Consider the following 144179-nt stretch of genomic DNA (forward strand, 5'->3'; position numbering starts at 1 on the left):
TTCGGACATCTATTCTGGGGTGCGTGTGGACATCATGTCTGGGGTGTGTTCCGACATCACGTCTTGGGTCTGTTAATACTGTGTTGCCATTCGAACATCGTGTCTGGGGCGAGTTCGGACTGTTTTGTCCCTCGGACATCGTGTATGAGGGGGGTGTTCAGACACCATGCCGGGCGTGTGTTAGGACTGTGATGTCACTCTGACATAGTATCTGGGATATGTTTGTGTTGCGCCAGACATGACTCAGGCCTTATATCTGCGCACTAATTTTATCCGGACATGCTCCGGAGCTAACACCTGCCCACTAAATACCCCCAGGCATGGTCCGAACCGGATATATGCGCGCTTAATGGACACATATATGCGACAGACGTGATACCCGCGTCATAAACCCCCGGCATGATGTCCGAACACCTTCCAGACACGATGTCCGAATGACAACCAGGGTTGTAACCAAGTCACAAGGCTCCGAGTCACAAGTCAATCTCACTTTTATATTTTTGACTCGAGTCAAGTCGAGTCATTTTCAATTCCCACCGAGTCAAGTCCGAGTCCAAGTCAGCGAACAGAGGATCGAGTCCGAGTCATGGTATTATGACTCGAGTCCGAGTCCAAGTCATTGTATTGAATGCTCAGTTTCCAGTTAAAGTCTTCCTAAACCCACTTTTGCACTATGTATGGTGATATTGAATGGTTCGCATTTATAATATATCAATTTTCCTCACTTTTAGCAGCTTCTGGTCGCATTTTCAAGCACCAGTACCAACAAACGAAATTCCAATAGTGTGTTGGCTTCGAAATTACAATGAAATGTCGTCTGAATCTCGAGTCAATGACTTGCTTCGAGTTATGCGCAATGACTCGAGTCCAAGTCGAGTCAATACACAGATTGACTCGAGTCGAGTCATTTCCGTATTTTGAGAAAATGACTCGAGTCGATTCATCCGAAAATCGTGACTCGAGTCTGACTCGAGTCGAGTCATGTCTCGAGTCATTACAATCCTGATGACAACACAGTCCGAGCTCACCACAGATATCATGGCTCGGGTGTGTTCTGACTGTTTTGCAACGCGGACATCGTATCGGGGGTGAGCTCGGACTGTGTTGTCATTCGGACATCGTGTCTGGAAGGTGTTCGGACATCATGCATGGGCTGTGTCCAGACTGTGTTTGCTACTCGGACATCGTGTCTGGAATATGTTTGTGATACGCCAAACATTCCTCAGACCTGATACCTGCCCACTATATTAATCTGAACATGTGTCGTAGCTGATACCTGCACACCAAATACCCCCAGGCATAGTCCGGACCGGATATCTGCGCGCTTAATGGACACATACATGCGTCAGACGTGATACCCACGTCCTAAACGACATTAGGTCTATATATGACCTCTGTATTTGCGGTTTTTGCTGATATCTGCGATAGCTGGGTATATCTACAGCAGTGATAGCTGAGTATAACCACAGTAGTGATAGCTTTGGACGTACTCAGCTATCTCTACTGTGAATGTGGATATACTCAGCCACCACTCCTGTGGATATACCCAGCTATAGCAGATATCAGCAAAAACGCGTCGTTTAGGACAGGGGTATCACGTCTGACGCATATCTGTGTCCATTAAGCGCGCATATATCCGGTTCGGACCATGTCTGGGGGTATTTAGTGGGCAGGTATCAGCTCCGGAGCATGTCCGGATAAAATAAGTGCGCAGATATCAGATCTGAGTCATGTCTGGCGCAACACAAACAGATCCCAGATACAATGTCAGCTAGTGACAACACAGTCCTAACACACGCCAGACATGGTGTCTGAACACCCCCCTCATACACGATATCCGAGGGACAAAACAGTTCGAACTCGCCCCAGACACGATGTTCGAATGGCAACACAGTATTAACAGACCCAAGACGTGATGTCGGAACACACCCCAGACATGATGTCCACACGCACCCCAGAATAGATGTCCGAAAACACTCTACTACTACAGCATTTCCATGTGAAAATGAAGTGTGCTCTTGAAACTGCAATTTCATCACTTTACGGTCTAAAAGCCAAAATCAAACAGCTATGAACGAAGTCTTCTTGAAGCAAACTTTCATTTAAGATCCTATTTTCCGAAATATTTTAATATGTTTTTGAGCAATCCGCAGTCTAAATCGTGTAACGCCTGACTGAGTTTAGACTATTGACCAAATTCCCCCTCAATTTAACCTTCGACCCTAACCTAAAGGGCATTAAATTTCACTTGGAAATATAGACGATCAGACAAGCTTCAAATAAATCCAAGTGCCGTATCTCAACTGTCGTCTAACATCTAGCAACACCTTCTTGAATATTGCATTGATAAAACCTGAAATTGCAGACCCGAAATGAGCAGAAAATTGTCAATTTTCAAAGTGACGTAACTTTTGACCCCAAAGTCCAATTTTCATGAAATAAAGTTCATCCTGTTTGGAATTAGCTCATCTGTGCGTGTACCAAATTTCAAGAGATTTGAAGAGGTAGTGGTGGGAACATCGGTTGTCTGTGCAGGGAATTGCCCAGCAGACTTCTTGAACATCTACTTAGCAAGCTGCTGCTACCGTGATCATTGAAGCATAGCCGATTAGCCAATCAAGAGCCGCCGTTCTATGGTTGGTGGCACGCCCATTCTTGAGCAGCTGCTTTCCTGTAAGCTTCTATGAGTCTAATTGTTGTTTTTTATCAATAAATATAATCTATAGAATGAGACACAATCACGAAGACTTTTTAAGATTTTCCAAATTTTAAACAACCCTAGTGTACGCACAACTTCAGTGTTGTCAGTCAACAACTTCTGCTGTTAAACGTTCTTTCTCCATTCTTGGCAAGCTACTTAGTAAGGACATACACTTTCTACCCGAGAATGCAGGAAAGTATCTTTCGTTGTACTACAACAAATTTTGATTATATTTACCATAATACGTGATGTAACTACTCGAATTCTTCATGGGCCAGATTTCGTTAAAATAAAAAATTTTCACGTAAAATTTTTTCAGTTTTCAAGTCGAAAAAGTTTTTCGGGACAAACTACTTTCTAAGGACAGACAGACAGTTCCAACCAGAAATGAAGATAAGTAGTACAATTCTAACATAATGTGGGAAAACATCTAATTTGCATACGTTAGGTCAAAATTTGGTCCTAATCAAGCGGTACTCTTCTCTCGTACCGGCATGTCGAAAAATAGACACGCCGGTGCCAAACGGTTCAGGTCAAAAAATGTCTAAATTTTGATTTTTTAATTAAAATCTTCCGTTTTGTAGGTAAAAAAATCGCCCTACTTATAAGTAAAATTGTCATCATAACTGGGCTGAAGATCCCTGCATCATCATGGGTCCTAATATCTCTTGGAAAATAGCACCATTTGTTTAATGTCATTGGCCATTCCGCACCAGTAGCAAAGTGCTATTGAGAAATTGGTCTCTGAATAATTGATAAAAGTTCGACCCATCGACCGAATCTACTTTTTGAAAATAGTTCCCGCAATTTTCCATGTAGAGTACGCACCCATATATAATACGCACCCTTAAAAGGGCATGTCAAAACTGGGGAAAAGTCTGTACTCATGTATAATACGTACCCCCTGTACGAGCAGGTGATTGAGCAAGCGTGTGACACGAGAGTATTGTGTTCGTATGGAGCGTGTTTAAAGGAGCAGAGAAGAGAGATGTATTAACTAAATTTTCACCATAGCGTTGGGTGTAAACCAGACAAACGATACTGTCACACCTTTCCAATGGGTGTAAACGAGTCGAATACACCAACCAGGGGTGTAAAATAGGGGCGCTAATCAGATTTCGACCCAAGTCCGGACACGATAGCTGGTTGCGATGCGCGATTGATAACAAACAAGAAGAAATGTTTAATTACAAGCATTATTTCGAGGGAAATCTTCAAAATTCTTGTACCCATGTATAATACGCACTCCCGATTTTAGGACAGAAAAATCGATTAAAATGTGCGTATTACACATGGAAAATTACGGTACTTGCTAACTTTTCAGATCTTCATTTTCCATTTTGACATGAAGTATTTTTGGCATTTATTTGGAATTGCTAATATTACTTGTAATCGAGTGGAAAAATTTCAATGATTAGTTCTACTCCTACTTGATTAGCAACACTGACTACTTTTAGCTCTTCTGTAAATAACAAAGCGTAACATGCGATCCTGTAAACAAAGTTATTTGACCTAGCATCAAACGTTGATAATTGTATTGCCATTTGAACGTAATTGTCATAATTCTTTAAGGTAGTCGTAGTAGTATTTGTTGATGACCAGAAATAAAAAGACCGGTACAGTGTACAAACTACTGTATTTTCGAATTGCGCTACTAGAACTACCGGTACTCACTTTGCAAAATTCCTTATAAGCACTAGAGCTAGCTGTACTCACTTTTCAAAATGCTCAGCTAGAACCAGAGATAGTACTTAATTGTCAAAACTAGAACTAGAACTGAAACTACTCTCTCTTCAAGATCTGCAATTAACAATCTGTGTTTCAAAATATCTCTATTACCTTTATCCCCCAAAATTATTGTGGCTGAAGTGCGTTGCAATGAACCTTTGATCAGTTGACCTGGCCGAGTTATTATGACAATGTTTCTTCCTAGTCTGGCTATAATGTGAGGATTACAAAGGACAAATATTGACACAGCATCTGTAACAGTGACAACAGTTGGGACGTTGTACTTGGTAGTTCTTTCTCCTATTGTTTGTTTCACCCAATCATTTTGCCGAAAATATTAGATATTAAAATTAAATCATGCTCAATGCTCATTTATAGATCAAAAACTAGTTTAGTTTCATACACACCATTATTTTTTTAGTTTACTGAGTAATGTGAGACGAGTACAATTTACTCGAAAGGTTGTCCTCAAGACTCACATAAATATGCATACCGCTGTCAAATGCCACTGCTGTGATGTTTGTGGAAAGGAATTTACTTGCACGGGTAACCTCAAGACTCATTTAAAGATACATACTGGTGTCAAAAGTCACAGCTGTGATGTTTGTGGAAAGGAATTTACTCGAATGGGTGATCTCAAGATTCATTTGGATATACATACCAACGTCAAAAGTCACTGCTGTGATGTCTGTGGAAAGGGATTTACTCATCGGTCTAACCTCAAGACTCACATAAAAATGCATTCTGGTGTCAAGAATCATAAATGTGATCTTTGTGGGAAAACATTTAGTGCAAAATCTCACTTGACGAGACATTCGGATATACATACCAATGTCAAAAGTCACATCTGTGATGTTTGTGGAAAGAAATATACTCAAAAGAGTGATCTCAAGAGTCATGTGGATATGCATACCGGTGTCAAAAGTCACTGCTGTTATGTTTGTGGAAAGGAATTTACTCACAAGGGTAACCTCAAGACTCATTTAAAGATACATACTGGTGTCAAAAGTCACAGCTGTGATGTTTGTGGAAAGGAATTTTTTCGAATCTGTGAACTCAAGATTCATTTGGATATACATGCTGGTATCAAAAGGCACAAATGTGATGTTTGTGGAATAGAATTCACACAAAAGGGCAACCTAAAGACACACATTGCTAGGCATTCTGGTATCAAAAGTCATGAATGTGATATTTGTGGAAAAAGACTTGTTTCCATGAGTAACCTAAGGGCTCATTTAAATATCCATGCTGGTGACAAGAATCATAAATGTGATGTTTGTGGGAAAACATTCAGTGCAAAATGTCACTTGAAGAGGCATCTGGATATACATGCTGGTATCAAAAGGCATAAATGTGATGTTTGCGGAATAGAATTCACACAAAAGAGCAGCCTAAATACACACATTGCTAGGCATTCTGGTATAAAAAGTCATGAATGTGATATTTGTGGAAAAAGACTTGTTGCCATGAGTAACCTAAGGGCTCATTTAAATATCCATTCTGGTGCCAAGAATCTTAAATGTGATGTTTGTGGGAAAACATTAGGTGCAAAATGTGACTTGAGGCATCTGGATATACATGCTGGTATCAAAAGGCATAAATGTGATGTTTGTGAGAGAGAATTCACACCAAACGGCAGCCTAACGAAACACATGGCTAGGAATTCTGGTATCAAAAGGCATAAATATAATGGTTCTGGCGAAAGCGTTGACACGACTATGTGGGTGTCAAAAATGTATTAGAGATAATTTGATGCTCCAATGTAAATGAGATACCGTGAGAAAGAATTTGCTCAAATGATTGATCTCCGGATTGCTATATTTTTGCATGTCAGTGGCGAGAATTAGAGTTGTGGTTGATTACTTCTACCGCAAACGCAAACCAGTCAATTGTTGCTATGTGCAACCAGTCACGCCACTGCAGTCCTCTGAACGGCCTATTGTTTTCATGTATTGTTCGGTTGTGCTGATTTTGTTATGTTTGATCTGTTTATCTGTATGATTTCTTCATCTAATACTGGACTTTGTAATGTGACGGCTATCATTTTTTTGTTTCAAGATTAGTGTTTTCTGCAATTTCATCACCATGTGCTGCTCACACAGTCGTGACATTTATGTCGAGAATGCTTCCAAGTGTAATCTACGACTGCTAGACTGGCAATATTGATCTATTTCTTATAGTAACCTAATTTGGTACTGGTACAAATAATAGTGGCGATTTCCAACTAAGTAAGAAAGAAAGCATTCCAGGCCTAGATTTGCCAAAAAAAACCGAATCTGGTAATTACTTGATAGTTAGCTACTAGAGTACTCTAAAATAGCAGAAGTACTTTGTAACTAGCCATCTCTTCTCACAGATGCAGCCTTTCTAGTTTATTTCAAGTCCAAGCGTAGTGTAACATTCTGGGAATTGATTAATGTAATGGATCAGTGATTGCATTGTTGGTCACAGTTGATTGACTAGTGTGCGCTTTCTTCGCGTTTCTGGCTGCACGTGTTATCGAGGGCGCGGTCGTTTAGTAGGAAGCTTAAGAATGCTTGTGAACTGTGTATTTGTACTTGTAATGTAGTGTAGTGCCTGTATATCTCTGTGAGGTACTGGTTGGAGTATTTGGTTGCATTAAGTTTGGCTTGGCATTAAATTCGTGATTTGTAAATACTCCTGAGTGTACTTGATGGCATGCTGGTGGTAGCGGGTCGCCGACGAGAGGGTTTCTGAACCGAAGAACAACGACGTCCCTGTTAGGTCGACAGCGCCGTATCAGAGTCGCTACAGTAGCAATGGCTGCAAAGCTGTTCAAGTAGATGCTCTGTATTTTTGGGAAGGCGGCTAAAGCTAGAGTTGATATTTTTTAAACACGAACTGAATAGACGGCGTTATCATTGAAGGTGTCAGATATCGGTTATATACTTTCACTAGGCTACCATATTTTGGAAATCTAAAAAGAGGACACTTTTTCATAAATTTGAGACTTGCAAAACCGGAGAAGAATTCTCAAAAACCGGTGAATTTTTCTTACTTTGTAATCGGTTGACTAAAAAAAAAAACGGTCATCTTTTCCGCTCAGAGCTCAAAATACCGATATTCTTTCCGCATTGCTAGGTGGATGACTAAAAAAAAGGTCATCTTTCCGCCCACAGCTAAGACACCGTTTTTCACTCCGAAATACCCGCCGGAGCGTGACTTCTGTGCTTATTTACGGCATATCACTCGCAATTTGCTCTAAATCTGACCTAAATTTTCAAAAAAGAGGAGAAAAGGGCTTCCTCCGAGGACACTTTCAAATAAGTAAAAAAAAAGGACAAATCCATTTAAAAGAGGACGTATGGTAACCCTAACTTTCACCATCCTCGCTATACGTCAAGACACCAAATCAGGTCGATGTTTAGTCAAGTCCCATAGTAAAGCATATATAGTAACAAAACAGTTTTGGGTCGAGTTACCTTTAGCGCCCCTAGTGTTCAGAATGAAGTGGAAATGCCCCATTAAACACGCCACCTCGGTGACGACGAACTATTTTACGAATCAAAATCATCAAGTCTGTTGTGGGATCTGTTCTGCAATGACACCGATTTCAGTGATTCCATCTTTCGATAACTAGGCCTTAACGCGCATCTTCTTCTGTTTTAGTATCAGCGCTAATCAATTATGTCCCTTGGAGTTTGTTCGCGGCCAATTGCGCAGGATCGACGTTAATCAATTTCACGTTGCCAGTCTTGAGCCAGTATGACATACAATCGCATAAATATACTAGAGATAGCAGCTAGTAGTAGCAAAGCATCTTATGGAAAAAAATCGGAGATGGAGCCACATTTCAAACAACCGGCTCCAGCTCTGGTTCCGTCGTCACTTGAATTTTATGTGGAGCTCCAGCTCCGCTGAAAATGCACGGCTCCCTGCTCCAACTCCAAAGCCCTGGTATTAGCAGAAATCAATCACGCACGTTGAAGTCTGTTTGAGGACATTTGATGTCATTCAGTTTCGTGATGCCACTCTTTAGGCTTTGTTTTCACGGGGAGCGTGCATTCTCACGGCGAGCGAATGTCGTTGTTTATTTCTTTGCTTCACGCCTCGCTGGAGATTTCCGTTGACTCGCTCGTTCTCGCTCACTTTTTCACGTTTTCGCACGGTTGTGGCGCGTTTCGAGAACGTATCGCAATCGCAACGAGAAATTTGCGAGCGTTGCTAGACAAGCAGACCCCTAGACCGCTATGGAAGGGGAATATAGTTGCGAGCATTGCTGGAATGAATACCAGGACAAAGTATTGGTGCTAGTAGCTGCGTATGTTTATTGTAAACATAAAAAAAGACAGAAGAGGAGATTCTGGGTTGGTGAAGATCTCCGAACCAGGGAGCAAAAAGGTATATCTAAATTGTTGACCTTACCGGTACTTTTTCGTTGTTGCATCGGCAATGATTGTCAACTGAAATCATTCCGATATGGAATTCTATTATGGGCTTTGCAATGATGCTGGTCAATATTGCTAAATGATCTGCTACAAACAAATAATATTAGAAAAATATGTAAAATATTGCCCACAACCTATAAATGTGCATTAATTTGTATAATATACCGGTAATATATAAATTAGCGTTGGTGGCCAATTTCCTGTGAAATCTTACACAAAAAACGTGTTGACCAGCGTATCTTTCTATTGGGTAGTAACAACATATTTTGAATTAATACCTTGATATACATATTCTCTTTTGATTTACAGGTGAATATCATATATTAGTGCCGGACTTGAGATTACACCGACCGGAAAAGTACCGGACATATTTTAGAATGCCAGCTGAAACATTCTATAAACTCCTTGATCATGTCAAAGAATCTATAACCAAGATTACAACAAACATGAGGAAGTCTATCAGTGCCGAAGAGCGCCTGGGAGTAACCCTGCAGTAAGTATATTAATTATTGATGTGATCATTGAAATTTTATTTTGGGAATGGATGGAAGATTCTCTTTAAATTGTCGTGAGGGTGGGTAAAACGAATCACTAATTTTGAACCAGAGTAACTTGACAAGAGGCCAAGATTTTTGTTATTATGACAGAGTGGTTTCTTGTAAGCTTGCAGATTAGCTTAAGAGATACTGAGGTTCGTTAGTAGGCTACTGTCCTAAATTGAATGATTTTTCATCATGTATGAATCGAATCAACGGGATGACCTCATTGTTGTTGTTGCGCTTTTCATTGCTAACTTCCAATGACAGTTCTTACTGGGAACCGACCTGTATGAGACTGATTTGTATTGGCTGTGATTTGATTTTGCTCATCCCTTTCCATTACTTGTTGCATATCATGGCCGTGTGAACGCGATTTTTTGCCGTGCTTTGAAATGTCAAGTCCTCAAATTTGAATTATATTTTACAGCTTTCTGGCTCACGGAGGATCCTATACAAATCTTGCAACAAGGTATAGAATGAGCAAGACAGTTTTGTCAAAAATTGTTCCTGAAACCTGCAAAGCCATTTGGGATGCTCTGCAGCCAATTGTGATGCCATCGCCAACAAAAGAATCATGGGCAAAGATTGCCAAGGAATTTGAAAGAAAATGTCAATTTCCCAGCTGCCTAGGAGCAGTAGATGGAAAACACATCCAAATCCGTGCACCAAAAAATTCAGGCTCCATGTATTTCAATTACAAAAAAACTTACAGTGTCGTACTTCTTGGCGTAGCCGATGCGAACTGTAAATTTGTTGTGGTAGATGTTGGTGGGTTCGGAAAGTGTCATGATTCTCGGATCTTACAATCATCTACATTTGGCAAAATGCTTTTTATTGAAGAGTTGGACTTGCCTTCAGATAAAGTTCTAGCAGGTCAGACTGAATCTGTTCCACCAGTGTTTATTGGGGACGAGGCGTTCCCTTTAAAGCGGAATCTACTCCATCCTTATTCCAGCTCTAATCTGGATGATAAGAAAAGGATTTTCAATTACAAACTTTCTCATGCGCGTCGAGTCGTTGAAATGGCGTTTGGCATATTGGTTGCTCGATTTAAAGTACTGTATGGACGCATTGATGCAGCACCTGAACATGTCGACACTATCGTCAAAGCAAGCACAGTCCTTCATAATTTTTTATGCGATGAGAAAATTGGTTTGCCTGAACCTACAGACAATGAAGAATCAGCAAACCTCGCTACAGACTTAACTAGGCTCCGGATAGTGGGGAGACCATACAGTTCTGAAGCTGCAAGAGTTCGCGCTGCCTATGCTGATTACTTCGTGGGTAGTGAAGGATCTGTGCCTTGGCAGTCAGATCATGTCTTTAGAACTTGATGGGACTTCTGATATAGGAGAGCAGCACGTGTTTTGTGTTATGTTGCTGTTCAGTCTTACAGTTGTTTTTTACTATAATTTATTGTTGCCTTGCATGTTCCTGACATTTACGAATACACTGGTTTCTTAGTTTCACAAGATTTATTTAGAGTTAATTGAGACAGACGTGTCTAGTCGTTCGCTTCAATATCCCCCTCCATTAGCTCTGCCATGAGCTTCCATACTTGAACTTTAAATTTCATCTGCCTTTGAGGGCTCAAAGAGGATAGAGGGCTGGCCAAGCCCCGTAAAAAGACCATCGCAGCAGTATTCTGCTCACATTGTTGCGGACGATCTGGAAAATGAAACATTTGATTTGATGAGCACTTACCGATGTGGTAAAAGTAGTTAATGTTGCTATTCGAGTAGAAGTTGAAGTAGTCCGGTTGGATATATAAGTAATGAAAATATGTGACAAATAGCACTACTTGAGTACTCTGAAAAGATAGAAGTAGCCTACCCACTGATGAATAGAGCACGCATAAGTTGGAAGACTCACTTAGACTGTTTATTGCTCCCAAAATTTGTGTCAAATCTTGGTCATCAGTTGTCTTGCGCTTCTTGGTTGACGGCTCAGGAGCAGCGAGTGGTGGTTCAGCTGTACCCTCTAGCAGAAACTCGTCATTCTGATCAGGACACAGTGCCGATAAATCCAGTGTTGTATATTCTGGGTTAGGTATAGGGTAGTAAATATGATGCGTCAAATTGATTTTTATTGAGCTTGAAAACTACGAACCTGGGAAGCCATCGGATAGAATTGAACATCCCGCATCTGAATGTTCATTGTCGGATATTGCACTAAAATTATTTCGAGAGTTGTATTACAAACGAATGCTGCAATCTTACTCCGACTGTACCCTGAATTCAGCACTACGGCACTTCGCTTACTGCTGAAATTCGAAGTAGTTCTGACAACAAAAAAATGAAATGATATCGATGGATATTATTGACAGTTTTGCAAAGTCACTTTCTATTCGTCGTATGCGGACGCAGGAACTCGAGCCAGCGCAGCAGTTTCTTCCTGATCCAGACCGGTTGTTCTTCTTTTCTTTGTCCAACTCTCTCCGATATTTGTCCCGTACTGCCCGCCATCTTTTCTTGCAATCTTCCACTGAAAGAAGCAAAACTTTGTATGCATACGGCGGTAACGTAGTGCGATAAAAGAAGCACTCACCAGTAGTTTTTAATGAATCGGCTATGTTTCTCCATGCATTATCCTTGCGAACTGTGTCCCTATACGCACTGATGCCCATGTTGTACAGACACTCATATGCCCTAATTTCCACAATTAATTGCTCTTCCTCCATCTTCCTTCAGGTCGCAGCTTCGTAGCAATACAACTTTCTCGCGCGCTTTTCTCGACTACTCTGCACCATTGTCTCGAACCGCGTGGTGGCGCCAGTGCTAGCGATCACTGTCACGGCATCAGTGAAAACGCAAGGCTCGTTCTCGCTACGGCTCGGCCGTCTCACTCGCTCCCCGGGAAATCAAGGCCTTAATCAGCGTGACATAACAATTACTAGCAATAACCAGCATACACTTAACGGCAGTGATGCCACTGCTAGTGCTTTACACTAGATCAGGGCCTGGCAACATGCGGGCCGGATCCGGCCCGCGACGGCATTTTGTCCGGCCCGCGGGCAGCATCCCGTCCTACATGATGATGTGGTCCGCGGCCGATCAGTCTGTCGAGATTTCCCACTACTTGCTTACTACGTCAAATTTTAGTAACTGGATGTTAATATATTCGTGCGTGCGCACCGTGCGAGTGTGGAGCTTACGGGTAAGTTCACCGAAGCGAGAAAACTTACATTGTCAGCATTTACTATGTACTCAACCCCAATGTTGTTTGTGGTAATCATGGTGTTTGTCGACTGCAATGATTATGGCGGAATTTTTAACTATCAAAAAGGGGTGCGTGTTCAAAAAAGTTTGAGAACCACATGACAATGCTGTTCTCAAATCCACATTTTCTTCGACATTATCGGCGAGAAATTGCTTTGAAATAACATTGCTTCGTTAAAATACTATCATCAAATACGATTTATTCCATGTATTGTGTATATGTGAATAAATTTGCAAATAATGTATCGATTCAGCAATCCGGCCCACCAAGTAGCCTACATAATTTTCCTATATCTGGCCAGCCGATTGGAGAAGTTGCCCGTCCCTGCACTAGATTTACTGTATTTTGAATTGACCTAGTGTTCTAGTGTATTTTTTTTAATTCGGAAAATGTTGTGTTCTTTCTTGAAAAAATATTTGTAAATTTGATGTGCTTCAAATGATTTGTACCGGTACTTGAAAATATTGCAGTTAATATTCGTTTACACTTGCTCATTTGGTACAAGAAGCAACCCAATAGGCCTTGATTGTCGTTCATTTCTATCAGGAGCAGACTGTTTAATATCCTGAAATTAAATCCAGGACTGGCAGTTTGTAAACCTGATCCGCCGATTGCCTGATTCTAGTACGGGTGAAGTTTGCATGACAAAGACTGAGATAGACCAGGCCAGCCAGCCCGCAAGCCTAACGTAGTTTTCATCTCCTCCCGAGGCCGGGTTTGAAGTCCCAGAAGTCGAAACTGTATTACTTACTCGAAGAGGATATGATGCGCTACCTTACTCCAACCCCAAATTGACTGGACTCAATATTGAATGGTTCGCAAAGGTGTATGTATAGCCTCCCGATCAACATGCAGTTGGGCCATTCCATACACAGACAAACGATGTTCACATCACTACCTCTTCAAATCTCCTGAAATTTGGTACACGCAGAGATGAGCTTATTCCAATCAGGATGAACTTTATTTTATGAAAATTGGACATTGGGGTCAAAAGTTACGTCACTTTGAAAATTCACAATTTTCTGCTCAATTCCGGTCTGCACATCTCAGGTTTTATCAATGAAATATTCAAGAAGATGTAGCTAGATGTTGGACGACAGTGTAGATACGGCACTTGGATTTATCTGAAGTTTGTCGGATCATCTATATTTCCAAGTGAATTAATACCCTGTAGGTGAGGGTCAAAGGTTAAATTGAGGGGGAAATCTAAAAGCAGTCAGGCGTTACACGATTTAGACAGCGGATTACTCAAAAACATATAAAAAAAATATTTTGGAAAAAACGATCTTAAATGAAAGTTTGCTTCAAGGAGAATTCGTTCATAGCTGTTTGATTTTGGTTTTGAAACTGTAAAGTGATGAAATTGCGGTTTTAAGAGTGCTCACACTTCATTTGTACATGGAAATGCAGTACAAGTAGTGCGTGTTCGGACATCGAGTCTGGGGTGTGTGCGGGCAACATGTCTGGGGTGTGTTCGGACTGTGTTGCCATTCGGACATCGTATCTGGGATGAGTTCGGACTGTTTTGCCCGTCGGACATCGTGTCTGGGGTGTGTTCGGGACATCATGCCTTGGATGCGTCTTGAGAGTTTTGCAACTCGGATATCGTGCCTAGTCTGTGTTCGTAATGTGTTGCCATTCGGACATCGTGTCTAGGGCATGTTCGGACATCATCATCATCACTGGTTTATTAGCAATTTTATCAGTTCAATACACCACAAAAATGCGATACAATGAAAAGACAGGAAGATGTCGAAGCGACAAGGAGTAGTCTATGGAATCTGACACCCACCTTGGCCTAGGCGATGTAAAGAGGAGGCATGCACACTGAATGAAAGTAAAGAAGATAGTATAGAAAAAGAATGCGACAAGAAACAGGGCGGCATGTCATGGGAAGCGAGATCGATAGGTCAGTCGTGGTCCGGTAATCTTGAGGACGGACTGTATTTATTTAGTAGTAATTGCTTGTATTTCGACTTGAATGTGGACATGCTCGTCGACTGTCGACATCATGCCTGGGGTGTGTTAGGATTGTATTGTGACTCGGACATCGTGTCTGGGGGTGTTCGGACATCATGCCTGGGATGTGTTCGGACTGTGTTGCCATACTGACATCGTGTCTGGGATATGTTCGTGCTGCGGCAGACATGCCTCAGACCTGATATCTGCGCACTATTTTTATCCGGACATATTATTCTTCGGTGCTGATATCTGCGCACTAAATACCTCCAAACATGGTCCGGTCCGGACCGGATATTTGCGCGCTTAATGGACGACAGACATGCGTCAGACGTGATAACTGCCTCCTAAACTACGCATGACCTATATGCAGGGTTGCCATACCGTCCTTATTTCTGAGATTTGTCCTTATTTTGAAGAGCCAAGTCTTAGAAAACTCAACTGTCCTTATTTCTAAGAAATTTCCTTGTTTTCGACTTGAGTCCTTATTTTGCCGTATTTTCAACAACTAAAGAACTTCGATCATTTTCCTCTGGTATCTGTGTTGCAATATCTGCAATTGTGACATTGACCTGGAGGCCATATGAAAAAGACCACTATTTCAACTTATATTGATACCCCAAAACAGAAGAAGTGTGTCAGCTGCTGCTGAGGATACCTGGGGCATTCCATGCTGACAAAAAACAGCAATCATTCATCACCAACGATTGCACATCGCAATATTCCCCGATTATAACATCGCAAGGAGTTTGCTTCGACCAGGACCAAGACTACAAGCTTTGTTACTGGAGGTCTTGCTCCATACACTAAAAAATGATTTTGTCTGAACTTGGTGTACAGCCTTTTCCCATATTGGTTGACGCCTCCAATCACAGCGAGGTGAAGAAGTTTGGTTTATCACCCTGTGGGGGTCCAAGACCATCGTATTGCTTTTTTCGGGGAGGGGGGGTGACGAAGTGCTGTTTCGGTCCTGAATAAAGGTAAACCTAGACCTGAGCGGTCGTGAGATCAATGAAGCACTTTCTGATAACAAGGAGTTGCTAGAACAGATTGTTTCTGGCGAAAGTATGGAAAATTATATGCCACGCCTCGTATAAATACACAGTATGTACGAAAACGCTTTTAAAAGTCAATCTAATTTTTCGACTGTCCTTATTTTTGGGTCCACGTCGATGCCAACCCTGCCTATATGTCTGCGGTTTTTGCTAATATCTGCGATAGCTGGGTATATCCACAGTAGTAATAGCTGAGTATGTCCACACTATCACTACTGTGGATATGCTCATAGCTATCACAGATACCACTACTGTGGGTGTGGAATTGTGGATATTCTCAGCTATCGCTACAGTGGATATACTCAGCTATCGCAGATATCACCAAAAACCGTAAACATATAGGTCATGCGTCGTTAAGGACGCAGGTATCACGTCTGACGCATGTCTGTGTCCATTAAGCGCGCATATATCCGGTCCGGACCGTGCCATGCCGGATAAAAATAGTGTGCAGATATCAGGTCTGAGGCATGTCTGGCGCAGCACAAACATTTTCCAGACACGATGTCCGAGTGAAAACACAGTCCGAACATACCCCAGGCATGATGTCCGAACAACTCCCTCCAGATGCGATGTCCCAGTGGCAACACAGTCCTAATACCCCAGGCATGATGTACGAACACGCCCTAGACACCATGTCCAAATGGCAACACATTCCCTACACACCCTAGGCACGATGTCCGAGCTGCAAAACTGTCCGAACACACCCAAGACATGATGTCCGACTACACCCCAGACACGATGTCCGAGGGGCAAAACAGTCCGAACTCACCCCAGACACGATGTCTAAATGGCAAAACATTCCAAACACACCCCAGACACGATGTCCGGGTGGCAGCACAGTCGTAACACTCCAGACATGATGTCTGAACAGTGAACACGTCCTGGACACGATGTCCGAATGGCAACACATTAGGAACACAGCCTAGGCAGTAGGCACGATATCCGAGTTGCAAAATTGTCCAAACGCACCCAAGACATGATGTCCCGAAAATACCCCAGACACGATGTCCGAGGGGTAAAACAGTCCTAACTCACCCCAGATACGATGTCAGAATGGCAACACAGTCCGAACACACCCCAGACTTGTTGCCCGCACACACCCCAGACTCGATGTCCGAACACGCTCTACTAGTACTGCATTTCCATGTACAAATGAAGCGTGCTCTTAAAACTGCAATTTCATCACTTAGCAGTTTCAAAACCAAAATCAAACAGCTATGAACGAATTCTACTTGAAGCAAACTTTCATTTAAGATCGTTTTTTTCAAAATATTTTGATATGTTTCAGAGCAATCCGCTTTATAAGTCGTGTAACGCCTGACTGATTTTAGATTCCCCCCTCAATTTAACCTTTGACCCTAACCTACCGGGTAATAAATTTCACTTGGAAATGTAGACGATCAGACAAGCTGCAGATAAATCCAAGTGCCGTATCTCAACTGTCGTCCAACATCTAACTACACCTTCTTGAATATTTCATTAATAAAACCCGAGATGTGCAGACCCATAATGAGCAGAAAATTGTGAATTTTCAAAGTGACGTAACTTTTGACCCCAAAGACCAATTTTCATAAAATTAAGTTCATCGTGTTTGGAATAAGCTCATCTCTGCGTGTACCAAATTCCAGGAGATTTGAAGAGGTAGTGATGTGAACATCGTTTGTCTGTGTAACGTGTATGGAATGGCCCAGTTATATTATATATCCTTGGTCGAATGCCTTGCCAGACGGTAAATTTGTAGGGCCAGAATACTTGAAAAATAACGTGGCTTCTTAAAGACGAAGTCTAAATTTGTTCGGGTATTGTTCCCTACATGATTAGACTAATGAGAGAGAGAATTTATTTGGTTCCCTGAAAAATACATAGATAAATAAATACAAAGCAAAATATAATTCAATTTAGAACCAGGCCGTAGCGAAGGGATCTCCAGACCATCAAGTCAGCTACAGCTCTGTGTTTTTAATTCATTACAGCGTTCTTGTGGAGATTCCTCGGAGCGTTTGACCATAGTGTCATATATGGTGTGGACACGGCGAGAGTGAACGGCTCACTGCATTTGGGTTACGTCATACTTTCCATTTGACCAAAGGCAACTTCACGGCCATTTTTGACCGACTTGCCGAGCGCAAAAAAATAACACAGGTATCAAGGGAAAGTTGCTGCTGTACTGATTACGAAAATATAAATTTTATTCTGTTTATGGTCCTGCAAACCCCCCCCCCCCCACAATCAGCCTAGTGATTTGCATTGTGGTCGAGTTTTGGCATTGTGACGCAACAATTCTGTCTGGCAAAACGAGAGTGAAGCTGAGAAGAAAGAGCCAGACAGCCCTGTTGCGCCACAATGACAAAACTCAATACTGGTTGATTTTAGGGGTTTGCAACCGACTCCAACTCCTACTTCAGAGTTTTTTAATATACCGACTCCGGGAATTTCAAATTCTCCGACTCCGACATTCCTGTAAATTTACTTGGGAAATTATACCTTCATTACATTTTTAGATATGTATGGTTCACAGAAATTATGAAAACTGAAGTTTCAGAAAGAAATTAACTTTGAGATGGCCCGAAAGCGTAAAAACTTGATGACTTCTATAACTGCGACCGCACTTTTCGGTAGCATTTGGTTCGATTTTAAAGTACCTGGAGTCGGAGTCAGACCATCTTAACAAACTCCAACTCCAGCCAGTATGTGGTTCCAACTCCGACTCGAAGGAGTGCAACACATTTTCTGTGAATCCGACTCCAACAAAAGAACATCGACGTAACTCGACTCCGACTCCACAGCCCGGGTTGTAACCATGTCCGAAACAACATATTTCATCCCCCTTCCGCCCCCAAAAAGCACTAATCTTGGGCACACCTGAGTGTAATCGATGCAACTTCGTGCGGACTAAATGGTTAGGGTTAGGACTAAACTAAATGCATCTGCTTGTTAAAATTTGTGAATGAATTCTGTTAATAATATTGGTTTTTTCATATATTACTATAAAAATACACCCGTAGATTGCACATCCGGTGGTTTCCAACCTTTTATGGCCGCGAGATCAGTTCCAATTTGAAAATGTTTCGTGGTCTAGCTCAAAAAATGATAGGCTGATTAATACAGAAGTCAGCTTGACGAGACGTACTCACGGCCCATTTTGGAAGCAGATGAGGTCCAACATCATCGCGATCCCAAGAATAAACGCAAACGACCCCCAGGTTTAAAACAACTGTCTTTGACCAAACTAAACTAAAGCATCCAAACGGCCTTAACCAACTCTAGGAATATATACCGTTATCTTATAATTGCGCTTACAATTACACTTATTTCAGTAAGTGGTGGTTATTTGTATTTATTTTAGATTGCATTTTTTACGATGGCGGTCCGTGGTCTCTATATTGATATCAATAAACGTTGTATTAAATCGCAGCGCAAAGAAAAATTTCAAATAGCATAAATCGGCTTAAAACTAATATTATTTATGTTGATTTACGAAAATATTTTGAGCCTACTTCAAGCCTTCAAAATTCCGGACATTTTGGCATATTTTAGAATTTCCTCCCGGACGCAGTTTTTACGGTGAAATTCCGGACGTATGGCAACTAGGGCTGGGCACAATGATTCGATTACTCGAATCTGAATCGAGTCTTAATTTTAATAATTCGAGTCGAGTAGTAAAAGACGATTTTTTCGAATACTGAAATTATACGCTCCTCGCCACTGAAAGTTAATTTATCAACGAAAATTACAGTTTCGATACTAATTTTCCATGTTGAAGCCTTGAAACATTGATTGGCCGTATTGCAACATAATAAACACATAGTACAAAGCTACAAACGTTACTGGAAATAGCGCATTTTCGAAGTCATGATCATCCAACAACATTGTCACCAAGTGCAATGAAATCGGTATGGTCGAAAAGATACCAAAGTTGCCTTAATGTGATGGATAACAGGCATTTTGTTCTTTGTGGTGACATAAAAGGTACGTATTTGAACTTTGACATATCATATTCTATTATGACGTTATAATGAGTGATACTCGATTACTCGACTCGACTCATAGCATATTACGTGATTCAGAATCGAATCACTCAGGTAGAGAGAGAGAGAGAGTCTTTATTTTCATCGAACCAAAATACATAACAAACGGCAGTGATGGTGGTACAGAAAATATGCGTGCACAGTATTCGGTATTAGATAGGAATGATCGATAAGACCGTGAAGGTCATCTAGTCTGATCACACCAGCATCCAACAGGTACACTTGACTCAGAACAGTCTGGCTGTAAAAAAATGTTTAGTTAAGAAAGGAAAATAGAAAAAAAATTAAACAATGGTAGCAAATGATCAATGAAGCAATGTCTGGGCGAGGTAGGGCAACAGTGTTAGTGTAACAACAAGAGGTGATCAAGTAGGGCTTTTTTGAATCTATTATAAGGCAATTCACGGATATGTGATGGTAATGCATTCCAGATGATAGGTCCCGAGTAGTCGATAGATCTCTTACTGAGGTTGCTATTGGGTTGGGGTAAGTAGACGTTTCCTTTAGACGAAGATCTCGTGTAATGAGAATGGACAGGACATGTTTAGCAGGTATGAAAAAGTCATCAAACACAGGAGGCAGACTATTGCAAAAATATTTGTGAACAACTTTTGATACTTCGAAGCGATACAGTTCATCAACTCGCAAAATTCGATGCTTACGGTAGTAAGGCGATAAATTGGTACGTAAAGGTACAGATGAGATCAGCCGTATCGCACGGTTTTGCAGGGTTCGAATTCTGCACAAAAATGTTGTACATGCATGTACTCGATTTTCCCCAGCCCTAATGGCAACCCTAAGCTGTACTCACTTTTCAAAATGCTCAGCTAGAACTAAAGCTAGTACTAAATCAGTGGATCCTAAAGTGGGCGCCAGCGCCCCCTGGGGGTGTTCGCGAGCGTGAAGGGGGCGCTGGTCACGAAATGGGCGATTGGGGGGGGGGGGCGCTGGCTCTAACAGTGGGGCGGTAGGGAGGCGCTGAGAGAAAATGAGGCGGTATAGGTTTAGAAGACAACTGCTGCGTAGTGTTGAAACTATTGATAAATAAAGCAGCTAAATTCGCAGTAAAAATGCGGAATCGATTCAGCTGTACCGGAAAAGTCCATTGTTACTTTACAATGTTGAACCTGCCCATCAATGGACTAATTTAGCAGACGGCAGTATCCCTGAAAAGCGTGGTTCCCTGAGTGTTGTGAGAATTTGAGCAGGTATTGCTCACTGCAAGGTGTGATGGCATTACAGAAACTGCCTTGCCTGATTTTACTTTGTGTCAAACGATCGTGGATTTACCACAGTGCCGCGACCGTGGCCTTCGACACAGCGTTTCTGGTTGCGAGAAATGATATCGCTTCCACTTGACGGGCATATTTTCCAAAATTTATGAGTAGAATATATCCGTTCTTAGTAATGATGAACCTGATAAAGGTTAAAATGGCACTGTCCGGATTCAATGATAAGCCCGTGATATTTCACCGTAATTTGATGGAGAAACATAAAGCAATCAACTCAGAAAATTGCACGAGGAGATGGTGATTCCAGGATATATTCCAATAAAAAATTCCTCTCCGGATATTCAATCCATTCTGTGAAGTTTACGATCATGAAATGACTGGGGATCTGATTACATTGCAGTGTAGAACAAGTTTGAGTTCAACCCAAAGTTCAGTATCTCCAATCAATCGTTTTGGATACACAATTGAATCAAATAGCAATACTCTCACTGGAGTCGGTTCGAGTTTTTCATCATTGCCCTTCCCCGCTCATATTTGATAGAACGTGTTTTAAGTGCCGTGATAAGGTGATAAGGCTCACAGCAGAAATCGACTCGACAGTACGGGACGTGAACCCTGGAGATTTTAGAATGAGATTGTTCTTATCACGACTCAAACCCAATATGTCGAGGATGATGATAATAATACACATGGTTGCAACCAAGTCACAAGGCTCCGAGTCACAAGTCAATCTCAGTTTTATAGTTTTGACTCGAGTCAAGTCGAGTCATTTTCAATTCACTACCGAGTCAAGTCCAAGTCGAAGTCACCGAGCAGAGGGTCGAGTCCGAGTCATGGTATTATGACTCGAGTCGAGTCCAAGTCATTGTGTTGACTGCCCAGTAGGGCTGGGCAAAATCGAGTACCTGAGTGATTCGATTCTGAATCACGTAATATGCTCCGAGTCGAGTCGAGTAATCGAGTATCACTCATTATGACGTCATAACAGAATGTAATGTATCAAAATTCAAATATGAACCTTTTATGCGACTACAAAGAATATAATGCCTATTAAAGATACTTTGGTATTCTTCCGACCTTACCGATTTCATTGCACTTGGTGACAATGTTGTGGGATGACCATGACTTCGGAAATGTGCTATTTCCAGTAACGTTCGTAGCTTTGTACTATATGTTTCGTGTGCTACGATAAGGCCAATCACGGTTTCAAGGCTTCAACAGTGCAAATTAGTATCGAAACTATAATCCTCGTTGATAAATTAACTTTCAGTTGCGAGAAGCGTATAATTTCAGTACTCGAAAAAATGGCCTTATACTACTCGACTCGAATCATTAAAATTAATACTCGATTCAGATTCGAGTACTCGAATCATTGTGCCCAGACCTACTGCCCAGTTTTCAGTTAAAGGCTTATAAATCCACTTTTTATAACTTTGTTTGGTGATATCGAATGGTTTTCATTTATAATATTCTAATTTTCGTCATTTTTAGCAGTTTCTGGACGCATTTTCAAGTACCAGTACCAATAGACGAAATCCCAATAGTGTGATTACTTTACTATTCCTCGAATTTACAATGAAACGTCGGTCTTGGCCTTCTGAGTCTCGAGTCATATGACTTGGTTCGAGTCATGCGCAATGACTCGAGTCCAAGTCGAGTCAATACACAAATTGACTCGAGTCGAGTCGAGACATTTCCGTATTTTGAGAAAATGACTCGAGTCAAGTCGAGTCATCTGAAAAACGTGACTCGAGTCGGACTCGAGTCGAGTCATGACTCGAGTCATTACAACCCTGATAATACAACAGCTTCATCCGTCTCATTATAAGCTGTAATAAATGCAGAACAACTTTCATTTTATCATTTAGGCGTGGTGTGAGGGGGGTGTCGGGGGGCGCTGGCACTTTATTCGTTGTCCAGGGGGGCGGTACCTAAAAATGTTTGGGAGACACTGTACTAAATTGTCAAACCTAAAACTAAACCTGAAACTACTCACTCTTCGAGATCCGCAATTAGCAATCTGTATTTCCAAATCTCTCTATCACCTTTATCCTCCAAAGTTTCAGGGTAATTGTTGCTGAAGTGCGTCGCAATAAACGTTTGATCAGTAGACCTGGCCGAGTAATTATGATAATGTTTCTTAATAGTATGGTTATAATGTGAGGATTGCAAAGAACAAATATTGACACAACAGCTGTAACAGTGACCATAGTTGGGACGTTGTACTTGGTAGTTCTTTTTCCTATTGTTTGTTTCACCCAATCGTTTTGCCGAAAATATTGGATATCAAAATTTGTTGATGCTAAATGCTCATTTTTAGATCAATAACTAGTTTAGTTTCATACAGGCCATTATGTTTTTAGTTTATTGGGTATTGTGAGACGAATACAGCACCAGTATTCATCCTTCAATATTTGGAACTCGGAATAACGTTGAATTTGTTTATTGCTGTGATCTACTGTAAGATCCTGGAATAATTTTTTGGAGGATCAAAATGGCGTCACACATTGCGAGTCTTCATTGTCACACAAAAGCTCATCAATGTGATATTTCTGGGAAAGATGTTACTCGAAAATACGATCTCAGGATTGTTACAGATATGCATACCGGTGTCAAAACACATGAATAGTATAGGATGGGATTCGTTTGGCGCCGTCCAATCAGAGAACGCCACGTCGCCCTAATTGCCACGCCTATACGACGCCCATTGCCACATCATCAGCCACGCCCATTGCTACATCATCAGCTGCGTCATCAGTCACGTGCCACATCATCAAGCGCCGCGTCTATATAACGCCCATTGCCACATCATCATGATTATGCGAACTAACCTGTTTTTTGAGAATATTAATTCTCGCATAATACAGTGAACGTTGAACAAGATTTCAGGACGTCATCACAGAGGAATCAGCTAACTATCTTGATCTAGGTTGTAGGCTCAATTCCTGTAGTCACCACATTTCATACGATTCAGTCCTTTTCCTATCTTCTAGCACATTGCTTTTCAGCCTTTTTGAGCTTCATTCGCACGTTTTTTGTAAAATAAATTTCATTCGCACAAACTAACCGAATATTGTTATACGAAAAGAAGATGAAAATACAACATTTGTTTGCTCAGATTTTCAACAAATTGGCTACTATCTTATTTTAAGCTATTAAGTGTCTCATTAAATAGGCTGTACTATTTTCGCTCGTTTTGATTTCAACTATTTCACTAAAAGCCTTCTATACTAGTGCTTGGATGAACAGGCCTTTAAGTCTTTTCTGCACTCCTATCCAACATATACAGCGTATTTTTCAAGAGTGAAAAATCGTTGCTGGACAAAATTTTGAGATTTTGAGAGCTGACAAAAAGGTCTAGGAGGCTCCAGTATGTCCGAAGTGTGAATAACTCACCTGTTTGTGTTGAGGCTTTTGCCTTATGTCTTGGAATATAAGGTCCAAATGATCAAGGAGAGTAGGCAGCTTATAGAGCTCGCTATCTTATGATACGTTGCTCCAACTTTTTTTCGATTTCCCATTTTCCGTCTCGAGAGTATGTGGTAAGAGCAAATAAACTCACGATACTGTGTGTTCTGCTCTTTAGCTCAATACGATACTGTGTGTTCTGCTCTTTAGCTCAATTTAACTTGAGAATTCATGACAGTTTAATAACGTTAAAGCAGTATTTCAGACTACCACCAAAATCTGAGTTTTTGTGGCATCTCGCGACCCGAGCTCCACCCATAAAAATGAATTCATTTCAAATATTACAGTAGTATGCTATGATGTGAAGGACATGCATGACATACAGAACGCACCGCAACAATTCTATCCAGCACAGCTCAATTTAACTTGAGAATTCATGACAGTTTAATAACGTTAAAGCAGTTTTTCAGACTACCACCAAAATCTGAGTTTTTGTGGCATCTCGCGACCCGAGCTCCACCCATAAAAAGGAATTCATTTTAAATATTACAGTAGTATGCTATGATGTGAAGGACATGCATGACATACAGAACGCACCGCAACAATTCTATCCAGCACAGCTCAATTTAACTTGAGAATTCATGACAGTTTAATAACGTTGAAGCAGTTTTTCAGACTACCACCAAAATCTGAGTTTTTGTGGCATCTCGCGACCCGAGCTCCACCCATAAAAAGGAATTCATTTTAAATATTACAGTAGTATGCTATGATGTGAAGGACATGCATGACATACAGAACGCACCGCAACAATTCTATCCAGCACAGCTCTACCAAATATGTCTGACGCACGCGATTTCAAATCATGGTGAATTAAATTCCTTTGCGTGTCGCAGTTGTACTACTATCTACTCCAGGGGTGTCAAGCATACGGCCCGTCAGCTGATTTCATCAGGCCCGCGAAGCAATTTTGAGTAGATTGATAAATGCTTGAATATCCAGAACATTTCTAATAGAATGAACATTTCTAAAATATGTTGAGATTTTTAGTAAGAAATATAACCAATATACAGTCCTTCAAGATGACACATGTCAAGCATGTTTATGGGCAACATTATAACAACTAGACTACGGCGTTGAGGTTTCTAGTCACCATTAGTACCGTCGCTGACATTGACACCAAATTCCGAGAAGGCAAGAAAGTGCGGACTCATTTCACTGACGAAAGATTAGTTATTCACGGAAGAGAAAACGCCAAGAACCCTGATATGCAGGTTACATGGAAAATATATTAGAGGTCTCCAGCCTCTCGAGAAACTCGATTAGCGATATAATACTATAAAACAAATTCCAACGACCGTGTTTCCATTCCTCACAACGCATTTGCAAGGTTGATGCCAATATATCACTAAAACGAACGGAGCGTAGAAATATGCCAACTTTAACCATCGTTAGAGCCATTGCTTTATAGGCTTATAACTTTACTCATCTGCCCAATCATCGTGATATTACGAATTCCACTGTTTGCAAATAAAAGGTTCAGCTAGAATCACTGGCGTAGCAGCGTGTGCTGCCGCCCCTGGCTCTCGCTTAAAATGCCGCCCCCTTCCCCTAAGTAGACCGCAGCAAATTTCGACATATATTGATGTTCAAGCAGTCCTGTCAATAAAAATAATTAGAACTAATATAATAAGGCCAGAAATAATAAAGACAAGAAATAGCGAACGAATGTATTGTACAAATAGAAAATCAATAGCCGCCTCAAAACTTAACTTTTCGGGCTTTCGCAGAAGCAAAATCAGCGGTAATATCCTCACATTAAAGTTTTTGAACGTAGTCTCTTTCTATAGACAGAATGGATAAATCTGATAGCCGATCATCATTCATGGTAGAACGTAAATAAGACTTAATCAGTTTGAGCAGTGCTTTTCAACCTTTTTCAGCTCCGATATCACTTTTTTTGTAAAATAAATTTCATTCGCACAAGCTAATCGAAAATTGTTATACAAAAAGAAGATGAAGATAGGCCTATACTTAATAATATTTTGTTCAGATGTGCAACAAACTGGCTACTATGTAGCTTAATCTATCAAGTGTCTCATTAAAAAGGCAACTTTTTTCGCTCGTTTTGCTTTCACTACGGCTTGTGACAATTACGATTAGTGGTGCGACGTATTAAGTTTTTACAATTGCGTCGCAACTACAAATGTTACACTGACCTTAAATTTTCTATTAGGTTTATTTGAATAATTCCACCTCAGAAAAGTTAACAATTAATCACGATTTTCATTCGCACCATCTCCGTCATTCGCACTGCAATTTTTTTCATTCGCACAAGTGCGAGCGAACCGTCACGCAGGTTGAAAAGCATTGAGTTTGAGCATAGTGTCCTATATCGTGTCGACACAGGCAAATCTCACGCCTCAGTGAAATTGTATCACGTCACAATTTCCATTTGGCTACAGGTAATTTGACGGTCATTTTTGACCGGCTTGCCGAGCATTAAATTTGGTTAAACAGGTATCAATCGAAAGCTGACTCTGCACTAATTACGAAAATATAAATTTTATTCCGCTCGTGGCCCTGGAACTCCCACAATCAGCCTCGAATTTTTCATTGTTATGGAGATTGACATTGGGACGCAACAATGCTGTCTGGCGAAACGAGAGACTAGCTCAAGAGAAAAAGAGTTAGACAGCATTGTTCAACTACTTCAAGTAGTTTTAGGTTGCCTATGGAAAAAGTACTTCTACTTGTACTTGAGTAGATTTTTTCTTCTGTACTTCTACTTCTACTTGAGTAGCTTTCTTGACTACTTTGACCACCTCTGCCTGAAACTGAAGCTGTAGCGATAAGAAGACAATATCACCAAGCTCCCTTAGGATTAACGGTATCATATCCAAATCGAATTATCAATGCCATGACAAAATCCTTATCCCAGTAATCGTGAAAACAGCACTCAAGGCCAGCAGGAATTTTTGAGCAGAAGCATATGTTTATTTACCTGGATACAACGAGTTAAGCAATCTACATCAGGAAGATATTTGCAAATGAATACATACGGTGACACATATATAACCTTATCCCGTCCGAACCATCGAAATTGATACCTCCAGGCCAAAGAGTAATCAAAACAGTCACATCACCCAACCACTTTTGCCTTGACTACCAGCTTAACGCGCAACTATCAACTTAACCCAAAGATGGAGGCCAATTGATCACGCAAATATCGCGAGTAGCGCACTCCAGTGTTTATATAGCTCAGTGGGCTATATTTACCTTATATTTTCAATGGTCAATTTCAATACATTATGACGTCACAATTGAATATTCGTGACGTCATGGCTTAAAAACAAAAGGCAATAAAAACATGTTTTAAATTAGGGCCTTGTTTTAAACATGTTTGATATTACCTGATTTTTGTTTCAAATGCAACCCTAGTCTAAAGGGTGTGTGGTACTATCACTCTCGCAGAACTGAGCTCCAACGCGACACAGTTGAATCACCAGTCCGATTAGCCTTTTCTACACCTAACAAAAATTGCTGTTTCATTTTGAAAAATGAATGAAGCTAAATATTACTTCATAGTATGTACCAAAGCGTGTGTCGAATTTTTTGACCACGTGGCGCCCTCTAAAAGCGAAATAGTTCGCGGTCTGTATTCAAACCCTACCACCCGTAATATACGGGTGTGAATATACACATGTGGAACACCAAACTAGAACCTACCTCACACATTATGTTATTACACAACATTTAATTCAAGTGATACTTGCACGTAGTCACGTAGGATTAACAACCGCGATATAACTCTGAGTTAGGTTCTGTTTTCGTGTACCACCTTTCGGGTTTCCGCTAAGAGTGTAGCACTTCGAACACACTGACTGCAAGATTTGGGAAGATGACTAAAATTTTTATCGGTAGAGCTGAGAGATGTGGTGTGTTCGAAAATGTAGAGCACGTAATTCATACTTTTACATCTTCGGACGGGCCCGTTGTTTAGGCTTACCATATTTCGGAAATGAAAAAAGAGGACACATTTTCAGAAATTTCAGACATGCAAAACTGGAGAAGAATTCTCAAAAACCGGTAAATTTTTCCCACTTCATGATCGGTTGACTAAAAAAAAAAGGTCATCACTTCCGCTCAGAGCTCAAAATCACGTTTTTCACTCCACATTGCCAGGTGGATGACTAAAAAAAAAAAAAAGAACGTCTTCTTTTCGCTCAGAGCTGATATCACCACTTTTCCCTCCGAAATACCCGCCGGAGCTTCACTTCTGTGCTAATTTGCGGCATATCACTCGCAATTTCCTCTAAATCTGACCTAAATTTTCAAAAAAGAGGACAAAATCTCAAAAAAGAGGACAAAAGGGCGTCCTCCGAGGACACTTTCAAAAAAGTCAAAAAAGAGGACAAATCCTCTTAAAAGAGGACGTATGGTAAGCCTACCGTTGTTATCAATTAATTCGCTGCGTGTTATTATTTCGTTAACTTCCATCCGTTGGGCACGTGCGTACCACAGTGTATAACCGTACAAAGCTAATGGAATCGTCCAAACATACCAGACTAGGCTATAAAGAGATACTTCTTTCGTGAGCCGCACACGATTCCTAATCGTCATTTCATCACGGAGTGCGTTACTGTATCCTGAGGAGATCAGATTGCCAGGACAGCACTATTCGGCGCCAGGAATTTGGGTGCATGTGGACAATTCAACGTGTATTGTAGGCCTATATATCGAAGGTGTGGTGATCGCTATCGTCTCATTTCTGTTTTGTTATTAGTGCTTAATTGGTTGATTGTCTGAACGTTATCTGATGCAAGCCTATAAACCATTGCGTTTCGTTGTTTGTCAATCAATCAGTGAACAGATTATATTTTAATCTGCCCAAGACACACACACAACGCATAATGCGATATACAAGACACACAATGCGATGTAATGAACAGATAGGGAGATGAGGAACGACCAACCAGTTGGGGTCTCTTGAACTGGCATCCACCTCGACCTAGTGCCCGATGTCACAGTTTTTTTCGATGTTGTCTTATTAATAAAAGTCTTGGATGTACAGAGGTGTGGTCGATTCACGTCGGAAGGTTAGGGCCAACGTGCGGGATCATTTTCGGCAGATATTTTGGCAGCACAATTCGGGCATAGTCTCATATTGTCCGATCTGTTATGTCTTGGTCTGCCGGCAATGGCAGGCGCAGAAGTTTTACTATAAATTATGCTTAATTTATTTTGGGTGGGGAATGATGCTCATATCAAAATGAAGACACCTAGCGACATTAAATCGCGCGAGGCGTGAGTAAAATATTCGATTTGTGTAAATTTTCCCAAAATATCATGTAATTTATGTTGATTTATGTAATAATTTCGGGCCCCCTTCGATCCCGCCCCCAATTGTTTCTTATGTGGTCAGATCACTGTTCAACCTACGAAGTCGCTGGTGGTAATTACAAAAAGTTCACCACTTTCGTCCAAGCACCACTGGCTGTCCCTTGCGCTAATCTACAAGCTTTTGACCAACGGCACCTTTGCTGTGAGTCATAAAAACGAACATCTATCATACTACACATTTAATACATTAGAATACAGGTGTAAAAAATGAACTGCGCGTCAACGATGGTGTTAAATAAAACAACCATTAAAGCATCACCACAACAACAAAAAATCAGATTGATTCAACAGTGACGTCTTTTCCGAGTACCTGTTACGTCGTTAAGGTCATTTGTAGATGCGAAACATAGATCCGCAAGGAGTATATTCTCTACTTTTAAAAGACATCGAACAACTATAGCGGACATCCGTCGAGGGTACACGAAATCGATTAACCATTCTCCTATCACACGCGAATGAGGTCACGCTCCCGCTTCCGTTGTCGAGAAACGAGACAAAAATCGAATCGTCTTTAAAAAAAGAAGCGGACGCCAGGAAACGTTATTCCGTCGAATGGGAGCCAAATGAAACGCAGAATAGAAAAGCTGTGATTGAAATCGATGAGATCTCAATTCCGACTACTGTGAGTTGGCTTCGAACCATGCTTGGACTATTAGATAATTTTGGTTGTATATCTATAATCTAAAGGACTTTGCGACGGACGTTCGGTATACATAGATTATATAAAACGTTGTCTTGTCCTTGATGCTTTTGCGGCATATACACCGACTCATGATATAGCCTACATGCACACGATCTTTGCATATGCGTACCATGAGTGCATAATGTGTATATGCCGCTGGACAATAAAGGTATAGAAACAGCCTTGTTAGATTTTCTCAGTCTTGCACCACCCCTCCCTGCTATCCCGGTAATGCTGGACGCCAATCGGGAAAGCCATGGTTACCAGTGTTAATAACCAGATCTAGCTAATTTATATCTAATTTCTGGTTATATTGGTAATGCTATGTGAAAACCGCACAGTGTCAAACGACCTAAGCCAATTATCGTACTTATTGGAATGAGCTCCGATTTGATATGAACTGAACTTTATTTATATTACATTTAATACGGAATTGAATTCAATTTCCAAGATTTTCCGAATTCGAACTCCAATTCGAATCAAATTTGAAATAGAAACTGTCTAGATATCATTCTGATTTGATTCCAATTTAGAACAGCTGAAAATCGGCGAATAGTTGGCCAATTCTTGCTTAGGGCGTTTCAGGATTAGGGATATGCGCATTTTCTGTTGTTTGTGGTATTCATGGTGTTTGTCGACTACAATGTTCATTTGCACCTGGCCGATATTTAATATTGCTGCCGACTTGTAGCACGGCCCATTTCTAGATAAACCTGCAACACTTGGGTAGGAATTCTGGAGTCGACCTCGATGCATTTTCTGTCTTGGCATCACGACAGAATACATGCATGTGCGGGCTTACTATTTCACTCTCTCGGATTTTAACGGATCAGTAACAAGCGATAAAACCAAACTTATCGTAAGGCCTGTATCCTAAACATCAATGTCAGCAGAAATTCCACCACTTCATCAACTTCGATCATCAGTCAGAAACCGCACGAAAAGCGAAGGCCGCAATTACATGCTCGGAACCCGACCGCAATTTTGCAAGGCGACTTCTAAATTTCTAATTGCTGTCGTACAGAATTGAAAACTTCCCGTCGAATATTTACAAGCATGCATAAGGTTTACTTTCCGTCGGTGACAGCGGATTGCCACGCTATGTATCGCGAGTAGGCAAACCTCTGCCGCCAGCAGTATCGAGGCAAGAACTTGAATGAATCGTGAGACAGCAATAAACCAAGAAGATAACATCGTACGAGAGAGTATAAGGTCTGTGTTCGTGAGGGCAGGATATTCTGAAACAAGGGATTAATCGCTATCTCATGCAAACCAAATCCAGTATCTATTAATTAGACACGGCGATAACGCCCTAGGCTTAAAAATAAATCGCTCCTATTTTAGCAAGTATATACATGCCAGTGGAGTCGTTTTAGGGTTGCGCTAAACTTAAAACATACTTGGACAACTAGAAAAATTTCAGCTTTTAGTTTAGATTAGATTTGAATTGAAGGTAAATACTTTTGCAAAATTGGACTAGACTTAGAACTGTAGCTTCACTAATTTCTAAAATTAGATTGGAATCAAAATTGCTGAATTCGAGAAAACTTTGACATATAGAATGGACTTCATTTCATAAAAAATCAGTATTCAGTGTTCACGAGAATGGCAAATGTCTGTACAGTACAGCAAGCTTGACTCGTTTCGCGCTATAAGCCCACAGTTCTCCTGTAGCCTTTTCATGATAAACAGAAACTAGATTACAATTAAAATTAGAACAAAGAAACATTCACAAATTATAGTTTGAGTTAGATTTCTGGTATTTCGCACTAATTAGCCTAATTAGGGAACTACGATTATCAAATTGTCCCAGGCTGGTTGCAGATTTCAATTCCCCGTTGAAAAAGCAAAGTTAATATATTCGTATGTTTTCACAGTTACAATTCAAAATGAGATACATATTTTGTTTATTGCTGATCGCTGTGTTGTGCGGGCTAGCGACCACGAATTCGGTCGTAAAGGTGTCCCCAAGATTAAGGAAGATTATCTGTAGGAAATGTTTCGGGAGGATGTATCGATATTGCTCGGCGAGGATGAGACTGACAAAACGCAGCGGTAAGTTTGCCATCCATGTCAGAGTTGAACGACTTGAATGTTTTCAGCTTTTTCGCAACACATTGAAACAATGGTTTCCAAACTTTTTCAGCTTATGGCGCACTGGAAAAATTATAAAACACTCGCAGCACACTTAAGCTAAGAAAATTGCTATTAAAAGATAGATGTTGTTGTTTATATGAACAGAACATATACAACAGAAAAAAGTAGCATTGTTGACAAACATACCGGAATTTCATCTTTAATTCCAAGCAGTGACTCTCATCTAGCTTTTAATTTCAGTCAAAAAAGAGAAGCCATGTTCAGATAGTCACGAGGATGGAAATATTATCATCGTTTGGATTGTTTTTGCACCGATTAGGGAATAGGATTTGAAAGCAGACAGCCAGATCTCGCCTAATTTCATTTGTAGAAACAGCTTTTTTATAAAATGGGCATTTTCGTAAATGCTGAAATAATACTTGACTTAATTATCATGCCATGTTTGGTCTCATCGTGATTATTTATCAGCTGTTGAAGAAGTTAGACCGCCTTTAAGTCGTATGGGGTGGTCTGCCGGCCTTTTAAAAATATTTGTACAGTTCTTTTCTAAAAAATCCAAAAGTATTCGTGGCACGCCTGATGATCTGTGGCGGCACACTGTTTCGAAATCACCGGATTAGAATGCTAGCTACGCATTAATTCAAATTAGAGTTAGAATTACTGCATTCGCAAAAGCTTGGAAAAAGAGTTAAAGTCCAGATTAGAAATAAATAAAACGAAAATGAAGTTCATATCAAATCGAAGTTTATTCTAAGAACGATAATGGTAAATGTCTGTACAATGACCTTGACTCGTTTCGCACGAGATAGTTCCCCTGTAGCAATTTCAGGAAAAGCAGAACTTAGATTCGAATTAAAATAAGAACATAGAGACATTTCGCAAATTAGATTATATTTAGATTACCGATATTTCGCTCTGACCGGATAATTAGACCCCCATATCGTCTGATTCTTGTCGATATCGCTGTTTGCTTACAATTGGTTCTTTTACGCGCAGTCGGCGACGTATCGAGCAGCGTTAACGACCATCACTCAAGGCCAAAACGCGCGGCTTATCGGAAAGTTCGCATCCAGTTGAGAAGCTGCAGCGTCTGTCGGGACATTTGCTATAAGAAAAGGATTTGATGTCACTCCGTCTTCGCAAAAGGTTGCAGACATAGAAGTAATGCCCACGATCGCGAGTCCGGGCGAAGAATATACTCGACGAACTCTGGACAATTTCTCTCACTAATTCCGGTCGAAGTACTTTGTACAGCGATAGAGAGAGAGAGAGAGAGTCTTTATTTTCATCGAACCAAAATACATAACAAACGGCAGTGATGGTGGTACAGAAAATATGCGTGCACAGTATTCGGTATTAGATAGGAATGATCGATAAGACCGTGAAGGTCATCTAGTCTGATCACACCAGCATCAAACAGGTACACAGTCTGGCTGTAAAGAAGGAAAATAGAAAAAAAATTAAACAATGGTGGCAAATGATCAATGAAGCAATGTCTGGGCGAGGTAGGGCAACAGTGTTAGTGTAACGACAAGAGGTGATCAAGTAGGGCTTTTTTGAATCTATTATAAGGCAATTCACGGATATGTGGTGGTAATGCATTCCAGATGATAGGTCCCGAGTAGTCGATAGATCTCTTAGTTAGGTTGCTATTGGGTGGGGGATAGTAAGATATCAAGTGATTCAATCGCATTGTAGTGAAACAGCATAATGTTCCGTGGAGTATACTTGTGAATCTAATTTATTCAATTTATACAATTTACATCGTAATCGTAAATGCAGAGCTAGAAAACTCCAAAATATCAGCCCTTCCAAAGTAGATTCGAAGTCGAATGACTGAATTCGCAAAAGCTTGTGAATATACGTTATTTCCGGATAAGGAATAAATGCAATAGCAATCAACTTTAGTTCAATCAAACAAAAGTCTATTCTCATATGCGTACAATATCTGTACAACCAGCTTGGCTCGTTTCACGCTATACAGTTCTCCTGTTAACGTTTTCTGGAAATCCATCAATTTGGTTAGAATTAAAATGTGAGCATGGAAGCACGTCCCAATTTAATTACAATCACAAGAGAGCTGGAACTATCTAGCTAGTTGCCCAAGTACGCGCGAATGACTAATCACGGTATAACATTTTTCACCCCCAATTCTGTTGCATTCTGTGATGCAACAATATGTCGCCAGCCGAAATTTCTTGCAATCCACCGAAAATACGGACGTGTACTATATTTTATGTTGCTATTTATTCGTGTTTTGCTGTTCTCCATTTGATACCGAATATTTAACCAGGAATTTTTTGTAGAGAGTCATAATATTTACAAAACTGGACTTTGCGAACGCAGAATGTGCAGCTCGTCGACCTACGCTGCGATTCTAGATCTAGAGAAGTAATTGCGAGATCTTCAGCGATAAAAAATAATCGAAGTTGAAGACTGAGGATGACCGAGGACATGAAATGTTATGAACTCGCTTTTTGATAGTCACTCACGATATCTATAGAAGAACTATTTCTGATGTTCGGCTTTATTGCGAGCTTTGCACGATATATGATTCTATTTTGAAATAAAAATCATTGAAATTCCGGAACACGTCCGTGTTTGGAAGGCTACAGACGAGAAAGATGTCGCCGATTATGATTTAGCATCGACTTTCACATTGAAGCCAATACCGTCAAATGAAGGTAGTGTCATCAATCGCAATGACTAGGCTAAAACATCAAAGTGCAGTATCAGCATTAAGTTATTAGGAATTTCATCATTTCGAAACACCACAAGACTGTGATGCAATGAAAAGATAGAAAAGTGACTTGACGACATGAAGTAGTCTTTCAAATCAGACGCCAACCTGGGCCTAGTCAATGTAAATAAGAGGCTTGCATGCTGGATGGAAAGAAATAAGGGGTAACGTAAAACGACTAATGATGAAAATGAATAACGTATGTGTCAATAGGCGAGGTTGATATATCGGGTCTTGATCCGTTTAACTTGCGGGCTGACTCGTATTCCTTATCAATATGCTCTGAAACATTTTATTTTATTTACGCAATAGAGGTCGACCGTCAGATGGAATGATTGTTCAGGCGTGGAATTCCTCCGCTGAATATCTTTCATACGGGAAATAAAACCTTGATGATCATGCCATTTTTGTACGTACCCGAAATTGAAGAATTAACGCAACAATTCTATGAGCGAGCCGTGAACTGTCACAACCAACTTTGACGGGACGAAAACGAATATCGCGATCTCTAATTGGGACTTAAATCAGACAAAATCGACAGTATTTATTCCCGTGCGGATAATGACTTTCGCTTCGCACGGGTTAACTCCGGTAGGTATGATAAAAATGATAAAATGACCGCAAAATTGTTGGATAGGTAAAAAGCCTAGCGCCGGTGGCGCCTTTGATGTTGGCGGGCGAGAAATAGATAACGAATCGTTTGATTTACAAAGCGCGTTTTGATGACTTTGTAACGCTACTCGGATGAATCAGTACCTTATACACAGGAAGCTTATACGCGTATACAACACTGGGGTGCGGGGGTGCAGGTGGAAAATACGTATTTACACCGGGATTGGTAAAATAGATAGGCCTAATTCTATAGTTGCCGTATTAGACTAATCAGAGCGAAATAGAATTTGTGAGCTGTTTCTATGCCCTCATTTTACCAATTTATTCTAATATCTGGTTTAACCTGCAAATGCCATACTGGAGAACTCTATCGTGCTAAACGAGACAATCTTAATGCACTATATGCACAAATGAACATCCATTGTCCATTCTAATGCTTATGATGATGAACTTTGAATTGATATACCGAACCAGATATTTGTTGTTTTCCTATATTAGTTTCCAGTTTTTGTGAATTGAGTAATTTCAATTGTGATCTAATTTGTATCAAACTGTGTAGCTATGATTCTAATTCTAATCTACTTTGGAAAGACAGAAAATGTTTTGTTTTCAACTCTGCGTTACACCTCCGTGTGTTTGATCAGAATTGAAAGCTTGCTCGACGTTTATCACAATACGCCAACCTCATGCCACTTCATTTTGTCTATTGCTTTCTATCTTATCTTCATACTTTTCATTCAGTGTGCATGCCTCCTCTTTACATCGCCTAGGCCAGGGGTGGGCAAACAACGGCCCGCATCACCGTTCTGTGCGGCCCGCGAGAGTCTAAAGAATTCTTTTTTAATATTGAATCGAAAAATCGAAATAATGTAGGGACTTGATTAAACTATTTCTTCGTATATTTCACCATAATAATAATTCTAATACAGTAGTTCTGAAACGAGGGGCGAGAAATCATCAGAAATGGGGCGCGAAGCTGAGCTCAACTGAAAATTTTTTTCGCGCTTCGCGCGATTTGCCAACGGTCTAATAATTGTTGCTCGCATTTTTCGCATTTTTAAATCTATCATTTATAGTCGTAACATTTCATAACATGAAACTATCCGTTAAGTTGGCTAGCAACCTGGTGGCGTTTTGTGATATGACGATAAGGGGGCGCGAAATCTTTCACCATCATAAGGCGTGTCTTGAAAAGCTTGAGAACTACTGTTCTAAGGTAAATACTTCCTATGTTATTTTTCTGTTTAATTTCTTGCGCGACAGCCCGATCTCAAGGCCCACACAGTTTGAAAGGTTTCAACTGCTAAACAGCACATAAATCCTAAACGAGATTGGCATAATTCGGATCACGAGTGGGATTTCAAATTGGCCACTCGATACAGTTTTAATTATTTCAGTGAAGTGTTTATAAAAATCGATTAGCGTGTGTCTTGGGTAGATTCGTATGCGTAGAATTGGAGCATTTATATTTTATCTACACATAGTAGAAGCGTGTTTGAAGCTAACATGGTTATGATTCTGTGAGCATTGTAGGCTATGTCCTGGAACTGAACCAAAAGTTAAATTAGTAAATCTATGAACACATCGCTGCTCGCAGATTTAAATTTCCATCCTGTTCTAAGAATCGGGACAACCGACTTTCATCTCTATAGTATTGACAAATTGGTTATTGAGGTCGACCAGCGTATGAAATCTCGCTACTATGTCTTTGACGCGTGTACGATATCATCAAAGCAATGTTTGGTATGTTTTAAATATGCACATATATTATCTCCATGTCCTCACTATATAATCAAATACCGATATTACGTTTTGGTTCATCCCATTTCATATAGTGCGGCCCGCGAATGGATTCAGATGTTGAATGCGGCCCCCGAGCTCAAAAGTTTGCCCACCCCTGGCCTAGGCCCTAGGCCAAGGTGGGTGTCTGATTTCAAAGACTACTCCATGTCGTATCGACACCATCCTATCTTTTCATTGTGTCGAATTTTGTGTTGTATAGAAATGATAAAATTGCTAATAAACCAATGATGATGAAAAAATACTGCCAGTTTGTATGTATATTTTTTTCGTCTATTGGTGTGACAACTAAAAGCCTTTCCATCTATGTACGACGATATAAGTTGGCGTATCCGTACTCTCCCTTTGTTTTAGTCTTGATTTTTTTCGTGCCTATGCGTTGTGGGAAGAGAAAACATTCAATTGTAAACGCGAACGTTGGAATTTGGTTCAATATTTGTATTATTCAATCTCCATTCGGGTTTCTACGGAGTCCTGGGACATTTTGAGTGGAACTATTATACGGCCCACGTTGCTTGCATACCTCGGTTTCGCATTGGTACATTTCTTCAGAAAACTCTTGAGTGTACACTGTTTCGTCTTCAGCGAATTTTCTGTCGATATCACCGACTTATTATTTATCACTGGCCACTATAAAACAGTTGCTACCTTCCTATTTCTCGTACCCACTTTTGATTCATTCCGTCTTCATTCCCTACAACCGAAAACCTTCACCCACCCCTTAGAAATGCTCCCTCCAATAAAATTTAGTAACACTTTGTTTTGTACGGACTTGCTATTAGTGAAAGTCGCAGTATCGAACACTCACAATAAAATTAACAGAGCGGAGATCTTCTAAACGTAAATGCATTGTCGCGCTTTCCTGAATATGTATAAAGTATAGACTGTGTCGTTTGAAAATTTTCCAATTTTAACAAGGCAGGGTTAAGTAAATAAGTTAATGTCGACAATACAACTTTGAGAATCACTTTGTGTGATAAGCTTCCTCATGGTGTTGACGAACTTACACAAGACGTACTCTACTATGAGGGCGAGTCCGCTATCCCCGTGAATATTAAAACGGCATTAGATATTGCAAAGGACAACAACTTAAAGAATAAATACAAATACAATAAAAACCGCCGCACTCTTCGCGTACCTCTGAAAAAAGCTCTCTCGTGTACCGCTAGTGTACCGCCACCACAGTTTGGGAACCACTGCTCCACAGCGCTTTGTGGTTGTAGCCGATAAAAGGCAAACCAGCTTCGTTGAGGTGCGGTGATCACTGATCACAGTAGCCTAAAACGGCAGAGCGTTGTCGTTACAATCACCCACAGCACTTAAAAAGCAACCAAATCAAAATATTTCAAATAAAACAGCTGCAGCAGCGTCTTCTCTTCGACTAGGTTCGTCTTCATGATTGCCCGCAGAACAAAACGGAAAAATTGTCTTCATCCAGTCTGGGAAAGCGGCCACAACCATCACCATGTTAGTGAAGACTATTAGTTGCACTGCCATACCGATGATCACTCCCAGCCTCTTGATGTAGATAGCGCACAGCGTGAACCCAGTAACGTCCGTGAAGGCACAGACAGACGCACAGACCAAGGATCTGCGAATCACCGGAGTCATATCAATGGTGGAAGCCTGGTTCTCCGTACTATACCTCATAAGCGGCCGCACCAGAGTCCATAAAATGGCCGGATGGAGTAACACTGAACCGACCGCGCTGGATATCCATGGAACATTCGCGGGAAGTAATGATCCTGTTACGGTACAACCAGAACCTTCCACGGCAAAGCAGTATGCAGTCGCGTAGATACCGGTGTTGATGAGAGGGAATACAAGGGATAAGGCGAGAGAGAGTCGCCTCAACATCCGGAGTCCAGAAATTGTGAGATGCACGAGACCCGGCTCCTGATAAAGGGTGCTCTGACGCGCCCAGAAAGTTAGATATGAAGTCAAGAGTGCCAGATTGCCCGAAGTTACCTTCACCAGCTTAGTCGGGGCGCAGAGCGCGTGTGCGAAGTAGTCGACTACAACCTCTTCGAAGATGTCCGAGCCGAACGTACAGGCAGAGCAGACCACGCACAATATAGAGAACCTGCCAAGCCACGGATTGGTGGGAGGGTCAGCTCGCGGAGATAACGTGTTTCCGAATCAGAGCGGATGCGAACCAGATCGAAACGAACAGGTAAAGGCTGGTAGTCGATCCGAGAAGCTCCCATTCGACCCGATTTTTCGTCACAATCACGGAAACGTTTCCCGTCTTCATACTACTGATGTTTCTTTCGAATGGAGTTTACAGCTCAGTCTTCCTATGTAAAAAACGCATTGATCATTCCTTTCTGATGATACCTTTCACATCCATTGTCATTCCTGAATTATGCGGTGGGGGTATTTATTTCGACGATCAGTTTTGTAATTGCCATCCACTGTTCCACGATTATCGATGAGTGCCCCATCGTGCCGTCAGCTTGAGTTGGACGAAATAAAATTCCCAGCTTTTCCAAATTAGAATTATACCTACGCGTTTTTTTATACGGATTAGAATTACTGTATTCACAAAAACTTGAAACTCGAGTTAAATTCCTTATAGGAAAGAGATATACAACAAAAATCAAGTTCGATTCATATCTAAGCAGACTTAATTCCCATAAGCACAAGCATTGCAAATGTCTATACGCTAAACTGGGATCGATTCACACAGCACAGTCATCTGGTAGCATTTACTGGAAAACTACAAGTTAGATTGGAATCAAAATGGGAGAATAGAAGCCTTTGACAGATTAGATTACTGGTATTTGGTTCTAATTAGGCAACTAAGATTATCTAGCGGTCCTCGTCTGCCCTCGCCCATCCCCAGGAAGCGCATAGCGCTAGACGATTCATCTTTATTTCTTTATTTCCTTGTTAGTTAATGCACAGTTATAACAAAAATACGCGGAAGAACATAAGGTAGCACGAATTTGCTCAAAAAAGAATTGTTGACAGAGAAAGCAAGAATACGAAGTCGAACACTCTCGTTTCGCAGCGAATATGGCGAACCCGGTCGCTCTACCGACCCCTCTGCATAATTGTGATACTTCATAAGTATCGTAGTTGCGATAGGAACAGGACGGAGCATAATGACAGCAAATGGCTTCAATCATCCCCATTTCAACCGATCATGCATAACTACGAATGAAATCGGAGACGCAATACTTCCCGAAACCCGAACTTTTTCAGACAGCAGCTGGCAAGACGTTTCAGGGCAGTAACGAGCTACGCGCGGTTGTGACGTCACGAGAGACATATGTTCTAACACTCGCGAAGGAGCGTCCGGTGGACGGGAAATTGTTGACTAACAGAAAACAAGGGCCTCGTGAAAAATTTTGAAAAATAACTGCAAAGCGACATTGCGATATAATACTAAAAATGCATGGAATACGCGCGCTAATTGCCATGGAAACAGCGGAAGAAGCAAGTTCAACGTCACTATAGTCAAATGTATAAAGAAATATTTAAAAAAGCGAAATATTTTCACATCAACATTGAACGATTTCTTTCCCTTATGCGGAAAAGTTTATTTACAGATAACTAACCTACGGATAGTCTGCCCGGCCAGGCACCCAAAGAAGACTAGAAATTGGGATTGTTGCAGACAATCGGGGTCCCCCAATAGTTCATTGTCATCGTCATTGTAATGTATCTGAATGTCTGGAACAATGCCGATTTCGACTTTTAATGGGGGTAGTTCCCGGGTCCCTACAAGATTACGATTTATATTTTCGTTCAAGACCAATTTTATTTCCGGTCGTAACCTAGAATATTACCATATTTCATCGCTGTGGAATCAAACTAGATTATGTCTATGTTACACACTTTGAGATGATTAACTTAATGTAAACTTTTTATTTACTTTCGGCGATATCTATGAATAACATTGAAACAATATGACAAGCAAAAACATGGCCAAGATACGGCCGTATTAAATGAAAGATTTTCATAAATTTAAAAAATGGATCGAAAAAATTGAAAAATGAACATAAACTACTTTGATTCCACACCGAGGATTTGCTGTATCTTGGCCATATTCGAAGCAAGCCCGACATTTCATTGTTGCTCCAAAAAATAAATAAGTTACCGCATTATTCGTATTTCGTCTATCAGTACTGGAACTTAAAAAATAGGACCAGAAAGTGTTAAGAGTGATCAAATTAGTATATTATAAATGCCAGGCATTCTATATCACTCAAGCAGCGCTACATGAAAGTGGATTTTCTTCCCGACATGGACTTGACCATGTGGTGAATTGAAAGTGACTCAACTTGACTCGATTCATAACCTAATAAAGTGATATTGACTTGTAACTAGGAACGTTATGATTTGGTTACAACCCTGTACTTTGGTTGTCTAAATGTCCAGTCGTGCAGTTCAGTGTTTCGCATCTATCCGTAAGTTATTTATCTGTAGTTGATTGCAGTATAGCGCCCCGTATTGTTGATTCTTTTTGCGCGAGAAAACGTCACGCTCCGTTCAGATTTAACTGGTCGTACTGAGAATGACTTGGTGTCGAAATAGAAAAGTTATTCGGCGTGTCCGCGCCTCCCGAGCTGTTATTGCGATAGAGTCGGTCGTAGGCGGATCTGGGAGCGTGCTGGTCGTTCCTCCCGAATGTTCCTGTAGTAGAATGACGAGTATTTCATAACAGAATTTCGTGTCTGAATCAGTCAGCGTTAGGTCAAAAAATTGTTTACAAAGTCATGCATTTGGCAATTCGTTTCTATCGCAGATGTTTGCACTGTGGGTGAACTTATCATTTGATATTTTACAGCTTGTAGCCTACTCTATAGGCCTACCGTTGTAGACGGCCCATTTTCTGCTCATTGCTAATCATAAACGGTCAAATGAAACAAATACATTTCTCCATTGTTTGCAAGCTACTTGGTAACGACAGACACTTTCTACCCGAGAATGTAGGAAAAGTATTTTTCGTTGTACTACAACAAATTTTAATTTTTTCTTCCCTAATGCGTGATGCAACTACTGGAAATCTTCATGGGTCCAGATTTCGTCAAAATAAAGTTTCTTCATGTAAAAATTTGTCTGTTTTTAAGTCAAAAAAGTTTTCCAGGCCAAACTACTTCGTGAGGACAGACAGTTCCAACCAGAAATGGAGATAAGTAGTACAATTATAACATTATCTGCCAAAAAACCTAATTTACATACACGAGGGAAAAATTTTGTCAAATTAGGTTTTTTTAAAGGCCTAAAAATGTCAAAATTTTGATTTTTTAGTTCAAAATCTTCTGTTTTTCGGCAAAAAAATCACTTTAGTCATGAACGTCATTCGGATTCCGACTGGATTTTGCACAATTTTTTGTCAGTAGGATCGGATTCCAATTCTCTATAAAATTTTGTTACGGATCTTCTCCAGATAGTTGTAACTTATATTTCGGATATTTGTGGACAGTTCTGGCCTTAAGTGAATTTTGATTACAAGCCAGAAGGAAAATTTCTCAACTCGATAACTAAACACGGACAGCCAACAACTTTTGATAGCACTGGTAGCACTGTAAAGTTGCTCTGTCAAGGGTCCGAGAAAATATAAATCAGCTAACCCTATCCATAGCTTTTGTAAAGCATATGGTCTGACTGTATCTTCGCATAGCTGTAGAATTGGGATTCCTCGAAAAAGTTATTCAAGGATTCTCAGACATCAATTCGTACTGGTGAATCCTATGTATATTTTGGTAGACCCTAGGGCGGTTGAAGAGTACTGCTTTAAATAATTAATAGATAAATTATGTTCAAAATAAATAAAACCTCTTGTAGACTCACCGATTGCAGAGTCGCCACCGTCAGGCGAAGCCTTTGCTTTAATCGGAAGCGCCGGAACCTCGTCCATTACCGGACGCGGAACCTTATAAGAAGGCGGCCTTCTGATCACGCCCACCTCATTCTGCTCGGGTATACTCTCCCGGCCGTACATCGCGTGATTCAACGCCATAGGAGCGCCGTCCGCGCCCGGCACCGAGGAATAATAAGGGTCGCTATGCTGCTGCTGAAAAGGGGGGTAGGAATGCGACGAATTGTTTGACGAGGAAGAATGTCTCTGCATTCGGGAGGGGGATTGCGAATTGCCCCTTCTTAAGTTCGCGGCGCGAAAAGGCGCTTCCCCCGCGGAATATCGCGCTTCGTGCGAAAAAGTATGGTTGCGATTGAGGTTGTTCGGGGGTTGAAAAGTCCCGTTTTGTTTCGGACCGGGCAAAAAACTGGACATCGGCGGACGCCCGTTCATACCCTGGCCTTGTATTTGAAAAGCGGGCGCGTTGCCCCCGTCGATGCCCCACATTCGCTGCATCGTGTCTGATTTTCGGCTTCGGTTTCCCAAGCTCGAACCGGTGGAAGCCTTCGACGAACCGCGTTCGATGTTGGCGGCGACTCGCTCGTCGTCGATGGTGTGGTACTCGTGGTCGTCTTCTTCTGAGGATACAGAAAGCTCGCGTCAGACTGGTGTGGATACTTATCTAGTTGGTTGACGGACATCTGATTACTGTTCTTTGAGTAATTATAGTGATATTTGTAGTTGCTAGTTTTGAAAAGGGAGTAGTTCTAGTTCTAGTTGCGCATTCAAAACAAAAATACATTGCCAAACAACTATGAAACACGTGTCGTTGTTTGACGTGAATCGTGACATCTGTGTTCTGTTGTGTGATGTTCTTGCAGACATTGCTAGCTTAGAGTCATCACTACCAACAGTGACGTAGCCAGGGTGTGGATTTTGGGGGTCAAAACCTTTCCCGTTTGAATCTCAAAACCCCTTCCTTTTTAATTGCCAATTCTATCTCCAATCTGTCTTGGCTCGTTTGCAATTCAGTGATTAGTATGATCACTGATCAGTTATTAGTTAGTTGTGTTTTAGTTAGGTAGTTGCCGATTTTTAGATGTCGCTAGTTCTAGTTCTAGTTCTAGTTTTGAAAACCCGATAGTTTGTACAAATCTGGCAAGAGTGTATTCATGACGTAACAACGGAAGTGGCTTCACCTGAGAAACTGTCTTCGTTCGCGGAATGGAAAGACCCCTTTTGCGGCAGCAGGCCGTTTTGCATCGCCACCACGGGTTCTGATGTCACGCCCGGCGGTAATGCTGAAAGTACATCGAAATTATGGGACGAAAAGCAGGATTTTAAGATCCCGCCCATAAAATGTAATTCTAGTTTCCGTGAGTGGAAATAGTTGTATTCGCCAATTTCAGGTTTAAACGCCAAATACATGGATGTTAAATAGGTGTATTCATCATATTCCCACTACAGTGTGAAATTTTTCGTTTACAAGGGTAGGGAATGGGTGTGTTCATCATAAATCCACCCTAGGGTGAAATTTCTAGTTTTATTGGTCTGTAAACAGGTGTATTCGTAATATTTCCACCACAAAGTGAAATTTGTTGCTGCCGTGGGTGGAAAATAAGCATCTTCCAGCCGATTTGCAACATACGGTGGAAATTGTTGCTATGATACATGGGTGGAAGGCGGGTGTGTTTTCAGATTCCCACCACAGCATGGCGTGTAAATCACGTAAACGCCACTTTCAGGTGGAAGCGTGAAGTTCAGAACCATCACACTCCTGCGATAAATCTCCATTCCAATTGGTGGTGTACTGTATTTGACTGATTTTCATCCCTTGGAAGGGCATCAAGGCACACTGAAAGTGCGTTTTTTATTATTTACACCCCACAATATCATGGAAATATGACGAACACACCTATTTGGTGGAAAATGTCTCCATACGAATTGGTGTTTTATACTCATTTCCATCCCTTGGAAGGGCGTGAAAACGATTTTGCTTGAGAAAGCGGCGTTTGCCCGATTTAAATCCTACGAAAGGGTGAAAATCGGCGATTTTAGTCACGATTTTAGTGCACAGTGTACGGTAAAACTCACCCGGTAGAAGCGTGTCTTTGTAATCCGCGTTCTGAAAATGGTCGGGAACCATCGGTCGGTTCCGTTTTCGACTTTTCTTGTTCTTGTACTGGACTGAAAATCAGACAAAATTATAATTTCTAGCCGTCAAAAAACATCTGAAATGCAAACACTCACATCCGATGTTGTTGTTATCCGGAATGATCTGCAGAGGCGTGTCCGGTTGGTCTTTTTTCCTGCAAAAGACGGGGCTTTGAAAGGGCGCGCTGCACAATTGTACGAACGACTGGATTTTCAAAACGCACAACTAGAACTATACTCGCTTTTAAAAATACGCAACAAAACCGCAACTTATTACTTTTTTAAATCCGCAACTGGAACTGTAACTAGGCCCTACTCACTTCGTAAAAAGCGCAACTAAAACTAAAGCAAGAGCTACTCTATTTTTAAAGTGCGCAACGAGATCTAGAACTTGAACTACTCACTTTTCTAAATGCGATACTAGAACTAGCAGTGCTAAAAACAGTATTTAGTTAACCGTCAATCAACTGGATTGGTAGTTTATACAAGTCAGTAGCGCCAACTGGCGGGTTACTCACCGTTTCTTGACTAGAAACAAAACCAACGCGGCCAGGAGAATTGAAGTCACGGAAAGGGCGGCCACAATGGCGATGATCAGGATGCTGTTTTCTAAAATACAACAGCCCGCGTCAGGTCTCCGTATCATTGCTAGGTACCCAATTACAGAGATGGTTCACGAGAAAATGTGCAGCTCTTCCAAATTAGATTACTATTAGAATATAATTGATAAACAACGTGTTTTTAATTCCCTACTGGTTGCCAACGAGTGTCAGCCGAGAATATTTTGGATTATTTTAACAAGAATATATTATTCAAATGCAAAATAAGAATTATAACTACAAAGTTGTTTTTCTTGGAAATTATACATCAGAATTATTATTATTGAATTAGCAAAAGCTTTGAAATTGGTTTTAATCCGTCTTTAGAAACGAATACACCAATAACGAAGTCCAGTTCATATCAAATCAGACTTGATTGTCAGAAGCATGAGAGTGGCAAACTCTCTGAAATAGAATCATAAAAGAGTCTTCGGCAAACCGCGCGAATTCTGTCGTAGACGAAATGAATGCCCGGGGTGTCGCGTGATCAAATCCTTTCTTAGAACGGAAAGGATTAGTAATTGACCTCTTCGAATTTTCATGTTTTAATGAATGCTTTCGCCCGGAATACTGTTAAATAAGAAGGCTGCTTCCGAGAGACTTGGCTCGCGTCCTACGGAATAATGAGAGTCGCACGGCTGCACGGCAGAGTTGAGTGGCTGGAAAATTTTCTGCATTTCCAAGTTACATCAGAATTACGAATTACACATTTTTCCGAAATTAGATTATAATTATGACTATGACTGCACAGATTTTACGAATACGAATTGTACCTGCACAATAGTTTCTAAATTAGATTTTCCAAATTAGATTAGAATTAGAATCATAGCTGAACAGTATTTTATTTAAAATTAGATTAGAATTAGGATTATAGCCGGACAATAATTTATTCCAAATTAGGTTAGAATACGAATTGTAACTTGACAACTTTTTGTAAATTATATTAGAATTACGATAATAGCTATACATTTTTTCGAAATTAGATTAAAGTTAGAACTACAACTGCACAGATTTCTATTCCAAATTAGATTAGCATTACAATTCGCAAACGAGATACAATAAAAATCAAAAATTTCACAAATTAGATGATAATTACATTCCCGGTATTTCTCTGCGATTCATGTAATTTGAAAGCTAAAAATGTTTGGTTGTCCAAGTCTGCCACAGACAACGTAAAAAAGTCACGTTTATCCGAAGCGTGAAACGCAGCGAACAGTGTAAATTCCTCGACCATCAGAGCCGAACAAATCTCCGAAAGCAGCTCCAACTTTTCTGGTAATACGGCGCGAGTTACGCGATTAGGGGCCAGTCGACGGCGACACAGTATCGCATCACGCGCATTGAACAGTAACATACTGAGAAACTAAGGCACGCACATTTTTTGCGACTACAAAGAATAATACACAGTCGAATGATGCATTGATATCGAAATAAACCATTCACATTTGCTGATACAGTGATCGATATACAACGATCTTTCAAATTCTCTAATGGTTGCTGGAGATTGCCCCGCCTTTCAACCTCATTTCAATATGAATATAGTATTCAACTGTATATTGATTGAATTTGTGTAGCTACAAGAGTTCTACACTGCGCGAAGATGTTTTGGCAATTGATTTTAATTTGTGACAATGCTGTGGGTTGATCAAGACTTTCCTGATATGCTAGGGTCGCCGTATTTTGGAATCCGTGAAACATTTTAACAAATCATAAAAGTCAGATTGCCGGACTACAAAATTGCTGATTCTAAAATCTGTACCGGAAATCTTGCTGTGTTGACTAAATATCAAAATAAAAAATGGTCATCTTTCCGACTCTACTCCCGAATTACCCACTTTTTAACGATACTATTGTAGTGTTGACCAAAAAAATACATTTTTACAGTCCTACTCCCGAATGACCTACTGGAACGTCCGCATTACAGATTCCGCGTCATTTATGGTGGTATTTTTAGTTCGGCCTGGCCATCACCCTGGCTGTCAAAGCTATAAAGGAGGACGGACGGGGCCTACGATACTACTTAAGTATCGTAGGCCCCGGGACGTATTTATAAAAAGGAGCAAATTTAGGCGTCCTCGGGGGTCATTTTAGATTTCCACGAAAAAGGAGGGCATATAGTAACTCTGCGATATGACGTTTCCACTAACATTTGTAGCTTTGCACTACACTTCTCGTATGAGGCTTCAAGGCTTCCAGAGTGGAAAATAGCATTAAAATATAGTTCTAGTTGATAAATGACCTTTAAGTACGGCAAGGAACGTATCATTCCAATATGAGAAAAAAACATCTCTCATTGATCGGATCGCGTCGTTAGAATGCACGATTCGGATTCGAAACACCCAAATCATTGTTCCCATACACACGAGTTATCACGACGCACAGGAAGGCATTGTTTGTGTGTGTGTGTGAGTGTGTGAGTGTGTGAGTGTGTGAGTGTGTGTGTGTATGTGTGTGTGTGTGTGTGTGTGTGTGTGTGTGTGTGTGTGTGTGTGTGTTGTTATAATGATTTATCAATCTCACCTCCTATTCCGCCTTCCGACTCGGTCTGAAATGAGGATGACAGGTTTTACTGCGCTGAAAAGGACACACTGTAACGTCACACACTCACCTTGGGCGGGTTCGTCTTTTTCGGGAGTTCGATCGAAGTCGGGACTCCGGCTGAACAAAAAGAGGCGTTCAGTAACGAAGCACTTTTGCTTTCTCATAGTACTCAAGTAGGTTATGTCTACTTGCGTTACCTACTCAAGGGATTTAAGGCTAAACTAGGCCTGGAACACTCCTGCTTTCAGACTACTAAAGTTGGTTTAGCCTACTTAAACTACTTGCTCATATGATTATTAGAGTATTTTCAATAACAGCTTTCAGTTTTTTACCAAAAAGTGGGCCTGGAATATCAATTTTGTTACTTCCATCGAAAAATCGTAACATATGCTTGCAATCGAGCGCCACTTCTACTTCTACAAATAATCTTCAGATTTTTAGACGAAACTAGGCTTAGAACACTTACTTTTTTAAGAAATAGCTAATTCTTACTTCTACCCACAGTATTCAGTTTTTAGCCAAAACTAGGCCTGGAACACTTGATTTTTTACTTATTCGAAAATCTCTATTTCTGCTAATCGAGCATAAATTTACAACGATAGTTGTACGGAACAGTTTTTTAGCGACAACTACTAAATTCTTGGACTTAAAATCGAAAGTAGTTTAGAGGTGTGGCTGCATCAGTTTTACGAGTGAAATTGTTATCACAACTGAGAAACAGTAACCCCTGTGTCACTGCAATTGAATTTATTCATCAAGATCGCGCCTAATTGAAATGTGATAAGATCAATTTGCGTTGTCCGAGAATCTTGCAGTTTCAATAGTAGTTCACTCTTCCTTGATAAACTTAAACTTCTTGAGTACTTTTAAGAACGTTCATATTCTTCTACCATTGGGATTAGTTTTGGCATGTCTTGTATAATGGTACCTCTACGTTTGAGTACAAACGCCGACTAATTTGACCAATTCTACAGTCGCTTTGACCATATACTCGTAACTTGTTGAACTCACCTGGCGGTGGGCCGGTGCTGCTTAACGCAACCATCGTGAGAGGTACGGTCAGATCGCCCGGGCGTTCGATATCTGATGAAAGGAAAGGATTGATTCGAGTTAGAATGGTACCTACGTAGTTTTTTTCAATTTCAAATTAGATTAGAATGATAAAGGTATCTACAGTTTTTTTTCACATAACTAGAAAATTATAATGTAAACTACAGTTTCTTTTTTCAAATTACATTAGACTTAGAATTTCAGCCAGTTATTTTTTCAAATTACACCAGAATAAGAGTGTAGCAGTTTTTGATTCCGGATTACATTAGAATATGAAATTTGGCTAAAGTTATGTTTCCAAATAAGATTAGATTTAGAATTTTACCTACACATTGCATTAGAAATAGAATTTCAACTACACACCATTTTTCCAAATCACACTATATTTTAGCTTCACTTTTTGCCAATTTAGATTAGAATTAGAACAATATATGTATTTTGTCAAATTACATTAAAATTAGAATATTAGCTACAGTTATTATTTTAAAAATTAGATAAGAATCAGAATTATTGGATTCACTTCGGAAGTTGAAAGAAATACACCAAAATCAACTCCATATCGTATCAGAGTTCATTCTGATAAGCACGACAACAGCAAAGGTCAAGTCTGGACGTGAGGGGTAAAGATCTTACCGCATCCGAACAGGGCGACTTGAAGGCTGTACCGGAGCTTCTTTGAGCTCACCGGAGTCGGATAAATCCGGATAAATCTGGCGGCGATCCGCGGCCGGATGAAGTTGTTGGTCATGTTCATGAAGATGTTTTTATTCCCGGGAAAGATCTGTTGACGAGAATTTGATATCAACATGACATACCCGCGGCCAGGATGCGAAAGGGGCTATCCCCCGTCATCTACAAATTCTTCGTCAAATTCCTAAATACACACAAAGAAGTGTATTTTTGCAGACTTATTCACTGTTCAATGTCCGTTTTATTTCTTATCACTCCTTCAAATTTTGTGGTAAATTTTCTCAAACTTTGTAAATTTTATTATCATTCCCGACCGCCCCCAAAGCCTTCCGTAGTTTCCATCTCTTACATGAACTAAAGCATTTTTGACAGATTCATTCAACTTGAAATTTTTCTTAATGCCATTTAGTGTTTAATGTATTCAATTGTTGATGTTAATATTTCACCCCAAAAAGTTTTCGTAAATCTTGCTACATTTACACAGCGCAGAGTAATTTTTGAAAGATACCTCAACCATAAATTTTGCTAAATTTACACAACGTAGAGTATTTTTGGAAGATATCTTACCTTTAAACTTTTCTTAAATTTAGGAACGACGGAGCATCTTTGGTACATATATTCAAGCTGAGCTTTTCATTAGCAAGTCTCACGATTTAGTGTCACTATAAAGTTGTCGATCTCAATAGCCCCTCCCAATTTTTCTTAAATCTTCATGCATATACAAATTCACATAAACTAGAGAATTTCTCGGCTATTTTGTGTCGCTGTAGAATTATTGATTCTCACCTTGTCGTGAGAAACGCCCTCTTCCCTGTAGAATGTCCATTCCGAAGTCGCGTTGCCCGATAGTCTGTACGCTATCCTGTACGATTTGGTCGTGAAAAACCGGTCAGACGATCCGTGAGTCATGATGCCTGCAATGGAACCAGATGTATTCGGAACCGGTTCGGGACTATACCAACTCCTGATTAGAGCCCGGCCGATATCAGATCTGTGAGCCGATACCGATTAAACGGGTAACTAGCATTTTAACCGACAGTCCCGACATATTCAGCCGACATCAAAAACATGGCATCTTGCATAAGGTGCATTTCCAGAACATCGGAGCATATATTTGGACAGCTTTGCATCCATTATTATGCTTGGATACAGAAAAAACTAGAAAGTCTACATCAGTGGTTCCCAACCTTTTTCGACTCATCGCCCCCTTTTCAAACTCCAGACCGATCATCGCCCCCCAAATATTGGGAACCGAAAAATGGGCATACAGACTGAAATCACCGGCGAGTTGACTAAGAAAAAAGGTCAACTTTTCGGCTCGACCTCGAAATTACACTTTTCCAGCTAAATTTTGGTGAGTTGACTAACAAAATAGGTGATTTCTCCGACTTGATTCCAAAAGGACCGTAACAGCACTTCGTCAGCTCCCACCGCAATACGTTGGTCTTGACCCTCCTCCATAGGGCGATAAAGAAAACTTCTGCAACCCTCGGACCCAACTCCCTCGATACCTCTGTACCGCTACTTCTCAGCACAAATTTTCGGACTCTTTAGTTTGTCGGCTTAATTCGCGCGAAGCGCGAAAAATTTCTATCAGTCATGATTGAATCGGTTAATATGATCGGGAATTGCATATATATTGCTAACAATTTTTTATCCTCTCTTTGCTCATGTATTCAGATTTACCGGTATAGCTGAGTGAGGTGTCTTGGAAAATGTAGGCCCGTAAATAATAATTGAACATATTCGGGCGGACTCGTGGGTATAATGACTTCGTTACGTAATGACATTTCGTGGTCTGTCTGCTATGTCAAAAGATATTCAAATCGCCCATACGTACTAAACTAAAAGACGCACACGATTTCAAATTGGTATTTCTGCACTGGCAATTAATTTTCTCTGCGAGATGGCATTTTTTGCGGGGTGTTGATTGCCAGGACAGAAACATTTGGCGCCAGCCGTTTAGGCGCCCATGGACAATTAAATATATATGTTTTGTTTATATATAGTATATATATCGAAGTCGGTCAGTATAAAGGCAGTCCTTTTCCGCCAAGGTTTTCTCATTCTGGCACACTTCTCGGAGTCGCATGTTACACGGCCTGAAACTTTATATGCCTTGGTGCGATAATGGCTGACGCCGAGATGCCCATTTCTATAACTCATGCGTATTATTTCTTGGAGGAAGGGTGACCAATAAGCAATAAATATGTGACCACGAAATGGCGCGCAGCGCGAAATTTTTTGGAAAAAGTTGCCTTGATTTCCAAAATAATACTTTATAATTTAATTAATGTTAATTCACGAAAAAACTGTGGGCCCTCCATCCCAATTGAGGGTTTGGGTGTGGCAGTTATGGCCATGAACGCCAATATAGCCATTTCAACGCGCAATCGCCCCCCTATCGCCCCCTTCGTCCATTTTCGCCCCCCTATCGCCCCCTTGGCTATTTTCGCCCCCCTGGACCGACAAATCGCCCCCTGGGGGGCGATATCGCCCACGTTGGGAACCACTGGTCTACATCTATACACCTCTAAGAAGAGATTGCAAGTAACGAAGTACTTCTGCCTTTTCAAAGTTATAAGAAATAGATCAATATTCCCAGTCTATCCGAACCGATAAATCAGCCGGGGTGCATACTACAAACGCAAATCGTGTATTTCCATTGATTTTCACCCTACTTCAAAGTGTATTTGAGGTAAACGTCACTTATCAGGTACTACATTAGGCTTTCACACCCTTCCAGTGGGTAAAAATGGGTCAAATATACCCGTGCTTATGCATGATATATATATTACGAGCTGCACAAGTACACAGAACCCACTACACCCCTACGATATATCTACATAGGGATTGGTGTGTTTGATTCAATTCCGCCCATTGGACGGGTGTGAAAGCACACTCTTTAGTTCCTGGATGATGAGGCGTTTACCTAATCTACACTTTAAGCTGTGGTGTCAATCTGATAAACACACTTATTTTCTACAAGTGTATTTAAAGGGTACCTGTGAGGTTCTTGGACTCGCCTAGGTCGATTTCCAGCCATTGCATCGCGGTGGGGTCGTTTGGACTCCAAGCCTCGATCTGCTCGCCGAATATCGCGTTTTCTGGCTTCCATCTTCTGTTCAAGAAAAGGAATTGGTGATCCAAATCACACATAGGTCAGACTTGTACAAACTACTGGATTATCAAAATGTGCAACGTGAACTAGAACTACTCACTTTTTAAAACTAGCAACTAGAATTAGAACTAGAACTAGAACTGAAGGTACTCACTTTTCAAAACGCGCAACTAGAGCTAGAATAGGGTTACCATACGTCCTCTTTTAAGAGGATTTGTCCTCTTTTTTGATTTTTTTGAAAGTGTCCTCAGGCCCAAATTTCCTCTTTTTTGAGATTTTGTCCTCTTTTTTGAGAATTTTGTTTAAATATAGAGTAAAATTGGAGCGAGATACAGTAAATCAGCACTGAACTAACGCTCCGGTGGCTATTTCTTGAGCTGGGCCGGAAAGTTGACATTTTCCTCCGGTATTGCAAGTCTGAAAATTTTGAAAAAGTGTCCTCTTTTCAGATTTCCAAAATATGGTAACCCTAAACTAGAACTACTCACCTTTTAAACTCGCAACTGGAATTAGAACTAGAACTAGAACCGCAACTACTCAGTACTCAGTTTTTAAAATGCGAATCTACAACAGGAACAAGAAATACTGAATTTTCAAAATCAGCAACCAGAACTACAACTGAAACTACTCACTTTTTAAAATGTGAAACTAAAACTCGTCTGGAAGTACTCACTTGACAAAATCCTAAACTAGAGTTAGCAGTATTCAGTTTCAAAGTCTACTTGAAGTGGAACTAGAATAGGAAAGGTCTAAAAACCACTCCAGTAAGCACTTCCATAATGGGCAGCCAAAGCAGTCCGCGTTGCTACCCAAGTACATGTAAAAGTAGCTTTGGAAAGTCATACTCAATGTCTAGCAGAAGTCGCGATATCCAATACATGATAAAACTGCTCAGAGGGGAACTAGGCAGATTTATTCCCGTCAACCAACCAAGTTTGTTACAAGTGATTTCATCCTTACATCTGACTTTGATCCTCCTCGTCTTCAGTCCAGTAGCTCGACGCCGTTATCTGGCTTTTCGAAAACGTGATTTTGTCGTTGCAATCCGCGTCCGGCCGCTCGAACTGAATCTTCATCGCCGTGAACGACCCGCTGAAAAAGCGACAAAGCTCTGAATCGAGTGTCAGCCATCTAGTGGTGTATCACTCATTATGACATCTTACGGTATGAATGATGTGAAAATTTCAAATATGTAACTTTTACGTTACCACAGAGAATATAATGCCAGTTCTAAAACACATTCATAATTTGGAATCTTTTCGGCCATGCCTATTTCGCTGCATTTAGTGACAATGCCGTGATTGATCGCGACTTCGCAGATACGCCATTTCGCTAACGTGCGTAGATTTGCATAACTATCTCAAGCCAAAGGACACTCACGCTTCGCTGGTGACGCCGTTAGCCTCGGAAGCCCAATAGAAGTAATCTCCTGGTAGTTTCTTGACTTCTAGCGAGCCTCCAAAGCGGTCGGTAATCACTCCGGCGTGAACCGCTGCCTTGCACAAGTGAGAGTCCTGTGTAGAGGTGACAAAGTAGTTAGCGTTGCTTGCTACTCAGGTACATATCGATGTAACCGTTTCCACGTAGGTATAAAGTAAGTATTCTAGCAGGGTTGCAACGACTCGAGTCACGATTATTTTGGTGACTCGACTTGACTCAAGTCATTTTTTGTAATGACTCGACTTGTACTCCAGTTATAGTGCATGACTCGAACCAAGTCATATAACTCGGGATCAGGACGGCAAAGACGGACATGTCATTATAACTTCGAAGAATAGCAAAGTCACCAAATGATTGGTATTTCGTCTATCAGTCCTGATAATTGCAAAATAGGGCTGGAAACTGTTAGGCCTGAGAAGAATTGCGATATTATGAATGCGATAATACTATATCACTCGAACAGAGTTGAAAAAGTGGGTTGAACTGGATTGAACTCAAAACTGAACACATTGACTTGGACTCGAGTCACAACACTATGACTCGGACTCGACCCTCTATTCACTAACTTGAGTCGAGTCAAAACTATAAGGGTGAGATGACTTGCGACTCGGAGCCTTGTGACTTGGTTACAACCCAGATTCTAGGCCTAATTTTGCCTAAAAGACCAAATACCGTTACGTAGAAGTAGAAGTAATGATATAAATACACGAGTTAACTTTATTATGAGATTACATCTTATGCGAAGCCCCATCACCACTTCGAGAAAGTTCGCAGACGCGCACGCCGTCAAACCGGATCGCGTATGACGTTGCGGTCGCATCGAATTACAAGTATATGGCTCGACGGAAAAGTAGCTGTCACGCCATATCGAGACGCAACATTGCCAACAAGATTTGACAGACGCGAGGAATTAATAACTGGTACTCACGTCTCGATATGTCGAGGTGCCTCTGACGACCGTTTCCGAAACGTTGGCACATCCGCCCGGACAGATCACGCTGCAACGCAAAAGAATTCCAAAGTGTGTAAACCGCGGGAGTTCGAAAATGACATGTCCAGGACATTGTCACACCCGTATACACTATACTGCAGTTTCATAGGTTTTTACTGACTCAAATCTCTGCAAACATTGTGAATGACAATAAAAGAACTTTGCCAGTAACAGTATAGCGTTTGAAATAAAAGAGGTAATCTGAATTCATGATTTAGGAGAGCAGTGATTAGTACATGGCTATATTATCACACCCGTATCTCAGGGGTGGTACAACGGTGTGAATACACATTTTTTTCGCCAACTCAGTAGGGTTACGTTAGAGTTTGGATTTATGGGCTAGGGTTGGTGTTAGGGTTACTGCAAATTTAACATCTAATATCTTTGGATCAGTAGGAACAATTTTCAACTGCCTATTTTCATCGCGTAACATTCTAAATATGGGACAACCCAGGTTTCAACTCATTCCCGGTAGTTGACCACCCGACTAGTCGGTAATCACGTAACGACGATGAACTTGATTGGATTACGAACAACCTGTTTGCACAGACTGCCGTTCTACTCGAAAATTCCATATTTATGTTTTCTCAACGCAGGCAGGCTAATCCCTAGGCCGAAGAGATCCACTTCAGCGCGATCGCTAATGGATTTACATTTTTGCGGTAAGTCGCGTCACGGAACGTGATCGCGCGATCGCGTTTCACGCTTGGCTGTGTTTTAGCATAGGTTAGTTTTCTGCAGTTTTAGCGAGAGGCTTTTCCAGAAGTGCGACTCACCTGAACGATCCCGAACCAACGTGATCCGTGCCTCGGTCTGCGCATGAAACGAAATCTGAAATGCAGAATATGATGCGTCAACGCGATTGTGTCAGTTTACCTACAGTCTGCTACAGACACGCACAAACTATTTTAAAAATACCCATATAGAACGAGAACTACTCACTTTTTGAAATGCGCAACTCGAACTAGATCTATACACTTTATGACATGTGTAACTAGAACTTGAACTAGAACTAGAGCTGGAACTACACACTAGTTAAAATGTGCGACTACAACTAGCACTGTACATTTTTTACATGGGCAACTAGAACTTGAACTACACACTTTTTAAAACTCGCAACTAGAACTACAATTAATGACCTTTAATAATTCACAACCAACTAAAACACAATTACCTAATCAATTCCGTAGAAACTCATTAATTTTTATTGGGCCCAAAAATATTGGAGACATCGACATTTTCATCAAACCAGAACACCACAAGATGTGTGGACAGTAGGGTTATTCACAAAAATTCAAATTTTAATCGGATAATCCATGAAATTTTCTACAAAAGCGACTAAAAACAAATTTGGCTCAATTCCAAGCCGTATGAGCGAAGTTATTTGAGTTTTTCATCAGCAATTATGGGATTACACACTGTCAAAGCTATTTTTCGAAATCCAGAACTTTCAACTGCAATAAATTCGCTTCTGCCAGTTGGAATTTAGCCAAATTTGTTGTGCAAATTTTTAAGCCAATCTAACAACTGTATGAAATACGAAATTTTTTTTTAAAAAAGTTATTTTTCGACTACCCTAGTGGATAGTCTTTTGCTCTTAGCTTTCATTTGTGAGCAAGGTTCATCACGTGGTTGTATCAGGCTACTTCTACTATTACGGCTATGTCAAGGTGACTTATATTTCATATAGTTTCGCTGACGGAACGAACAGAAGATCGTTTGTATCGTTTGCCTCAAGGCGCTACCAAATGGGTCGCGCCAGAAACGTTAATCGACGGATTTTTGGGATTACCAGCTCACTAGACGCTGATCAAAGCGCCAAGAAACGCGTTATCTGATATCCCACTACCACAGGACGTTACACCAGCTCGATTCCGCTCCTGATAAGACGAGTCCCGGATGCACGGACCTAATTACGCCTCTTATCGCGTGTTTAGTTTCGCGCGTCGTTACTAAACTCTCGATAAGCGACAAAGTCGTTTGTTCCGAGGTAATCGACGAGGCGTAGCTAAACCCATTGTCGCATGAATGCATGCCAGAGCTTACAGCGTACGCGCAGACGTGTTTTCGGATTTATCGTCTCACGACTGACAGTAATAAATGTATGGTTGGACAACTAAAGAATTTTCTGTTTTTCCGAATTATATTCGAATTAGAATGAGCTAGTTTTTTTCCAAATAAGATCATAATTAGAATTACAGAATATGCAAAAACTCTGAAAATGAATTAAATTCCAATCTAGAAATACAACAATAATTAAGTTCACATCAAATCATAATTGATTATCACGTGAATAGCAAATACGGCAAGCTTGGCTCGTTTCGTAATATACAGTTTTCTTGCAGCATTCTCCGGAAAACCATAAATTAGATTAGAATGGAAATGAGAGTATAGAAATATCTGATAGTTGCTGACGATTACCCCTGACGAGTGTCAGCGCCGAAAACATCATTATTCGATATTAATGTACAATTCAATTGTGGATGAAAAGATATTTGTTCACCAGAGACAAAATGGACGAAATTATTCAACAACCACCAAGCGTAGTCCGACCAGGTCCAGGTCATAGGTCGAGTGAGTCGTAGATACCGATACCCGGTGTTTTGGGAAAAGGCAGCGATGCGTGGTAGCGAGAAGCCGTGCTCTTGCACGGTCGCAATATCGAATAACGGCCGATTAACCGCTTAGAGACTTTACAGGTGTTGCAACCGAGATTCAGTTTCCTGTCTGAGCGTCATACCCCGTCGTTCGTGCTGGTTTCTGGACACCCGTACGTAGGTACACCCCTCCGCATATGCGTAGTATCGGTCACCAGCGAAGTAGACTGTAATCGGGGGCCTGCTACACTCTCAGGGAAAAGGTTGTGTAATGGTTTTACTGGATATTCGATAAAATTGTTAGGTTGGCTAAAAAACACTGCACACTAAATTTGTCTCAATTACAATCTGTAGAAGCGAATGGATTAAAGTTTCATAAAAAATTTGAATTTTTGAAAAAATCAAAAATATTCCTAATGTTACTTGAAATCCTATGAATTGCCAAGTTTCCTAAGAATTACGATTCATAGCTAATTCGACTCAATTCTGGTCGATAGACTGGAAGTTACGGGTGATAAAAATTTTTGGAATCAAAATAATAGTATTTACGGTGGCTAGTTCTATAATTATTAGCCTAATCGAGGTAATTCAAAATAATCTTCTACTTTCTACTCCAATACCTCCACTTTTACTGGCAGGAATTGAGCAAAATTTGTTATACACCGTTCTTTTAGGCAACTCAACAATTTCATGTGATTGGTAGTCAAATTTAAAAATACAATTCACCAAATTTATATCGAGCGAAATTTGGTGTGCAACGTTTTTCAGCCAACTCAAGAAGTTTACCGAATATACGGTAAAATTTGAAGAAAAAAGTTAGTTTGAAAATACCCTAATGTATAATGTACATTGTGTGTCTTGGGCGAATGAAAATAGAACAGCCTATCGCGGTGACAAGAACAGAAAAATCTTACTTCCGACACTTTCTCTGGGACTTGTGGCGATGTAGGACACCAAAAACCCGGTGCCGCTGAAATCTGACCTTCTCTTGAACACGACGGTCATGTTGCTGGCAGCGATCTGCGCCTTCCTAAGCTCGTCACTGCCACAGTATATGTCTGCAAAGGAACAGTCACAGTTGATGCTTGCCAGGGTTGTAGTGACTCTCGAGTCGCAATTTTTCATCGACTCGACTTGACTCGAGTATTTTCGTACATATGGACTTGACTCGACTTGAGTCTCGTGCATCAGGACCTATCATTGAAAAGTTATCCCAGAAACTGGCTTTATCTGTCTGAATATATGTATGAATAAGTATATTATGAATCCGATGCCTTCGATATCACCCAAGAGTTTCATAGCAGTGAGTTGAACCTGACTTGAACTCGATAATGAGCAGTACCGTAAGCACAATGACTTGGACTCGGACTTGACTCGGAAGGGAATTGCAAATGACTCGACTTGACTCGAGTCAAAACTATGAAAGTAACATTGACTTGTGACTATGAGCCTTGTGACTTGGTTACAACCTTGATGCTTGCAAAATGGCAGCCCCGATTAATATTGCGACATTTCTCATAGGATCTCGTGTTTCGATGAATCAGATCCACACCTGTACCTCGGAGGCCCAAAATACCTGATGGATGAAAATGTCGCTGCGCTTATTCGAAGCAAATAATTGTATTAGCATACTAGGACAACTAGATAATTTTAGTTGTCGAATTAGACTCTTAGAGCGAAACACTGGCAATCTAATTCGTGAATTGTTTCTATGCTCTGATCGGGACCTACCATACCTTATCGTAGTGAGTTATCGTAGGCACCGCTCTGATATTTATTTTAATCTACTTTCTGATTTTTCATGAAAATGCCACAGATGAACTGTAAAGTGCGAAACGAGCCAAGCTCGGTGTACAGACATTTACAATACTCATGCTTATAACAACGAACTCTGATTTGATAAGAGCTTAACTTGATTTTTCGTTGGTAATATTTTGAGAATTCGGCAATTCTAATTTTCTCTAATTTGGAAAAAACGGCGTTGCTATCATTCGAATTCGAATCCAATCTGAGAAAACAACTTCATCTATAATTATGATTGTAATCGAATTTTGAAAAAAATACTGCGTAGCTATCATTCTATAGTTCAAATCTAATTTAAAAAAAAACTTGATTTGATACGTGGTGAACTTGATTCAATTCGCAAGCTTTCGCGATTTCAGTTATTCTAATTCTAGTGTAATTTCGAAAAAATGTATAACTTTAATTCTAATTCTAATCTAATTTGGATCAAACTGTGTAGCTATAATTCTAATTCTAATTTAATTTGGTAAAGCTGAAGTATTTACTGACCACCTCCGATTTCTATAACGACCGTCGCGTCACGAAACGTCCCAGTAACTATGGCGAACGCAAAAATATGCAGCCCTTCCAGCATTCCGCATTTCTACATCGGGATACCTATCAGATGCCACAATGATGTTGCAGATTTAATCTATTGTTACCCCATTTTGCCGCATGACCGACTTCGAGTGAGCAAACATCTCGACTCACTCTTGAAAGATGAATGACGTGCCAGAATGCAACTGCAGATTCTCGAGTTTTGAGAAGTGAGTAGTTATAGTTATAGTTTTAGTTGAGGATATTGAAAAGTCATTAGTTCTATTTCTAGTTGCAAGTTTTGAAAAGTGAATCGCTCGAATTCTATAGTTCCTAGTTTTGAAACGTAAGTAGTCGTAGTTCTAGTTGCTAGTTTGAAAAGTGAGTAGTTTTAGTTCTAGTTGCGAGTTTTGAAAAGTGAATCGCTCTAATTCTATAGTTCCTAGTTTTGAAACGTAAGTAGTTGTAGTTCTAGTTGCTAGTTTGAAAAGTGAGTAGTTTTAGTTCTAGTTGCGAGTTTTGAGAAGTCAGTAGTTCTAGTTCCAGTTGCAGTGTTGAAAAGTATGTTTTCTAGTTCAAGTTCTAGTTGCTATTTTTGCAAAGTGAGTAGTTCTAATCCTAGTCCTAGCTTTGGTTTCGAATTTTGAAAATCCAGTAGTTTGTACAAGTATGTAGACAAAGGGGCATGAACTTGAGAAGCATCTTTATAGAGTACGTACTACAATGAATTTTCAATGACGAAGATTTGCGTTTTTTGAAGCCCGCTGGAAATGCCGAACAACGAATAAATTTCAGAACATTTTACGAGCCATACGAGCAGATTGTTTACGGTTATACCGAGTCGTAAACATGTACCAACCGAGATCGTAAATCGTAAGCTCTTCAGATCCCGATTGAGAATGCACGCAATGATTGCGATTATGCGATAAATATGCGACTCAAGGAGAAAAGCGGACGTGACGCAGGGCAGGCAACGGTTCCGTCACAGATGAAAAGTTAAATTTTTTCAACGGATATTCTATAATATCAGATGTGTCAGTGATTCACACCGATATTTCTCTAATCCCAAACAAGAACGGGGTAAATCATGCGCAGGGTTGGCCGCGATGATTCCATTTCTCGAACCTGAATCGAGCATTAATCGTCATCAGTCGAGTCGAGCAGTGAGAGATAATTTTTCGAGTGCTAAAATTATACGCTCCGTGTCACTAAAAGTTAATTTATTAACAAAACTTATAGTTTCGATACTATTTTTCATTGCGGAGGGCGGTAAACCTCGATTGGTCGTATGGCAGCATACGAAAAATGCAGTACAGAGCTACGCACGTTACTGGAAATGGCAGATCTGCGACGTCGTGATCAACCCGCAGAATTGTCACAAAGTGCGATGAAATAGGTATGGCCGAGAAAATATCAAATCATCTTAAATGTGATGTGGAGCTATATATCCTTTGTCGTCGCATACAAAAGCTACACATTTGAACTTTCGAAACCAGTCATACTGTAACGAAATGATGCAATATTCAGTGATACTTAGATGCTCGATCTTGCCCAGTCTTGTTCACGTGTCAATTAACTGGCAGAGAATATCCGAGCAGCTCGGTGCGACCATTTTATTCACAGAACAAAGGCTTGTCAGCGAAAATTCAATTTTGATATTAGTTCTCGCACACATGAAAGACGCATAAGCTCGTGAGATGCGTCTGAATCTAATTTCCGTTCGCAAAGCCGCAGAAGACAAACGTCCAGACAAGGGAATTGAATTATAACGATTTTCATACATAATAAGATTGCTTGCAGTGAAATATTTGCCTCGCATTGAAGGCAGTCTTGCTTGCTAAGCGATCACAACAAACTTGGATAGCGGAGTAATGACTAGAGACCGAGCAATTATAATATCGATAATATCGAATCGATATCACACTTTGAATAATCTATCGGTACGGCTACTAGATAAAAAATATATCGTCAATCTTCGTGACGTCATAACATGCTAGTATGGAGTCTGAGAATTATTATGTGCGACTCCTACACTGGGAACATTGATAAATTCATTGTAGCTAACAGGCCTTCAACTGCAGCCGGTCTAGTTTATTTCATGTCAAGTCGTAGCAAAGGCTATAAAACTGTTGTAATAAATGCTCTGGAAATCGGTCTTATCGGTATCGGCTCAAGAATCGGCGGGGCTGCAGTAAAAATCAGTCGATCCGACGCCGGAAAATCTTGTTTGAATTATTTGTTGTGAGCTTGTATGGTCCGGCGCGCGGACTTTGTTTACATAAGCCCACAAAGGCGCAATTAATATGATAAACGCCCCATCATGGTTTCACGCCTCAACGAAGCTCAACGAAAGTCCTATTCACACAGTTCCTACAACTTCCGACTGCTGACGTAGCAATGGAATCCTTAAATCGCATCATAGGAAGCATACGTTAATGGTCATTCGTGATAATACCATGCACCAACACGCAAGTACATCAGGGGTCGGGAATCCATGGCTCGCGAGCCATATTATACGTCTCGTTTGATAAAATATGGCTCTTAGATAGCTTTATAATCTTGCACATTATACCCATCTCATTTATCAATATTGATTCAAGCTCTTGATAATTTTTCATAACGACTGGCATCAATATTCTTGTGGTAGACGAGACAAGTCTTTATGAGGTCAAAACAGTGACGTATCCTGAAAACGGGACCTCAGAAACTGAAAATCTTGACATTTATGCCAAATATTGGCTGCTGATAATTGCTCATTACTATCATTCCAATATAATAGATTTTATAGCGCAAATACGCTGTCTTCAAGTTATTTAGTGGAATACATGGTAACAATCGAATCCGTCAAGTTCGATATGAAGTTTGCATAATGTTAAAAACGAAGTTGAGCTATGCTGAGTTGTCCAATGCTCAGCTATTGTTTTTCATCATGTTGCATGCTCAAGCGTCGGACATCCGTTGAATTGTGTGTGCGTTATAACATCATATCCGCGTATTCACGGAAATATGCTACACCATGACCATGGGTGCACACGACGAATCACATGCATTGAACTTCGATTTGGTGCCACCCCGACGTCACAAAGCTTCAATAGTGACGTACCAGTAAATTTGAATCATTGTATGGCTCTTTGAGAATTACAATTGAAAATATAGGGTCAATATGGCTCTTTTGATGAAAAGAGATACCGACCTCTGCATTACATGTTACAAAATTTTCAAGATTGAAGAATATACAATCGAAAAATATATCGAAGCCAGCTCGCCTCGATTATTCAAATTTACATGCCGGTGCCGTCATCGTCGGTGATACGATTGCTGATATATTCCTTTCAATTCTCTACTAGTTGCTGACAATTATTGCCACTGACGACTGTCGGCCGAAAAGATTCGGGTTTATTTAAATATCAATATAATATGTGATTGTATATTGAACCTCTTTACCTTCAAGAGTCTATTGAAGAATAACAAATTTGTAGTAGTTGGTCATTTACCGCAAGACATGGGCTACAAACATGGAGGAATACTCGTATCAAATCACCAAAACTGCCATGAACGACGCATACCAACCCTAACGGACAGCCTTGGACAGCTAGATATAATTAAAGCGACATGCCTGTAATCTAATTCTAATCTAATTTGTGAACTGTTTCTATGCTCACATTTTAATGATAATCGAATTTCTGGTTTTCCTGAAAATGCTACATGAAAACCAGGGATATATAAATTCTAAATATCCCTGATGAGAACTGTATCATGCGAAACGAGGTGGATACCTTTCGGCATCCCCCTATCTGTTTATTACATCGCATTGTGTGTATGTCTTTGGTAGATGAAAATGTAATCTGACGAATGTTGATAGTGTCTCATGTCGATTGGTACGCCGAAAGAAGTCCTAGGAATGATTTACATTATAAAACTGGAGGTTATACTTTCCGCTATTGAAGTAAAATGCATGCTGTGCGAACGAACTCGTTTCAACTTTATCGTGACGCGCGCCCTTAACGTTTCTGACGAGCCTAGGCTGGAATCCGTGCTAAATCATTGCTGTCAGGCCGGGCGTATTGGCAGATTACGGTGCGGGTAGTTCTGAGTGATATTTACGTGTTTTTGAATAGCTTTGTTTTGTGTTAAGCCGATTGAATGCAGAGTTTGAAATAGGATTTGCAGTTTCGAGACATTGTGTGTAAAATCCTTCCCTGTTGTGGAATTTTGTACGTTATGCAAATGCTCAAAGATTCAATCCATAGATTCTAACCCGAGATCAGGTTTCAACTTCCTAACGACTGATAATATGAAATCTATACTACAATCTGAATGAAATATCGGTTTCGGCCTTAAGAGGTGTAACAATATCGGTAATTCACAACATGATAGTAGGGATTCAGAGAGTTCTGCAACTGCTAGACTTGAAATATTGATCTACTTCTCATGGCTTATAGGCAGAAGAGCTCAAAGCATCCATTGCTGGTTCTCAAGTAGAAGTAAAAGTAAAATTATAGCCAATTGCAATTAGAAGTGTCGATTTCCTAGAAAGTAAAAAAGTGAGTATTCTAGGCCTACAGTTTTACCTAAAAACTGAAAACTGCTAAGTAGAAGCAGTTCAAAATCATAACCACTAGAGTAATTAATGCGAGTAGGCAACACCTACTTAAGTACTTCGTTACTGACCACTTCTACTCACAAGTGTCCAGATGCAGCCATTCTAGTTTAGTTCATGTCCTTTCAAGCGTAGCAATGGCTGGAAACCCGTGCTAATAAATGCTCTGAAGTTTTAGAAATGTGCCTTAAGCTAGATGCCATACCTTTTGAACATCGACCAAAGGTGATACATATCGGTTTAATCGGTATCGGCTTAATATTACGATATGGGTCGAGGCTCTAATTATAAGTCAAACGTATCTCGCGCCCGCGGCTTTTACGTCATAAATGTCATATTTTTAGCATCGTTTGGACGTACAAGACAATCCATCATACGGTCCCATTGTCAACTCAAACGGTAGGTAGAAATGATCAATGAAATTACGTTCCAAACACTCTCAACTTTCACCCGCTGATAAAACGTAAATGATAGCGGTATCTCTGTTCCGTCTGTTGTGCGCATAGCACCCAGGCTTTTATTATTCACGGCGATTGGTTATCAACACGAGCTGATTACTAACTCAGTTGTTCTTAAAACTGGGGCTCGCTGGAGCTCGAAACACACCCCCGACTCATGCAGCTGAAGTCGCAATGATTTGCAGGAAATATCCACTATCATTTTTGTTTGTTTTGCGTTAGAATCGCGTTCTAATGGTTTTGTTCTTTTAAGACTGTATTGTTGATTCACAGGTCATTTTTATGCGCCAGTATTCTCTAGTATTATTGGACAACTATAAAATTTTCAGATTTTCGGAATTAGACTAGCTACACAGTTTTTTTTTTTTCAAAATTAGACTAGCAGTAGAATTATAGCTACACCATGTTCTCCAAATTAAATTAGAATTGAATTAGTATTATATAGCTACACTCCAACCGTCTTTTGCAAATAAGACTGGAATTAGAATTATAGCTACACAGTTTTTCCAAGTTACACTAGAATGGAAATTATAGCTACACGGTTTTTTCAAATTAGCTTAAAATTAGGATTATAGCTACACGGTTTTTTTTTCAAAATAGTCTAGAATTAGAATTACTGAATTCGCGCCAACTTGTAAATTGAATCAAGTTGAGGATATTCAGATTAGGTAGAGTTTATCCTCATAAGCACGTGAATTACAAATGTCTGTATATCGAGCTTGGCGCGTTTCGCACCATAGACTTCTCAACTAGCATTTTCAGGAAAACCGTAAATTAGATGAGAAATGCAATTGGAGCATAGAAATATTTCATTAATTATATTGGAATTAGAATTAGAGGAAGGAAACATTACACAAGTTAGATGATAACTAAATTACCGGAAATTTCTAGTTGTCTTTTTGATTTTTTGATTTTGTGACAAGGCAAAAAAACTGGGGTTCAAAGGCTTGGAAATTATCGTAAGGATTCACCGGATTAGAGAAGGTTAAGAACCGCTGTTTAATCGATGTCTCGCCACGTATCTATTTAGCGAGCTTTGTAGGTGACCGGAACCTATCCGTCTGCGGGCATTACGTCACGGATAAGCTCGTTGGGTTTTAGTTCTGGGTGACTTGCCGCGTGCTAAGGTAAGGCGAGTCTTCCCTCCTTGTTCAAACTCATAAAAATCGAATGCACGCAGCTCCAGACACGGTTTCCTATAACCCCTTGTACACCGAATTCCTGGGACGATTAGACGCGCGCATTACAAGATCATCGATGCGCGCCATGAAGTGATTATGATGCGATATAATCGTAATGAATTCTCGCGGGAATTGCGCGGTGAGGGACTAATGGAGACTATAAGGCTGAGCAAAACGATTCGAACATGAAATCTGATGATTCTAGTAAAGTAGTGAGAGGTGACTACTTGAAGTACTGAAATCATACACTTTTGCCACTAAAAGTTAATATAACAACGAAAATTATAATTTTGGTACTATTTTACACTGCAGAAAGCGCTGTCAATCCAGATTGGTCGTATCGCAACATACGATACATTTAGTACCAAGATAGGCACGCTAGTGGAAATCATATAGCTGTCGTGATCGACTGGTAGCATTTTCATAAACTGCACTGAAGTAGTTATGGCCGAAAAACACCGAATTATCTTAAATATCATGAACAACTGGCTTTGCAGTCTTTGCGGTCGCTAGAAGGTGAAACACCGTGTATATGAACTTTGCCCTTTGAACTTTTGAAAAGTAATTAGTTCTGGTTCTATTTCCAGTTGCGAAATTATCTGTGGAAGTAGAACATCGTGTAGTTGTTTTGCGTGAATCGTGACACCGATGTTCTGTAGTGTGATGTTCTTGCAGCCATAGCTAGTTCTGAGTCATCACTACTAACAATGACGTGTTCGGGGAGTGGGATTTAGGGGTAGAAACGCCTCCCAGTTCAAACTCGAAACCGTGCACTTTTGAAATGCCTTTTCTATCTCCCAGATTTATTAGCTCATTGGCGATTCAGTAATTCGTAATATAAATTATTGGTCAGTTGTGTCTTGGATGTGGATTTTAAGGGAGGTTAGTTCTAGTTCCAGTCGCGAGTTTTGAAAAGTGAGTAGTTGTAGTTCTAGCTGTAGAAGCGAATTTTGAAAAGTGAATAGTCCTAGTTCTAGTTGCGGATTTAAACAAATGAGTAGCTCTAGTTTTGAAAAGTGGGTAGCTCTAGTTGTAGTTGCGGATTTAGAAAGGTGAGTTGTTCTAGTTCAAGCTGCGAATTTAGAAAAATGAATAGTTTTAGTTCTAGTTGTGCACTTTGAATATCAAGTAGTTTGCACAAGTCTGCGCAATCAGGGCTTCCAATCTGCGTGTGACGAATCTGGGTTCCGTCACGCGAGATTGTGCGTTTCGGGAGATTAGAGGCGAGTTAAAAAGTTATCCGTCTCCATCAAGCATGGCGCCGTCACTCGCTAGCCGAGAGATATTTCAAATTGAATCTATCATCCCGGCTATCTCTTTTGTAAACAATGTTTCGGCCCAAAAGCGAAACGCTGTAATTATGTCATCCACGGGGATGACCTCGCCAGATTAGCGAAGTCATTGTGACGAACGCAGCCGTGTTTTTGAACTATGTCTCTGTCCGATTTTGATTTCAACATGGTCCCTGAGGCTATTTGAGCTAATGCTGCCAACTGGATTTCATTTATTCGCGCACGGCGCGGATTTTATTTCGCCGCGCGAACTTCAGCATTCATTTATAAGTTTTAATGTTGAGCAACTGCAAAAATCTCACCTTTTCAAATTATATTAGAATTAGAATTATAGCTACGCAATTTTTTATTATTGAACTATAGACTAGCTAATGCTGCGATCAGAATTTTTATTCGCTCACAGCGCAGGAGCTGAGCGCGCCATCGGCGGATTCTATTCGTGACGACATCTACTGCAGAGTTGGACAGCTACAGAATTTTCAGCTTTTCGAAACAGGATTAGAATTAAAAGTTCCGAATTCGTAGAAACTTGGATATCGAATTAAATCCGAATTAGGGTGAAATACAATAAAATATCAAGTCAACTTGATATCAAATTAAAGCTCATTCTCGAAAACATGAGAGTAGCAAATGTCTGTGCAGCGATCTTGGCTTGTTTGGCACGTTACAGTTCCCCTGTAGCATTGTCAGAAAAACCATAAATGAGATTAGAAATAAGTTAAAGCATAAAAACATTTCACACATCAAATTGAAATTATCGACATTTCGCTCTAATGAGTCTATTCCTACGACAAGAATTATCGAGTCGTCCAAGTCTGTCCATATACTGTCGAAGTCAGACTGTCAATCAGTGTCAATCTATACCGTGGTAGGCAAATAATCTGTTTGTCGATCCCCGCTTAAGTGCACTGCTTCCTCTGCGAGAGACACTCTTATCTCCCTAATCCAACGCTGGGAATCAATCCCCTACTTGGGTGGGTTAGGGCAGTGGCTCACGACTCTTGTCGGCTCGAGGGGCAGTAAAATTTGAAAATTTTGCAAGCCGTCGTACCTTTAATAATCTAAATCTGCCTGGATTGGAACGACGACAGATGTACGCATCTCAACACAAATATTTTGTCAGAATTATTCAGAAATTTTGAGTCGATTTCGAGTATCACTTATTATCGGGGTTGTAACCAATTCACAAAGTTCCGAATCCCAAGTCAATCTCACTTTTATAGTTTTGACTCGAGTCAAGTCAATTCAATTCACCCTCGAGTCAAGTCCCAGTACAAGTCAGTGAGTAGAGGGTCGAGTCCGAGTCATAGTGTTGTAACGTGAGACCGAGTCCAAGTCATAGTTTTCACTGTTTAGTTTTGAGTTCAATCCGGTCCAACCCACTTTTTACAACTCTCCTCGAGTGATATAGAATGGCTCGCATTCATAATATCGTAATTTTCCACAATCCTACCAGTTTCTGGCCCTATTTTCCAAGTATCAGGGTTGTTAGACTGGGGCCTACGATAACTTATTAAGTTATCGTAGGCCCCGGTTAATACCAATAATGTGGTGAGTTTGCTGTTCTTCGAGGTTACAATTAAATGTGTGCCCTGGCTGTCCAAGTCTCGAGTCACATGATTCAGTTCGAGCCATGTAAAAATGACTCGAGTAGAAGTCGAGTCAATACACAAATTGACTCGAGTCGAGTCTTTTTACGCATTTGCAAAAATGACTCGAGTCAAGTCGAGTCACCAAAACATCGTGATTCACCGATTCGATCACTCGAATCCTTGTGTCCGGCCGTATACATACAAGCTGATATAAAAGTATCTCACCTAGAGATAACTTCGAAGGTCCTACCCCAGAGAACAGTTCAACATGTCCTTTCGCGCATTCGTCCTCGCCGGCGCCCATGTTAAACACGCCAAAGTTTAATAAGATGGTAAACCCAACGGGGACGATGATTTCCCATTGACACGTGATATGGCGATCGCTGTCGTCTGTGATCCCAGCGGGGGCCGCGTCCGGGCGTGTTAATGGAGAATGGGGGTAATTGGGGGAGGTGAATGTCCCGGTACTGCCTCGTAACGTACCGCCGCATGATGAAACTGAAATGAGAGATGTTATTTTAACGAAAGTCGGTCGTGAAATATAAATTTCCGCTTTAGTAGTCATAAAAGTAATGCAAACAGTGAAACATATCCCAAAAACTACTGCCTCATTTTTAAGATACTCTTGTAGCTACAAAACTGCAATATACAATTCAATAAAATATTCAAATTGATATAAAGCCAAGTACTCTCGACTGACACTCGCCAGGAGGAGCGTCGGACAATTAGAACATTGTCAAATTTTCCAAATTGTATCAGAATTAAAATGACTGAATCCGAAAAAAAAAATTTAAAATTGAATTAAATTCAGAATCAGAAAGAAATCCGACAAAGTTCAAGTTCAGTTCATGTCTAATCAGAGATCATCCTCACAATCACGAAAATAGCAAAGATCTGTACACTAAGATTTCAGCTTTCTATACAGTTTTCTTGTAGCATTTTCAAGAAAACCTGATATTAGATTATAATTAAAATCAGAGCAGAGGAACATTGCACAAATTACATTACCGGAACTTCGCTCTAATTAGCCTAATTATACATCCAGAACTATGTAATTGTCCAAGCCTGGTAAAGGTCTGGTCAGGTAGAGAATTGAAGAGAACAAAGTTTCCTCGCTACATAAATACCTTTGGAGAGCTTCTTGAGGTTACAAAACTTCAATATACAATTGCAAAGTATGTTCATATCCAAATAAACCCGACTATTTTCGGTTGACACTCGTCAAGGGTAATCGTCAGCAACTAGTAATAAATGGGAAAGAACATTGTATATCAACAATCATATCACAAATATGACATCATTGGCGTGAAATTTCGAATAATCGGGCGGAGAGAGCGCTTTATCTCAATGTACTAATTTCAGATGCTAAAAGAAGTCCTTCTGTTGGCGCTGACTTGGTTGGGGTATTTTGAAAAAAATCGAGCCCAATGCACCAAATGAAAGTGTAAACGGCCTCACCCTAACCTACGAGTTCCTGACGATTATCCCTGACGAGTGCCAGCCGAAAATATTCCGGTTCATTTCAATATCAATATCAATATATTATTTAATTGGAACTATCTCTGTCGAGAAGCAAGTGTTAGAAATACTTTTCCGTATGACGTAACGGATAATCTGGACGACAGACTAAGATAGCGCGAGTGAAGCGTAACGGGAAAAGTACGTAACGTGATATCCGCGCAACTGACTGCTCCCAATCGATACTCAAAATCGAGGTTCGCACCCCCGTTACTAAGAGCTTTTCTGTTATGGTTTATCTTTGCATCGTTCGAGATCTGCGGGGTGATAGATCGAGTTCGCTGTGAAAAATAACACATATACACGCCTCGCCCGCTTAGTCACCCGTTGTGTTTTTACAGTCCGGATCAGGCCAGTGATCCTTCGACTGAAATCCGACAGTGTACTGACCTGGCTCACTAGATAATTCTAGTTGTTCCAATTCTAGAATAATTACAACGTAACGTAGGTAATAAAATTCTATGGGGCATTCAATTCGATTTGTTGCACTCCTGGAATAAATCTTCACAAGGAACTATGTATTTCCTTCATTGTAAACCTTTAAAAGGGTGAGAAATCACAATTTGCTACCTAAAACCGTGCCTTATGTGATTTACACTCAATCCATGGTGGAATTGACATTAGTACACCCATATAACACACACGAAAACGATATATGACACCCTATGGTGGAAATTGATGAATTGATGATCACAACTATTCTGCCCCCATTGATTTACAATGTAAGGTAGAAACGGGTATTTACGCCCTATGGTGGAAATCTGATGCATACACCTATTTCGCACTCACGGATTTACAATTTGCGACACGAATTGCCACGTATGCCAAGGTGAAGGCCTGGATCTAGTTTGCGAGATGAACTGAACGGTGAACATGTCACAATCAACAAGAGTGTTTGTTGAATGTCGACCAGGCGTCTTTTCACCACGAATCGCGTTTCCCATTCAAGTTTGCTGCGCGAAGTGGTGGCGATATTTTGAGGTTTACAAAAGTTGTCTGCGTCTGCGATGGCTCTGTTGAGTAACTGTCATCGCTGGAGTTGATAGATAACGAGTCGGAATCGTGAAATATACCAGTTCAACGGAACGTTCGCATGTAGCCGAAATTTATGAGGCAAATACACCGCAAACGACACACGCTGTTGATTACGACGTTCGACAACTAGCCAATATTCAGCTTTTCCCAAATTAAGCCACAAGTAGAATTACTGAATTGGCAAAAACTTGCAGATTCTGTTACATTTCTAATTGAAAAAAAAAATACAACAAATATCAATTTCACTTCACATTTGATCATTCATTCTCGTGTCTGTACCGGTACACTGTCTGCACACTATAGGGGCGTTCAAAAATGACTTTTTGTCTCAAATTGTACTGGCTACTTGAATAAATTGTTAGGTTACTTGAGCCTGTACACCAAATTTGGTTTAATTCCAACCAGTAGAAGTATCTATTTGTCCGAGTCTGGCCGATTGTCGCAGTGCGCAGTTGGCCTTGATGTCGTTTGGCTACTGCGCAGCGTTCATGTCGCAATTCACAGTTTCAAAAAAATCAACGGCCGGACGTTAAACAAAGCGGCTCTGAAGCGTCGGGAAACACACTGCGACCTCGTTTCTAAATTTAGATCTAACGGAATTGAAATAGCGTCTAGTTTTGCTTGGGAAAACCAGAGTTACGCCACGCTGGTTTAATCCGCGACCCGATAATTCGCAATAGCGAACCTTGCTGATTATCGGAACACTATAACCAAATAATGACTTGTGATCATGGTGCACAATATCAAGTGACTGAGTGATTCGAGTCCAAATCGAATAGTCGCATTCGAGTCGAGTATTCGAATGTCCATTGGTTTGTCACCTCTGGTGATACGGCTGTTGATATACAATGTTCTTTTCAATTCTCTACTAGTTGATGACGATTACCCCTGACGAATATCACCCGAAAATATTGGGGTCTATTTCTATATCAATATATTATTCGATTGTGCAATAATCCGTGAAGAAATATTCGCTGTGTGTCACGGCGCCATTGACAAAATACCCCGATTGATATCAGAGTTCGTGTATCAATTTGCAGAGCGCTTGGTAAAGTAGCATTTGGGGCGTAGTTTTATTTGCCATCTCCATTGTAGTCCCGTGTAAAACACGACGGCATCAAATGGATTAGTAGATCCGCCGGACTGGTGTGGAATGTAACTGGATATTAGCAGAGATCCCGGGCACAATGGACCCTTCTATTGACTGATAACGGGCGATGACAACATCGCACAATACAAGACGGGAGAATGTCCGCAAACAACCAGAACTAAAAAGTGACTCCGATGCAGCGGATTAGAAAAACACTCGAACGCAATTTTTGAATTAATGCGAAAATATAATATTTGAGTTGGTGAGCGCTCGGAAAAAATCCCATTCAAAAGCACGCACGCGATTTTAGAGGGGAGGTAAACATCGGTGGACTTTGTATAATTCCATTCCCCCGATTATTTGATCAGGGGCGCACGGTTTGAGTTGTAAAGCTTTGAAGGAAAAATGGAGTTTGATTCATTGATTGCATATCATCTCAACCTCGCCCGATCGACGGCAGATATCGGATTTTTGAATCGATTCCGATAAAGCCGATAACTATGACTAATACATATTCAACCGATATTCAAAATAAGCGACATCCAGGTTAAAGCGCATTTCTAAAAGCATTTACTCGAACTTCCACTTCTACTTGAGTATAAAAGATGGCTACTTTGACAAAATCTGCTTGTAAGCTATGTGAAATCTATCAATATCACCTGTCAGTCGCAGATTTTACCTCTCATGGGCGATGACGATAATAAACGGTCGAACCGGGGCCTACGATATGATACGATACGATACGTAGGCCCCGGTCGAACTATACTCAAAATATTTGTTACCTGAGGTTGCATTTAAAACAAATGGTTTTTTAAAACGCTTTGTTCAAAAGGCCCTTTTACAAAAATGTGTTTTTTCAAGTTGTAAAATCATGCCATAATTGTGTAAATACTTTCCAAAAACATGTTGTATGAGCCGACGGACGACGATTACCACCCGACATAGCCGACGTATACGATATGGCATAGTTGGAACTTGGGACCCTAAAAAAATCGGTTCAACAGCTATAGTACGTATATATTTCGTCAAAGGAGCTATGTTTACTCTATATTTTCAATTGTCAATGTCATTCCAACATGACATCACAATTATTGAATATTTGTGACGCAATGGCCTTAAAAAAATGAAAAAATAATAAAAAACATGTTTTAAAAAAGGGCTTTGTTTTAAACATGTTTGTTTTAAATTGAATTTTATGTTACCTGAATGCAACCGGGGCCTACGATGCAATTTGTCGTTATTGACTTGCTCACCGGATGACATGAGAATTAATTAGATTGGAGTATTTGGTTGCATGAAGGTACTAACCGTAAACAAACGTCTTTTTATTAAATATATGAAATGATGACTAGTATCTGTGGAGAGTGGATAGGATGGTTATGTAATTTTCATTTTGCGAATGCAGTCGCATATGGCACCATCGAATTATCGATTTCGGGTCATTGGAACCATTTTATAAAAAACAAATTGCATATTCTCAATTCTCATCACCCGTTTCATGCGTGAATATAAATCACATTTGGGGGTTCGGCTGTATAGTTTGACAATGATTCTATTTTCGCTTTTCGCTATTTACGCTATTGTGGTGAAGGGACGCCGCCGCGATGGGAGATTGTTACAAAAGAATGAGATTTCACAGTTGAAAATTTCACGGATTTTGCATCACAATGGAAGCGGCCGCGGCTCGTTCCTTTTGTGAAAACGCGGGGACATAAATAACTCTTTGCATTACACTTTTAGAAAACTCGGTTTTGCGTCAATCTCGGTTTGAAGGTCCGACAAATAATATATTCATACTGAAATAAAAACGAATATTTTCGGCAGACACTCGTCAAGGGGAATCGTCAGCTATAGTACGTAGAGAATGGGATAGAATTGGAAAGAACATTATATATGGCCGGAGTCCGGAGACATTGCAGTGTACATCAATATGAATATAATATTCAATTGTATTCTGAAGTTGTGTACCGCCGAGACATACTTGACAATTCTAGTTGACTAATTAATTAATTAGAGCGATATGCAGTTGATTTAATTATAATCTTATCTACGAAATATTTCTAAGCTCTAATTTTCATTTTCGTGAAAATGCTACTGGAGAACTGTATAGTGCGAAACGAGCCTAGTTTGATGCATGAGCAATTGCCGTTCCTGTGCTTACGAGGATCACCTCTGACTTGATTTTGTTGTATTCATGTCCAATTATGAATCGAATTAAATTTCCAAAAAAACTACGCAGCTATAATTTCAATTCTACCCTAATTTGGAAAATGTGAGCATTTTCCAGTCGTCCAACTGTTCTTGTAAAACGTGATATCGCGTAGACCGACGGCGCCATTGACATGGAGAAATTGGAAATTGGTTTCTGTTGCTAAGGATTCTGTCAACGGGATTTCATTTAAAAGCTCCGAATCTCGGGAGTCAACACGGACAGGTCTCGTGGGCGATTACATACATCAAGCAAAACATCGAAACGTACAATGGTGTTACATTCTTAAGGATAGAGGACGGAATATCTGAATAAACATAGCTATCCGATCAGACATCAATCCATGGTCGTATCGCGTGATTCCACGGCTGTCATGGAATGACGAATGTCTCCTGTCTCCATAACAACCAACATGAGGATTGTGACTAACTAAAGATGAAATCCCATTAAGCAGAGATAATATGCACAAGAATCAAGTAAACTTGAAGCCGATAACTAGGAGTAGGTCCAGTTTTATTAGTTCGTGTATAATCTAAATATAGTACGCTGAGTTCAGGCCATCCCTCCATTATTCGACTTGGTCGTATCACTACATACGATACATGCTGTCCAAAGTTCGCACATTAGTAATAATGACACATCTGTGAAGTCGTAGTCAACCTTAGCATTGATGCAAAGTGCAATGAAATAGATATGACTGAACAAACACTAAATATTCTTTAATGTAGGGTCACCATTTGTCCTCGTTAAAGAGGATCTGTCATCCTTTTTCGTGAAATTGAAAATGTCCCCGAGGACGCCTGAATGTCCTTCTTTTTGGCAATTCGCGCTCCTTCATAGCTTTCAGAGCCAGGATAATGTACATGTTCTTGTGAAAATCGGCATAAATAGCCCTATTTTAATGTGGCCAGCATTGTATCATTGAGGTAGCATAAAAGATACATATTTGAACCTTCCGTTTGCGTGAAACTCTTAATTCAGAATCTGGTCACTCAGATACTGGATTTCACCTACTCATAAATCGATAGCGCTCATCCCAGCAGATCAACGCAAGATACTGCTCCAGTCACGAATGCAAATTCCGCATTGCGTCATAACCTCGCTTGACACGATCGCTTTTAATGAGTGTCATCCGAAAAGCTTTACCAATCACGGCGAGTCAATAGTGTGGCCCCAGGAGGGTTACAAAAGACGGGCGTTCGATATCGCAGCGCAACTGGCTTGATCGCGACATTTATTGGAAAGCGAAATCTTGTCGAAATGCCCACGACACGATACAGTGGATAGACCATGAAATCAGCCGATGCTTTTAGTTTAGATACGGCATGAAATTGCGGTCTATTTTCGTCGATAGTAATTAAGATGCCATGATTAGGGTTACAGAACCTCAATATACAATTGAATAATATATTCATATTGAAATGAGCCCGAATATTTTTCGGCTGACACTCGTCGGGGGTAATCGTCAGCAACTATAGCAGAGAATTGGAAATAACAATGTATATCAACAATCGTATCACCCAAATATTTTCAGCATGAATCTATCGTTGCGAAAACTAATTTATATTTCTATTGAATCACGGGTGGTAATAAAAACGTCTATTCTCACAGAGTATTGCTTGTCTGGCTAAATGGCATTTAACGATTCTCTGAAGTTATTCCGGATTAAGACGAGAAAATCACTACCTGCCAAGAGAGTCGAGCGATTATTAACTTTTTAATTGCCGGCTTCGTAATCACCCCGAAAAATGATCTGGCGTTCCGGGTTGGAAAGCATCAATTAACTAGTTTTCGGCGATGTGTTATTCGATACAAATTTGCCTTTGTGTTGCTGTAGTCTGGTCATAAATAGAGTGCGACCAATTATTGTTATCTATCAAGTCGATATCACACTTATAGAAAGAGATTTCCAAATAAGTAAAAAAGGCATGTATTCTATAGGCATAAGTTTGCACGGAAAATTGGAAAACCGTGTCACAGAAGTAGAATTACATCGTAAATTGCTACTCAAGTAAAACTAACGATTTTCAAGTGAGTTTTCTAGGCAGGGTTTTGATTATAAACTCGAAATCGTGTGGTAGAAGTAGAATAGGGCTGTTCAATATTAACTTTCTCATTTAAATTATGCTGGGTACTTGATAAAATTAGTAGGTTACTTGAAAAAAACGCTGCCCCCCAAATTTGGCTCAATTCCATCCTACAGAAGCATTGCTGTACAAGAAAAACGTTTTGGATTTATTTATCAAAAATAAACATACTGGCTACCCCATGAAATTGTTAGGTTGTCTGAAGAAACGCTGCACCACAAACTTGGCTCACTCCCAACCAGTAGAAGCGAAGTTATTGAGGTACAGAATTTTGGATTTGAAAATGATTGTATCTATAGTGGCAGTTTCTTCAATTATTCAATTTGGATCTAACCACCGTAAATACTATGATTGGAAATCCTAAATTGTGAACATCAATAACTTCGCTTCTCCTGAATGGAATGTAGCCAGTAAAATTTGAAATTTTTGAAATTTTGAACATGGCCATAATGTAGAAGTACATAGTTAATTTATACTCAAGTAGACGTAAAAGTAGCGATTTTCGAGCTGAATGTATCGTGGATATCAGTGTAGGTGCTAGTAATCGGTTTTATCGGCATCTAAAATTCTGTACCGGCCTGCCCTTACAAACATCACAATCAACCATAAACAGTCATCAGTCAAGCACCCGTAAACAGAAGCCTTTCCCGAATATCTGCAGAAATGCCATGTTTGTTTCTCACGACCCGGAGCGCGGATAACCAGCTGTTCCCCATGACTGCCTACGAACAAAGGCTTTAGAGATTAGGACTCTGACGCAGCAGAGATAGACTCCATTTAACGGCAAACCCCACACCACTGGGCGCTAGCTCTTATCACCCACACGATATACCCTCATAAACAATCCGTCAAATGAAGACTTTGTTAAAAGCCTTTAGTCTTTGCTAGATCATAAAGCAATAAAACTAAGCGTTTCTTGTCGATTCACTTAGTTTATAAGACCGTCTAATTGGCAAAGTAGCATTGCAATCAAGCGTTAGCTGAGGCGTCTAACTTTACATATTTTACAGAAAATATTATTAGAGGTACAGAACCTTAATATACAATTGAATAATATATTGATATGCAATGTTCTTTCCAATTCCCTACTAGTTGCTGACGATTGCCCCTGACGAGTGTCGGCCGAACATATTCGGGATTATTTCAACATAAATAGATTATACAATTGTATATTGAAGTTATGTACCTCTAAGGAACTTTTGATTATTTCTCTTCCATTTGTAGCTCATCAATGATAAAAGAAACGTTAAAAAACGAAGGTATGGCGCAATTTTGTGCGGACCTCGTCGATAAATCCGCCTGTTTAAACCCAGATTTAGCGTCGAGATAAATCCCATTTTGATATAAGCGAAGAATCGAACGCTTGCAGTTAGCAGACAACGGAATATGGCCGCAAGGCATAACTACGGTCCTGTGTCTTGTAATCGAACGACATCAGTATCGTGGGCTGACTGCTTCGCGTCGTCATCAACAATAATAAACTATCGGCCGCTAATCACCTAACTGGACAGAGCCTTTGAAACAGTCACGTACAGGGCTGTTCAACTTTTCCGTTATACACTAAAATTTCAACGTCGTATTTCACAAAAACTTGGAAATTGAATGAAATTCCGACTTTGTAAGAGACACAACAAAAACCAAGTTCATTTCAAGTCAGAGTTGATATTTATATGCGCGAGAATGGCAAATGTCTGTACACCAAGCTTGACTCGTTTCGCCCCACACAGTCTTCTGTAGCATTTACACGAAGACCAGAAATGAGATTAGAATTAGAATGAGAACATAGAAACGTTTTACAGATTAGATCAGAATTATATTACCGGCATTTCGGTCTAATTAGTCAAATTACACAACTTGATTATTCGAATCTGCTGCCCATGAGGGCCTTTGCATTTGAATATACCTCACAAACGAATCGCAAATTCGCAATACGTAATTGGAGCGAATCTGAAATCAGTCCTAGACTTGAAACCGGTTTTAAGGATTGTTTGCAGAACTTCAATATACAAGATAACATTATATTCATATTGAAATCAAATTTCATCAAAATACGCCAACCTAGTTCGTGCCTAACTTATAAAACAGTAAATTGAGACCAGCTGATTTTTAACCGTGGTTCACCCGAACCCCAGGTTTCAGCCGAGCTACGTTCTCATGGGTTCGCTGGAGAACAAGACACACACCCGACGCATACGTCATAATTCACACAGATTTGCAGTAAATATTCATTATCATCTTTTTGTTTTAAGTGTAAATTATGTTTTAATGATTTTATTGTTCATGCACAGGTCATTTTGTGCACCATTATTCAGTAATAAGCCCTACGAAAGTAATCGTCTGATAGGCCTGTGGTGGCGTCTGAATCACGAGACCCGCGCATAACATCATCCTTGGCATGCATAACTAGTTCGCGAATCCATCGCGTCGGATTTGCTCTAAGAATTACCTCAAATTTTGTTTTAACAGTTAACAGAGCAGGAATTGTGTGAAAGGAGAATTATCAGTTGAGTAAACACGCGATGCAGGCAAACGCGTGTTTGCGAAGCGTATCGCGCGCTCCGTACCATGTATTCTTCGGCGGCTTGGGTCGAACATCGAATGGAAATTGGCTGTGCGAGCTCGCTAGCTCGTGAACACAACGCCGTACGACAGAGTTGGTCTTTTCGTAAATCTTTTGCTTTCCGAATTAGATTAGTATGATGGAAACGCAGTTATTTCCCAAATTAGCATTACTGAATCCGCCACAGCCTGGAAATTGATTTAAATCTCGAATTAGGACGAAATGCAACAAAAACCAAATTCGTTTCATACAAAACCAGAGTTCATACTCACAAGCACGAGAATGGCAAATGTATGTAGAGCAAGTTTGACTCGTTTGGTAAGATATCGCTCTGTAGCATTTTCAGGAAACGACATATAAGAGGATAGAAACAGTTCTAAAATTATATTAGAGTTATGTTACTTGGAATTTCGATCGAATTAGTATATTGGACAACTAGAATTATCTAGTTATACAACCCTGTCGGGTAGAAGAGTTTTGACTCTCAACTGCAACAAGTAAGAGGGTTGTCCTCTTGTCCGTGAATTAGAGAAATAAAACAAATTTAGGACGTAATTTAGAAAGCTTTCTGACGTGAAATTGAGCTCGGGGGCTACCACTATCGACATTATACGTCACTGTGCTACAAGCGCTACAAACTATTCAAAAGTAGCCTAAAACTAGCAGCCTAAAACTAGTTTGAGACTGCAGTAACATGCGACAACTGAGAGGGCTTTTTGCGACAACATTAAACGCAATTCTACAGCACAATTCAGCGACAATGAACAACATATATAGAATCTACATTCCACAAGAAACGGCCAAGTCGCATTTTTAATACAAGACATGAAACAGTCGAAATCGAACGGGTGGTTTTGATGGTACATTCACTGTACATTGCGATGCATAAACTTCACGCATAACTGGATATAGTGGATAACCAGGCTATTCTCTCAGCGTATATACTATAGTCGTTCTTGGTCCGGTAATATAAGAACACATATGTTTCTTTATAACTAGTACCTTAATGCAACCAACTAAAACCCATTTCTCGGTAAATTAAAGTTACTGTTCTTTGTTTTGAGTTGAATACTCTTGTCGCAACTATATTTTGGGTTGATATCGATTTCTGAAGATACTGGAGGTACAGAACTTCAGCATACGATTGACTAATATATTCATATTGAAATAAACCCGAATATATTCGACTGACACTCGTCAGGGTATATTTTAGATTGTCGAAGTTCTGAAGAAGTTCTGTACCTCCAAGAAGCTCTTCAAATATTAGATTGTATATCGCTTTTTGACATTTACCAGGTTCGCAAGCTGAGAAGTATGGTAACCACTGATGGTGAAGCCAAGAGCAATGAGGTTTGGTTTCTATATCAAAAACTACAGCAGAATACAATTCAACGCTTTATGTAGTGACCCCATTCGTGAGTCACAAAGGCGCCTGCGTTTTCGAGTGTCAAAACGAGGGAGTTTTTCCGCCTACGCTGACGTCACGGTCCGCTTCGAAACGCGATATTTAACGCCAGACTTCGATAATGAGTCATTCGGTGCCGCAGTGGCTTCCGGTTATACGCCTCAGATGAATTTTGCGGGTAACGCATAGTCGTTTATACAGCAGATTTGGACAACTAAATAGTTCGAGTTGTGTATTTAGACTAAGAGCTAAATGCCAGTAATCAAAGTTGGGAAATGTTTCATTGCTCTCATTTTTATTTTTATTTAATTACTGATTTTCCTGAAAATGCCGCAAAACTGAATCGTGCGAAACGAGCCAAGCTCACTGTACAGACGTTTGCGATTCTCGTGCTTATGACCATGAACTTTAATTTGATATGAACTGAACTTGATACTATTTCCAAGTTTTTGCGAATTCAGTTATTCTCCTTCTATTCAAATTTGGAAAAACCTGTACATCGTTCTACTTCTGTTCAGATTTGTTAAAAAACTGTACAGCTATAATTCTAGTTCCAATCTAATTTTTATAAAATGAAAAGTATTTAGCTGTCGACGTCTGCTCGACGTCCAAAGCATTAAAATACGTCTTTCTAATCCGAACTTTTATTCATTGAGGAATTCAGTAATTAAATTATAAACTATTTCGAAAAAATGTAGCTATCATATTAATTCTAATCTTAATTTGGAAAATGTGGAAATATTCTAGTTGTCCAACTGTGTGACGAACGGCCGAGAACACGTTGTTTCATGTCACACGGATTATTAAACTCAACATCCCACTGGGATTGTAGCAGAAGGAAATTGGGAAAACTACAAAGTAACTCAACTGACAGCTGATACAAGATACGAATTAACAACAGGATTGATTCGAAATCGTTTGTACCGTCTCTACGTCACTGCGTTTCGACCTCGGGCGACTTGAGTAACTTTTTGGTGATGTCGCTGTAATGTTTCTGGTGGTAAATACTGAAAATCAGTGGCGAAACAAAAACACACAATACTCCAGACTGCAGCGTGCAGCTGTGCCGAGGTTGAATCCGATTAAGATTAGTGATATTTGAATCAATTTAGTAAGTAAGTTAAGTGGAAATTTCTGGTTGTCAAGTCCGCGGTTATTAGCAGCGATGAGCAATCGAAATTATTAGTTAACAAAGAATTTAAAATGTCGCATGGGCCACAGTATTTTTGCATCAATATACAATTGAATAATATATTGATATTGAAATTAACATGAACAATTTCGGCCAGTAGTCAAGGGTCATCGTCAGCAAATGGTTAGGAATCGAAAGAAAATTGCAATCAGCAATCAAAGTAATCAAAGAATTGATTAATCGATTGGATGCAATAAAGTGTCGTCGCGAATATAAACGTAATTGTTTCGTCATTATTATTAGACGCTTCATCGGGTGTAACGTAATTTTTATGTCACTATGAATGTCAGTATCACTAAAGAGGAATTAGACAACGCATGACATGCATTGCCTCGGGGTTAGAGTCAGATTTATGGAGTCTCTGACATATATTGCGAAATCTCGGGAATCTTCTGATTTTACAAGTCACAAAACTACAAAACGCTTCGAATATGTGATTCGAAAAATTATCAGACCAGTGGTTCTTAGCGGGGGATCATATGACAGTAATGTATCATATAGTACAGTAGGCCTAATGTATTATACAGTTGATTAATATATCGATATTTTAATAAAATCGAATATTTTCGGCTGGCACCGGTCTGGGGTAATCGTCAGCAACTACAGTGCCAACCGAAAATATTGGGGTTCATTTAAACATGCATGTATTATTCAATTTTATATTGAGATTCTCCACCTCCAAGAAGCTTTTAGTAATGTTGTAGATGCGTAATATGGTAGAATTTTGTTTCCGTGACCTGGCGAAAATTTGAGGTTCGCTGAAAGCCTGTGGATTAACGTAAGGGTTCGCTAGGATATCAAAGGTCAGCAACCAGTGTATCAGTCGTAAAAAAGGATTTGGAACCACAACGCGCGCTACAGGCTTGAACAATCGATGTCGGACTTGAGTTTATTTCGAAAAATACGAGATTCCGCGAATCCGCTAAGCTGCTGTGATAGCAGATGGTACAGAGTCGCGTAATTCCACATCCACACAAAAACGTAACACAACAATAGCGTGTGATAAGCAGCGCAACGCTAAGTAAGAGATTAACAGCCCGACTTCCAAAGACTGCCCGTGACTTTTATTGATTTTAGAAAACTCGTCCGCTGGTGCGAGTAATATAACTTTTCTCGCTTTGAAACAGAAATCGTACCAGCTGTGTTTCAGGCTTTCAATGCGGTGACGAAATTTCAGTCGATACGGCGTTCGTTTTAAGCGAGTTTTACGCGGTTTTGAGTGATGGATAGGCCTATAGCTTGAATAACAGATTTACAAAATGTAAAAAGACACTCGGTCATTTTACGGGGATTGTCATCATTTCAAAATGTCACAGAACCGCGATCCAGTGAATAGCTATGAAAGTGTCGAAACGTATTGAATTAGGCTTTTAATCAGACACTCACCTTGGCCTGGACTACTAGAGCATGCACAGTTGCACACATATATCCAATGTTTTTTCCAATTCTCTACTAGTCGTTGACGATTATTCATGACTACTGTCAGCCGAAAACATTCATCTTATTTCAGTATGAATTTGAATATGCTATTCATAGTAATTAATGTTAACATAAAAGGACAAGCGATCCCAATGAATGTGGCCCGGTAATCTTGAGGGCGGTTTAGTATGATTTACGCAGTAGAAGCTGCTGGTATTTCGACTAGAACGCGGACTATTTCCATCCCGATTATATCATGGCTCGTTTACGGCCTCGCGACCGGTAAATCGAGGCGAAATTTCGCAGTTAGATAACACGTTATTCTCTCGCGGCAAACACTATAGTTGTCTTTTGTTATGTTTCATAGATTAAGTTAAACATTTATTGTTGATAACGAATGTTATTTCCAATCCTCTATCAGTTGCTGACGATTACCGGTGACGAGTGTCAGCCGAAAATATTCAGGTTTATTTCAACATCAATACACTACCCAATAACATATCGAAGTTGTCTACCCCCAAGAAGCTCTGTAAATGCTTATTGGACATAGATGCTGGTTTAACACTGATATCGAATCTGAAATCACCTCCATTCACAGTGTAATTCCGAGTTGACGATGCTCAAGATGACTAAAACATAGCAAAAAATGTTGCAACAATGTATTATGCACGTAAATTGTACTCACGCGCTGCCAATGCATGCTGGTTTTGGTAGATCGCGGCCAAAACGGTCAGTAAACTCCCCAATTTCGAGTATTCCATATTTTGACAGTCTTTCGAACGTGGCCGCACTACTGATTTTTCATATCTGCTCGCCGACCCGCAGTTTCTTGAGGCTATTTACGAACTAATGAGAAATTTCTTGCTTCTTCGGTCGCAGCCGAAATTGCCGCTTCATCGATCTCTATTGTTGTGGAGGTGCCGGGCGCTCGGGCGGAACGAAGAATGCAGCCGGCAGATGCGCGGCTGAGCGGCGGCACATAGCGGATTGGCAGATTTGGTCTGGAACATAGCTGCTACAGAGTTATAGACAAATAAAATCCGCAGCTTTCCAAATTAGATTATAATTAGAATCCAGGGATATCTAGAACTCAGTTCTAGATATCCCTGTTAGAATCCTAGATACAGAGTTTCCTTATCTGAATTAGATAAGAATTGGGATTACTGAATTCGCAAAACGTGGAAATTGAATTGAATAGAATCCTAGATACAGAGTCGCAGGCCGGATTCAAACCTTCAAACCGCTCGCGAGTCGGGCCAATCAAATGGTTCCAATATGTTACCTTCAAATGCACGCCCTTGCTTTTCGCTTGAAAACTTTATTATTAATACTGTATACATAATTGTATATTGTATTACATTAGGGATCATAAAGGTAATATTCAAGCAATACCTTTATTCGCAAACGGAAATTTCTGGCAAAAATGCGAAGATTGGTCGTTTGAATGAAACCGCTGAAACACTGACAATAACGACGGAATAAGATGGAAAATTTCTTTGTCTATGCTCCCTCTGTTTTAGTCGTAATGTGGCGTTCACTCTGCATATGCGTTGTGAGGAATACAAGAGGTTTAACTGTAAACGCGGACGTTACAACTTAAGCCAATTGGCTCAATTTCATTAGTCGTGATTCGGGTTCCTCTGTCTGTGTGGGACGTTTTGAATCAGGAGTGATACTGTAATGCGACGAAATATATTTGAATTATACTATTTTGTAACTGTCATATTCTCCATGACATCCAAGTAGGCCTATAATAGTATCGCTTTGGCTTTTTCTCTTCGCGAATATCTACTTTTTACCTCATTTCTCCTGATCTCAGTGTGGACTTTTTGAGTATTGGGAATCAGATGTCAGTGTCACCGATTTAATTGTCCCTGATGGTGACTAGAGTGAAACCATAACAGCACTGCCGGATGATTATAATGTGGCATATGATTTTGACATTTACTGCCTTGTGTGAAGTATTTCTTACTTATCTCAACATTTGTTGGAAATGAATCTTGATAATACAGGTATTTTTCAATCTACTCGGAATTACCTCGCAGGCCGGGAGTTTGACACTCCTGGCCTATATCTACCTAGCGACAACTCGGGCCACATAGTGTCACAATGCTGAAATACGTATTGACGATTTAAACGTCTGCAAAATGCCGAACAGCTCCGAAATTCCTCAGGCGATCCATCGTATGGGGGATTAAACTACTTCCACTTGACAAACTGAAAATAGTGAAAAGTACGTAGGTAGATCACAAATATTACGAAGTAGAAGTAGAGAAAATTAGATCTACTGAAGTAAGTATCAAAAGTAGACGAAAACTACTTGAGTACTTCCAAAAAGTAGTACTTCGTTACCGACCACCTCTAGAATATAGACGATGTAAAGAGGAGACATGCACATCGCACAGTTTGGACACTGTATGAAAATCATAAGGTAACGCAGAAAGCAAGCGATGAAATGGAGTGGCGTGTGTCGGAAGGGGAGATAATGGCGTGGTTATCAGGAGCGCTGATTATGGGATTTGTGAGTAGAAAGAAGGTCACTAGAAGCTGCTTATATTTTGACTCCGTGAAATGAGATGCTCAACGACTTCTGTCCGATTGGCATCGAGATACTGGTCCACAGTTGTGTTGGATCAAACTTGGTAGAGCGATGTGTTCTGCTCTAGCTCGTGTCTAACATTGTTGTATACGGTATTTCGGTGACGAGGACTCACTATGCTGAACTGATTTAGGTTAATTACTCATGCGTTGCACCTATACTAGGCCTACCATATTTTCACTCACTCTAAAAGTGGATATTTTTGCCGGCAAGTAAAGCGAAAGTGAATTTGTTACTTTTGAGTCTGATTTTATGCATCCACTTGATATTTTCTACAGGTAAAAATTACAAAAACACACACAAATACAACTTGCTATACCGACCTTCGCATGTAAAAAGTAAGAATGGTGTGAACGCAGGTTCAGTTTTGCGTTCTGTGTGTGAACCTCAAAAATTTGGAGGCTCATATTCACAGTCGAACCTTGGCAGGTTCTGCACTGTGAACCTTGTTCATGTATAATACAATTTTCCACATAATTATAACGTCTTTGCATGGTAGAGATTTCCGTTTGTGAATCTTTAGTGACTCTCTGCTGTGAGCTTTGTCCGCAATCACAATAGCAAGGACGAAACGCACGCCATATAGGATGACAGCGAATCAATTATTTACATTTTACTTCAACGAAATTGATATGTAGAATGCATCGATGTCAAATGTAAAAATAAATCAGGCGTACGATATCGATCCTGATTTGATGTATATTGTATCATAAAAACCCAATCCGCCCGTTTGGGGTGTTGGCTACTGTATAGGGTTACCATATTTTGGGATCGGAAAAGGGGGACACTTTTTAAAAATTTTCGAACACAGAAGACCGGTGGAAAATCCTGAAAAAGTGGCAAATTTCTACCACTTCGTAGTCGGTTGACTAAAAAAAGGTCATCTTTCTCGTTCGGTGCCCACAATACAGTAGGCATATTTCCCTTCACATTGTCGGGCGGTTGACTAAAATACAAAAAGGTCAACTTTCGCTCAGCTCCCGAACTATACCCACCGGTGCGTCATTTCGGTGCTGATTCACGGCATCTCAGTCGTATTTTGCTATAAATTTGAAGAAAATTCCTAAAAAAGTAGAGGGCAAAATCTCAAGAACAATTTAGGCGTCCTCCGAGGACATTTTCAAAAACCCGTAAAGGACGACAAAATCCTCCTAAAGGGGGACGAATGGTGACCCTACTACTGTATCACTTCGATTTTGAAATAATATTTGGTGCAAGTTTATATAGAAACCGTTGTTTCACTCTCAAGTATACATCGGTCCGGTCTAGCCGAATCTGCGTCGAAATTGTTGGTAGAGCGACGGAAGATAGCATAGCATTCGTTTGTGTGCCAGCTGATTTCTGGTTTCCCTGTAAATGCTACAAGAGAACTGTGTACAGTGCGAAAAGACCACATGTTGCTGTTTATACATTTATTAATTCTAATGGTCATAAGAATAAAACTCTGATTTGATATGAAGTGAACTTATAATTGAATGTCCAAGTTTCTGAGAATTCAGTAAATTATAATTATAAATTTTTCAAAAAATGTGTAGCCTATATCTAATTCTAGTTGTGTGTTGCTGGAAATTTTCTATTTGTACAAGTCTGGTCATCAGTGCTTGCCCGCAAGCTGCTCATTCTCGAATCGAAGTCTCAGCAATTCGTCGACTAGCAGAGAGTTGAACCGGTACTTCTCCACGAGCCGCCTCATTTCCACGCGTTGATCTTCCATCATTTTGATCACCATCAGATGAATGTGACGGATCTCTGCCCGCAGATTATCTTCAGACTCGGCTATTATATCTCGCGCCGTCTCCCGGATCATGTCTTTTTGGGCTTGAAGCACAGCTGGATGCAACTGGTAATTGAACTTGTCAGTGATGTTTTCCTTTTCCGTAGAAGCAGCGCTAGCTGTCGCTGCTGATCTGTTGCTTGCTTCAGGTGCGGCAAAGACCACCCCCACGTTCGAACTTTGGTAATCTAAAGATGGCGACACAGAGCGGCTCCTGCTGTACTCGATACTAGGTCTGCCCGAGATCGCAAACAAATATCGATCAGAAAAATCGAACTGGTCACTGGATCGGAATTCAGAGGTGTGATCTCCCGGTTGATTGTTGGCGCCTACAGGAGAAAAGCAATCTTCGCAGTAGGAACCCAGCGAAGCGCTTTTATGCAACGGACTCCTAGATTCCAACGACTTTTCCAAAGCGAAACGGCGAAGATCTAACCCCCTCGGACTATATACCTTGGCAGTTTCGTCCATTATCATGGCACAAACTAACTGCGTGAGGCGTTGCAACACCAGACTGACATCCGATTCCTGGTGCAGAGAACTAAGTGAGCGAGTCCGTGATTGCAATCATTGGATACGCGGGAGTTTGATTTGAGAGGTCGTACGTGTTGGAACAGAGGCAGCTTGAGTGTTTACAGAAGGATAATATTCGTGGTATTGCATCTACCATTTGCTCATACAAGAGGTCGACTCCAGAATGCCTACCTGAGAGGTTTTATCTAGACTCTTCCTCGCCATCTCGGTATCTTACAAAATGCCTAGAAGTATGCTAAGTCGGCAGTTAAGAAATAAAATTGAAGAATATCGGCTATGTGAAAATGACCATAGTAGTCGATAAAATCACATGAATACCACAAAATATGCCAGAGGATCTCGGGCGGACATCACAAAGTTTCTAATCGTCTGACTAAAACTCTTAATCGAGGCGCATGAAGTTGGATTCCGGGCGAGGATTATCCAGAGTCGTCTGGTGAAACTATTACACAACGAAGGAGATTGCCGCGATTAACATATTTTAATCAGAAGATTAGCATTCTCGAGGAAAAGCTGGATTTATGATCACCGCCCTTCAGGTTTTTTGACTACGTATGATCATGATCACTCCAATTTTCTGTAGCTAGCCTATGTCTGGCGTGGGCTGCCCCTTTGAAACAGTGATAAATAAGAGGTACGCAATTCAAATACCGGAACACAATAAATTATATATTTATAATTTCAAATATAATCCACTGCGATGGATCAGCTTGACGCTGCTCCAGGATTGGAAGTTGTTGTTCGCCGAGGTGGACGCCATACAAAGAGCATCGTCTTATCTGTTAATTGCATTCCATCGTAGGCTAGCCTACATTTTGTGACCATTGTGTGCGCCTGGAGCGGATGAAAATATATAATATGACGATTATTAAGAATCATAACCTGTTGGGGAATAGGAACACAACAAGGACAAATTATATAACGTCCTATATTTATTCTTGAGGAAGTAGGTCACGTAGGCATAACCTACTCTCGAGTACATGGTTGAAGGAGTGGTATACTTCTTTACGGAGTGACTGACCATCTCTGGTTAAAAGTAAGACAAAGGCGAGAGAAATTCTGCAGAACTAGCGATTTCCAAGGTAAGGAGGATTGCTTGGCCTAAAATCGGAACGCTGTGGAAGAAGTACTTCGTAAAAGTATTGGGGATTTCGTAAAAGTATTGGGGATTTCCAAGTCAGTATACTTAACCTAGTTTGTACTTAAGAACTGTAAACCGTGTGGTAAAATACGTCGAAGCACTCCCAGAGCAGTAACAAGAGTTCAACCCGACGACACAACAGCAGGAAACAGAATGGCTTGGACTTGAGTCACTACACCACGACTCGTACGTGTACCTTTGCTATTCGACTTGATTCAGGTGAGAATCGGAAAGGACCCAACTTGATTGAGTCAAAACCTAGACAAGTCAAATTGACTTTTGACTCGTAACCTTGCGACTTGGTTACAAAACCCTGTCCAATAGTTGCTCCTTCTCGCCGTGAAAACAGCAAAAGTCTTGTCTCCGTATGCGAATTTATTTTGAGGAGCACAATCATTTCGGATAGTGGAAGTTGAAAAAATAAACGGCTGCCATCTGCATCGTGCTGTGGGCTCGTCAAAATCTAGACAAGCGTAAGATTGTGCGGTTGCAACAAACGCAAGAAAAGAATTGTCTTGGAATGATTTAGGAATAAAGGCATAAAAGCAGAGTTGGACAACTAGAAAATGTGAAGCTTTTCCAAATTAGATTAGAATTATATTCATAGACACTTGGAAATTGAATCCCATTCCGAAGCAGAAAGAAATACACTTTATATCAAATAGTTCATTTTTATAAGCACGACAATGGCAATTACGTCGGTACAGCGAGCTTGGCTGGTTTCGCACTATGTAGTTCCCATGCAGCATTTTCAGGAAAAGCAGAAATTAGATTAGAATTAAAAGTAGAGCATAGAAACATTTCACAAATTAAATTAGAAATAGATTACGGGCATTTTGCTCAAATTAGTTTAATTAGAATGATCTAGTTGCCCGAGTCTGCGTGACAAGACATGGCTGTGCGGATTGGATCACTTCAAAAAAGGCGTGGATACAAAAAAGCAAGTGCTCAGATTCGGACGTACCGTAAAAAAAGAATTTTAAAGATGTTGCACAGATCAACCATACACTGACACTGTTCCATTCTAGGAGCGAATTTCTCAGAAAAAAGCAGAAAGTGATAATTACAGCTCTGGGTGTGGTCCTGCGAAATAGAAGCGGATTGAAAAAACAGCTCACTGGAGATTCGTTCATGGGCTTGGTCAACCAGATTACCCGAATGATTCGATTGTGAGCTGAGTATTTGCTTTCGAGTCAAGTATTTGAGTGCCGCCATGGTTTGTCAAAGTACTCATCATTGGTACTCGAGTAGAAGTAAAAGTAAGGTCGTTAAGTTATACTCAAGTAGGTCTAGCAATATCCAACTACATAAAAAATGAATTCGTACATCTGGTTTTGCCTAGAAACCTGAAAATTGTGGTACAAGCATGGTTCTAATGACTCGACTGGGGTCACAATTTTATCTTGCTTCGAGTCAATTTGCGTATTGACTCGACTCATTGTGCATGACTCGAACCAAGTCGTATGACTGGAGACTAGGACGCCCAAGAGAGATATTTCATTGTAACTTCGAAGAACAGTAAAGTCACCACATGATTGGATGATTGGTATTTCGTCTATCAGTCCTGATACTTGGAAAATAGGCCCGTAAACTGTTAAGACAGACGAAAATTTCGATAATATGAATATGCGAGCCATTCTATATCACCGGAGTAGTGTTGAAAATAATGGATTGAGCTGGATTGAACTCAAAATTAAAAATTGGACACAATGTCTTGGACTCGAGTCACACCACGATGACTCGGACTGAGCCCTCTATTCACTGGACTTGACTCGGTGGTGACTCGAAAGCGACTCGGGACGAATCCAGAAAAGTGAGATTGACTTGTGACTTGTTTACAACCAGGATTGGGCACAATGATTCCGGTACTCAAATCTGAATCGCGTATTAATTCTAATGATTCGAGTCGAGTAGTATACGACGATTTTTCGAGTACTAAAATTATACGCTCCTCGCCACTTAAAAGTTAATTTTTCAACAAGAATTATAGTTTCGATTCTTATTTTCACCTTGAATCATTGATTGCCGGTATCGTACCATACGTAACGTATAGCACAAAGCCATGAAGGTTACTGGAAATAGCACATCGTCGAAAAAATATCAAAGTATCTTTAATGTGATGGATGGCAAGCATTACATTCTTTGTGGCGGCGTAAAAGATACATATTTGACATATTACATTCTTTCATGACGTCATACCGAGTGATAATCGAAGCATGTTACGTGATTCAGTATCGAATCACTCGGGCACTCGATTTTACCCAGACCTAGTACAAAGAAAATATAACTAATTCCTCCAGCAATTATGGTTTGGGCTACTACTGCCTCTGCTTGACAGTTTTCAGGGCAAGACCAGATCAAGAATACTTAATTTTTCACTGGGAGATCAGTGATTGTACTTCTACTCGAACATCCACGATGGCTAAATTGACCATTTCTGCAAACAGGGGGTTGTTTGAACTATTAATTTCATACGGTTGGGAATCGCAACTTGTGCCAAACTATAATTCTCATTGATAAACAATAACAAGCGGTGGCAAAGGGCCTATCATTTGAGAACTCAAAAATACAGCTTTTCACTAATCACTCGATTGATTCGAATTCGAGTTACTCAATTCGTTGTGCCGGTGCCATCGAAATGGACGACACAGATATTGCACAGAAGTAAAGTTTGGCAGCTTGAATAAATAAAAAAGAAAACGTATTTTTCAACACTGCTCATAGAGCGCGTTTTCCGAAAGGTCACTCGGAAATAATCTGGTCGCGCGCGCGCTTCGACCTTTAACCTTCCCCGTCGACCTTCAACCTTTACGGAAAAGTCTTCAAACAAAAACGTCATCGTCTCCGTTCAACTCATTGACGTCGTATACAAAAACTTTTTTGTCATTTTGCTCTGTTCTCCCAGCTTGCTTGGGTGTGGTTTCCTCTGTGGTGGGGGGTAAGGGCTCTGGCTTTTGGCATACTACCTCCTCCACCGTTGGGCATTGAGCCGAGCTGTCGCTGGTCCGGCCTCGCAGCATGGATGAACGTGCTCGGAAAGACGCGATGATGCCTGAGACAAAAGAACCCACCATTAGGGGGATCGTTTGATATACATATTTAAGAAAAATAAACTAACGTAGACTCTATCGGGAAGGTGCGAGATCGTAATTTTACCTCACGTCATCAGCAACGAAATACTTTTGCTTGGGCTTTCAAGAGATTACGCCTACTTGGTCATGTTTTTCGACAATTTTTACTCGTCATTTTTCGATTATCCAGGCAAAACCAGGTCAAAAACATTCGCTTATCACTCAATTGCAAATTGCCATTTCAACTTGACGAGAAATTTACCACGCTACCTCTACTCCCACCACACAGTTGACTATTTTCTAGGCAAAACCAAGCCTAGAATACTTACTTTTTTACTTGCAACTTCATCTTGAATAGAAATTTACGATCCCGTGTAGGCCCTACTTCAACTTTCGCATCAAACGTCTTCAGTTTCAGGCAAACCCAGGCCTACAATGCTTCGTTTTTTCTCTGATCAGAAGCACTACTTCTATTGAAATGGAAATTTACGATGCACTTCTACTTCTGACACACATTTTTCAGTTTTTTAGGCCAAACCAGATCTAAACCACTTAATTACTGGAAAATTGCTATTTCTACTGCTGCTTGAGTATGAGCGATGGCTGTTTTTACTTCAAATGGGGGGCTGTCTCATGTTGAACCCACCTCGGCCAGAAATCCTCCACGAACTTCTCATCCCCCCCGATTTCAGCGAGCTCGATTCGCTGCCACTCTTCTTTTTCTTGGTCGAGGGATCGTTGGATTTCGCTGAGAAATTCAAGAAATACGCAATCGAATTATATACGGTATTCATGTTATCAATGCCAAATATGGCAATAATTCAACAGTTACTATGCAAAGTTCTTTCCGATTCTCTACTAGCGGCTGACGATTACCCCTGACGAGTGTCAGTCGAAAATATTCACGCTTATTTTAATATCAACATACTATTCAATTGTATACTGAACAGACTTGTACGGTACAAACCAAGATGCGCAATTAGAACTAGAACTACTCTCTTTTCGAAATCCGCAACTAACTAACTAACGGCTAGATTTGCATTTATAGAAACTCAATACTTTTTATTTCATCTGAATCATATCGGCTCTCCACACAAGCATCAGTACAAGTTTAAAATTGGAGGGGTACCGGCCCCCAAAACCCACCCTCTGCTACGTCACTGTTAGTAGTGATGACTCTGAGCTAGAACATCACACAACAGAACAACGGCATTACGATTCGGTGACTAAATGTTGTTTTAATATGCAACCTGGAACTGAATAGCATATCCATATTGAAATGAACTTGACTTTTTTCGGCTGACACTCGTCAGGGGTAATCATCAGCAACTAGTAGAGAATTGGAAAGAAAATTGTATGTCAACAATCGTATCACAAAATATCACGTCACCAGCATGAATTTTCGAATAAGAGAGCGCTCAATGGACTATTTCAAGATGGTACACGAACTCTTTTTGTTGACACAGCTGGTGTATTTTGATAAAAGACTCCAACGCACACAAATGGAAGTGAGAAAAGGCCCTCCCAACGACGCGAAATCGGTCGTCTCGATAACTTTTCGCACTAGCGGGATCGAGACGAGATTTCTCGTCGTTAGGAGGGGCCATTCATTTGTGAGCCTTGAAGTCAACTTTTATCAAAATACACCAGCCAAGGCTGTGTCAACAAAAGGAGTTGGTGTATCATCTAAAAATAGTACATTGAACGCTCTCTTATTCGATATTTCATGCTAGTGACGTCATATATTGTGATACAATTGTTGATATACAATGTTATTACCAATTCTCTACTAGTCGTTGACGATTACCCCAGACGAGTGTCAGCCGAAAATATTCGGGTTCATCTCAATATGAATATACTATTCAATTGTATTTTGAAGTTCTGAACCTCCAGGAAGCTCTGCAACTAGAACTAGAAGTATTCAAAAAACCAGTAGGCCTATTTAGTTGATTCGTCAACTAACTACAATCGCAGTTTGTACAAGTATGACACTGAAACAATGAAGCAAGTTGTTAAACAGAAAAAAAAACACTCACAGGTATCAGCGGCCTCCGCTTTCTTTACCTGAATATAGAGGTAACATTAAAAATTTCACCCAAAAATCGAACAAAAATCGCTGACTCACAACTTCGTTGTAAAGTGGGGGAGGGGCGTCCCCCCTCAACATAGACTCGATGTCCGGTAAGCGATTGTTATCTGAAAAACAACCAAGAATTAATTGCATGAACTTTGATTCAAAAGTGCAAATTTCTGATGTCGTAATGTTGTGGGAAAGCGCATTTCACGTATCGATGAGGATGACGCGAATAGTCAGTCATGAAGTAAAATTATGCTTAGACTGGTTCTGGTCATTCCCCTTGCGGTTGACGCTTTGCACAGACAAGGTTTTGTGAAATGATCACCACTTCTACTAACCTGTCAAAGGGCATAAAATGTCTTGAATTACTAGAAAGACCAGTTGAACTTATCTCGGGAGTCGGCCGTCAACGTTATCTCTGGGTGAGATACTTTTATATCAACCTGTACGTGGGGCAGGAATAGTAATGACTAGGGCAAGTTTTTGTTGCACTAAAATGGCAAGAAAGTTGCACTTAATTTTAACAAAACTTGCAGTAAAAAGTTGCATTCGTAATGAGATACTCGAAAGGCTCCGTTGTGTAACCCAGTTCCTGAAGAGCTGTCAAATTTGTTACTTCGCCATTTAACATAACCGCCCAAAAGCGAAACAGTATGGCGATAACCCTCTCCGCCTAAAACAAGTCGAATAACACACCCCAAACCCCCTAGGTCTGCAAACTTGACCGAAGGCATTACAGAAAAACTCACTCGTGGCAACTTTAACAAATTCAATAGCCAGAAAAAGGTGACCCAGCGCAGTGAAAATGTAATTTTTGGCGGTCTCGCCTGGGCGTTCTTGAAATGGGAAACTATTTCTAATTTAAACGACAGAATTTTAATAAAGCTATCTATTTACATATTTTTCGGACACAGTCGTGCTTGGCAGGGGTAGTTGAACTTCTTGCTTACAAGCCATTGTGTCATATGTAACAGTGAGGTGCAGCTAACCCATCATACAGCTCTTTGTTATGCAAATCAAACAGAATAGAACCATACTAGAAATAGTTTATAGCATTTTTTCCAATCACTCCTTTACATTTTTACGAAAGATTCCATCAAAGTTGCAGTAAAACATGGCATGAAAAAAATAGAAAAAAGTTGCACTATAAAATCCCTCCAAACAGCTTAAAACATCATAGCACACAGATTGTGAGTATCTAGGAAGCTGACGGAAGCTTTAAAAAAAGTTGCAAAAACTTGCCCTAGCAATGACTTGAGACGACGTTCATTTCTACTAAGATTAAGATTTTCATCAACGACAATTATAGTTTCGATATTGAAATCTTGAAATCTTAACCGCTCACAAGGCACAGAAAATATGCCTGCTGGACTGTATCATCTCTACTTACAATCTCCCGCTGTTGTCGGCGTCAGCGGAACGACTTCATGGATTTCGCTTTGATTTTCGATGTTATCTGAAAAAAAGAGTCCGATTCACGCACTGTCCGACAAGAACATATTCGAATAGTAGCCTATATCCATATTGAAAAAAAAACTCAAAAATTTTCAGCTGACACTCGTCAGGGGGAATCGTCAGCAACTAGTAAAGAATCTCTGAGCACTTTTACTTGAGTCGAAATTCATGATATACTTCTACTCGTACCACCACACAGTTTTCAGTCTTCCAGGCAGAACTAGGCATATAAGATTACCTTTTTTACAGACTTGGAAAGTGCTACTTTTTTTTACGATGTGGGCAACTTCAATTCAGCTTTCCAGGCAAAACTAGGCCCAGAACACTGACTTTTTCCGATTGTCTATTGAATTTCTGTGTGTTCAACAACGCATTTACAATCTTTTCAATCGATAATCAACAACAAAGGATCACATTTCAAACACTCACCTACAGAGCTTCTCCTTTCGTTGAACTCAAAATTGACCCCGCACACAGTCAGACGGTTCGAGGACCGACAAAAGAGACAGAGGCAGCACAGTGTCATGCAGAACTGAAACGGAATAACCAATTTGAGTTGGCGCAGTCGGTCGTTTGTTTCAAGCAGGGCCTCAACATCACTTTGACCCCATTCTTCTACACGGAATTTCATCACTACCCTGTATACATGGGCTACAATTCACAGATACACACACACACTTTCAGTAGCTAACTGGTATTATGACATCCATGAACACTAGCATTAGGTAATGGAAAGCACAAGACTTATCATTCTATATATCAGTAGGGTAGCGAAACCATCTTCCAAATACTTCTTTTTTCAATATAAAATTGATGTTTTTGTGTTTTCAATATGAATCTGCAATTCATGTGCTTTCAATGTGGAGTTGTCGGTCATGTCATAAGATCAATCACTACACGCTTATGGCATCGTACTCACTGCTTCATTGCCTAATTTTACCTAAAAACGGGCTAAAATCATTAATTTGCTTGTAACTTTTTTTCTATTCTTATATTCTGTTTATTTTTAAGACAAAGTTCGGTGGAAGCGAGATAGAAACTTTTAAGCCAAAAATCAGCTTTCTAGTGTAAGCGGTTATCAGTAGGCTATATAGCAAAATTAGCTATTTTCGGCTCATTCGGTGGAATTATACCACCACTAGAGGTTGCGCGAGCCCAAAATTATTGAAGAAAATATTTTCTTGATATTTGGCACCGCATATCAAGTGTCCGTTATGAAATTCAAAATTTTCCATTTTTCACTCCACCCTAATATATCAGCTTATCTGCTTACAATGCACTATTAGGGTGGAGTGAAAAATGGAAAATTTTGAACTAAACGGACACTTGATATGTGGTGCCAAATATTAGAAAAATAATTTCTATAATAATTTTGGGCTCGTGCACCCTCTAGTGGTCGTGCAATTGCACCGAACGAGTCAAAAATAGCTAATTTCGCTATATATTGATTACCGCTTATGCTAGAAAGCTGGTTTTGGGCTTAAAAGATGCGGAATCAACAAGTTTTTATCTCACTTCCACAGAACTTTGTATTAAAAATGAACAGAAAAATTTGAGCCCAAAATCAGCTTTCTAGCGGAAGCGGTCATCAATATATAGCGAAATTAGCTATTTTTGGCACGTTCGGTGCAATTGCACGACCACTAGAGGGTGCACGAGCCTAAAATTATTATGGAAATTATTTTTTTTTAATTTGGCACCCCATATCAAGTTTCCGTTTTGAAATTCAAAATTTTCCATTTTTCACTCCACCCTAATGCACTATAATCGGACTTGGACAGTTCTACATAATGGTATTCTTAGATCACTTGGAGTCAAATGACTGTAATATAACTTTTTTAAATGTTTCCATGCTCTCATTTCAATTCTAGTCCAATTTCTGAATTTCCTGAAAATGCTACAAAAAACTGTATCGTGTGAATGTCTGTAAAACAAGCTTGACTAGTTTTGCATTATACAGTCTCCTGCTGCATTTTCAAGAAAACTGTGAGTTGGATTAAAAATAAAACGAGGGCATAGACAAATATTTCACAAATCGATTAGAATTATATTATCAGCATTACACAATAATTAGTCCTGAAAGTCAGACAACCAGATCAGAACGATCTCGTGGTCCAAGTCAGTTAACCAGTAGGTCAAGGATGATGCTGGATTGAGAGACAGCGCTAGGTCATTTCCAATAGAACCGCTGATCATACGATTACATAAAATGAGATATTTCAGCCAGATTCTCACCATCATAGCGATGATCATAGCGATCAGAACATAATCGGATGGCGTTCCCATCAAACTTGTGTCTCCGTTCAACAGACCACCACCGGCCGAATTCTGTCTTGTGTTCAGTAAAGGAAGCGTCGTTGTTAACTCGTCGTGATGCCTGCAACACAGAAATCATTGAAAACACATGATTCGTTCAACAACGGATAGTCATTCTTGCTAAGGGAATGATGGGAGCAATGGAATACGCAGGAAAACTCATGACGTGACTAATGATGACGCAACAGCTATCCTCATGCATGACTTAGGCCAAGATTGGCTCGGTTACGAGTGCCAACAGAAATATCCCCAAACACGAGGGGGTTTGCGATGACTCTTGCAGCTGCAACACGCATTGGGCCTTGACAGTGTGTACAAAACACTGCGCAACTAGAACTACAACTATAAATATGTCATAACTGGCAACTGGAACTGGAGCTTACGGCCTTTCAACATCCACAACTGAATCAATAACTAATAAATGATAACACAAATTACTGAATTGCAAATAGGCTTTAAGAAATATTGGAGATGAAATCAGCAATTCAAATGGACGGGGCTTTGAGTTTGAAATGAGAGGGGTTTCGGCCCTAAGAGCCATCCCATAGTTAGTAGTGATGACTCTGAGGTAGAAATGGCTGCAAGAACATCACTCAACAGAACGCCCGTCTCATGATTTATGCCAAATGACAACATCTTTACTAGTTGTTTGGCAACTAAATCAATTTTATAATGCACAATTAGAGCTAGAACTCACTTTTCAAAGTTTGTAACTACAACTAGAACTACCCACTCCTCAAAATGAACGACTAGAACTACAACTAGGACTAGAACTACTCAAAAGACCTATGATGTAACTTACATGATTTGTAGTCTTGAATAATCTGTGTTCGCGATCTGTGTCATGGAATTAGCAACAAAAATATCAAATTACTAAACTGCAAATATGAAAAATTATGTTTTCAAAATAGTTCACGCATGTGTCAGGCATCCGGTAGCAAGTATCTATTGAGCGTGCAATTGAATACTATATTCTGATTGAAATAAACCAGAATATTTTCAGGGAATCCAGGTGAACAAATGCTTAACACATCGAGACTTTATTTCATTATGAATATATTATTCAACCGTATATTGAAGTTCTGTACCTCCAACAGTCTCTATACATTACTGCATGTTATTTCAATACTGCAATAACACTTTCAACGCTGACTTACAAACAACCCCACTCAATAAAAATTATTTTTGCATGACCGCATCGCTGGAATCAAAGAAACAAATCATAAATTGCTATAGCGCCAACAGAATCAAGATTATTACAAGCTATATATATGAATATTGAGCCATTTCATAACCCATCTCCACTGACTGTGACATTCTACTTTTGAGGTGGCCTACTAAATAAATGGACCAAATTTCTCTTCAGTAGAACTTGCTAATCACCAAAAGGGAGGTCATATCAAATAATTTAGGAGTGAATTATTTCATTTCACGAGTTAAATCAGGAGTAGGCTATAACTTAAAAGGTGAAGTCCACCAACCAATTCTGATGGAAGTAATACACTGTTTTGTTCTGTGCATATACGATGTGACTATCAGTTGAAATTGCCTGCTTCAAACAGACTTGAACAACTAGAAAATTGTATTTTAATTTAATTTGTGAAATGTTTCTATGATCTCATTTTACGGTAATTTGAATCTAATTTCGGGCTATCTTGAAAATGGTAGGCCTGTATACAGGTAGTGCAAAATGTACTGACATTTATTAGGCTATTCACATGCTTATGATAACTAACTCGATTTGATACAAACTGAACTTGACTGAATTACCAGGTTTTCGCGAATTCAGTAAATCTAATTCAAATCTACTTGGGAAAAAAACTGCGTGGCTATCATCTAATTCTAAACTAATGTGGAAGAGCTGAAAATCTGCTAGTTGTCCATCCCACTCTGGCTTCAATCAGATAAGTACAACCAGATCTGGACCAAGTTACTAAGCACGCGCACTGATTGAACACACCTTAATATACTATGATACTCTGTTTGAATAATGACAACACACAGCTCTGAGAAGACGCAATATCGGCATAGACCGAAACCTCACAACCGAGTAAACATCCATGGTACTCAGCCGACGAATAAATAAATATATGCTGTTGACAATATGTAAGACAGCTCTAAAATATGGTGGATGGAATGCAGAAATGTCTGGTCATAGAGTTACAGATGAAAAACGATTACAAATCACACCGATATGTTTGAAAACCGGACCTCCTCGAAGAGAATATAGACCAAGTGGTAGGAGTCGTTTGCCCTGAAATATTTGCGTAATTTTTTACACCAAGACAAGCTTTGCTCATTCACAGCTATTATTTTCGCTGCCAGCACTTAGCAAAACAATCTAGGAATATTATGAGAAAATTTGCATCGTCATGTCACCACTAGCGTTTGAGCATTTGTACATTTAGGACTGTTGACAAAAACTATAGAAGCATGGCTATAAGAGAAAAAAGGTTTGGAATTATTTAGGATTTCAAATCAGGTATTCAAGGTGCATAGATCTACAATAAATAAATGAAAATTTGCCATCATAAATTCAATTTTTTACCAATTCTAGATTTTGTGCTACATTTTCACTTCAACTGGTTGGAATTGAGCCAAATGTTTTGTGCATCGTTATTGCAGAAAATCAAACAATTTCATGGGGTAGCCAGTAAATTTCAAAATTTTTCATATCAATTTCACTAAATATCTAATACTTTTTTCTCGTATAGCAATGCTTGTACTGGTTGGAATTGAGCCAAAATTGATCTGCAGTATTTGTTAAGCAACCTTACAATTTTATCAATTAACCAGTAGAATTTGAACAGCCCCATTGTACATGCTATGGTCAATCTCTAAACTATTCAGTAACAGAATAAGCAAACCATTGCCCTGAATAACCTTAGTTGTCATGGAGTGAGGTCATATTACAATGGTAAGCTCGAGTTATGATGCACTCATTTAGCTTATATGCAAGAAGGCAGCAAACTATAAAGTCCACTCAACTTGAACATTAATATCATGCAGCAGTGTTCTGCATTTAGACCAGCAAGTAATGACTACACCTACACCAGTTTGGAAAGCTACTGCGGTACGACACTAGTTGCTCATCAAAATTATGTCACCACACCACTGACTAAGATCATGTTCAACATTAAACTGGAACAGTATGTTTCAAAGTTTACTTATTTCATGGCAGAAGTTAATGAGTATTGGTCCCTTCTATAAATAGTTTGAGCATTCCGATCCGAGTAATTTGATTAATTTCAGCCATTACGTCACACATTAACTTCTCATAACCATATTTTCGAAATCATAGATATAGTTTTCTTTCAATAAACAAAAAAATCCTGATTCTTATCACCGAACAGTTATCTAGTAATCAGCAATCTTAGCTCTGTCGTAATTGTGATTGACCAATATTTGGGAGGTGACTTTGAAACCTGTATTTCATTCACATATCACTGCTAATTATGTAAAAAAATATATTCTTAATCACGCTTTGGGAGGTTATAATTGTGAAAACTGTGACCTGCCTTGACATACACACACACAGATTGTTAACATTTGACCGAGGTCAAGCTTTTACATGGTAGATTGTTTCAAACATTTTCTTGTAGCTATCAGATTGAAGTGCAATGAAGCAAGTTGAGATCGAATGTTAATCCATCGTCTGTAGATGAGCACACCTCAATTTGTCTAATATCAATATGAAAACAGGAAGAGGCTAGTTGAGTAGTTGCCTCCAGGCCAGCCTCATGAAGGAATGATAGCCTATTCCAAAAGTGATTCAAAGTCATTAATATCATACACGCTATAGAGTAACATTAAAATCTGCTGGTAGGCTAAAAATGATATGACCTTGAGTTGATAGTTATTAGGTTTGATCAGTGTAAGCTCAAAAATCCGATACCGATCAGGCTCTAGTTGTGCCCACTTCTACTTAACCTAATATACAGACAACCTATCTGAGAAGGGTATTTTGAGAAGGGTTATTTACAAGTAACCATGATATCACTGAAGCAAATAATAAAGTAAACAAATAACATGCACAATCGCCAACACAGGGTACCTGAAAACCTTGTCACATTGACTTGAGATGACCCCTGTGTCCCCCGTGACACCTTATTATGACTCCCGGTGAGCACCAGAGATGTTAGATAGCGGAAACAAAAGACCCAAACTTTTACAAGCTACTGGATTTACAAAATGAGCAGCTACAACTGGAACTACTCACTTCTCAAGCTCGCAACTAGAGCTATAAACAACCTTAAACAATTAACTAACTAGAACACAAGTAACTATATACCGTACCCTAATTAATAATACTAAATCGCAAATGAGCTAAGAAATACTAAAAGGACCGCGTTTAGGGTTTGAAATGGGAGGCGTTTTGACCCAAAAAGCCCAGATCCTGGCTACTCAACTGTTAGTAGCAATGACTACTCAAGAAACATCAGTTAGTTGACCATCAACTAACTAAATTGATAGTTAGCACAAGTCTGTCTTCCGCAATGACAACAAAACTGTAACGTTGTCCACCTGCTATGGCCATGATAAACATCGATACTTCAAACATGGTTTCCTAGCTAGTAACGTCACTTTTCAAGACTTGGCAGTCTTCAATGCGCGCACGTATTGATTGCTGTGACTTTTCACGCAGACTTTCGGTGTCCCAGCAACGTTACGTCTCAGGGAAACTAAGACAGATATCGATTCAGAATCATTGCCTTTGAAACTATAAGTAAATATATACTGTGATCGGCACAGAACTTCAGCATAAAATTACATAATATATTCAAATATATAATCCAAATATTCGGATTTATTCCAATATGAATATAATTATTTAATTGGAAACTAGGACCATAGAAGTACGAGGCCTTGTCGTGAATGATATAGATGTCAATATTTTACGAAGTTATTTTCTACGGATACAGACCTTTCTAGTTTCCTGTGCCAAGACGTGTGATTTTGCAAATAACATGTTAAGAATCAATGATAAATGTGAAAACAGACAAGAGGAAGGCACAGATTGAACTAGATCTACTCGCGTATCGAAATTTTCCAACCAGAACTAGAACGAGCAACTTCTAAAACTCTGCAACTAACAAGCTAAAATATAACTGTAAAGAATCAATTCAGGTTTATACAAGTGTGATCACAGAACCAACAACTAACTGACTATAATAAAGACACAAGGAAGGAAGCAACACTTTCCATCAACACTGGTCCTCATGTGACTTGAGTTCAGAAGTGATGCATGAATAAAAACCAACAGGGCAAGTACCTTCAAATATGTCAATGATCAAGCTGTTGGAACTTGATCTCTGAAATGCGTATATCGCTGATATCAATGAATATTCAACTGTTACACAACTTGGAAATTCAGGTTGAAGACTCTTCACGGAAAATCCCTGTCAAGAGAATATGGCCACAAAAATACTGAAAGGAAAATTTCTCCTATGAACCAAACACAGAATTGGAAGTCCAGAATAAAAAGAATTGAGAGCCCATTAAAGCTTCCTATTCAAATCAAAAACTTCATCTCATCAAATTCTTCACTAACTATCAAATCAATGTCTCAAAACATACTTGACAAGCTGTTATTTGGCAAATACTTGTGATCGGACTACAAAGGGAATACACCAAAATGGCTACATATAGCCCAACCTTTATCACACATATGTAGTAACAAAAGCATGGACTGTAACATCAAGTATTGTTAATTCGTTCAAATGCAGATTCTATTGAAAAAGTTTCGTCTACTAGGCCTACGTCACAAATTAACTTCTCATAACCTTGCTTTCGAAATCATAGGTTTAATTTTAATTTTAAACAGCAAAATCTTGATCAGCAATCTTAGCTCTGTCGAAGTTGTGATTGACCATTATTTGGGAGGTGACTTTGCAAGCTGTGTTTCATTCACATCTCACTGCTATTTATGTAAAAAAAATCTATTCTTAATCACACTTTGGGAGGTTATAATTGTGTAAATTATGACCTGCCTCGGCATACATACAGATTGTTAACATTTGTCCGAGGTCAAGCGTGAGAAATGAAAAAATTTTCTTGTAGCAATCAGATTGAAGTGCTATGAAGCAAGTTGAGATTGAATGTTAATTCATCGTTTGTTAACTACGTTTGTAAGTCAACTAAAAATCATGTAACAAATTAGCTTTATTTCCTGAAATACCGACAACAGAACACATAGGCTACTCTATACAATAGACGTGGACAACTAGCCTACATAATTCTAATTGTCCAATTAGGACTAATTCAATCGAAATGCCGGTAATTTAATTTTAATCTAATTTGTGAAATGTTTCTATGTTCTGACTCCAATTTTAATTTAATTTCAGGTTTTCCTGAACATGCCGCAGGAGAACTGTATCAGGCCAAGGTTGGCGTAAATACATTTGCCATTCTCATGCTATAAGCATTAATTCTGATTTGATACGAACTCAACTTGATCTTTGTTGTATTTTTTTCTAATTTCAAAAAACCGTTCAGCTATAACTCTATTTCCAACGGAACATGCAAAAGTTAAAAATTTTTTAGTTCATCAAATTCTGCTATACAGCTACTTACTCTTGTCAGGAACATAGGCCAGATCTCTAAATATCAGGATCTGAAACCTACGTTCATTAGTGAGCCTCCAGATGGTGAAAATCCCATATGACATAATAACAATAGCCTGCAGGCATCAGGTAATTGAACACAATCATACGTTTGAAATAGTTGTGCCTTGAGACAGCAATTCTCTTAACAGGCCAGATATTCTCACAATCTATAAGAGCGACCTTACACATCTTCAAAATAATAGACACAACAAGAAATGGTCCAATTTGTCAACATTGGTCGTCAAGTAAAATAAAGATTTGAAAATTGCTTCCAAAAAGTAGATTTTTGGGACTGACATCTATAAAAAACAACGAGGACTGATTAAATTAGTGATCAGTGGTAGCCAAGTAGAAGTAACATCATAGGCTAGATTTCTACTCGATTAGAAGTTTCAAATTATTCAAACAAGGAAATGCACCTAGTATCATGATTCCCTTCTTTAGGCCTACTCCACCGTAAATAGGCTATCTGGAATTCACTAGACCTACCTGAACAAATTGTAAATCCCCCCATAATTTATCAAGCTAAAAGTAAATCTAGATGATGGATGGGCAAGAAAACTACAACACAGCAAACATTAATGGACTGTTATAAGAAATCAAATGTCTGTCTGTTACATATTATTCCTACCACTCATATGCATTCGACACATTAATATTTGATATCATTACAAAACAGATAAGTCTATTTTTAAGTTGTTACGAACTTATTCTTTCGTATCCCCTAATCATATTTCTGTCATGGCGCAACTCATAATCTATCCCGGTGATTAGGCTAACTAGTTTCTCTATGGCACCATTATAAAAGGATATACTATTAAGCGCTTCTTGGAGGTACAGAACTTCAATATGCAATTGAATAGTATATTCATATTGAAATAAACCTGAATATTTTCGGCTCACACTCGTCAGGGGTAATCGTCAGCAACTAGTAGAGAATTGGAAGGAACATTGTATATCAACAATCGTATCACAAAATATGACGTCACCAGCATGAAAGAGAGAGCGTTCAATGTACTATTTTTAGGTGGTACACGAACTCCTTTTGTTGACAGAGTTTGAGTTTGTGTATTTTGATGATAGTCGACTCCAAGGCACAGAACGGAAGTGCGACAGCCCCTCCCAATGACGCGAAATCTGTCATCTCGATAATTATTCGCACCAATCGGATTACCGTATGTAACAGATGTTTGACGATGGCAGAATTATGGCCTTTGATCGGTCAGCATCATTTCGAATCGTTGGAAGGGGCCATTCACACTTCCATTTGTGTGCCTTGGAGTCGACTTTTATCAAAATACATCAACTCAAACTCTGCCAACAAAAGGAGTACAAGTGTACATTTTAAATCAAAATTCTTTGTTTTAATCTTGTTTCCCTGCAGTGACTGATATATCTCAACTTTCGTTTGCTGTATTATGTTGTGTTCCGCAATTATGGCTCATTATAATTGAACACTATTCGACCGTGACAGACGTCGCGCTTCGCTCGTAGTCGCCAGGCTTCACGCTTACGCGGGAGCTTAACGTTGTTTGCTGCATTTCTTTATCCTTTCAGATCATAGTGTGATTGGGGTTATTACCTATTAGCTTGCAATAAAACTGTAGTCACACTCATACTGTGTATTGCGTGGGATTTATTAATGGCGACGAGGACAAATCGGATATAATATCGCAACGCAACGTAACCCCAATGTCGGAACAAGAATCCAAAGCTTCAATCAATCGATTCGATCCAGAACATCATCGCAGCAATGTTCATGACGCATTCTGTGAGTTCGTACGCATGTTTCATTATGAATACGATGCAATGGCCAAAGAACCTCCCGCCGCAGAGCAGGACAAAGAGGACTGGATCGAGCGCCATAAAACAAAAATATTCTTGGGTCGGTTTTCTTCACGAAATTTCCAGAGAGATTTTGAAGATACCGTACCGGAAAACGACCGTAGCACACTTAAATTCAAAGATCTGGTGAATCGTATGAAGTACCGGTATGAGCCAACCCGGAACTATACTCTTGCGAATTACAAGTTTCACCGTCTGTCTCAGGAAATGGATGAGAGCTTCGACGGATTCGTCCACCGCTTGAGGCATGAAGCAAAGGCATGCAAATTTGTATGTGAGAATGCAAACTGCAATGTCTCCGACATTATGATCAGGGATCAAATAATAGTCGGCGTCAAATCAGATGACATACGGACAAATGCGCTCAAGAACCAATGGGATCTGAAAGCCTTGGTAGAGAACGGCCGTAAGATAGAAGCGGCTTCACACTCCGCCCAATTGATTAAGACTGAAACTGAGGCTGCAGGAGCGGCTGACATTTGTCGTGTGAAACCCAAACAACGCTATCACAAGCATAAGGGTTCAGGTGCAGATGCACGACGCAAGGGTGGTTGCAAGACATGCTCCTCTAAAATCTGTGAAGGAGGAAAATCGTGTGTGGCAAGAAACATGATATGTCATAAGTGTGGTAAAGAAGGCCACTTCAGAGGATCATCAGCATGCAAAAAGAAAAAACGCGCAAAGGCAAACCGCGTAGAATCAGAAAGTGACGTCAGCAGCTCATCAGATGACGACGCTGATCCATCAAGCGATGCCAGCTCTGATGCGTCGCAAAAGAAAATGCAGAGCAGGAAAAAGAAAGGCATCAAGAGAGTCAACCAATCGCAGCCTTACCGCAAGGTGCGTAAGGTGTCAAAACCAAGATACCGGGTGAAGGTTGCAATGGCAGGAAAACCTGTAAAGGCCTATGCGGACACGGGTGCCGATTTGAATGTGATGTCGGCAAAGAGGGCAGCAAAGCTTAAACTACGTCTCCGATCCACGAAAACGTACATAAAGCCTTATGGGTCGAAGCCAATCCAATGCAGTGGACGCTACGAAGGATTTGTAACTTTCAAAAGTTCTGTGGTGAGTGCTCGCTTCTATATCGTCCCTGGTAAAGTAGAGACTCTACTTAGTGGGCGATTGTGTGAAAAGCTCGGCATCATCACATTCGATGGCGACAAGGAGACGGAAATGTCTCGCAAAGTGAACAGGGTTGCAAAAGTGGACAAGCTAAAAGCAGATGTGATGAAGGCATATCCATCTGTGTTCACAGGCATAGGAACATTGAAGGATCATGAAGTTTCGTTCTATATCGATCCAGAGGTGCCACCAGTGGCCCAAGCCATACGTCCAATCCCTTTCCATCTGCAGGGCAAGTTTCAGAATCTAATATCACAACTGGAAAGTGATGGAATAATCGAAGAGCACACAGGTCCGGCGCCATGGGTTTCCAATCCTGTGCTTACGCCGAAAAGCGATGGCAGCCTACGCATGACGATCGACCTGAGGCAAGTCAACCAGGCGATCAAGGCTACTAACATTCCTATACCAAGAGTGGAGGAAATCAAAGCAAGGCTGGCAGGCAGCAAAGTATTCAGCAAACTGGACTTTAAATCAGCTTTCCACCAATTGTTGCTGGATGAGCAGTCGAGAGCAGTCACAGTATTCCATGCTGGCCATAGACTCATGCGTTACCGAAAACTCACAATGGGTGCAAAACCAGCATCAGGCGAGCTCACGAGAGCGCTGATCCCGCTCTTTGCTAATATCAAAGGGGCCCATGTCATTCATGATGACGTCATCATATCTGGAGAGACTCCTCAGCAACATGACGTAGCTCTCGAAAAGGTCATGAAACGCATCCAGGACGCTGGAATGACCCTGAACGCGGACAAATGTGTTTTCAAGAAGTCAGAGATACCTTTCTGGGGTATGATAGTGACTAGTAAAGGTATTAAACCAGATCCGGAGAAGGTCAAAGCTCTGGAGGATGCGTCCCGTCCGAAGTCAAAAGAGGAAGTGATGTCATTCTTGTGCTTCGTTCAATCATTTGGGGACTTCATCTCGCATCTCTCAAGCAAAACGAAGCACCTCCGCCAATTGACTCAAAAGCATCAAAGGTTCAGGTGGACATCAGAATGCAGCAAGGAATTTAAAAGCCTAAAAAAGGCTCTTAAAGCAGATACCGCACTGCGATTCTTTGACGTCAAGGCGAAGACATACATATTTGTGGATGCCCATGTGTCAGGCTTGTCTGCAATTCTGGCCCAAGGTCCAAGCGCAAAGGAATCTAGTATTGTGGCGTTCGCAAGTCGATCCACACGACCGGAAGAAACACGGTATCCGCAACTAGACTTGGAAGCCATGGCAGTAGACTTTGGTTTGAGAAGATTCCGCCACTACGTCACTGGAGGACCGGAAGTTCTGGTTATAACGGACCACAAACCGTTAGAGGGCATATTCAAGAACCACAGGAAAGGCTCTATCCGTACCGACCGTATCAAGATGCGGCATCAAGATATAGCCTACAAGGTGGTGTGGGAGAAAGGTGTTCTAAATCCAGCTGACTACCTTTCAAGGCATGCCCAGCCAATCGAGTTTGCCCCGCGTTCATGGCAAAATGAAGCGTGCGAGTTGGAACGCACTGTTCTCATGATCCAGCATGCACCGTACACGGAATCGTTGTGTATGGATCGCATCATCAAGGAGACAAAGAAAGATAGCCTCCTTAAGCGACTTAGAAAAAGCATCCGGAAGGGTCACATATCGAAAAATGACCCAGATCTAAAAGTATTCCGTAAATTTCAAGATCAGCTAACCATCTCCAATGGTTTGGTGCTGAAACAGGACAAGATCATTCTCCCAGAAAAGCTCTGGGAAACAGCTATCAACAAAGCACACCAAGGAGGTCATCCAGGAATGTGCAATCTGAAGCGACGCATCCGCAGTCACTTCTGGATCAAAGGCTTGAATGAGTTGGTGGAACAGAAAATCAGATCCTGTACGTTGTGCCAGCAATTTACACTGCCAGGCAGCAAACAGCCACAGAAACTCATTATGCCGCCTAAACAACCCTGGCATGAAGTCAGCATAGACTTGTTTGGGCCAATGCCGGATAAACGTCACGCGGTGGTGGTGCAAGACCTGACGACACGGTTTCCTGATGCGACAATCGTCAAAAGTACCGCAGCTAAGCATGTTATTCCTGCAATAGCGAAAACATACGCTCATTATGGTCAACCCAATACTCATAGGACTGACAATGGCCCTCCGTTCAATTCGAAAGAATTTGCTGAATTTTCAAGTAAGCACGGAATCGACCACAAAAAGACGTATCCGTACCATCCACAAGCCAACCCTGTAGAGACTTTTATGAAGCCTCTGGGAAAGGCGATGAAAATTGCATACGCGCAAGGTGTGGACAAACAAACGGCACTGCAAGATTTCCTCATTGGATACAGATCAACCCCCCACATATCAACCGGGGAATCGCCAGGGGACTTGATGTTGAAAGGAGGATTCCGAAACGACTTTCCAAGTAAAGTACTCAACAACAACCAAGTACAGAAGGCCTTGAACCAAGACCGTCAAACGAAATTACAAAGGCAACAAGTTACCAACAGTTCAAATAAGCGACAACCGAAACATTTTCTAATGGGGCAGCAAGTCATGATCAGAAACTACAAAAGAAACAAATTTGACCCCATATTTGGCCCTGAGCTCTACACTGTCGCGGAGATCTTCAGTGACGGCGTTGAACTGATCAAGGCATCAACTGGTAAGCGGTATCAACGTCATTTCAATGATATCAAACCTTACTATGGAAATGGAAATGCGCTCACAAAACATGTGCAGGCCAATCCGCCCATTGAATGGTGGCATCCGACGGCGGACGAAGTTGAACATTCGGTAAGCCAGCATCCTGAGGAACCAACAACCGTGCCCGAGCCGGTGATCGTCTCTCAGGAACCAGAGGTGAATGATGAGGAGCCAGCGATCATCTCTCAAGAGGCGAGCGACGACGTGCCGAACACTCCTCCCGACCGCACGGCTTTGGCCCTAAGCCGGCTGGCCGATTTTAACGCGCCCGGTTTTCTGGAAATGTACTGAGCCTATTTGTCTTCCTAAAAGGGGGAAGTATTGATATATCTCAACTTTCGTTTGCTGTATTATGTTGTGTTCCGCAATTATGGCTCATTATAATTGAACACTATTCGACCGTGACAGACGTCGCGCTTCGCTCGTAGTCGCCAGGCTTCACGCTTACGCGGGAGCTTAACGTTGTTTGCTGCATTTCTTTATCCTTTCAGATCATAGTGTGATTGGGGTTATTACCTATTAGCTTGCAATAAAACTGTAGTCACACTCATACTGTGTATTGCGTGGGATTTATTAGTGACCGGCAAATATTTTTTGAATAATGAATTTTTTGAATAACCAAGTACCATAACACGGGGTGACTTTAGCACTGCCGGGTGACTTTGGCCAAAAACCAATATTGGTTTCTACTGCATACATCGAACACTATATCGATGTATGAGTACTTTGAGCTATTGTTTAGGAACAATCTTCATCAATAGAGTGCTATTATTGCAAATTTCACAACACTTTTACATGTTCGCAGCCATTTTTACATTGACAGGTATGGTAAAAAATTTCACCACACTTTTTACGTACTCAAACTTTTGTTTGGTTTACTTGCAAAGTAGGTGTTTGAGGCAATTTCCTTTCATTTGCAGACAAAGGCTATGTACCTGACAGCATTTATTGGGTTTTTGGGCGAAACTACAGTTCATTATTTCAAGATTGTCAAAATCCTGTGGCTGATCATTTTTTTTAATTTTTTGCAATTTATGGGGTGACTTTGGCCAGCTATTTAGAGTCAGCTAAAATGGGTATTTTTAGCATCAAGATTAATCTTAGTATCCGTATCTTCTAAATAATTTATTGCCAAGGAATTATAGAAGAAAGCTTGGTGCCAGGAGTTATAAAGATTACACCGCAGATGAGATCCAAGCGGCACTGAGAATGACCGAGGAAGGAATGGGCGAAAGATCTGTGAGTGAAATAACTGGTATTCCAAGAGGGACTTTACAGAATAAAAGGATAGTAAAGCATCCGAAATCACCGGGCCTGTTTTATCACCAGATTTGGAGAAAAAAATAGCAGACCATTTTATGGCGCAGGCAGATTTTGGATTTCCTGTAGACGAATTTTGTCTTGGGAAAAGTATCTCGGGAGAGGAGGTTGCGAGGATAATTGCCATACAAGAGGAGAAAAAGGCTTCAAAACAGAGGAAAAATGGTGACCAACCATCAACATCCCAACAAATAAGAGTTGAATCAGTCACAAGCACTCAACATGAAAGTGATGACGACTCTTCAGAAGCAGAAAATTTCCAGGAAGATTTATGTGATGATACAGTTGAAGTGGGAGCATTAGAGAAGGAGTTGAGAGCAAAAACAAAAGCTGGCCAGTATGTAATAATTGAGTATGAGGGAGAATTATTTCCAGGTGATGTGGAGAGTACAGAACAGCATGGTGCAGAAGTCAGTGTTATGCAAAAATCGGGCAGCACTTGGAAATGGCCAATTCAAAAAGATCAGATATTCTATTACTGGAAAGATATTAAACAGAGAATCTCCGACCCGGACTTACTGAATGCTCGTGGAATCTACAAAGTGAATGAACTTGAACGGCAGTGGCATTGAACTACTTTTTGCCATTGATTTGTTTAATTTCGTTGTAATTTCTTTTGAACATTTTTGTGGTTTTGCGTTGAATTAAAGTCTGAAAGGTCACCATTGGTTGGATACTTCTTTTTTAAAAGACTGTAGATGGCCAAAGTCAACTCCTCAGCTTGTGTCATTGGCATATATGACTGCTAGATGTCCTGGAAGTACAAAAAAGGTGCTCGGCTAAAGACACCCCATTGCCGGGTGACTTTGGCCACCGCAGAAAAATTGAAAAAAAATGATCGAAAACATGACAAATAATTTTCTTTTACAAGTTTAATCCCTTCCGCCCATAACAAAGTTGAAGAGGGTAGAAAATCATAACATATCATAAAATAATTTAACATTGAATGTGAAAAGTGGTACAAAGTCCCCCCGTGTTACGGGTATCTAAAGATTCTGTAATCTTGTTTTTTGCGACGTCGAATTTATTCTTTTCTCTTTCTCTATAGATCCGTAGCAGGGTTGTAATGACTCGAGTCAAGATTTTTTGGTGACTTGACTCGAGTCAATTTTAGTATTGACTCGAGACTAGGACGACCAAGACAGACAGACCTTTGATTGCAACTTTGAAGAATAGTATAGGCTAGTTACCGCATTACTGGTATTTCGTCTATCATTCCCGATACTTGGGAAACTGGCCCAGAAACTGTTACAAATGAGGAAAATTAGTATATTATGAATGTGAGCCATTCTATATCACTCGAGCAGAGTTGAAAAAGTGGGTTGAACCGGATTGAATTCAAAACTGAACAGTTAACACAATGACTTGGACTCAACCCTGTACTCACTGACTTGGACTCGGACTTGATTAGGTGGTGAATTGAAAATGGCTCGACTTGGCTCGAGTCAAAACTATAAAAGTGAGATTGACTTGTGACTTGGTTACAACCCTGATCTATAGTCTCAATAGATATATGAATACTAAATAATTATGTTAAGTTTAACACAATGACTTGGACTCAACCCTGTACTCACTGACTTGGACTCGGACTTGATTAGGTGGTGAATTGAAAATGGCTCGACTTGGCTCGAGTCAAAACTATAAAAGTGAGATTGACTTGTGACTTGGTTACAACCCTGATCTATAGTCTCAATAGATATATGAATACTAAATAATTATGTTAAGTTATGCTCTAGTTATAGCTTGTGATTTTCTTTTATTGAATTGGCTTAAGCATAGTGTCTAACAAACCGGAAAAACAAATACGAGTTTTAAATGGCTTGAACAAAAGTCAGAATATTCCAATTTCCATGTTTCAAAGTTTTGATTTGTACGATAGTGTCGAATATTTCTGTCTCTTCGATATTATGTCGCAATCTGAATATGTCGAGGATCGAATACTCTTGCTTAAATGGCACGCCAATATGCTAAAATCTATCGTGTAGAATGTAGATGAAATGTAGATGAAAACCTTAACAAATCAAGAATTACAACAGTGCTGCTTGACCTTTTTCAGGATGGTACACGCTTTTAACGTTTACACAAAAGTTCAACATCGCACTGGAGTAATGTTTGACATTGACCCGCATTAGCCAATATGGAATCGGTTGTCTCGTGCACACCAAAGACTGTACTGTACTACTGATTGCACACAGGTGTGACGCTGAAAAGCGTCTTGGCACACCAAATATATTACGCTTAACGTGCCGGGATTCCAACCCGGCGCATTAGCCTGAGAGGGGAGTTATCTAATAAACCAATGATGAAGTCTCCCTCACTAGCATCAAAGGTCATCACTCTCGCTCAGTTTTAATTTTGCATCCTCATCCATACTAGCAAAAAATGGTCATCATCAGTTACAAGTAGACAGTTGCTTTGAATCCTAGTCGGGGGGGGGGGGGGGGGTATCTAGTACACATCATGAATTGGTACACCCTTGAAATATACAGAAATGTCATTGCATTTACTAATGTTTTGTATGCTTTGATACGGTCAATCGAGGTTTTAAGGTATCCATGGTGGTAAAAGATGTATTCTCACTACAATTTTTCATTATAAAAAGAATGTAACGGGCATATAATTTCACTACTCGAAAGAATCCTCCCTCACTACTCGAGTCATTGCCACAATCAATTCCCGATTCGAACTCGAATCATTTCGGCACTTTTTCGATGGCAGTCAGAGATTGAAAAGTGTTCACCATGATCACCAATGAATGTTTTCCATGAACACGAATAAAAATTTATAAACTTCAAAATATTTTTTGTGTGCATTGGGAGAGACTGCTATTAGGGTTGGGGTGGGGGGTATTAGGGGGAGGAGATGGGGGATATTAGGGATGGGGGAGGGGATATTAGTGTTATAGGATTGGTGGATGGGAATATTAGGGTTTGGGGAGGGGGAGATAGCGTAGTGGTAACGATAAGCGCCCACCAATTTGGCGGACCTAGTCGATTGCAGTCGGAGGTTTATGTAAGCTCCTCTTTCCCCGCCGTTGCCGTTCTTACGGCCACGTAGTGGTAACGATAAGCGCCCACCAATCTGGCGGACCCAGTTCGATTCCAGTCGGAGGTTTATGTGGGCTCCTTTTCCCCAGCCGTTGCCGAAACATCGAAAAGAACTGCGACATCGGGCACTCTAGACCGAGGTGGATGTTAGATTAAAAGGATCGTAACTGCATACGTGTCGTTCGACGTGCTATCTGTTCATTACATCGCATTTTGTCTTATCGCATTGACATGCAATCGGTTTATTATATCGCATTTCGTCTTATCGCATTGTGTGTGACTTGTAATATATTATTATTAGGGTTGAGGTGGGGAATATTCATAGGTATTCAAAACTTATACCAACTCTCTTAACATAATTCCATCGTACCACAATCTCGCAATGCTTCATGATGAAATGAGACCTCATAAATAATTAAATAACAATGTAAACGTGTTCTGTACTCATCCTTCCTCTTCCTTCCCTTGGAATTAGCCCCTTGCGAATAATTAAATACATTCAAAAGTCTACTCAAGTTATTCCGACACCTTCCTATCTGTTCATTCTATCGGAATGTTGTGGTGTTTTGAATTGATAAAAATTCTGAACATACGAAAGAACGCAATTTTTCACTTCGAAACAAGTCATGAACTGACCGCGGGCGCAAAATCGCTTGAAGTCAGAAAAGAAAACAAAACCAATTGGTGTGTTTTCGCTGTAACGAATCTCTCAATCGCTACCGAGAACATTAGCCCAGTGGCCCGAAAACCTTTATTTAGCCCAGTAGCTAAGTAGCCCCAACGAGAAGGTGCGAAGAGCGGAATCCAAGTAATCCGATGAGCGATGATGAAAGAGTGTCTTTATTTTCATGTAACTGAGACATAAAACAAACGAGATTAAACAATGATACCGAAAAATGCGAATGCATCCGGCCCATGACGAAATCTGTTGGAGACAAAATGACAATACAATACAGCAATCACCAGAGCCACACTACCCAGTACCTTTGTTCCACATTCCACCCTGTGTACAGTCGATAGGCAAAGCTTTGATACTGTGACAGCCAATTTGTTCACACCTTATATTGAAACCCGTTAGTGGGCGCCAATGAGTCTCTGAAATTTGAGCCACAAAAATATGGAAACCCGACCGTCGCATTAATCAGTACCCAAGTAGTTATTGGTTGCAAAAAGGTTTGTGACCCCTGCTCTATAAAATATACCATCCCATTAAGGTACATTGCACCACCACGATGTATAACACGTGACAATGCCCTTCTTCGTGCACCGTGTCTTATATAAACGCGCACATTCCTTGACTTTTGTTGGTCCAAGGATTTGGAACTCCTTATCAATAGAGCACAGAGGTTTGTCATTTGCATCATTCTGTCGGAATTTTAAGTCTCAACTCATTTCTACATATTGAGACCTGAGAGTATAATCTGGTATTTATTTTGAATTAGTGTTATAGTTTTTTTTTCTACTACCACTGTTTTGCGTTTGCGTTTTGTTGTTTAATCTTTTGTTGAAGTGTTACTGACCGACAGTTGCATGATATAAATGTTCTAACGTTACGCCTTGACTACAGCTGACTTGAAGACTACACATCTTGATGTGGTCATATCGCTGTGTTTGTCTTTTTTACATATTTGTGTGAAGAACCATCGTACGAATAAAGAATCTGTCTGTCTGTCTGTCTGATATCCGACATGAAACTCACAGGCAATTGTCACGGCAATTCTACAGGCAATTGTCGTCGCATGCATTGTTGAACTGTCATATCAGGCGTCCGCCACTTCTAGTTAAGTATATAGTAAGTCACAACTTCCGTTGAAGTCAGGCTTACGACTCTAAAAGGTTATCCAACAACAGTACGCTCCCTACACAGCTAACTGCTGGACTTGTCGGTATTATCTGTAGCGGAAGAAGAGCACTTGTCGGTATTATCTGTAGCGGAAGAAGAGCTAACGAAATATAACAGGGTCAGCTGTCTAGCTACTTATATTAGCTGTCTAGGTATTAACTTGAGTCCTGATGTCCTTAGGTCTTAGGAGTTTTCCATTCCAGATATTACTCAATACATAAGAGTATATTCAGACGTTGGCAAGGTAGTTTTATGAAATGAATCACCCCGAGTCACGTGCGTGTGAGACTTATAATATAAGTCTTATATGCCCTGGCTATTCGCTACCGGATGCCATGGTATGGCGCGATATACACGAGCCCTATAAAACTTCCCGGGATAAAATCAGGGATTGTGACATCGTTACCGATTTGAAAGGTATGTAATTAGGTATAATGAAGTGTAAAATCCAATCAATGTACATACTACATAACCATGAACGAAAATCACCAAAATACAACGTCAAATCCAATAGGGATAAGTAATGGAGCATGAACACATATATGTATGCCTAATCGATGATGCAAGAGCAAGTTTTTATTGCTTACTAATATACAATGGTATCCTAAAATGAAACCAAGCACGAAAACGAAATGATCCTAACATGAAACACTAAATAATTAAAAAATGAAAATGAAATCACCCATGTAGCGGCACAAAAGAGCCAGTACAGAAACAAAGCATGGCACGCGGGTCAAACAAACGCGAGTCCAAGTCATCCATACAAGCGTCACCAGTTTACGAAATGTGCATAACCTCGATCGGCAAATGCACTGAGATACACGAGATGGAGCAATTTCTCAATCTTCGGTTGAAATCACGCGCTCTCTGTCACGCTGACGTTGGAATTCCTACGGCAAAATTGACGTCTGCTCGATCAACGGTGTTTTTGCGGTGTATTACTGGTTGCGACTAACTCATCAGCGGATCGTGAAGTGTACCACATCCACATATAGCGTCCTGGCACTCGGCTAACGGGATATTGTAGTACTTTTCTGCACCTGCATTCAGCGAATAACTACGCAAGAAGAACGGCGCGTTACAGGGTACTTCAGAAAGGTTATATCCATTTTAGCTTTAAATGGCATAAATCGCACAATTCACAAGCAAGTCTAATGGAATAGTTGATATGCCGTATACCTCAAAAATACGCTAGGTGTGAGTGACATAATCAGCATGCCCCCATGAAGTGATTATGCACTAGGTGTCTGATGAGGTTACGTGGCACTTCTTTTCCACAAACATCACTATCATATTGACACCAGAAACCGTACAGATGCGTTCCATTAGGTTGCATGTAAATTATATCCCACAAACATCTTATTTATGACTCTTGACACCAGAGTGGATGTCAAAATTCCTGTTCAAGTCAGATTTTGAACTAAATGCTTTCCCGTAAATATCCCATTTATGACTTTTCGATACCAGCATGCCTAGCCATGTGTGTCTTGACATTACCCAATTTCGTGAATTCTTTCCCACAAATAACACATTTATTTCTTTTGACACCAGCATGGATATCAATATGTCCCTTCAACTCAGATATTGAAGTAAATGCTTTTCCACAAACATCACATTTATGACTTGTGACATAAGTGTGAATAGCCATGTGTATCTTGAAGTGACCCTTTTGCGGGAATTCTATGCCACAAACATCACATTTATGACATTTGACGCCGGAATGGACGTTCATGTGACGCTTTAGGGTATTCTTCTGTGTAAATTCCTTGCCACAGACAGCAAAGCTATGATTTTTGACACCGGTGTGCATATCCAAATGAATCTTGAGATTGTACTTTTGAGTAAATTCTTTCCCACAGACAGCACATATATGACATTTGACGCCGGAATGCACGTTCATGTGACACGTTAAGCTATACTTCTTTGTGAATTCTTCCCCACAAACAGCACATATATGACGTTGGACGCCGGAATGCACGTTCATGTGACGCTTTAGGTTATACTTCTTTGTGAATCCTTTCCCACAAACAGCACATTTATGACATTTTACGCCAGAATGCACGTTCATGTGACGCATTAGGTGAGACTTCTGAATAAATTCCTTGCCACAGACAGCACGGCTATGCTTTTTGACACCGGTATGAATATCCTCATGAATCTTGAGATTGTACTTTCGAGTAAATTCTTTCCCACAGACAGCACATATCTGACATTTGACGCCGGAATGCACGTTCATGTGACGCTTTAGGTTATACTTCTTTGTGAATCCTTTTCCACAAACAGCACATTTATGACATTTTACGCCAGAATGCACGTTCATGTGACGCATTAGGTGAGACTTCTGTATAAATTCCTTGCCACACACAGCACTGCTATGATTATTTTTGACACCGGTATGACTATCCCTATGAATCTTGAGATTGTACTTTCGAGTAAATTCTTTCCCACAAATATCACATTGATGATATTTTGTATCACATTGAAGACTGACAATTTGTGAGCTCATAGTGCTCTACTGTTAAAAGTATTTACTGGATCTCACAGCAGGTGAGAGAAATAAACAAATTCAACTTGATTCCGAGTACCAAATATTGCAGAATGGTTCCAACTGAATCTGGGAGTTGTGCTCTTCTCAAAATGCCCAATAATACATTCTTCTGTATGATAACAGACTAGATATTGATCTAAAATGAATGACCATGGTTAAATTTTGATAGCCCATATTTTCAACAAAACAATTGGGTGGTGGAACAAATAGTAATCAACAGAACTACCACGTACAACGCTGTAACTGTGGTCACCATAACAGCCGTTGCATCAATATTTGTCCTTTGAAATTCTCACATGACAGTCACACTGTTAATATAACATTGTCATAATGACTCGGACATGTGTACTGATCAAACGTTTATTGAGATGCACTTCAGCAACAATGTACCCTGAAATTTTGGGTCCATGATGGTGAGAGAGGGAGATTATGAAGTACCGGTACAAATTGCCAATTCTTGAAGTTAGGAGCATTTATCAGATTTGCACCATATCGCAGTGTGTAAATCAGGTGGGTGGCACTTTGCGGTGGCAAATTATGTTTCTATTTGCAGATTTCGAAAAGTGAGTAGTTCCCATTTCAGTTACTAGTTTTCACAATTGAGTAGCTCTAGTTGCGTTCAAGACCATCATATTCTGATTCTACTTGAAGGAGGTATCCGTTGCTTTTGCCAGCACTACTTGTACTCGTACTTGAGTAGAATATTCATCGCTACGTAGCACATCTATCTGCGTAGCTTTCTTGGCTACTTTGACCTCATATGAAAACGGGTAGTTAGCCGGTCTTTAATCACGAGATCCATCCTACTTTGCTTTCGTTTTGGGAGCAAGTTCTTTGCGAAACAAATTTGTATGGTCGTTTTCAGCACCTCTATCCTTGATGTACATTGTAAATATGAGAATTTCGACCCAACAGAATTTCACTGTTGTGCAGTTACAGCAAATATCGATTAAACCTTTGGGCCCATTTCCAAAACTTCAAAGTATTTACTTTAACACCTTTGCAGTCAATTCTACGCTTGGGTAGGAAATAGAAAGGCTGCATCTGAACACCTGTAAGCAGTAACGAAGTACTTCAGCTTTTTCAGAGAACTCAAGCAGGTTTTGACTTCTTGAGCTAATTACTAAAGTCATTAACAGATTTCCGAATTTTAGGCAAAACTAGGTCAAGAATGATTACTTTTTTGATTACTTGGATATCACCTCTATTATATGTACTTCTAGAAATTTCCGACGCTACTTCTACTTCTACTCAAGTAACGACGATGACTACTTGACGACTACTGTCTATAATCTATAAGAAATAGATCACTATTCCCAGTCTATACATCGCAGAGTACAGCTCCCTGACATCCTATAGCATGGTGTGACATCACGAAAATTGTCGATATTTTTACATCTAATGGCTGATACCGATATTGTTTTCAAAGTGCGATATCGATTCGAATTAATCACTGATCCGATAATCGGTCAGATTACACTTGAAAATATTACGAACAATATTGTCACGACTGTGTGAGCAGAAAAGATTCACGCAATTTCAGGTGACAAAATGAAACAAGAAACACAAAAATAAAATCGGTCACATTAGACAGAGAGTCAAGTGTTAAATACACAAATCATAAAGATGAACAAAACAAAACCAACTAAATCACCACTCACAAACATACAAACATGGAATCAATAGGCCTTTTGCAGTACTTTGGTGACTTTAGTGGCGTGACTGGCTGTACATAGCAATGCTTAACTGGTTTACAAGCGACTGCGGTAGATGTAATTTCAGAAAACAATCACAACTCTGATACTATAGGTCTAGTACGCGTAAATATAAGAAGCCGGAGATGAATTATTTGAGCAAATTCTTTCTCACATTCTCAAATTTACATTGGAGCATCAAATTATCTCTAATACATTTTTGACACCAACATAGCCATGTAAATTTTGAGGCTACCTTCTTTCCCAAGATACATCATATTTATGCGCAATGACATAGCTATGGAAACAAGATTCCAAGATATGCCTTGGTATTTAGTGGTGCTAGAATACTCGACCAGAATGTTAATATTCGACTCGGAATCGAATCACACGGTTACTTGATTTAGCCTAGCCCTACTCCCGATTGAGTATATGTTCGTTAAACCGAGAAACACGATGTTGTTTCCATCGTGTGTAAAATCGATGTCTTTAATATCGATGTCCACGTCCCTACCGTTCTCTTAGTTACCGATAGCCGATGAATGTGTTACTAATTTGATCACATAAGTAGCATCGCGTACAGGGAAATACTTGGGTAAATTTTCTAAATCGCAAGATAGATGTCTAATGGAGTAGTAGGTATGCCGCATACCTTAAACATATGCTGGGTATCAGCGGAATAGTCAGCATACCCTCATTATGCAACAATGTCTACATGTAGAGTCAGGTGTCTGTTGAGGTTACCCTTTAGCTTGAATTCTTTTCCACAGACATCACATTTATGATCTTTGACACCAGCAAGGATACTCAAATGAGTCCTTAGGTTACTCACGAAAGTAAATCTTTTTCCACAAATATCACAACTACGACTTTTAACACCAGTATGAATACCCTTATGTATTTTGAGGTCAGTCTTTCCCGTAAAATCTTTTCCACAAAAATCACAGGCCACCCTGCTGCGTAAATTGCTTGCCACAAACATCACATTTATGCCTTTTATTGCCAGCATGAATATCCATATGTCTTTTGAGATCACCCTTTTGCGTGAATTTTACTCCACAAAGATCACATTTACGACTTTTAACAACAGTATGAATGTCCATATGTATCTTGAGGTTAGTCATTCGCGTGAATTCTTTTCCACAAACATCACATTTATGGCATTTGACACCAGCATGTATATCAATATGCTTCTTCAAGTAAGATTTTCTACTAAAATGTTTCCCACAAACATCACATTCCTGATTCTTCACACCAGTATGGACAAGCAGGTGTTTGGTGAGGATAAACTTCCAAGAGAATTCTTTCCCACAAATTTCACACGCATGATTTTTCGCACCAGCATGACAAGCCATATGTCTCTTGAGGTTACCCTTTCGTGTTACATCTTTTCCACAAACATCACACCCGTGGTTCTTGACAACAGAATGCATGTTCTCAAAAATACCCAATAAGCTAACGATATGACGGTTAGAACTAGACTAGTTAATGATCTAAGAATGAGCATGGTTAAATTTTGATATCCAATATTTTCGGCAAAACAGCTAGACATAGCACACAATCATCAACAGAACTGCTATGCACAACATCACAACTATGGTCACAATTACAGCCGTTACATCAATATTTTTCTTTCAAATCCTCACATCATAGCCACACTGTGAAGAGACATTGTCATAAAGACTCGGTCAAACCCTTTTTGTTGCATGAAAATTACTTTACCAGTATCAGCGACATGGTGAAGAGATGAGTTAACCCGTGCAACAGTGTAAGCAATTTGATGGAACGTCAAGGGTCTTGCTAAAAAAAAACTTTTACTAAGCACAAAGTTACTGTCTTACTCATACTATAATTTTCGATTATTTTCACTCGCTCCGGACACACAATTTTCAATGTGATACCAAAGACAACATATGACGTAATGAACAGATAAGAGGATCTGGAAACGATCAAGTACATTTTGTCAACCTAATATCCCTGGTGTCCGATGTAGCAGTGTTCGCTCTTGATCTTTTGCTTACGTTCTACTGACGAGACTTGATCCAGGGTCTCTTGCAACAATGGAGGTTGATTTAGCAAGACAACCAGGCAAGGAAAACACAGTATTTTAGGTGGCACAGCCTCAAGCGGGCCTTACAATTATGATATACTTGATGTTTATGAAACGCACTGAAATAGTGGAATGGTCTTTTGTTCGGATGGCATTTCATTAGATTGAGTTAAATCTGTTTCTGGCAATGATGGATCGGAGGCGAGTATATAGAAAACATTGCATTATTAAATGATTGGTAAAATATAGCATTTATACTCATTATTACAGTCGGGCCCACTTATTTCGGACACCGGATAACCCGGACAAACGCTTTATTCGGCCAAAATGCTCAGTAACGGATAAAAAGTAAAAATTGCACCTAAAAAAATCGGAAAATTATCCAATTCGAACACAGCTCGTAATACCTGTCGTTAGGATTTGGCACAATAAACAGTGCTTCGTTCGTTTTATTGATTGATTCATTAGAGCAGTGGTTCTCAACCTTTTTTTAGACACGCCCCACTTTATGATAGTGAAAAATTTCGCGCCCCCCTTATCGTCATATCACAAAATCCAACCGGGATTCCATCAACCCCGACAAACTGTTTGATGGCATGGAAGGTTATGACTGTTGATGAGAGAATTTAAAAATATGAAATTCGGTCTACATATAGAGAAACACACGTGAATTATAGGTAAATCGCGCAGAGCGCGAAAAAAATTTTCAGTTGACCGCTTCTTCTCGCCCCCTCCCTTCAGATGTTTCACGCCACCCCCAAGGGGGGCGCGCCCCCCAGGTTGAGAACCACTGCATTAGGGCGAAACAATGACGATCGATGCAGTTACAATGGACAATGAAATCATTCAAGGCGGTGTCAGCTTCATAGTCTCTTTTAATTGGGTACAATTGCGTGTATCTTCTAGAACGGACTGGTAAAGAAAAGTTCAGCAGAAAAAGGGAACTTGCTCACTAAATAAACGAAGCAAAGTTGAGGACGCTTCCTTGACAGTTCGGCAGTTATTTGTGATGGTGGGGATATCACGAAGTAGTGTTTCTACTAGGGATGGTGTGAACGTGACGTTCACGTTCGCGTTCTGTGTGTTGTTAACCTCAGAAATTTAGAGGTTCGCGTTCAAAAACGAACCTTGGTAGGTTCTTCACTGTGAACCTTTTTCATATATCTTTCAATTTCTCACGTCATTATAACATTTTAGGTTGAAATTCTTTGCATTTCAACTTCGGACCACTCTATGCGTGGCGCAGACAGCATAAAAAGAATCAACACTAAACGAGCACGCACCTTGCCAATCTCTAAAATTTTACTTGCTTTGTTAGAAAATGTTTGCTCGAAGTATTCAGCTTTCCGTTTGTGAATATTTAGTTGACTCTCTGCTGTGAGCTGGACCCGCAATCACATAACATAAAGAACGAAATACACGACATGTATGTGGTCAACCAATGGCGCTTATTCAATTAATCAATAAAATTGATATAAAGAATACATCGTTGTATAATGTAAAAAATCTAGCAGGCGTGCGGGATCCATCTTGATTTGATGTGATGTTTGTTGTATCATAAAGACCAAATCCTTTCGATTGGGGTGTTGGCTACTCTATGCACATGTACATGTTTATGGGGTGATACCGGTAGCATTAGCTAGTATAGAAACCCGTTTTACATTCTGCTCAATATCAATGTGGCAAATAGTCAGACGCGGAATACAATATCCGGTCTGGCCTAGACCGTATGCTTATACTCCCTTCTAAGTCATCGTCGAAATTCTTGGCAAAGCGACGGAAGATATTGATTTTATGGGATTAATATAGTATGATTGCTCCAGTTCAGTGCTTTTCAACCTTTTTGAGCTACGTTCGCACTTTTTTTGTCAAATAAATTTCATTCGCGCAAGCTAATCGAAAATTGTTATACAAAAAGAAGATAAAGATAGGCCTACTTAATAATATTTTGTTCAGATGTGCAATAAACTGGCTACTATGTAGCTTAAGCTATCAAGTGTCTTATTAAAAACACAACTTTTTTCGCTCGTTTTGCTTTCAATTATTTCACTAAAACCGTTCTCGGCCAAACAATGTTGTTCGGATTTTGTACAAGAACGTCTACTTGCTTGGATGGCCAGGTCTTAAAATCTGTTCTGCACTCCTATCCAAAATACAGCGTATTTTTCGGGAGTGAAAAATGCTTGCTGGCAGAAATCGTTTTTGAGAGCTGATACAAAGGTCCCGAGAGGCTCCAGTTCGTCGAAAGGATGAAAAACCCACATGTTTGTGTTGAGGCTTTTGCCTTATGTCTTTGGAACATAAGGTGCAAAACAATCAAGGAGAGTAGGCACATTAGAGCTCGCTACCTGATGATACGTTTCTCCAACTTCTGTCTCGCAAGTTTGTGAAAAGAGCAAATAACTCACGATACTGTGTGTTCTACTCTTTCGCTCAATCTAACTTGAGAATTCATGACAGTATAATAACGGGAAAGCAGCTTTTAGACTATACCACCAAAATCTGAGTTTTTGTGGCATCTCGCGACCCGAGCTTCACCCATGAAAAGTAATATATATTTAATATTACAGTTGTATGCTACGATTTTACGGGCATGTATTATATACAGAACCCGCACACCACAATTTTACCCATCACAGCTCTACAAAATATCTCTCCACAATTTTACCCATCACAGCTCTACAAAATATCTCTGACGCATTCAATTTCAAATTAGGGCGAATTAAATTCCTCTGCAAGATTGCAAGAACGGGACTATTTGGTGCCGACAACGCAGCATATCCAATCCATCTCGAAAGGTTTGACCATCCAGCATTAGTCATTTTTAGACCAAGCTTTTGTCGCCGCTTTTGTTTTTTGCACCGCATTTTATCAGCGGTTTGTTCGCCAAAATTTTACGTCTTCATGTGCCCCGGCGCAGAAGGGGTTGACCTCGAAATAAATTAGTCTCATAGGCCTGAACTCGCTCATTGCACACCCCTACACTCGTTCATCCCAACGGTCTTCGACCATGTTTTCCAGAAAAAAAAACAGTGTCGGACAAATCTTATCATGAATTCTCATGATAAAGTCACATTTAATGCGTCTCGCTTATTGGCTACAGTACCCTACACAGTGACCTTGGATATGTGAAAACGATCGCAGGATTTTTTGCAATAAATTCAATAAATATTACATACATATTAACAGATATCTCTGGCACGGTGTCGACCCAAAATTATACCCTTTGCGGTCCATTCTTTAAGAACCCTTAAAGCGGTAAAAATTTGCGCTACAGTAACTTGCAAATGTGAGTCTGTAATGATGGTATTTACTACTATCCTCGTGCCTCGCGCCAATCGAACAGTTATACGAAAATATGATGATTGTTTAGCAAAAGAAAGCAGTAAGTCAATTTGACATCATTTTTACAGCCTGTCGCAGGCTCAGGTTGGCCGACTGTATGTCTGCCACTATAGAGAATGCAGAGATCTCGATACTGCCACTATACACCAGCTTCCAAACCAGGCTTTCGGTTACGTAATAATTATAGTGCGGGAATATTAATTCACTACGGCTTGTGAGAGTTACGATTAGTGGTGCGACGTATTAAGTTTTTACAAGTGCAATTTTTACAACTGCAAATGTTACCCTGATCTTAAATTTTCTATTAGGTTTATTTGAATTATTGCACCTCAGAAAAGTTAACAATTAATCACGATTTTCATTCGCACCACCTTCGTCATTCGCACTGCAAATTTTTTCATTCGCACAAGTGCGAACCGTCACACAGGTTGAAAAGCACTGCTCCAGTTGATACATTTGGTGACGTTCAAAAAGTCAGCATGTAGCCTACTTCAGCATAGTAGCATAATGTGCTCTGAGCTGTCGCTAGGTAACGTGCACACTGCACATGCACATTAATATACCGGATTACTTCCCTGGAATGTGCGGCTGGAATTAGCATTATGACGCCACGTGATGTCAGAAGTTCACGTTCTCAAAAAGGTTCGCGTTCACGTTATTGTAACAACCGTCGGATACGAGCCCAATGTTTACATCCTAACTCCACCTATGCAATTGGCAAATGGCAATATTGTGAGATTTTGGTTGGCTTTCGTTTTGTTTTATTGCTATCCGACACTATGTTGATCAATTGAAAATGTGGTAGGCCAGTATAGCCTACCAATCATGTATGCCCATTGCCCACAATCAATTTGGTTCGGTAAAATAGTGGGATTCTGCACCCTGTTCCTAAGCCTAACTATAACATTCATGTACTCAAGACAATGAAACCCATATTTCAAAACGTATATGTGAATGCGACTTTGCGGGTATCAACTCCAAACACAAACAGTCATTCTTTACCGTGACCAGAAGAGTAACAGCAATGTCAGTCGATCTTTTATCGCATGTTCTGAAACACGTTGCCGCGTAGACTACTTTATCCGCCTAGTATTGGACGAATCCCCCGACTCCACCGACATTGCATAGCTAGTTATCTGATTGCATTTCATCACAGTGGACACATTTGCAGAGGAAATGTTGGTTGGTTGGCGCGGGTACCACCGAAAAACATCAACTTGACAAAGCTAATTTATATAACTATTGGTGCTGGGCTGCAGCCATTGAGAGAAAGGAAAAGGTTGATCGGGTTGCTCAGAAATGACCCCGAACGCCATAATTCTTCTCATATCACTGACAGCTCAACGTGATGATAGCCTCTGTGGCGAAAAAGTTTCCGTAATTTTATAGTTGCTCTCTCACGCATTAAAAAAGAGAGTTCGGTTCTCTGGTGGAAGTGTTTTAAGGTGCATATACCGACTCGGCAACGAATTCAATGCACGCTCCATGAAAGGATTTACTTGTGCCGCTGGAAGATACATATTCTCAGAAAAAACAGCAACTGCAAACCATTATTGCTTTGAACGCATAAAAATGTACTACATGCCAGCATACGACTGGTAAATAGGCTACAGTTTAGTCCAAATTTAGCCCACAAATACATGGTAATAACGTTATGCGGCCCGCAGAGTCTTTTTTTGTTAAAATGCGGCCCGTTATACAAGGGAAGTTGATTGACAATTTGATTTTCTAGTTCTTAAATAGTGTAACATTCTAACCAGAAGGTTTCAAAACATGTCTACTATACAAAGGGATCCCACGTTCAAAAGCGGTAAGTTACATTTTGTTGAGAAAATTTCTATCTAGTGTCATGAAACTGTGTTAACAGAGACCTGGCAATCTAAAAGTACTCGCATGAACAATAAACCCCACATTTCACTTAAATTATATTAACGACTGAATTTGTGGAAACATATTGCATAGATAATAGGTATATTTCGCGCTAAGCGCGATGAATATTTCGAGATTTGATGAATTTAGTCAAAATTTAATTTGTAACGAGAACTCAGGGATATAAATAACTATAGCTGCACTAAATAATTGTATTTACTGAACTACTACACCATCTTATACTGATACGCCATTTTCCTCGGGCCCCCATAGCCTCCAAGCGCCCCACCTTGCTCCTGAGTGACTTCGGTACGCTAGATCATTTTCGGAGTTCGTGAGTAATTTCATATTTCTGAGGAAGCTTTCCCCGCTTTTCGTTAAGTGATAAGCTAGAAAAACACTTCAGCTAGCAGCACAAATCCGGATCTTTAACCGTCCGTATAGCTCAGTGTCAATCTTTTGATAGTCCGTAAGAGCGCATGTATGAGTGATATTTACAACTACTTACTTATTTTCGTGGAATAAAGACCAATCAATTCTACTTTTATTTGAAGTATTTTTGGTTGCTTTTTAAAGCACTACTTCTACTCGTACTTGAGTAGTATTTAACGCTGCTACTTCTACATCCACATGAGTACTGAGTAGCTTTCTTGACTACTTTGGTCAGATCTGAAAACAGGTAGTTGGCCGCTCTATAATCACGAGTGGGATCCTACTTTGCTTTCGTCCTGGATGGAAGGTCTTTGTGGGTCCGCTGTGTATGGTCGTTTTCAGCACCTGTATCTTTGATATACAGAGGAAATTCCCGTCCAAGAGAATTACAGTATTGTGCAGTTACAGCTTACAGTAAATGCTCATAAATGCTCATACAGTACGGGTAATTTCGTGACAAACGCTAACAACGTGATGGGGGCGGTCGTTTCATCAGCCTATGGGAGCCCAAGAACCACGTGTTTGGGGGCCTGACGAGGTGCTGTTTTGTTCCTGCCAACGGGTATACGCCCGAAGATGTTTAATTATTATTAGTGAGTGGTCCTACCTTTTCAAACACACCTCACTCAGCTCTACCGGCAAATCTGAGTACGGGAGCAGAGAGAAGATAAAAATTGATAACAATGTATGCAATTCCTGATCATACTGACCGATGAAATAATGAATTCTAGAAATTTCGCACGCTTTGCGCGCTTAGACGACAAAGGCTGATTCACTAAGGAAAATGCCAATGAATATGATGAATAGTGGTAAACAGTGTATCGCCGGAGGGGGGTCTGGGGGGCGAAGCCCCCAGACGTCCGGTCTATAACCCTATGGGGGGCCCAAGACCAAAGTTTTTTTGGGGGGCCTGACGAAGTGCTGTTACGGCCCTGGCTACGTGTTCCTTCCTGTCGCACGGTAGTACAATTCGCGAGTTTCGAGCGTAAAGCGGGCGAATTGTTAGCAATTGCTTTGCTGAAACATGTTGTTATTTTGTGACCTTAAATAGAAAGTTGGTCTCAATTAAAAAGATAGCTCATATTCTACAATACAAATTAAAAACGATTCTCAATCACATTCATTCGCGGGGACTAATATTTCCCTCTGTTGGTCGCATTTGTACCGCCCTCCGCAGCACTCGGATTGCAGAGACTGGAACATCCGGCGTGATCTTTGGCCAAGGCTCTATCGCTAGCGATCGTTCTAGAATCGCCATTCGTGATGGCTGAAACTTTAACTGCCTTGGTGTGTCTTTTTGACGATGAAGCTTAAACGCCGTTACAACGAGCAAACAATTTACGCGATGTCAGACTCGGAAGCCCATTGTGCTTTACGCAAGTTACGAATTACTGATTAGATGCGTGCTTTCCCGTTTGCAATGATCTGTACCAGTTCTTGTCTGCTTTATACACTAATATTTCCGCAATGTCACTTGTCAGATTCCAATTCGTTGAATTAAGTTGTCAAATGTTGATGCAACATGATATTCTCGGTGGCATGAATTCTGAATTTATTCGATTAGTACAGTGGTTCCCAACCTTTTTCGTCTCGTTCCCCCCTTGGCCGATATTTGATCTAAAATTCCCCCCTGTGAAAAAGTTGCCTGTGACTAAAAAAAATGTGCTTTTTAACTCGCAAACATTTGTTGACTGAGCAATTAATGGCCAAACATATTCAGATATGTTCGAACTATGGCGTATGCGGACCGCACTAAACTTTGGTAAAGTACAGTCAAATGTGACTTGTTTTTGACCGGTCGGGTAGCCGCTGACGAAAAATAAATCACCAAGTCCGCTTGCTATGGATTTGAGTTGAATCTATGAATTTGGTACGGCATGTTTTTCACGTTAGCTCATATGTTGGCTTAAAAAGTTAAACAATTTACTAGCGGCCTTGTGCTGAATTCGGCTTGACGTTTTCCTGCTTAGTAGCAGTGGCGGCTCGTGATAATATCGGGTGGTGGGGCAAGGGGTGTACGCGATTTTAATTGTCTAAATGACGTCACAATAGTGTATTCCGATGTGAAAATGTGTTGTCACACACAGTTTGTATGGGGTATATACATTAAGCATGGTAAACAAGACTTGTATTTCAAATTATTCGAAAGAAAATATCAAGTACAGTTGTTCATACCGGCATATTTTGACGTTTATATCAGCAGGCCTAAAGCGATTTTTCAACTATAGAAATTTTAAAAGTTCACTAGTGGTTACTACTTCGGAAAAAGATGTATTAGAATATCAACAAGTCAACTCGAGCCGAGCAATGTCGACTATCGGGTAATATCGAGACACCGTTTGCAGTAGACCACATGCTTCAGATCACGATACGATACCCAATTTCGGTCAAACTAGAGACACTGTCCCCTGGCACCAGCAGTGTAAAAGTGTATAACATGGCGTCCTTATCCTCGCTTATACGTCAGCCTTTCATTTTTTATCGCAATACGTTGGGAAAAGGTAAGAGTGCGCTTTCCTCCCGTGTACGATTAGATCAATGGACAATTTCCAGGCTGATAAGAGCCGAGTCTTGCCTAAAAACACTGAATTTTGCGTAAAATATATTGAGGAATAGGCTGATCAATTGATCAGCTGTTAGTCATCATCGAAAACGAACTAGCTCACGCGCTTGACATCGGGTTGTCAGCAAATGGCTTGAAGGCCACAATTTCACGGTGAAATTGGCATTGGAGAATATAAAATAAAGTAAATATTTGAATGCAAACCGAGAATCTTAGTAAACTGTTTCATGAGATCATCATCTCATCACCTATCTCAGTATGAAACACAGTTAAAATTAGCACAGACCAACACCGGCTTTTGCGTGAAATCCGCAATGCGGTAGTCAGCGTTAGGCCAACCACACTCGACCTCGATAATGAAATTAATGCCCTAATCATTGAGTGTCAACCTCGGGACTTGGCACAGCGTTCGATACTGAAATCAAAATATACCGTCCAAAAGCTCAAGACGGATATAGGTATGGGGCATCGTTAAAATCGATACAGACCAATACCGGTATTGCGTAAAATCTGTAAGTGATAAATGGCGAGTCAGCTCTCACTCGACTTAGGAAACGAAATTACCACCCACATAGTTGAGTGATAAACTTTAAACTTGGTACGGCGATCGATACTAACACTACGACCAACTATGCCAAATGTCATGAACGATCTCGGTATGGAACATCGTCAAAATCAATGGAGACCAATACCCGCTTTTGAGAAAAATCTGTTTGCGATACATGACGGATCAGCACACAGTCAACTTTGGAAACGAAATTACTACCCTACACTTTGAGTAGAAGCCCTGAAACTCGGAGCAGTGTTAAATACGACCTTCACGACATAACATACCAAGTTTCAAGAATTATCATGGAGCGAAACATCGTCAAAATCGACCTATACCAACAAAGGTCGACTCAACGCATATGACGGTAACCGAGTTCAGATATAGACACGATTGTTACATCACACCTTAAGGGCAACCAGGCAGGTTGCCCCACTTGCTCGGTAATTTTATGAATAGGAGAGAGTAAATCACCGTTTCTTTATTGTGCGCGGCTTTGAGAGAATAGACAGTGTAAGTTTGCTATGAGCGCTACCGGGGCAAGCCCCGGCTAGGCATTCACAAGCGAAAACACAGAAGAGAATTCGACTTTCGCAGAGACTTCGCTAGGTATGGGCATTTACAAGCGAAAGCACAAGAATAATGTGGGTTTCGCTGTGATTTCGGTATATATTGATTGTTGTGCATCTATAAATGGTAAATAATTGTTATTGAACCGAATTTTAGGTGGGGCAATGCCCCAGTTGCCCTATAGGACGAGCCGCCACTGCTTAGTAGCAATTTGGTCGAGAGGCTGTCGCGGACCTAACGAAATCGTCTCGTGAGCCCCACTTTATCAGGGGGTGTAATATCTACGGAAGACATTTAAGCATTCACCTATAACTTGAAATCCGCCAAAGAAACATACAATTGCAAAGAACTAATTTCTACTTAACAGTTCTATACCATAAAAATCTAAAAACCTTGTGAACCCAGTGTATCTTCCGATACAATGCCAAAGCCAGATTTCCCCTAAAAAAATTAAGCCAGATTCCCCCCTAAAAATTTCAAAATTCCCCCCAAGGGGGGAATTCCCCCCCGGTTGGGAACCACTGGATTAGTATGAACGGGAGCATCCTATGTTCCAATGAAGTTGATTGCTGGACAGACTCTGTCGAGCTCAACAATATCGTGCATCGAATTTAAAACCATTGCACGCGATCTTCCAGAGATTGTTATTTATCTGTATGCGAAATAGGGTAATTGGCATCTGCTGTGCGCTATCTCCCCGATGGTTTTATTTATCGCGTCCTCGTGCAGGCCTGCACGCTACAATCGCTGGCCTGAAATATCGCGTCCACCATGCTACACCCGATGTCGTCATTAGCCTGGACTATCGAGTCTACTGATGGACTGGAGCATGCGATATCATCGCTATCCTAAACTATCGCGTCTGCTGCAACCTACAAGCCTCCTATGATTTGCCTGCTAACTATATTTATGCAATAGTTATGTCATACTGGCTTAAGACTGACAAGGTGAATTTAAATATCTTCGAATCCGCCGAGTTATCAAAAGATGGGACACACCTGAATCACGTGAAATCGGTGCCATTACAGAACAGATTCCACAAAAGGCTTGATCATTTGGATTCGTGAATAGCTGTCATCGAGGTTGCGTCTTTACGTGTTCGAGCGCGTGTTGGTGAAATGGCCCTGCCACAAGTCGGCAGACATGGAATCAAAATAAGACAATCGGTGAGGTGTTCGTGACGATTGTAGGCGTATTCGACAAACACCGTGAACACCACGAAGAAGCTTGTCTGATTCATGTATTGTCGGCATTTACCCATGTACTTGAACGTAATAAATTGATGCTGCCTCGGTAAATTTGACACAATTTCAAACCCCTCACTTTTTTCGGCTGGTCAGTGGCCACCCGGTGTAAAGATAAAAGTCGGCGCCTAGTATATAGTCATACGTACAGTATACATTACAAATACGGTGTGATAAATCGTTCCATGCAGATAATGAATACTGATTACCTTACTCGTTGCTCCTTGCACGTTTGCCAACGTAAATCCCCGAGTCAATGTCAGAATAAACTGAACTGCCATCAGCAAAACGCAAAAGCACAATGATATACCGATACTACAAAGCGATATATTGCAATTATTTTAATGAGCATAAGCTACGTAACGTAAAGCTCGATATCTGCATCTAGGCTCGACACTCGACACTCTTAACGCGAAGTATATTAATTATCGAATGTAATGCTTGCATTCGCTAATATAATGAAGATTCAAGACCGAAAGGAATCAAGAAAACAAGCAAGCAATCAACCAACCAACCAGTTAATCGCACTTGCGATACACAACACCAAAGGAGTAGATCACTAGATCGACCTATATGGCTGTGTAACCTACGTTTTGGTCGTTGTCTAGCTCACACGACAGCGCGTTTTATCGGTTTGATTAGGCTCTTCGGTTATTTCTAACCTGCCAAATCGACTGAGACCACCACCTCACGTTATACGTCTCCTACTATACGTGCCTACCCCTGCGACGCGGTCAGATGTAACTCAAACAACTACAGAATATGATCACAATTTACTACTAAGAATGCCCACTGCTCAGGTCAACTTCGAGGTCGAGGTAATAGCCAATGTCTTCTTTAATTTTTCACGAGTCTGCGCATTGCGCAAGCACACCAACTTACCGCGCGGGGTCCCTTGGACAACACAACAGTGCGTCACACCAGACGTGCAGTCGCGCGTGTATCCAATATCCATTCAAGCCTCATGATTCAATGATAGAATCAAATTACAGCATTTACATCTCGTTTTATTACACGTCACCAGATCATCACTTTATGAGCGAAGAAGGGGAACTGCGATCTAAACTCAATGTGGTCTCAACTTGAAGTCAAGCCATTGAATTGAAGCAATTTTCTTCGGAAAGCCGCCGTATGGCGTATGCACCATAACACACATACGACTCTGTGGATAAACCTCGACATCACGGATATTGCACGTGTGCTATGGTGCATACTTCGAAAATCCTTCCAGGTGCAGTTTGAATACGGTGGCATTCTGAAGAAAATGACTACTGCCAAAAATGTGTCACTTTGTTGCACGCTGTTATTGCTCGAACTTCCATCAGGATTGTATATAGTGGAAAAATATTGGAATCGCCCAAACATACTAGAAACAAATTTCTTTCATGAGGAGCACACGATTACAAGTAGGTAGGCTATTTCTATATAGGGCGCGTCATTCTCCTCTGCTGTTAGCATCTGTTGCTGTTGTGGTGGTGGTGGTGGTGGTGGTGTTTCATATTCATGATGTTTCGACTACATTGGTGATTTTACACAAGGCCGACATTCTTCATTGTTATTCCGTATTAACCGACTTGTAGCATCACCCACTTCTATACTTTTCCAGACACCGCTTACGCGGATCAGTTGGCGAGGGGGAGCCTAGATAAGCCTCCAACACCTGGGTAGAAATTCTGAATTTGACCTCGGTCGAACTCGAACTAGCAATTCATTCGTGTTGCAGCTGCGGAACGTACCCCTACGCTGTCTCGCCACCGTCCGCATCTGTAATGTCTGGCTCAGATTGCAAAGGGCGCTAATATTAAAATCGAAAAATGAAGTCGCATTGAATTGCACGTAGCGCGAAGAACAGTTCAAGATTAATTATTATCGGGAGTAAATTCGAAAATTCAATTTGTATGTCGCAGGCTGCCCTCTGTCCAGCAGTGCCCGTGCCCACGCATACGAATTGAATTACGTGTTGAAGGCCGCACAAATTTCCTTCTACGACCGTAGGTTGGCCACTCCTGGTGTAGGCCTACTGCAGGGGCGGGAAACATACGGCCAGCGGGCCGGATCCGGCCCGCGGACAGTTTTTCGTCTTCCACGATAATGTGGCCCGCGGCCCCAGTCTGCCGAGATTCCCCACTGCTTGCTTACTTGGTCAAATTTTAGTGACTGTGTTTCATATACGTGTATGCGCAGCGTGCGAAAGTGGAGCTTACGCGTAACCTCCTCGAAGCGAGAAGACTTGAATTATCGGCATTTACGATGTACTCAACCCTAATGTCGTTTGTGGTAATCATGGTGTTTGGCGACTACAATGGTCATTTACATCAGGCTGATATTTTTGATTTTTGATTCGGTAACCGCCGACTTGTAGCACGGCACACTTCTAGGCTTTTGCAAGACACCGCTCATGTCAGGGGTCGCCAACTCAAAACGGGTCGCGGGCCACTTTTCACATTTCATAGAGGACGCCGGCGCATGAATTCAATATCGAGATTCATTAGTCCATACAGTTGAACAACGACGCTATCTCGTCACCTACTGAACCCTAATGGGGTTCCGGGCCTATCGAACGACTTGAAATTCTAATTAAGGATTGCACAGCGTGTTGATTGATCAGAGAGAAGCAGACATGGCGGTGCCTGTATGGCAATGCTATTCTCAGATCCACATTGTCTGCCTCTTTATCGGCGAGAAATGGCCTTGAAGTGACATTGCTGTCGGTAAAATACATTCATTAAATATAATAAAATTTTCCTTCTAGCTGTGGATAAATGAGCGAATAATGTATCGATTCAGCAATCCGACCCGCCGAGTACTTAATTTTCCTATATCCGGCCCGCCGACTGGAGAAGTTGCCCGCCCCTGGCCTACTTCGTTAAAACACTGTTGTGACGTCCTAATACCGGCAAAGCACTCATTACTATCAAGACATACAGTCAGATTTAAAATACGATTATTCAAGTGTGACTGAAGCAAGAACTATATAAGCTTATGACCTTATCAGTTGAAATCAGATCTCTGCCAAATGCGTAATTAGTTGAAATTTGATATTGATGCATAACTGCATAATGCATATGCATATGTTACCAGTCTGCCCACCGGCGTCCAAGTTAATTGGAATATAGAAGATATCCATTCGAACGAATCGAATAAAATCAGAATTTTGCTGCAGAGAAGCTGCGCAGTTGCAACATGTCACGATCAACGTTTGCAAAGCCTTGTTTAGTAACCAGAGGTGGTCAAAGTAGTCAAGAAATCTACTCAAGTAGAAGTAGAAGTAGCGACGAAAATATCTACTCAAGTACGAGTAGAAGTACTTCATTCATAAGCAACCTAAAACTACTTGAAGTAGAAGTAGAATTGACTGACTTTAAAAGTACTCAAGTAAGTAAGTAGTTATGAAAACGATCCTATTTCGTTCACATGGATTGTAAAAAGGTGCAAATTGAGCTATATGCGATAGGTGACGAGCTTGATTCATATTGATGCATACCAGCAGGTATCCAATTTTTAATAACATAAGTATTCGTCCACATCATAGGATGAAAATGATAGTATTGACATTGAAATGCGATGCTAATCCTCTGTTTTCTCGAACAGCACGTTTTAGAAAATAGCATGGTATGGCGTCATTCCCCATATTATAAGGCCCGTAGTTTAGTCGAAGTACAATACGGGGAAGTTGTATAGGATGCGGTGTAAACACTTCGTGCGATTAGTATACGTTAATAAAAAATATGGTGGACAGTAAAAATGCCATATTGTTTAGCTTCATTTCCAGAAATTAAAGGCATTACTACAATTGATTTTATGCTTCAACATCAACATGTATGTTATCCAGACAAAAGAACTGATAATAATTACGACTCAAAGTATATGATACTGGGAATTGAAAGTGAAATATAAATACTACTTCTAAAAGCAGAACATGTATTTCATGTTTTTAGTCCAGAAAGTTTCAAAGGTGGTATTCTAAAACAGCTCTGAAACTAAAAAAAGTCAAAGTCCACTTTTCCAGATTTGGACACGCCATGGACATGCTAGATTACGATATGATAAGTAAATGCTAGATTGCGAAACATCAGTTTCAAACGTTATGATGAGCCATATATACTGTGATGAATTATTTGATATGGACGAAGGGCGACAATGTGGTGTGAACGGAACCACGCCAGCCCTCTACCTAGATTATATTCATCGATACTTTCGTGAAATCATACAGATCACTCCGTATCCGTCACTGCGCGCGAAGCGCGACGAAAATTCTGGGCTTTACTAAACTTTTATGAAAATTTAGTGTCGATACTCCGTGAAAACAGCCCCGAAACTCCTCAGCCCCCTTCCTGATTGGAAGATTGAACTACTTCTACTTGACAAACTCAAAATAGCGAAAAGTAAGTAAGTAGATCACAAAATATCACGAAGTAGAAGTAGCGAAAATCAGATCTACTTGAGTAAGTACCAGAAGTAGAGGAAAACTACTTGAGTACTTCGAAAAAGTAGAAGTACTTCGTTACTGACCACCTCTGTTAGTAACTATTATGCGCAGCAATAAATCGCAATTCGCAGGTATACACAATCAAACACAGTGCAATTTCGAACTACAATGAGAGGAGAGGGTGTTCTTCAGAGGGCTCATGTTGAAATCGACGTTTCTACCGGCACAGCGTCGCTTCGACTGATCACGAAGTACTGATTACAAATTAGGGATGTACAATTGTACATTTGTACAATGTACATCTCAAACGGTCGTCAGTTTGGTCAGATGAGTATCAGCCTTCCGCGAAAGACGTAATAATATTTTTTTGTTCGAACCAGAGGTGGATTTGCGATGAGCGGCACAGATTTTGTGCGCGCGCAGACTGCAGTACAATGAAAGATGGGAAGATGCCGAAACGACTTGGAGTAGTCTTCGAAGTCAGACCCCCACCTGGCCTAGCTCATGTAAAAAAGGAAGCGTGCACACTGAATGAAAAGTTGAAGAAGATAATATAAAAAGACAGGCGACAACAAGAGGTGGCACTCGTGGCATATGTCGGAAGGCGAGATCGATATGTCAGGTCGTGGTCCGGTAAACTAGAGGCCATAGGGCTGACTAGTATTGATTCATTAGAAATTGTTTGTATTTCGATTTGAATGTGGACAACAGACATGTTCGATGACTGTAGGATAGCCGTCGAGATACTGTTCCACCAGCCTGTTCTCAAAATACACGCTGTTCCCACACTGCACACCCGGCATATTTGATAGAGCGGTGGTATAAGCACCTGAATGATGGCTTAAACTGATACACCAAAACATGATACAAAGATTGCCTTTTGGTACACTATATAGCTCAACTTAGCCCAACCCCAATTATTGATCTAGTAATCTAGTCATATTGCGAGCAACAAAGCGACTAAACGAGGGAAAAATCTCCACAGAGAGGGCACTACGGAGCTATGAGGCTCACAATCACCGTAGATACCAGTGGTTCTCAACCTTTTTCACCTCGCGGACCGGTAAAATTTAAAAAAAATGTTTGGCGGAGCGGTGGACTTTCAAAATTCGAAATCAACGTAAAATGTGACATATGCCGTTCTTTTGCAAGTGTATGGTGCTAGAGATTGACATTTAGAGGGTTTTGATCGTAATTCATGATGGCATCCATGGGTTTTTTGGTAGTGAGTATGCTGAGTTGAGGAAAAATTGTTTTGTCCAGATAAACGTGCTACCGCCGAGAGTCGCTGACAGTCTTTCGCACCAAAGGCCGTGAATTTAACCGACCACGCCAACCGGAATAATATTCTCCTCTTTGACAATATCGAGAGAAGAAGCGTTTCGGAGTCGAACCAAGCACCTTGTCTTGAATACCTTACTCATTGCCAACTGCCACCAGACGTAGACTCTGGCTACTACGAATACAATGCGCCGCACGATATCACCCGACAACAGCGATACCGGCCATCCAGAAAATCCAGGCCGAAAAATCCCTTCGTCAGCCACCCCCCAAAAACGTTGGTCTTGGGCCCCCACGGGGCAATAAGACAGACCTCTGGGGGCTTTGCTTCAAGACCCCACGGTTTGTTGAATGATTTCATCAGTAGGCCTACTTGTGAGCACATTCATTCTATTCAGTGTAAGCAGAGAGTTTAGGTAGCCTAATCGCGCCAACAGCGAAAATTTTCGATCATTCATGACTAAATAGGTTTTTAGCCTAGTATTGTCAGATCTTACCGTGTAGCTGAGTGTGGTGTCGTATTGAAGGAAAATTTAGGGTACGTAAATATAATTACTTCGTTGTATGTCATTATTCCGTGACATACTGTCTGTTGTGTAGTGAATAGATATTGTTTGTTTGTGGTATTCATGGTGTTTGTCGACTACTATGATCATTGGCAACAGGCCAATGTTACAAAACACCGCATGAGATCCGCGTAAGCAGTGTCTTATAAAAAGCCTGGAAGCGGGCCGTGTGCTACATGTGAATAGATATTGAAATCGCCCAAGCGTATGGGCTACTAAACTAAAAGCTGCACACGATTTGTAATTGATATTTCTACAAATAATTTTTCTCTGTGGGATGGCATTTATCCTGTGGGGTGCAGATTGCCAGGACAGCGAGATTCGGCGCCAGCCATTTAGGCGCCTATGGAAAATTAGGTGTCTTCAAAAATGACTTTTTTCTCAAGTCGTACTGGCTACTTGATAAAATTGTTAGGTTATCTAATTTAAGCCTACACACTAAATTTGGTGCAATCCAACCAGTAGCCGCATTGCTACAGGAGAAGAAAGTTTTTATTTATTATATAAAAATAAATACCACAAAAATTTGAAAATTTTCTGTTCACCGCATCATAGTGTTAGGTTGTCTAAAGAAACGATGTTCACCAAATTTGATTCAATTCCAACCATTGGAAGCGAGGTTATTGCCGTCGAAAAATTGGGATTTGAATAAAATAGTATTTACGGTGAGTACCACTATAATAAATGATTAAAGAATTGGCCACAGTAAATACTAATTTAGTCATAATTCAAACCTAATTTGGTCTGTAGGCTTAAATTAGGTAACCTGGCAATTTTATCAAGTAGCCAGTACGATTCGAGAAAAAAGGTCATTTCTGAAGTCCCGTAATTGGACAATTAGACATATATCTATCGAGGTTTTCGGTCATAAAAGTGCAGTCCTTTTCGGTCAAGATTTTCTCGCTTCCCATGCACACTTTTCAGAGTCCTATGTTAGCCTGAACTTCATTATGTGTTGGTGCATCGTGGCGCGGTGATGGCTGACACCGGAATGCATATTTCTAATAATCAAGCGTATTTCATGGAGAAGGGCACCCAATAAGCAAGACATTTATTGACGCTAAATCGCGCAAAGTGTGAAAAGAAATTAAAAGATGTTGCAAAAAGTTTCAAATAAAACTCTATAATTTATGCCCCAGTTACGGTCCTGCACAAAATAAATGAATGAATGAATCGAAAACGAATGATCGCGCAAACGGTGCGGTTCCGCAAGTACGCTCGTACTTGTCGTTCGCAAGTCGTCAAATGACACGTGTTGAACTTTAGGTCAAATCGAAAATGTTTCCAGCCGTAATGTTACCGCACGAAGTTATAAATCAGTTTTAATTTTGATGTTTCATTTATTCTATCAGTGGACAAGCCTTCAACATATTGCATCTTGAAATTGAGGTATAAAATTGTAATATACCTGGCGGAGAGGCAGGAAAGTCGTCGCGGACCGGCGGTTGGAAACCGCTGAATACAATCACTTGACCATTTCTCGTGTTACAGTTGGTTGGTTATAGTTATTATTTGTCATTAGCGCACACTACCGTAAAGGGCTAGGTACGGTAAATTTATAATTTTGCTTCAGCAGCAGGCACGTTGTAGGAGCGGGGCGTCTTTATTTGTACATTTAAGCTATTGCAGAGCTAATGAATATCGCGGACCGAAAAGGATGGAAGAAAGATATTACTGGAAGCATAGTTTATCCAAATACTCGATTGGCATTGACGTCGGCTATTATTTCAAAGATATCAATTCAGCGTCGATCAACAAAACGCGCATGTGTCGCAATCGCCAGATATGAACGCCCGCCCAGTTTGAATACCGCGCGGCGGAAGGGCAAACAGCTTTTCATTAGCTTGTTTCATTAGATTCATTAGCTTTTCATTAGCTTGTTTCATAAGATTCATTAGTTTTTCATTAGCTTCAATGTGAAAAAATGAAGACACCCGGCAGTAGGCTATCCAACAATTCCGGTCACCCCACCGATATACACATTGTGTTTCGCCACGCCTCTTTTGGAAGATGCGCAAACCTAGATTTCCAAATGGCCTTCTATGCTCGTACTCAGGTGTTGTCGAGGGCGGGGCTAGTTATTCAAACACCTCACTTCTCATAGTCATAGGAACCCAGAGTAGTAGGCATCGGAGTCTTATGTTCGGGTATGATTCAGTATCACGTCACAATAGTATAAATGACGTGAAAAGCTCAAAGATATACCAATCTAACTTTACGTAGCCACTAAGAATACAATGCCAGTTCTATATCACACAAGATAATTTGATAGTTTTTCGACCTATTTCGTTGAGCTTTGTGGCAATGCTGTCGATTGAACTTATGACAAGGCACTTTGATTTGATATGAACTGAAGTTGATTCAATTTCCAAGTTTCGCGAATTCAGTAATTCTAATTCTAATCTAATTTGAAAAAACTTGTGTAGCTATATTTCTAATTCTAATATAATTTAGAAAAGCTGAACATTTTCTAGTTGTCCGATTCTGCCAGAGACGATGCCGCTCGGTGTATGCTGATAGCGATTCTTTTGTCTGGTCAGCGAATTTGCGCAATTGACCGCGAACAGACTTGAGCGGGCAGAATTGGTTTCCGCTAATACTAAAACAAAACGATCAGAAGGTGTGCGTCAAGGCTCGAGTAATCAGAAGATGAGAAAGGGGTGAACCGCATGATATCGCTATCATTATACGGAACAGATTCCACAACTGACTTTGACGTTTTGGTTTGCGAACATAATGCGCAAGTTCTTCAACACAAGCTTGGACCTTGTAGGCCTACAGTATAATCAGCATTTACGCATGTACTTCTTGACCCTATTGATTTGATTCTATCTTGATCAATTTGAGAAGAAAAAATCCAAACCTCCGTTCTGTAGCTGCCGACTTGTAGCACGGCCCACTTCTACGCTTTTATAAGACACCGCTTACACGGATGAGATGGCGACGAGGAGCCTAGATAAACCTCAAACACTTAGGTAGGAATCCGGGAGTCGGCCCCGGTGGAACCCGCAACCCATTAGTGTTGCAGCTGTGGATTAGCCTAAACCACTAC

At 40.3% G+C, this 144179-nt stretch overlaps 4 protein-coding genes across 6 annotated transcripts; 2 read left to right on the plus strand and 2 right to left on the minus strand.

Moving 5' to 3' along the window:
- Nucleotides 1-3274: 3274 nt before the first annotated feature.
- On the plus strand, nt 3275-7087 carry LOC145452018 (uncharacterized). The gene has a single exon (XM_080330238.1). It carries the CDS (start codon nt 4915-4917, stop codon nt 6169-6171), a length of 1257 nt encoding a protein of 418 aa, XP_080186364.1. The 5' UTR covers nt 3275-4914; the 3' UTR covers nt 6172-7087.
- A 24693-nt stretch (nt 7088-31780) lies between these two features.
- Nucleotides 31781-33710, plus strand: LOC145452219 (uncharacterized). The gene is made up of 2 exons (XM_080330445.1): nt 31781-32415; nt 33454-33710. The coding sequence occupies exons 1-2, from the start codon at nt 32226-32228 to the stop codon at nt 33579-33581; spliced, it is 318 nt and encodes a 105-aa protein (XP_080186571.1). The 5' UTR covers nt 31781-32225; the 3' UTR covers nt 33582-33710.
- A 6765-nt stretch (nt 33711-40475) lies between these two features.
- LOC145452004 (uncharacterized) lies at nt 40476-85464 on the minus strand. Of its 3 annotated transcripts, none has more exons than XM_080330222.1 (19): nt 85244-85464; nt 70269-70541; nt 59516-59659; nt 56781-56835; nt 55942-56011; nt 54954-55087; nt 54534-54665; nt 53458-53573; nt 51239-51366; nt 50396-50543; nt 49724-49795; nt 48780-48829; nt 48692-48716; nt 46091-46181; nt 45669-45727; nt 45513-45605; nt 44618-44719; nt 43412-44053; nt 40476-42250 (listed from the first exon to the last, which is right to left on the minus strand). In XM_080330222.1, exons 1-19 carry the CDS (start codon nt 85317-85319, stop codon nt 42096-42098), a joined length of 2565 nt encoding a protein of 854 aa, XP_080186348.1. In that variant the 5' UTR covers nt 85320-85464; the 3' UTR covers nt 40476-42095. The 3 variants fall into 3 exon arrangements, with proteins under 3 accessions (XP_080186348.1, XP_080186347.1, XP_080186346.1); XM_080330221.1 differs by having other exon boundaries at nt 43412-44056; nt 53458-53570; nt 85244-85463; XM_080330220.1 differs by having other exon boundaries at nt 43412-44056; nt 85244-85463.
- A 5499-nt stretch (nt 85465-90963) lies between these two features.
- LOC145452942 (uncharacterized) lies at nt 90964-106377 on the minus strand. The gene is made up of 8 exons (XM_080331070.1): nt 100328-106377; nt 99445-99586; nt 97639-97741; nt 97145-97210; nt 95803-95873; nt 95714-95741; nt 94324-94425; nt 90964-93658 (listed from the first exon to the last, which is right to left on the minus strand). The coding sequence occupies exons 1-8, from the start codon at nt 100369-100371 to the stop codon at nt 93429-93431; spliced, it is 786 nt and encodes a 261-aa protein (XP_080187196.1). The 5' UTR covers nt 100372-106377; the 3' UTR covers nt 90964-93428.
- Between the last annotated feature and the right edge of the window lie 37802 nt (nt 106378-144179).

Source organism: Botryllus schlosseri, chromosome 12 (genome assembly GCF_051294905.1).
Source record: "Botryllus schlosseri isolate E-star chromosome 12, Bs_hap1, whole genome shotgun sequence".
NCBI classification, from domain to species: domain Eukaryota; kingdom Metazoa; phylum Chordata; class Ascidiacea; order Stolidobranchia; family Styelidae; genus Botryllus; species Botryllus schlosseri.

What these genes read in the sequence shown, in the direction of transcription:
- LOC145452018 (XM_080330238.1), top strand. Translation starts at nt 4,915, where the DNA reads ATGCATACCGCTGTCAAATGCCACTGCTGTGATGTTTGTGGAAAGGAA.
- LOC145452219 (XM_080330445.1), top strand. Translation starts at nt 32,226, where the DNA reads ATGTTTTCACAGTTACAATTCAAAATGAGATACATATTTTGTTTATTG. An exon ending in GAGACTGACAAAACGCAGCG is followed by an intron (nt 32,416 to 33,453) that starts GTAAGTTTGCCA and finishes TTTTACGCGCAG; the next exon opens with TCGGCGACGTATCGAGCAGC.
- LOC145452004 (XM_080330220.1), bottom strand. Translation starts at nt 85,319, where the DNA reads ATGGAATACTCGAAATTGGGGAGTTTACTGACCGTTTTGGCCGCGATC. An exon ending in CCAGCATGCATTGGCAGCGC is followed by an intron (nt 70,542 to 85,243) that starts GTGAGTACAATT and finishes CTCTCATTTCAG; the next exon opens with TTTCATCATGCGGCGGTACG. An exon ending in ACCTTCGAAGTTATCTCTAG is followed by an intron (nt 59,660 to 70,268) that starts GTGAGATACTTT and finishes GTTCCTTTGCAG; the next exon opens with ACATATACTGTGGCAGTGAC.
- LOC145452942 (XM_080331070.1), bottom strand. Translation starts at nt 100,371, where the DNA reads ATGACACAGATCGCGAACACAGATTATTCAAGACTACAAATCAT. An exon ending in CCCCACTTTACAACGAAGTT is followed by an intron (nt 95,742 to 95,802) that starts GTGAGTCAGCGA and finishes CTCTATATTCAG; the next exon opens with GTAAAGAAAGCGGAGGCCGC. An exon ending in AGCGGAGGCCGCTGATACCT is followed by an intron (nt 94,426 to 95,713) that starts GTGAGTGTTTTT and finishes TGAATTTCTCAG; the next exon opens with CGAAATCCAACGATCCCTCG.